The following is a 144,179-nucleotide window of genomic DNA, read 5'->3' as shown; positions in this document are numbered from 1 at the left end:
CTTGTTAAAAAAACAAAGAACAAATTATAATATAAAAAAGAAGATGTGGTATGCTTCCCACTAAGACAACTCCCTACAAGAGACCAAATGACACAAAAATTAACAACTATAGGTCACGGTATAACCTGCAACAATGAGCAAAACCCATATCGCATAGTTAGCTATAAAAGTCATCGAAATGATTATGTAAAACAATTCAAATGAGAAAAATAACGGCCTAATTCATGTACGAAAAATGAACGAAAAACAAATAAGTAACACATAAGCACGTTGACAGATTACACATATAGATTACTTTTGATAACTATTTACACCACTGGGTCGATGCCACTGCTGGTGGACGTTTCGTCCCCGAGGGTATCACCAGCCCAGTAGTCAACACTTCGGTGTCGATATGAATATCAATAATGTGGTCACTTTTGATAAATTTCCTCTTTACAAAACTTTGAATTTTTCTAAAAACTAAGGATTTTCTTATTCCAGACATAGTTTACCTAAGCCGTATTTGGCACAACTTTTTTGGAATTTTGGATCCTTCATGCTCTTCAAATTTGTCCTTGTTTGGCTTTATAAATATTTTGATATGAGCGTCACTGATAAGTCTTATGTAGACGAAACGCGCGTCTGGCGTACTAATTTATAATCCTGGTACTTTTGTTAGCTATATATAAATAACACACATGCATAATATGATAAAAAAAAAATAAAAAAAAAATAACTAAAACAAAAGCAAACAATGAACACTGAGGGCTAGAAAATTTAGAGAAGTTATTGTCTACCTTAGCTATAAGAACAGTTTTTTTAGGAACACTATGCGGAAATAAACTGTTTGAACTGTTCTAAAGTTGAGACTCTCCGTGTATGGTTAGGCAGGGAGTTCTACAACTGTGCTGCCTCAAAGCTTAATCTCATTCCTTCACCGTTTAACAATTTTTAAAGTAACCTCAAAATGTGGTACACACTTTTAAATTAAAAGCTTACGGTTATTCAGTGTATCACAGTCATTCTTAAGATCAATCACAAGGAATAAGTTTTCGTCTTTACCCGCAAAATAGTACATCAAACAAGCAAACAAAGGACAAAATAAAATTAAACCGAAAACAAATACAGTCTACCGATTGTTGTCTGAATACTTTTTATGCAAATGAAATATTAAAACGAGTTCATCATTTCATTTATAAAAAATACCGCATAACAATTATTATGATTACTAAGGTTCGTTTAAGGTTTCATTTGTAACTAGCACTGGACTTCTTTTGTTTATGATATCTAATTTACTTGTGGCAAATTGACGCTATCGTTAGCCAGCGATATGAAAAATCTTTTAACTTTCTCTTCAGTTCGTTATCTAATTCATATAGTTCATATGCAACTCTGCGCTGGAAGCATTGACTCATACTGTTAGTATGGTACTTGCATTTTTTGTAAAATTAGGATTGGGATGCTCACAAGCTTTTTTTCAAAATAGAAATAAGAAAAACTCAAAATAGTCAGTAAACGTTTATACACTTTAACTGTTACTTTTTGTATTTGGTATATAAAAACCGTACACTAACCCGTACAATGGGCAATTAATTAATGTGTAGTATTTTTCTTAATGTTGAAAACAAAAAGAATGTTTTCTTGTTTTAAATACTCTGCTTGAGGTAACTATGTAATAACTTATAGTAAGTTGGGCAATTCATTTCCACATGATGTTGTTATCGCATAATATCATTTAGCAAAGACATAATAGTGGCTACATAATTCCCCCTTATAATCATAGTATTGCGAACCAATACACAAACAATTATTCTTAACAAAAATCGCACATAGGTAAACAATTAAAATTGTCCTAAATTCAAGATATGATTTTATTTTTTGTGTTAACCATGTTAACCGCAACAATTGTTGTATTGCCCCAGTGATATTAATGTTATAAAGAATATCAAAATACATGAATATATATAACTTACTATTAGTATACACTAAATGAAGGTATTGTTGGAAAATACGTCATAGCAAAATTTCTTTATAGCTATGACAAAAAGTGTGTGACGTTTGACACATTTTTGTTTTATGTAACCTTGCATTGATTATTAATTCATTTAAACAGATAGATATATCTATTTTATGATATACACTTTTGATATGGCTGTACACGTCACAAAATATTTGTCTTTATTACATGAACATGCTATTCCATCAATTACCTAATTGAATTATTGATACATGTCAGAAAGTCACTTATAAATGTTCATCTAATAGACATTTTGTTTTAAAATTGTATTGTAATAGCGTGTATATGTGTTGACTGGCTTTATTACACAATGATAACATGACAATAATTTCAATTTTAGTTCATTGTTTTTATTAATATGGCTTAATTTTTGTTGAATTTTATACTATTTTATTGTTTATTGAATTAGTGACAGTTTTGTTTATTTTTATTTTATTTATCCATTAACTTTGTTTCATCATTATTATTATTTTTTTAATTTTATATTTTATTATCGGTACTTATTTCGAAGTTTTTAAATTATTATATTAAGTTGAGCATTATTGTCTTTTTTATATGTTAAAAATGAACTCTTTAAGTTTGTTTATTTACCAATGAGGATATAAATATGTAAATCAAAATGTATATTACTTATGGCTTATTCATAGTTTGATTTATTAAACATTTTCTAATTCTGGCGTCCTAGTTACGCCCATGAAATATTAACCAATCGCTGAGTAGGTTTTTGTCATAACTTTATATACAAAAAGTCGTTACATAAATACTGACGACCTTAAGGTGGATCATCGGCATATATTTTTTCAGATATTTTGTTAAATACTTTGCCAAAATAAAGAATTGTCAAAGTCTTTTTCAAAGATATGATAAAAAGTATGGGTCACCGTGCTATTTTTGACGCTACAAATCGTGCAAAATTACTCAAATTGGTATGTACTGATCATGAAAAAAGCACGTTTTTATGAATACAATGAAGTCTATGAGATAAACCTTTGTAATATACTTTAAGAAAATAAAGATAAAAAATATGGTGTTACCGAACTCATTTTCTTGCTACAAGTTAAAAATGAATATAAGTTATTTAATAAGATCTATTTTGTATATGATTATACTTTTGATAAACTCCAATACTGTGTAAATTTTTTCCTATGTCTTATTAGATCAATAAAAATTATAAAATTAAAATAACATATTATACGCCTATCATTCTAGTATAAAATTTTTACTTTTAGAGTTATCTCCTCTTAAGGTAGATTCATGGTACAACGTCATCTTGGATTGTACTATCGCAGTACACAATCAGTCTACTTATAACCCCAAATCTGCAAATTTGTATACAGAGGTGCAATTTTGTTGGTTAGACTGTTTATATGAAGAAAACTTGCTGATTGTTGCATTATCTAAAATACTTTAACAAATACCAAACATTTGTGTTTTTGACTCATTCTTTTTTCAACTGAGCCATTTAAGGGGAGATAACTGTTTTACTAAAAAAAATATACTGATCTGATAGGGAAACTTTTAATTTTTACTTGCAGCAAGAAAACAAGATCGGTGACACCATTTATTCCTTTTTATCTTCTAAAAAAATATTATAAACCTACCTTCTCACAATTTATTTCTAAATTGTATCTCATAGATTTCATTTTATGCACAAAACATAGGGAAAAACCCTGAACAATTAAAGATTAAAGCAACGAAACAGTTAAAAACTGTAAATGAACCCGATCAAAACTCAACACAAATTTATAATTGCGTCTCCTATAACAAATCATGCATCTGGGTCCATAGAAACACCTTCCACGAAAATGATATTGCAAAGATCATTTAAATGCTATGCCTTCACAATTGACATTGTTATAACCTTGTTGTGTACCAAATATCAAGTTGATTTGACCACAAGGGGAAAGTTAATTATCTTATACCTGGTTGTGGCGGACGACGGGAGATTTCACTGACTGTAAACATAATATACCTTTGTATTGTAGTCTGGCATTATAACATACTTTACCAATTTACAGACATATGAATATCAATAATGTGGTCTTTTTTATAAATTTCCTGTTTACAAAAGTTTGAATTTTTTGAAGAACTAAGGATTTTCCTATCCCAGGCATAGATTACCTTAGCCGTAATTGGCACAACTTTTTGGAATTTTGGATCCTCAATGCTCTTCAAATTTGTCCTTGTTTGGCTTTATAAATATTTTGATATGAGCGTCACTGATGAGTCTTATGTAGACAAAACACGCGTCTGGCGTACTAAATTATAATCCTGGTATCTTTGATAACTATATGTAACAACAGCAAAAAACAAAAAAAAACATAAAACTTGGAAAGGTTATAAATTTATCAACTATTTCACCTGTGTTTTTGTATGTTTGATTGTCGAATGAAAATAGAACGGTTCTTTTGAAAATGATACCAAATAACATGCAAAGATGACATGTTTGACTGTAATTCTGAATTATCTTTTTTTACAATGTTTGATTGAAATTTTCTGAGTTTCATTTTCCACATTTGATTATACTCTTAGTCCTTTTATCTGTTATTAACAATTCAACTGGTTTTTTATTGGATTTTTATATAGGAATTGACCATCACTGGAGATATATCGATTTTCGAGTTGCACATCTGTTGCAGTAAGGTAGTATCCGACAATGTCATTACAAACAATCAAATAAGAAGGATAACGTATATTTTTAGATGATTGCGTCTCCTGTCTTATAAATGTATCATGTCCAATATTTATATAAAAGAGTGTCGTGTCGTTGTACTAAAAATTGTCCAAGAAGATTTAAGATTAAGTTTTAGCATATTAATGAATATTTAAAAAATGTTGAAATCATTTTACAACTAAGTACTAGTATTTTTTTTGTTTAACGCGTTAAGCATCAGTAATTAAGAATCATTTTAAGCATATATATGATTGTAATAACTCTGCGCAGATGATGTAGTTGTAGACGAGAGGAAGAATTATCAGTCGAAAGCGAACTGACAATGCCATGGAAAAACAAAAAGGAAAAAGACAAACACAGTTTTCAAAACAAAAAGGTATAACACTGAAGACTGAGCAACACGACACTCGGGGTCTGTGTAGAAACAAGATCTTGTTGATAACTATTCTATATCAACCTCACAAATAATACACCACGGTCTTGAAGTAAATGTTTAGGGACAGGCCTTGGTTGCCATCTTAATTGCATGTTAAAGTCTTGCTTTTATTTGTCTGTATATTTTTAAATTTACAGTTTAGTCCGTTTTTGGTAATATCTTTTTGATGTGGTATGGTATTTATATACACATGAAAAAAAGTATTGCAACACCTTGATTTTTAAAAAACTTGAAAAATCAGCCTCTTATTTTTAATGGAATATGATAAGATATTTGTAAAATAATAGTAAAACGTAGTTAATTATAACATTGGCATTAAAACCAACAAAAAATGTAGGAAAAAAAATGTTTTATCTAACCAAAATTTTTATAACAAAACGAAGTGTTTTTTGTACAAAAAACTGCATTTTACAACTTTTACTGTAGTCGAACTTTACATTGTCAGAAATTTCTAAATTAATCTTTCGATGGTTGTTCACATCATGGTTGATCGTTATACGCCAAAGATTTAGTACTTTGTACGCAGCCTCCATTCAAACGGATAACCGCATCTTAACGTCTTCTGATCCCTACAATAAGTCGACTAATTTGTTGCTAAGGTAGCAGCGAAGAGAATTGTTTATTTCATGACATGTTTGAATTGGGGTGTCTTTCGTGCACTTTACGCCAATGTCCCATATATGCTCGATGTGGTTCAAATTCGGGCTACGATCGGGCCAAGGAAGATAAACCGAATTCCATTAGAACAATGGATCTTCCTTCACGATGCTAATTTCCAATTTTAGCGAGCTCTGCACTATATTGGATACGGGCATCAGTGTGTCTGTTCGTAGGCAAAGGTCCCTGAAATGGTCTTGTCGCACGATAACCAGTAGCGATGAGCCGATCTTGAACAGTTCGTGTTTAAAGGCTCCTGTATGGCCATCCCTTTTCTTTTTAGGATTGTACTGTTTGAAATGGATCTCCTTCAGACTAACCTACATTATGCTTGATTTTTCCTAGCAGATGTGATAGGGGGTCTTCTTAATCTCGGAAGGTCTATGATGAGTTTATTTAACATCGTTTGTTGACTGATTTTTATGCTCAAACGACTTATAGTGGAATGGTGATGACCAATAATACGTTCAATTGTCACAGCGACATACCTGCCTCTCTCATGCTGAATATCTGCCATCTTGCTGCAGTTATGAGATGTGGATGACCAATTACAAGGTGTCAATCACATAACTTTATAAACTTGGTTATTTAAAGTGTTGAAAACAATGAGGAAAAAACATCTGTTTTATTGTTTACGAGTACAGTAGCTGCATGTGCAAATAAGAACTTATCGAATCGATATGTATTGATTAAGTTCATGTAATATTTAAATAATGTTTAACTAATTATATTTCAACAAATAATATCACAAAAAAATAAAGAGTGTTTTTTTTTTCATTTGAATTTTTATTTGGTGTTGCGATACTTTTTTCCATGTGTATACATTCCTTGTGGTATTGTGCTATGGTCAAGTTTTGTTTTCTTGTCTTTCTATATCGATATGTGCTATATAGACTGCTAAACCCAAATTTTGGCATTTTTAACCTTTGATATTTGTTTGATTTGTGCACACATTTTGTCAATATGATGGTATTTAAATGCATAATTCATTCAAATGAAAGAATTTGCAAGTTGTATAACCAGTTTAATCAATTTTCTACATACGGAAATACATATACCATATATGTTAGGAATTTTATAGTTGTTTTCCATTCGTTTTATGTGTTTGGGCTTTTGATTACGTCATTTGCACTTTCACACAACAATTTAAATTACAAATTAGTGTTTTTATCATTGTTTTTGACTTGCCATGCATGCCATGTTCAGAAGAATATATATATAACTTAGTTAAATGATTAACTTAAAACTCAAAACTCTTGTATTTAGTTACAAAGGAATTTGTGGAACTATGAGAAATAAAAAAGATGCATAATAAGTTCATACATTTTATTTAAAAAGTAAAAAAATCTACGGATGGTTGATGTCATGTTATGTTGTTACACACTCCTTGTGCCTTCTATCTTCTTAATATCCTGTAAAATAAAAGAAATACTTTAAAAGAAAAGGAACAAATGTTATAAATTTTAAGCACTACTCCGTTTTTTTATGTTGTTACTTCATATCTTCCTTATTTTGGTATAAACTATAAATGAAGACGTAAATAAGATGTTTTCTAAAAATATACATTTTGTTGAAAATATAAATATTGCTGTACCTGAAAAATTACCTACTGTTATCGTTGATATGAATTACATAGATCCTCATCATTTTTATAGTAAATAAGATGTATACCTCAAAAAACATAATAATACAAACCAATTAGTATAAAAGCTCGAATGGTAAATATACAGTATCATACAGATATACACAGAGTAAGAGAATAACAACAAAACAAGGAGTAAACAACCAAGGGACATTTACATCAACAGTTATAAAAAATGAATAAGAAACAACACGAACTCCACTAAAATCCGGGAGTGAAATCAGGTGCTCTGGAAGGGTAAGCATTTCCTGCACCGTATACGGCACCCGTCGTGTTATTTCTTAGTACCGTTCGGTAATGTTGGAAGGTTATTATGACTGAGGAAGAAGATCAGATATGATTTCTGACATACTTTTGTCATAATGGCCAATCAGTTGATGATGGGGACCGTAAAATTTCTTGAGTGATGACCTCAATTTGATTGATTCATAGATCTTACTCTTCATTAATAGATATAACGAGAGCTGCTGATAATATTTAATCTTATGTATAATAGAAACCTACCTCTCAGACTCAGTCCTGAGTTTGATCTCCATCCTGAATTAGATCTCCATCCTAAATTAGATCTCCTTCCTGAATTAATTCCCCATCTGTCAAAACGTCCTAATCCACTGTCCAAATGACTGCTTCTGTACGGATCATATGTAGCTGCTCTTTTGTGTCCTAAAGAAGTTATTTCTATTGTTATATCTATTCAGCATTAGTACAAATATTAATTCAGATGATACGATATATTGGTGCTTTAAGAATACATGTAAATATATAGTATGTAGACCTATCATTGCACCTCATCCTATAATAATTTGTTTCAGAATTGTTTGCATTTAAATCAATGTAAATTTGGAATAAAGAAACGATAGTTTTGTGACGTCCACAAAAAGTCAACTTTTTTAAATGAGTAATTTAGATATGTTGCATGCATCTATTGATAAAAAACACAATAATAGTGAATATGAACTAATGTCAAATTTGTTCTAAACATGCAAAATGTGAAGTAAATAAAACAAAACATTAGTTATTCTATTTTTACTGTTCTGCAGAATAAAAGCTTGGATGCAATTTGTGTAGTCCTATTTATAGAGACATTTATCGTTTGGAGTCAAATCGGGTTTTTTGTGATTCAATTTGGTTCAAGATGAAATGTATAGACATTTATTGTTAAACGAATATATCTTTAAAATACATACAGAATGGGTGCAATTTGGGTAGCCTAATGTTCTATAAAACTGAACACTTTTTGAAGGAAATACTCTATATAATACAGTCTCATATTAATTCTTTTGTCGGTAAAATACGTCATTTGAAAAATATGAACGTAGATTATATTGTAAATATGAAACACTTATGGCAGTTTATGAAGAATAACAATGGATATATGTGAATCTCTATCTATAACAATTGATAAAGTTTATATAACTTACTTCGATATCCGCCATTTAAACCTCCTGACAGACGTCCACCATTCCAACCACTATTCCATCCATTATTAAGCTGTCTACTATTCCATCTACTTCCCAAAACTCTTGATCCCTGTGAACCCCATGACCGTTGATTATAACTGTTAGCAGTGGCTAAAGTAACCAGCACAGCAAGCACGACAACAAAAGCTAAGGTATTCATGGTTTCTGAAAAAAAGATAAATTATATCAAAATTAGTATATCAAATGTATTTTGATTAAATCTACAACATATGTTTTTACGATACAACAGGGAAAATTGAAATCATTAAAAAAATCAAAATACGAATGAAAAGTGTGCATTGCTAATAACATGATACAACAAAACACGTTTGTCTGATTCATTTATTATTCGAAAAGGTAAATTAAATTTAGTATACACACTTATCGTTTTCTCTTCTTTTTGTTCATTTGACTCTTTTAACAAAACATTCGATTTAAATCATCGTAAGTTATATAATGATAAATGTATGGCTTACAAGTATTTTTACAATTAATGTTTTTTTTAAATGAGCTGTTATATCGTTATAAGACTATGTGAGATAAAACATTATACAACAAAGCAATGCTTTTTCGAGGGATGTTTTTAAAATTTAAAACATGCATCTGGAAAGTTATGATATTTATTTGTTTGAAACACTAGTAATTCCAGGATTATTATGTCTATAGAAAAATAATGATATAATTGAAAAGCTGGAATGATAAACATTTTCCAAATTGATATGAAAAATAAAGTAAATAACTCACCTGTGTTTTCTTTTCTTTGACGAGTGAGACAAGATGTTATAGAGAACACTGAGATAGCATTCCGCTTTTATACTATTTTTTATAAGGAAATACTTCTAAATAGGGAAATTTTTAAAATCCAAACCACACACGTAAACAACGTAGGTTTATAAACAGTTATATGTTGTAAAGGTTACAACTTTGACCAAGATGTCAATGTCATTGGCTGGATGTAAAGTCTCTAATGTTAAGTTAATGAGCACATCTGTCATATACAAATTACATATCAATCATTATGCATTTAGTTTTACTATAATGATAAGGTATAAACAGTTAAAACATTTAGGGTTCGAAATCGTAGAAAAATTTTAAAGGTCATTATTAAAAATATAAATATGTTACGTTATGCCTGTAACTATTTTTCTGGCTAATATTTCCATAATTTATTAAAAAAAGAAATCGAAAGAATACGTTCATATTTATACTTTGGATTTTGTAAAACTGTAATAAAACTTAACACACATTTGTCACGCCACTTGTACTATTTCTTGCTAATGCGAATGCTCTAAAGGAGAAGGTCCGGTAAGGACCGATTTTGGCCTCAAATCTCAAGTTCATCTTACGAAAGATTTTGACCACTTTTTAAACACTTAAGTGTCTATTTCATTTGAATCAATTAATTTATGTGAAAGATTTTAACTGATATAGTCATTAAAAACAACCCGATTCAAGCTCAAATATAAAAAATCTACCAAATATGCCGAAAATGTCACTTTTCAGATGATTTTTGTCAAAAATGAAAGTGGCCGCATCCGTGTTCATCCTCAACCTTTATATATGTTATGTATTATCATAAAATACAACTAACATTTCAATATTAAGGATGAACACGAATGCGGCCACTTTCGTTTCACACGAAAACTGTCTAAAATTTAACTAAAATGCTAGAATTGTGAAGATTTCAGTAATTTAGCATGACTTAATGGTGCTAGTACCCGATATATGTGCATTGTATTGTCAAAAACAGCCCATATTTATGTAGCAGAAGCATTCTACTGTCCAATAAATAACTAAAAGTTTACATTTTAACAATTTTGTAAAACTGCTATATTTTGGGGCCAAAAAGGGGTCTTACCGGACCTACTCCTTTGGCTATTTGAAACTAATATGCATTTTTGTGAAAAAAAATTTCAAAAATTCTTAAGAGGTTGGAAAATAATATTTTTTATGATACCTGGTAATTTATGATTTTCTGTAAACGTGTGTCTTTAATTCGTTTACGAGTCAAAGCATCAACAGAATAATTGAAAGAGTCATCATTAATGATCAAACTTCTCCTCTGAGTTTAAAAAGCAGAGGACTCTAAAAATAGGATTTTTATTTTTGAAAAAATCGGATCAATAGTATTTTCATGTTTGGGAAGATTCCTGTCACTGAAACACAACCATGGCGTAAACTAGAAGAAAGTAGAATCACAGCATCTTATTTTTTTAACTTAAGTATAGTTTATAGTGTTTATAACTATCTAACAATTTTACTTCAGTTTTAGTGCATTCTTTTATGTCTCATTATAAGGCATTATGAGCACGTTGATTTTTTACAGAACTGTGTTCTATCAAGGTGTTTATATTACCTAATAAAATTGAAAATGGAAATTAGGAATGTGTCAAAGCGACAACAACCCGATCATAGAGCAGACAACAGCCGAAGGCCACCCATGGGTCCTCAATGTAGCGAGAAACTCCCGCACCTGGATGCGTCCTTCATCTGGCCCCTTGTATGGTTTTATGATGAATAATTCCTTGGGAATATGTTCAACTATTCAAACTAAAACTGTCTTTATTAGAAAAAAAAAACTTTTTTTAGAAAAAAAATCTGTTTTATTCTTTTTTATTTACTTCAGTGATAATGGACGTTATACTCATCTCCGAAATATATAAAATGACACAGAATCGAAACCCAGTTATGTACAAATAAACACATAAACATGAGCCCTGTAGAACTCTTATCCGACTTGTTAAAAAAACAAAGAACAAATTATAGTATAAAAAAGAAGATGTGGTATGCTACCCACTGAGACAACTCCCCACAAGAGACAAAATGACACAAAAATTAACAACTGTAGGTCACGGTATGGCCTACAACAATGAGCAAAACACATATCGCATAGTTAGCTATAAAAGTCATCGAAATGATTATGTAAAACAATTCAAATGAGAAAAATAACGGCCTAATTTATGTACGAAAAATGAACGAAAAACAAATAAGTAACACATAAGCACATTTGACAGATTACACATATAGATTACTTTTGATAACCGTTTACACCACTGGGTAGATGCCACTGTTGGTGGACGTTTCGTCCCCGAGGGTATCACCAGCCCAGTAGTCAACACTTCGGTGTTGACATGAATATCAATAACGTGGTCACTTTTTATAAATTTCCTCTTTACAAAACTTTGAATTTTTCGAAAAACTAAGGATTTTCTTATTCCAGACATAGTTTACCTTAGCCGTATTTGGCACGACTTTTTTCAATTTTGGATCCTCAATGCTCTTCAAATTTGTCCTTGTTTGGCTTTATAAATATTTTGATATGAGCGTCACTGATGAGTCTTATGTAGACGAATTGCGCGTCTGGCGTACTACATTATAATCTTGGTACTTTTGATAACTATATATAAATAACACACATGCATAATAAAGTAAAAGCAAAACAAAACAAAAAAAAAAGAAATAACTAAAACAAAAGCAAACAATAAACACTGAGGGCTATAAAATTTAGAAAAGTTTTTGTCTACATGAGCTACAGGAACAGTTTTTTTAGGAACACCATGCCGAAATAAAGTGTTTGAACGGTTCAAAAGTTGCGACGCTCCGTGCATGGTTAGACAGGGAGTTCAACAACTTTGCTGCCCCAAAGCTTAATCTCCTTCCTTCACCATCCTTACCAATTTTTAAAATAACCTCAAAATGTGGTGCACACTTTTAAATTAAAAGCTTACGGTTATTCAGTGTATCACATTTCTTTTGTTATTTCTTCATAGACAGACAAAATATGAAAGTCATATTTAAGATCAATTACAAGGAATAAGTTGTCGTCTTTTCCCGCAAAATAGTACATCAAACAAGCAAACAAAGGACAAAATAAAATTAAACCGAAAACAAATACAGTCCACCGATTGTTTTCTGAATACTTTTTATGCAAATGAAATATTAAAACGAGTTCATCATTTCATTTATAAAAAAAAACCGCATATAAATTATTATGATTACTAAGGTTCGTTGAAGGTTTAATTTGTAACTAGCACTGGACTTCTTTTGTTTAAAACATCTTATTTACTAGTGGAAAATTGACGCCATCGTTAGCCAACGATATGAAAATCTTTTAACTTTCTCTTCAGTCTTGTTTCTTCATTCACATCATTCACATAGTTCATATGCATCTCTGCGCACGTAGCATTGACTCATGCTGTTATTATGGTACTTGCATTTTTTGTAAAATTAGGATTGGGATGCTCACAAGCTTTTTTTCAAAATAGAAATAAGAAAAACTCAAAATAGTCAGTAAACGTTTATACACTTTAACTGTTACTTTTTGTGTTTGGTACATAAAAGCCGTACACTAACCCGTACAATGGGCAATTCATTCATGTGTAGTATTTTTCTTAATGTTGAAAACAAATAGAATGTTTTCTTGTTTTAGATATTCTGTTTGAAGTAACTATGTAGTAAGTAGTATAGTAAGTTGGGCAATTTATTTCAACATGATGTTGTTATCGTATGATATCATTTAGCAAAGACTGAATAGTTGCTACATAATTCCCCCTTATAATCATTGTATTGCGATGCACTACACAAACAATTATTCTTAACAAATATCGCACATAGGTAAACAATTAAAACTGTCCTAAATTCAAGATATGATTCTATTTTTTGTGTTAACCATGTTAACCGCAACAATTATTTTATTGCCCCAGTGATATTAATGTTATAAAGAATGGCAAAATACATGAATGGATATAACTTACTATTAGTTTACACTAAATGAAGGTATTGTGGGAAAATACGTCATAGCAAAATTTCTTTATAGCTATGACAAAAAGTGTGTGATGTTTGACACATTTTTGTTTTATGTAACCTTGTATTGATTATCAATTCATTTAAACATATATATATATATCTATTTTATAATATACACTTTTGATATGGCTGTACACGTCACAAAATATTTGTCTTTATTACATGAACATGCTATTCCATCAATTACCTAATTGAATTATTGACACATGTTAGAAATAGTTATCAAAAGTACCAGGATTATAATTTTATACGCCAGACGCGCGTTTCGTCTACATAAGACTCATCAGTGACGCTCAGATCAAAATAGTTAAAAAGCCAAACAAATACAAAGTTGAAGAGCATTGAAGACCCAAAATTCCAAAAAGTTGTGCCAAATACGGCTAAGGTAATCTACTCCTGGGGTAAGAAAATCCTTAGTTTTTCGAATAATTCAAAGTTTTGTAAACAGAAAATTTATAAAAATGACCATATAATTGATATTCATGTCAACACCGAAGTGCTGACTACTGGGCTGGTGATACCCTCGGGGACGATACGTCCACCAGCAGTGGCATCGACCCAGTGGTGTAAATAGTTATCAAAAGTACCAGGATTATAATTTTATACGCCAGACGCGCGTTTCGTCTACATAAGACTCATCAGTGACGCTCAGATCAAAATAGTTAAAAAGCCAAACAAATACAAAGTTGAAGAGCATTGAAGACCCAAAATTCCAAAAAGTTGTGCCAAATACGGCTAAGGTAATCTACTCCTGGGGTAAGAAAATCCTTAGTTTTTCGAATAATTCAAAGTTTTGTAAACAGAAAATTTATAAAAATGACCATATAATTGATATTCATGTCAACACCGAAGTGCTGACTACTGGGCTGGTGATACCCTCGGGGACGATACGTCCACCAGCAGTGGCATCGACCCAGTGGTGTAAATAGTTATCAAAAGTACCAGGATTATAATTTTATACGCCAGACGCGCGTTTCGTCTACATAAGACTCATCAGTGACGCTCAGATCAAAATAGTTAAAAAGCCAAACAAATACAAAGTTGAAGAGCATTGAAGACCCAAAATTCCAAAAAGTTGTGCCAAATACGGCTAAGGTAATCTACTCCTGGGGTAAGAAAATCCTTAGTTTTTCGAATAATTCAAAGTTTTGTAAACAGAAAATTTATAAAAATGACCATATAATTGATATTCATGTCAACACCGAAGTGCTGACTACTGGGCTGGTGATACCCTCGGGGACGATACGTCCACCAGCAGTGGCATCGACCCAGTGGTGTAAATAGTTATCAAAAGTACCAGGATTATAATTTTATACGCCAGACGCGCGTTTCGTCTACATAAGACTCATCAGTGACGCTCAGATCAAAATAGTTAAAAAGCCAAACAAATACAAAGTTGAAGAGCATTGAAGACCCAAAATTCCAAAAAGTTGTGCCAAATACGGCTAAGGTAATCTACTCCTGGGGTAAGAAAATCCTTAGTTTTTCGAATAATTCAAAGTTTTGTAAACAGAAAATTTAGAAAGCCACTTGTAAATGTTTATCTAATAGACATTTTGTTTTAAAATTGTATTATAATAGCGTGTATATTTTATTTTATTTATCCATTAACTTTGTTTCATCATTATAATTTTTTCAATTTTATATTTTATGATCGGTACTTATTTCGAAGTTTTTAAATTATTATATTAAGTTGAGCATTATTGTCTTATTTTGATATGTTACAAATGAACTCTTTAATTTTGTTTATTTACCAATGAGGATATATATATGTAAATCAAAATGTATATTACTTATGGCTTATTCATAGTTTTCTAATTCTTGCGTCCTAGTTACGCCCATGAAATATTCAACAATCACTGAGTAGGTTTTTGTCATAACGTAATATATAAAAAGTCGTTACATAAACACTGACGACCTTAAGGTGGATCATTGGCATATATTTCTTCAGATATTTTGTTAAATTCTTTGCCAAAATAAAGAATTTTCAAAGTTTTTTTCAAAGATATGATAAAACGTATGGGTCAGCGTGCTATTTTTGAAGCTACAAATCGTGCAAAATTACCCAAATTGGTATATACTGATCATGAAAAAAGCACGTTTTTGTGAATACAATGAAATCTTTGAGATAAACTTTTGTAATATACTTTAAGAAAATAAAGATAAAAAATATGGTGTAACCGAACTCATTTTCTTGCTACAAGTTGAAAAATTAATGAATAGTAGTTATTTAATAAGATCTATTTTGTATATGATTATATATTTGATGAACTCCAATACTGTGTAAATGTTTTCTTATGTCTTATAAGATCAATAAAAATTATAAAATTAAAATAACATATTATACCCCTATCATTCTAGTATACAATGTTTACTAGAGTTATCTCCTCTTAATGTAGATTCATGGTACACCGCCATCTTGGATTGTACTATCGCAGTACACAATAATAAAATTGAGAAGGGAAATGGGGAATGTGTCAAAGAGACAACAACCCGACCAAATAAAAAACAACAGCAGAGGGTCACCAACAGGTCTTCAATGTAGCGAGAAATTCCCGCACCCGGAGGCGTCCTTCAGCTGGCCCCTAAACAAATATATACTAGTCCACTGATAATGAACGCCATACTAATTTCCAAATTGTACACAAGAAACTAAAATTAAAATAATACAAGACTAACAAAGGCCAGAGGCTCCTGACTTGGGACAGGCTAAAAAATGCGGCGGGGTTAAACATGTTTGTGAGATCTCAACCCTCCCCCTATACCTCTAACCAATGTAGTAAAGTAAACACATAACAATACGCACATTAAAATTCAGTTCAAGAGAAATCCGAGTCTGATGTCAGAAGATGTAACCAAAGAAAATAAACAAAATGACAATAATACATAAATAACAACAGACTACTAGCAGTTAACTGACATGCCAGCTCCAGACTTCAATTAAACTGACTGAAAGATTATGATTTCATCATATGAACATCAGGCACAGTCCTTCCCGTTAGGGGTTTAGTATCATACCATCATAAAAGAGGGACGAAAGACACCAAAGGGACAGTCAAACTCGTAAATCTAAAACAGACTGACAACGCCATGGCTAAAAATGAAAAAGACAAACAGAAAAACAATAGTACACATGACACAACATAGAAAACTAAAGAATAAACAACACGAACCCCACCAAAAACTAGGGGTGATCTCAGGTGCTCCGGAAGGGTAAGCAGATCCTGCTCCACATGCGGCACCCGTCGTGTTGCTTATGTGATTACAAATCCGGTAAATAGTCTAATTCGGTAGGTCAAATTCATGAAAGGGAAGGGGATTGTAGTTACGACGTAAGGAACATATCCGATATCATTTGTGAAACGGTTATTCCATAACGGTCAACCAACTCGTGATGGCGTCCGTAAAATTTACGAAGGGATGATTTCAACTTCACCATTTGGAACTCTTGGTTTAATAGCTTCCTTGTGAGCAGTAACCCTCTATCAAGAAAATCATGATAGGAAATGCAAGCACGGGAATATCGTATCAATTGGGAGATATATACCCCGTATGCAGGTGCTGCTGGAATGTTGCTACTTAGAAATGGAAAGTTCACAATTGGAAAGCTGAAATCATCTCTTTTGTCGTAAAGTTTTGTCTTCAACCGACCCTCATTGTCAATTTCTAGATGTAAGTCAAGATATGAAGCCGACTTAACTGTATCTGTAGTATCCTTTATCTCCAATTCGATGGGATAGATGCGATCCACATAGTCACCAAATTTTGAATTGTTTAGTGAAAGAACGTCATCTATATAGCGGAAAGTAGAGTTAAAGGATATTGCTAACTTCTTATCTTTCTTCCTAAGAAGTTCCTGCATGAAGTCAGCCTCATAATAATAAAGAAACAAGTCAGCAAGTAGAGGGGCACAGTTTGTTCCCATTGGGATGCCGACCGTCTGTTGAAAAACACGTCCTCCGAACGTAACAAATATGTTGTCAATCAAGAAATCAAGCATCTTGATAATATCGGTTTCAGAGAATTTTTTGTTTGAATCAGAATGGTTCTTTACAAAGTATGATTTATCCCTCCCTAAGACAAGATACTTGTATCTACGTTGGCCATTCTTTTTTATGAAGCAAAGTAATACCAACTCTTTTAATTTGTCTTTTAGTTTGGAATGTGGAATACTTGTGTAAAGAGTAGAAAAGTCAAATGTTTTAATACTGTTACAAGATGAAAGAGAGTTAGATTGTATGTACTCTAAAAGATCTTTGGAATTTTTAAGTATCCACATCTGATTCACGCCACCTCTAGAATAGGCAGTTTCACAATAACTTTGAAGCCCGTCTTTGATTGCTGATAAAATGGATGTTAATAATTTAGAAAGGGGTTTCGTGGAGCACTTGGAAGACCCAGCAATATACCGTTGTTTGTAAGGACACTTATGTAGTTTAGGTATCCAATACAGTGATGGAAGATCCAGTTCTTCATCTTTGGTTGAAATACCAAAGGAACAAAGAACAGACCTATGATTATCCAGGATTTCCTCTTTGGTAAGTGTCGTGAGGGTATATGTTGGGTTTCCAAGTGAATTGTCTATACCTAATTCGTTTATCAAGCAATTAATGTAATGACTTTTACAGATAAAAACGATGTTATTTGGGGCTTTGTCTGCGGGGACAACAACATATTCATCATGGAGGTCAGATAGGTGTTTAGCAACATTTGGATCTTTGAAGATTGACGTAGCATGGGCATTGATGGACCCATTCAGTTTCTTAATTCTGATTTGTATTAACGACCTCACTGCCTTAATCCATTCGGATAGAGTGTCTACGTCTTCCTTCTCGCGCTTAGCCCATTGCCTGGCATAATCCTCGACTGAATCCATCAAAATTTTAAAGTTGTGTTTCCAATTGATGGATTTAGGCTCACGATATTTCGGACCTTTCGATAACACGTTTCGTAGAGAAGTGTTATTAACAATGTTAAGGTCACCGGTAATAACGTGGCCAGCAGGATTATATGTGAGAAGAACATAACCCGTGTCATGCCAACAATAAGTCTAGTTATAACCCCAAATCTGCAAATTTGTAGACAGAGGTGCACTATTATTACATTATCTAAACTACTTTAACAAATACCAAACATTTGTGTTTTTGAATAATTTTTTTTCAACTGAGCCATTTTAGGGGAGATAACTGTTTTAGTAAAAAAAATATATACTGATCTGATAGGGAAACTTTTAATTTTTACTTGCAGCAAGAAAACAAGATCGGTGACAACATTTTTTTCTTTTTATCTTCTGAAAACATATTATAAACCTACCTTCTCAAAATTTATTTCTAAATGCTATCTCATAGATTTCATTTTATGCACAAAAATATGAGTCCTTAACTACAAAACATAGGGAAAAACCCTGAACAATTAAAGATTAAAGCAACGAAACAGTTAATGACTGTAAATAAACCCGATCAAAACTCAACACAAATTTATAATTGCGTCTCCTATCACAAAATCATGCATCTGGGTCCATAGAAACACCTTCCACGAAAATGATATTGCAAAGATCATTTAAATGCTATGCCTTTACAATTCACATTGTTATAATCTTGTTGTGTACAAAATATCAAGTTGATTTGACCACAAGGGGAAAGTTAATTACCTTAAAAAATTGAGAATGGAAATGGGGAATGTGCCAGAGACAACAACCCGACCATAGAAAAAAAAACACAGCAGAAGGTCACCAACAGGTCTTCAATGTAGCGAAAAATTCCCGCAACCGGAGGCGTCTTTCAACTGGCCCCTAAACAAATATATACTAGTTCAGTGATAATGAACGCCATACTAATTTCCAAATTGTACACAAGAAACTAACATTAAAAATAATACAAGACTAACAAAGGCCAGAGGCTCCTGACTTAGGACAGGCGCAAAAATACGGCGGGGTTAAACATGTTTGTGAGATCTCAACCCTCCCCCTATACCTCTAGCCAATGTAGAAAAGTAAACGCATAACAATACGCACATTAAAATTCAGTTCAAGAGAAGTCCGAGTCTGATACCTGGTTGAGGCGGACGACGGGAGATCTGAATGACTGTAAACATAATACACCTTTGTATTGTAGTCTGGCTTAATAAAATACTTTACCAATTTACAGACATATGTAACAACAACAAAAAACATAAAAACCATAAATCTAAGTAATATTATAAATATATCAACTATTTCACCTGTGGTTTTGTATGTTTGATCGTCGAATAAAAAAAGAACGGTTCTTTTGAAAATGATACCAAATAACATGCAAAGATGACATGTTTGACTATAATTCTGAATTATCTTCCTTTACAATGTTTGATTGAAATTTTCTGAGTTTCCTCTGATTCATTTTCCACATTTGATTATACTCTTGGTCCTTTTATGTGTTATCAGCAATTCAACTGGTTTTTTATTGGATTTTTATATAGGAATTGGCCATCACTGGAGATATATCGATTTTCGAGTTGCACATCTATTGCAGTAAGGTAGTATCCGACAATGTCATTACAAACAATCAAATAAGAAGGATAACGTATATTTTTAGATGATTGCGTCTCCTGTCTTATAAATGTATCATGTCCAATATTTATATAAAAGAGTGTCGTGTCGTTGTACTAAAAATTGTCCAAGAAGATTTAAGATTAAGTTTTAGTATATTTATGAATATTTAAAAAATGTTGAAATCATTTTACAATTAAGTACTAGTATTTTGTTTGTTTAACGTGTTAAGCATCAGCCGGAATTAAGAATCATTTTAAGCATATATATGATTGTAATAACTCGCAGATGATGTAGTTGTAGACGAGAGGAAGAATTATCAGTCGAAAGCGAACTGACAATGCCATTGAAAAACAAAAAGGAAAAAGACAAACACAGTGTTCAAAACAAAAAGGTAGAAAAACTGAAGACTGAGCAACACGACACTTGGTGTCTGTGTAGAAATAAGATCTTGTTGATAACTATTCTGTATCAACCTCACAAATAATACACCACGGTCTTGAAGTAAATGTTTAGGGACAGGCCTTGGTTGCCATCTTAATTGCATATTAAAGTCTTGCTTTTATGTGTCTGTATATTTTTTAATTTGCAGTTTAGTCTATTTTTGGTAATATCTTTTTGATGTGGTATGGTATTTATATACACATGAAAAAAAGTATTGCAACACCTTGATTTTTAAAAAAACTTGAAAAATCAGCCTCTTATTTTGAATGGAATATGATAAAATATTTGTAAAATAATATTGAAACTTAGTTAATGATAACATTTGCATTGAAACGAACAAAAAATGTATGGAAAAAAAATGTTTTATCTAACCAAAATTTTTATAACAAAATGAAGTGTTTTTGTACAAAAGAATTCATTTCACAAATTTTACTGTAGTCGAACTTTACATTGTCAGAAATTTCAAAATTAATCTTTAGAAGACTGTTCACATCATGGTTGATCGTTATACGCCAAAGATTTAGTACTTTGTGCGCAGCCTCCTTTCAAACGGATAACCGCATTTTAACGTCTTCTGATCTCTACCATTAGTCGACTTATTTTTTGCTAAGGTAGCAGCGAAGAGTATTGTTTATTTCATGGCATGTTTAAATTGGGGTGTCCTTTCATGCACTTTACGCCCAATAGTGTCTCATATATGTTCGATATGGTTCAAATTCGGGCAACGATCGGGCCAAGGAAGATAAACTGAATTCCATAAGAACAATGGATCTTCCTTAACGATGCTAATTTCCAATTTTAGCGAGCTCTGCACTATATTGGATTCGGGCAACTGTGTGTCTGTTCGTAGGCAAAGGTCCCCGAAATGGTCTTGTCGAACGATAACCATTAGCGATGAGCCGATCTTGAACAGTTCGTGTTTAAAGGCTCCTGTATGGCCATCACTCTCTTTTTAGGATTGTATTGTTTGAAATGGGTCTCCTTCTGACTAACCTTCATTATGCTTGATTTTCCCTAGCAGATGTTATAGGGGGTCTTCTTGATCTCGGAATGTCTTTGAATCTATGATGAGTTTATTTAACATCGTTTGTTGACTGATTTTAATTCTCAAACGACTTATAGTGGAATGGTGATGACCAACAATACGTTCAATTGTCACAGCGACATACCTGCTTCTCTCATGCTGAATATCTGCCATCTTGCTGCAGTTATGAGATGTGGATGACCAATTACAAGGTTTCAATCACATAACTTTATAAACTTGGTTATTTAAAGTGTTGAAAACAATGAGGAAAAAACATCCTTTTTTTAATATTGTTTAAGAGTACAGTAGCTGCATGTGCAGATAAGAACTTATCGAATCGATTTATTTTGAATAAACTCATATAATATTTAGATAATGTTCAACTAGTTCTATTTCAACAAATAATATCACAAAAAAAGAAAGAGTGTTTTTTTTAATTTGAATTTCAATTTGGTGTATACATTCCTTGTGGTATTGTGCTATGGTCAAGTTTTGTTTTCATGTCATTCTATATCGATATGTGCTATATAGACAGCTTAACCCCAATTTTGGAATTTTTAACCTTTGATATTTGTTTGATTTGTGCACACATTTTTGTCAATATGATGGTATTTTAATGCATAATTCATTCAAATGAAAGAATTTGCAAGCTGTATAACCAGTTCAATCTAATTTTCTACATACGGAAATGCATATACCATATATGTCGGGAATATTATAGTTGTTTTCCATTCGTTTTATGTGTTTGAGCTTTTGATTACGTCATTTGCACTTTCACACAACAATTTAAATTACAAATTAGTGTTTTTATCATTTTTTAAAGTTTATCTTTTTTTCAAGTTTTAGACTTGTCATGCATGCCATGTTCAGAAGAATATATATATAACTTAGTTAAATGATTAACTTAAAACTCAAAACTCTTGTATTTAGTTACAAAGGAATTTGTGGAACTATGAGAAATAAAAAAGATGCATAATAAGTTCATACATTTTATTCTAAAAAGTAAAAAAATCTACGGATGGTTGATGTCATGTTATGTTGTTACACACTCCTTGTGCCTTCTATCTTCTTAATATCCTGTAAAATAAAAGAAATACTTGTAAATTTTAAGAGAAAAGGAACAAATGTTATAGATTATAAGCACTACTCCGTTTTTTATGTTGTTACTTCATATCTTCCTTATTTTGGTATAAACTATAAATGAAGACGTAAATAAGATGTTTTCTAAAAATATCCATTTGGTGATAATATAACTATTGCTGTACCTGAAAAATTACCTACTGTTAGATTGATTTGAATTACATAGATCATCATCATTTTTATAGTAAATAAGATGTATATCTCAAAAAACATAATGATAACAACCAATTAGTATAAAAGCTCGAATGGTAAATATACTGTATCATACAGATATACACAGAGTAAGAGAATAACAATCAAAACAAGGAGTAAACAACCAAGGGACATTTACATCAACAGTTATAAAAAATGAATAAGAAACAACACGAACTCCACTAAAACCCGGGAGTGAAATCAGGTGCTCCGTATACGGCACCCGCCGTGTTATTTCTTAGTTCAGTTCGGTAATGTTGGAAGGTTATTATGACTGAGGAAGAATATCAGATATGATTTCTGACATACTTTTGTCATAATGGCCATTCAGCTCATGATGGCGACCGTAAATATTCTTGAGTGATGACCTTAATTTGATTGATTCATATATCTTACTCTTCATTAATAGATATACGAGAGCTGCTGATAATATTTAATCTTATGTATAATAGAAACCTACCTCTCAGACTCAGTCCTGAGTTTGATCTCCATCCTGAATTAGATCTCCATCCTAAATTAGATCTCCTTCCTGAATTAATTCCCCATCGGTCAAAACGTCCTAATCCACTGTCCAAATGACTGCTTCTGTACGGATCATATGTAGCTGCTCTTTTGTGTCCTAAAGAAGTTATTTCTATTGTTATATCTATTCAGCATTAGTACAAATATTAATTCAGATGATACGATATATTGGTGCTTTAAGAATACATGTAAATATATAGTATGTAGACCTATCATTGCACCTCATCCTATAATAATTTGTTTCAGAATTGTTTGCATTTAAATCAAAGTAAATTTGGAATAAAGAAACGATAGTTTTGTGACGTCCACAAAAAGTCAACTTTTTAAAATGAGTAATTTAGATATGTTGCATGCATCTATTGATAAAAAACACAATAATAGTGAATATGAACTAATGTCAAATTTGTTCTAAACATGCAAAATGAGAAAACAAAACATTAGTTATTTTATTTTTTTGTTCTGCAGAATAAAAGCTTGGATGCAATTTGTGTAGTCCTATTGATAGAGACATTTATCGTTTGGAGTCAAATCGGTTTTTTTGTGATTCAAATCGGTTCAAGATGAAATGTGTAGACATTTATTGTTAAAAGAATATATCTTTAAAATAAATACAGAATGGGTGCAATTTGGGTAGCCTAATGTTCTATAAAAATGAACACTTTTTGAAGGAAATACTCTATATAATACAGTCTCATATTAATTCTTTTGTCGGTAAAAATACGTCATTTGAAAAATATGAACGTAGATTATATTGTAAATATGAAACACTTATGGCAGTTTATAAAGAATAACAATGGATATATGTGAATCTCTATCTATAACAATTGATAAAGTTCATATAACTTACTTCGATATCCGCCATTTAAACCTCCTGACAGACGTCCACTATTCCAACCACTATTCCATCCATTATTAAGCTGTCTACTATTCCATCTACTTCCCAAAACTCTTGATCCCTGTGAACCCCATGATCGTTGATTATAACTGTTAGCAGTGGCTAAAGTAACCAGCACAGCAAGCACGACAACAAAAGCTAAGGTATTCATGGTTTCTGAAAAAAAGATAAATTGTATCAAAATTAGTATATCAAATGTATTTTGATTAAAACTACAACATATGTATTTACGCTACAACAGGGAAAATTGAAATCATTAAAAAAATCAAAATACAAATGAAAAGTGTGCATTGCTAATAACATGATACAACAAAACACGTTTGTCTGATTCATTTATTATTCGAAAAGGTAAATTAAATTTAGTATACACACTTATCGTTTTCTCTTCTTTATGTTCCTTCGACTCTTTTAACAAAACTTTCGATTTAAATCATCGTAAGTTATATAATGATAAATGTATGACTTACAAGTATTTTTACAATTAATGTTTTTTTTCAAATGAGCTGTTATATTGTTATAAGACTATGAAAAAGAAAACACTATACAACAAAGCAATGCTTTTTCGAGGGATGTTTTTAAAAATTTAAAATATGCATCTGGAAAGTTTGTTTTGAAACACTAGTAATTCCAGGATTATTTTGTCTATAGAAAAATAATGATAGAATTGAAAAGCTAGAATGATAAACATTTGCCAAATTGATATAAAAAAATAAAGTAAATCAATCACCTGTGTTTTCTTTTCTTGAGAGTATTTGATGAGTGAGACAAGATGTGATAGAGAACACTGAGATAGCATTCCGCTTTTATACATACTTTTATAAGGAAATACTTCTAAATAGGGAAATTTTTAAAACCCAAACCACACAAGTAAACTACGTAGGTTTATAAACAGTTATATGTTGTAAAGGTTAGCACTTTGACCAAGATGTCAATGTCATTGGCTAGTAGATCTTATGTCTTTTATGTTAAGTTTATGAGCACATCTGTCATATACAAATTACATATCAATCATTATGCATTCAGTTTTACTATAATAGTAAAGTATACACAGTTAAATTTTAAAGATCAGTATAAGAAATATAGATGTTTTACTTTATTCCTGTTACTTTTTCACTGTCTAATATTACCAAAATTTATCAACAAAAAAATCGAAAGAATACGTTCATATTTATACTTTGGGTTTTGTTAAACTGTAATAAAACTTAACACACATTTTTCACGCCGCTTGTACTATTTCTTGCTAATGCAATGCTCTAAATTTGGCTATTTAAAACTAAAATGCATTTTTGTGAATAAAAATCAAAAATTCTAGAGGTTGGAAAATATTTTTTTTTTGGATACCTGGTTATTTATGATTATCTGTAAACGTGTGTCTTTAATTTGTTTACGAGTCTAATCCAACATGCAATAAATACTCTAAAATGAATATACATGGTCAGAAATTTGAATAGTAGATCTAAGCAGCAATAGAACAATTGAAAGAGTCATCATTAATGATCAAATCTACTCCTCTGAGTTTATAAAGCAGAGAACTCTGAAAATAGGAATCAATTTATTTATTTTCAAATTTGGGAAGTTTCCTGTCACTGAAACGACTGACGACAAACGACTGATATGGACACCAAAACAATTATTAAAATTGTGAATAAACACAACCATGGCATAAACCAGAAGAAAGTAGAATCACAGCATCTTATTTTTTTAACTTAAGTATAGTTTATAGTGTTTATAACTATCTAACAATTTTACTTCAGTTTTAGTGCTTTCTTTTATGTCTCATTATAAGGCATTATGAGCACGTTGATTTTTTACAGAACTGTGTTCTATCAAGGTGTTTATATTACTTGTATGGTTTTATGATGAATTATTCCTTGTGAATATGTTCAATTATTCAAAGTAAAACTGTCTTGATTATAAAAAAAAACCTTTTTTGAGAAAAAAATCTATGTTTCATTCTTTTTTATTTGCTTCAGTGATAATGGACGTCATACTCATCTCCGAAATATATAAAATGACCCAGAATCAAAACCCAGTTATGTACAAATAAACACTTAAACATGAGCTCTGTAGAGCTCTTATTCGATTTGTTACAAAAAACATAAAAAAAAAATTATAAAAAAAGATGCGGTATGCTTCCCACTGAGACAACTCCCCACAAGAGACCAAATGATACAAAAAATTAACAACGGTATGGCCTGCAACAATGAGCAAAAGCAATATCGCATAGTCAGCAATAAAAGTCATCAAAATGATAATGTAAAACAATTCAACTGAGAAAAATAACGGCCTAATTTATGTACCAAAAATGAACGAAAAACATATAAATAACACGCAAGCATAATATGATAAAAAAGAAAAGAAATTAGAAAAAGCATAGTTTGCTTTAACTGGCACAAAAACCAAAGCTATAACAAATAAATAAAACAAAAGCAAACGATAAACACTGAGGGCTAGAAAAAATCGGCTGTAAGACAGCGAGGTTAATGTCTACATGAGCTACAGGAACAGTTTTTTTAGGAACACCATGTGGAAATATAACGTTTGCACTGTTCTAAAGTTGAGAGGCTTTGTGCATGGTTAGGCAGGGAGTTTCACAACTTTGCTGCCTCAAAGCTTAATCTCATTCCTTCACCATCCTTACCAATTTGTTAAATAACCTCAAAATGTGGTGCACACTTTAAAATTACAAGTTTTCAGTTATTCAGCAGCGCATCACATTTGTTAATGTTATTTCTTCATAGACAGAAAAATATGACAGTCATTTTCAAGATCAATTACAAGGAATAAGTAGTCGTCTTTTCTCGCAGAATAGTATATCAAACAAACAAAGGACAAAATAAAATTAAACCAAAAAATACAGTCTATCGATTGTTGTCTGAATTTTTTTTATGCAAATGAAATATGAAAAAGAAGTTCATCATTTCATTTATAAAAAATACCGCATATCAATCATTATAATTACTAAGGTTCGTCAAAGATTTAATTTGTAACTAGCACTGGACTTCGTTTGTTTAAAATTTTCATATACTAGTGGCAAACTTACGCTATTGTTAGCCGGCGATATGAAAAATCTTTTAACTTTCTCTTCATGCACATAATTCATATTGATCTCTGCGCACGCAGCATTGACTCATGCGGCTATTATGATATTTGTTTGAGCTGTACAATTAGTTGGGATGCTCACAAGCTTTTTTTCAAAATAGAAATAAGAAAAACTCAAAATAGTCAGTACACGTTTATACACGTTAACTGTAACTGTTTGTGTTTGGTATATAAAAGCTGTATACTAACCCGTACAATTGGCAATTTATTCATGTGTAGTATTTTTCCTTAATGTTGAAAACAAATGAATTTTTGCTTCTTTTAAATGTTATGTTTGAGGTTACTAATTAGTAATTTATAGTAAGTTGAGCAATTTATTTCGAAATGATGTTGTTATCGCATAATATCATTAGCAAAGACATAGTTTTGCGACCCAATACCCAAACTATTATTCTTAACAAAAATCGCACACAGGTAAACAATTAAAACTGTCCTGAATTCAAGATATGATTTTATTTTTTGTGTTAACCGCAAAAATTATTTTATTGTCCCAGTGATATTAATGTTATAAAGAATGACAAAATACATGAATGGATATAACTTATTATTAGTATACACTAAATAAATGTACTGTGGGAAAATACGTCATAGCAAACTTTCTTAATAGCTATGACAAAAGTGGGTGACGTTTGACACATTTTTGTTTTATGTTACCTTGTATTGATTATTAATTATTTTAAAAGATCAAATCGAATATGAGCCTTTAACTCTTGGACCTGTATTTGAAAGATACAAATCTAATGTTTAACGTGAAACAAGAATTATGCTTGTAGGTTTGATATAAAGCATTTTTTGAGAGTTTAGATAACAAGCAAATATTATGTTGATATTCGGGAAAACACGAAACTAAGGTTGCTACAGTGACAAAACTAAGTCGGTGACCCCCAATTTTTTTCATCATATTTTGTTCCTCAAATCATGCAACACCTTCACACAAAATTTTAAGGAAAAATCACTTATAGAAATGAATAGGCTGTTTGGTCTTTAAACGTATAGATATATTATACACTTTTGATATAGCTGTAAACGTCACAAAAGATTTGTCTTTGTGACATGAACATGCTATTCCATCAATTACCTGCATTATTGATACATGTTAGAAAGCCACTTGTAAATGTTCATCTTATAGACATTTTTTTTAAATTGTATTACAAAAGCGTGGATAAGTGTTGACGGGTTTTATTATACAATAATAGAATGACAATAATATCAATGTTAGTTCATTGTTTTTGTTTATACATGTTCATGATGTTATATGGCTCAATTTTTGTTAAATTCTATACTATTTTATTATTTTTTTAAATAGTGACAGTTTGTTTATTCTTATTTTATTCATCCATTAACTTTGTTATTATTATGTATATTTCAAGTTTAATATTAATGATCGGTAAAAATTGTCATATGAAGTTGAGCATTATTGTCTTTTTTTGATATGTTACAAATAAACTCTTTAATTTTGTTAATTACCAATGAGGGTATAAATATGTAAATCAAACTGTATATTACTTATGGCTTATTCATAGTTTAATTTATTAGACATTTTATAATTCAGGGCCCAGTTTCACGAAGCTGTCTTAGGACTAAGACATGTCTTAGGATGGTCTTCCGACATATCTTAGTCCTAAGTGGGTTTCACAAAGCGGTCCTAAATTAGGACATCTCTTAAAGTTGGTCATAAAGTTAGGACAACGCGAGAGGTGTCTTATGATGGTCTTAGGATAGTTATACGTGTATTTATATAAATTACACTAATTTTTTATATTAATTTAAAAAAAAAAAATATCTTATTATTATCTAATTATCTATTCTCATGTTCCTGCTTAAAACATATATATACACTGACGGATTATCAGGATTTGTCAACAATGAAAATTCGATGTATTGATATAAAAATTGCACGATTTTATCTCTTAACCTTTTATAACCAATAAAGTCGAAATTGAATTCAACTCACTTGTACCAAAACAATGTCATAATTTTATATTCTTTTTTCTTAATTTTGCATTGAAAATTTCATATTTATATTGATGTATTGTTTAAAGATAATTTATATATAAATTACTTTTATTTTTTTTTATATTTATTTTGTACATTATGTCATTATATTAATCAATACGTTTAGAATAATTTATGGTAAGACATACTACATTTACATGATTTTTTTCCGTAGATCATATTTATATTTGAAAATTTAAAGAACTTGCGACAGGTTTAGGATGTCTTAGCTAAGATGATCCCAAGACAGCTTCGAGACGAGGTCTGAGATATGTCCTAGGATAGTCATAAGAGGATCATAAGACATGTCCTAAGATATTAGGATAGCTTCGTGAAACCGTCCCCTGGCGTCCTAGTTAGCGTTACGCCCATGTGAAATATTAACCAATCGCTGAGCATTTTTTTTCATAACGTAATATACAAAAAGTCGTTACATTAACACTGACGATCACCGGCATATATTTCTTCAGATATTTTTTTTTTTAATACTTTGCCAAAATAAAGAATTTTTAAATCTTTTTTCAAAAATATGATAAAAAGTAGTGTCCCGTGCTATATTTGACGCTACAAATCGTGCATTATTACTCAAATTGGTATATACTGATCACAAAAAAGCACGTTTTTGTGAAGACATAGAAATCTATGAAATAAAATTTTGAAATATGCTTTTAGAAAATAAAGATAAAAAAAAAATGGTGTAACCGAAGTCACTTCCTTGCTACAAGTTAACAATGAATATAAGTTATTTAATTAGATTTATTTTGTATATGATTATATATTTGATGTCAAAGAATTCTTAAAATTTATGGGTATATACATACTGTGTATGTTTTTCCTATGTCGTATTAGCATAAAAACAATAGTATAACAATGCCATGAATGTCATTTCATTCGCTTATTTCTTGCAAAAATGTATGAATACACTGTAGTTTGAACACCAAAAAGATCAATAAAAATAAAAAATAAAAAACGTATTATACCCCTATCATTCTAGTTTACATTTTTTACTAAAAGAGTTATCTCCTCTTACGGTAGATTCATGGTATACCGCCATATTGGATTGGACTATCGCAGTACACAGTCAAATTTGTAGACAGAGGTGCACTTTTATTGATTAGATTGTTTATATAAAGAAAACTTGCTGATTATTGCATTATCTTAAATATTTAAACAAATATCAAACATTTGAGTTTTTAAATCATATTTTTTCAACTGAGCCATTTAAGGGAAGATAACTGTTATAGTAAAAAATTCTACTGGTCTGTATTAGTTTTCTGGTTTGAATTGTTTTACATTGTCTTATCGGGGCCTTTTATAGCTGACTATGCGGTATGGGATTTGCTCATTGTTGAAGGCTGTACGATGACCTATAGTTGTTAATGTCTGTGTCATTTTGGTCTCTTGTGGACAGTTGTCTCATTGGCAATCAAAGCACTTTTTTTTTTTACATGATAGGGAAACTTTTAATTTTTACTTGTAGCAAGAAAACTAGATCGGTGACACCATTTTTTTTTATCTTCTGAAAAAACATTATAAACCTACCTTCTCACAATTTATTTAATTCTATCCCAGAGATTTCATTTTATGCACAAAAATATGTTTTTTTATTATATTTTTGAAAAGAGAAAAGCAAAATCTTCATTTAAGCAAAGTATAAAAAAAATCTATCTCGGGAAACTCTTACCTATGATCAACCTTAAATGGTCAAATTGAAAAATTAATTTTAAAAACACAAGTATTTGGTTTTGTTGAAATATTTTGGATATAGCAATGTTCCACCTATTTTTCTTTATACAAATAAATAGTCTTAGTCAACTTTTTGGGATTCGAGCGTCACTGATGAGTCTTTTGTAGACGAAACGCGCGTCTGACGTATATATAAAATTTAGTCCTGGTATCTTTGATGAGTTTTTTTTTTCTTACACATTAATTACAACTTTCTCCAAATTTGTTGATTTAGACAAAAACTAGACCTATTGTGTACTCATGTACTAACATTGTACAATCAAAATTGGCGGTATAAAGTGAATCTACATTAATTAACGTGGAATTTAATTATCTATTTTTTATTGACCAATTATAAATGTTATTATGGTCAATATCGTATAAACAAAACACATAAGTTTGTCTAAAATAAACATATCTGTATCATCTGTTACAACGCAACAATTTTATATTACTTTTAGAAAGGATATATATAGGTCTTTAGTCCAATGCTGTACTGAGTTCTTTTCAGTGAGTTATTTTCTGAATAAACCTTTCTTACATTTCACGAGAATTATACCCTGATAGCAGTAATATCCTTGTTTACAATTCGACTCTGTGTGTTGCGTACGGCACTGAATCTCAAAGAATTGATAATTTCGTTTTGAAGAACTTCCGTGTAGTATATGTGTCACACCACCACTACATTATTGGCTCCTTTGTTTGCCGGTACGCTATGCGAGTACTTTGAGTTTATTTTTTATTCTACATACAAACGGGAATATCATGGACCCTATTATTACTTTCATAATAGTTTTCAAAATGAGATATACGAATCAGATATATGGTTATATAATCTGTGAAGACAACTTAAAATTTTATATTAAGAGAGGATATATAGGTGTAAGTATGTTGTCCAATCGAATTTCGGATAGTTGTTCTTGAAAATCGAGTATTTGATCTCTTGTGATCCTTCTTGTTTTTCGTAGAAATCCAACTTATTATATAAATTATAAATGGCTTACAGTAACACATCTTAAAAATCAACACGATACCAACTTAGAAATGAGCGGACTTCTCTGAATTTGTTTTTGCGACTTTGTTATATATTTCTTATTCTATTATTGTTAATTTTAATGGATATTCAAACAATTAAACGAGTGTAGCTCTTAAGATTTGAAATGAACATCACGACAATTATACAATGATAGCGTTCTATTTCTTAAAGTAACGTTTCATGTATGTTCTACTGTACAATTTCTGTTTGATCGGTATGTAATTGTAATACACATTAAAACCCTGTTCCTTTACATAATTTAGGCAGAAGTTCACGTTGTGCATCTTAGTCTTGAATAATAAAAAAACGATGTAAACAATTTTCGCAAATGCGACACCAATTAAATAACTCTGAAGTTTCAAGGATGGTTATGAATTACTTTCTTAAAGATTCAAATTATCGAGTTGATGTATAATACATTTCACCCAGATTACAACAAAATGTCAGGGACATAATGTTTATTTCTAAAGTTTGCAAATGTCTTCTTCCGAAGAAGGTTTTACCAAAAAGTATTTCAGTATAGTTGTCATTTGATTCAGGTTCTTTCTCTGTAAACACACGATGTAATTTCTCAAATCAGTTTTATTCAGTTTCACTCGTTTTTTAATTCACATCGCGTTAAGCCATGATTTTTGTTAATATTCCTCGAATGTTCGGGTGTTGAGTATCAGGCATATTACATTTCATTAGATTAAACTATTCATACAATTATTTTCTATTATCGACGGTTTATAGATAGACAACTTTTAAAAAACCAAAAAAAGCTGTGCCTTTCCAAAATAGTGTCTTATCGGGGCCTATTATAGCTGACTATGCGATATGGGCTTGGCTCATTGTTGAAGGCCGTACGGTGACCAATAGTTGTTAATGTCTGTGTCATTTTGGTCTTTTGTGGATAGTTGTCTCATTGACAATCATACCACTTCTTCTTTTTTATATTAAACATGTGATGCCACCGGGTCAATCAGTGCACCACATTTTTTATGTTATTTCATTATAGAAAAACAAAATATTACAGTCAATCTTTGAATCAGCTACACAGAATAATTTATCATCTTTTCAAGCAAAATAGTACAATCAAACAAACAAACAACAATGGTCCAAACAAAACAGAATAACATATAGCCACCGACTGTTGTCTGAATAATGTTTATGCAAATCAAATATTAAAACGAATTCCACATTTCATTTTTGTTACTATAGCATTGCACGCTTAAATGCATTAAATGAACTTTTGAAATCTTGCAACTTTCTCTTCCGTCTCGTTCTTCATTCACATAATGTTTAACTTGCTGATCTCAGCGCAAGGAACATTGATTATTTTGGTTATTAAAATAATTGTTTGAACTGTAGGAAAAATAAACGATAAGAGATTAGGTACTTGCATTTTTTTTTCAATTTTAACTGCTACTTTCTAGTAATTTGTATAACTCGTTCACTTAATTAGCCGATCACTAAGCTAACTCACTGGTCTACACAAATGTGTTGCTTGCTTTAAAGTGTTCTTTTTGATGAATCTACGAAATAATGTATTGTAAAAGCAAATAATTTCTACGGTTTTGTTATTGCCAGTTTTCATTCAGCAAAGACAGAATAGTCGCTACATAATTCCCAATTATAATCATAGTAGCATTGCGACCTAATTCACAAACAATTATACAATTAGTCTGAAGACAAATCGCACATAGATAAACAAATAAAACTGTCCTTACTTCAAGATATGATTTCATTATTCATGTTAACCGCCAACAATTGTTTTATTGCCCCAGTGACATTTATGTTAACCGCCAACAATTGTTTTATTGCCCCAGTGACATTTATGTTAACCGCCAACAATTGTTTTATTGCCCCAGTGACATTTATGTTAACCGCCAACAATTGTTTTATTGCCCCAGTGACATTTATGTTAACCGCCAACAATTGTTTTATTGCCCCAGTGACATTTATGTTAACCGCCAACAATTGTTTTATTGCCCCAGTGACATGTATGTCATACAGAATGACAAAATACATGAATGGAAATAAATTATTAATAGGATACACACAAAAAAAATGTATTGTGGGGAAAATACGTCATAGCAAACTTTCTTAATAGATGTGACAAAAAGTGTGACGTTTGACACATTTTCACATTTCTTTCATTTCCTCGTGAAAATTACTATATATATATTGAAATAATTTCCCAAGATTAAATCAAATTTTCCTTACCAAGTCTCAACACAAACGTCAAGTCAAATTCAAGGTAAATTTCTATCCATCAGTTGAAATCTGTAGTCAGTATTCAAGTATTTTATATTTAAGGAGGCTCGAGGGTATAAAAATTTCAGAGAAAAATTAAACATTTGTTTTTCATTACAAATTTTATTTATTACCTTTTGTAGTTGTTACTTTATCATATGGTACAAAAATCATTCAAAACAATCAATTCGTGTTGGCCCCAGATGACTTTAAAAATGTATACATCATTGAAAAAGTTCCAAATTATCTCCCTTTGGTGGAAAAATGCCATATTTTGGCTCTAAAATTGAAATATCTTTTTCAACTCATCGGTGACCTATCTTTTTTAATATAATTTCCATATAAGCTGTACTTAAACTAAATTATTGTAAAATTTTAGCGATTTCTGTAATAAATTTCTTTTTTTTCTTTCGATATTACCTTTATTTCTCCTATTACTTCAACAGAAAAAAACCGCCTTTACACAAATGTATGCTTCTTTCGAAGGAAGATTGTGAGCGCAAATGAACGGTGACCCTACTTTTTTATTTTATTTTTCTATTAACTATAAGATAAAGTTCATTTATAGAAAAATATAGAGAAATCCTATATAAATGATTTAGACCCGCGAACCCCCTTAAACAGGGCAACCAAGGTATTAAACATGTGTGAATGTCATTGTTGGTGTTAAATCTTAAAATCCACTTGCTCGAGTGCAGATATTCTTTGGTACATGAATATCAAAATTACCTTTCATTTTTTTATAGATGTATTACACATGAGTTGATTACTTACAATCCTTACTATTTTCAGCAGTAAAATATGTGTTGCTATAGAACCTGTTTATTTAACAACAAAGTATAAAATTATGTATTCAGTGAATGTATTCAGTGATCAAATACTTCAAATACTGTTGTTTTGCATCATTTTAAACGAAGATTTCATTAATTCATGATTTCAGATAAATCACCCTCTGCATGATTCTTAGGTGGACTCTTCCATTACATTTCGCATCATATCAAAATAATTCAAATCATCATATATTTTACTGAAAGACTCATTTTAGCAGGTGCCCGTTACAAATAGATAATCCTAAACGTATGAAAACAGACATTCGGACATCCAACGCGGTCTTCTTTTAAACTGAGTTTAACTATACGAATGTGTTTCTTTATTCTACATCGGCTAGATGTATAATGCGAGAGTTGAGATCTCACAAAACATGTTTAACCCCGCCGCATTTTTGCGCCTGCCTCACATCAGGAGCCTCTGGCCTTTGTTAGTCTTAAATGGTGTTTTTTTTAATTTTATTTCATTTGTGTGTTTTAGAGTTTAGTGGGACCGTCCATTTTCATTGAACTAGTACACAATTTTTATTTAGAGGCCATCTGACGACCACCTCTGGGTGCGGAATTTTCTCGCTACGTAGAAGACCGACTGGTGAGCTTCAGCTGCCTTTTGGTCGGGTTGTTGTCTTATGACATATTTCCCATTCCATTCTCACTTTTAGTTTATACTTTCTTTTATAGATAGAAAAATGAATACCCAAGCATTGGTTGTCGCCCTTGTTGTTATGGTTACAGTGGCATCTGGATTCGATTACCATAGCTATAATAATTACAATAACTACCCATCAACATACGGTAACGCATGGGACATACTTGGTTCAGTAGATGGACGTCTTGGAGGAAGATGGAACTCCGGACATGGACTTAGTCACAGGAGATACAGTAAGTGGCCTTCTGTCTTAGAGACTTCAAACACGTTACTATATCACATATTCACAAAATATAGAAGCATAATAAAATAAGAACCTTTTTTTTAATTTTTTGTGTTAAATATAGAAATTCCAAATACACAAAATGTATTTTTGTTACTTTTGATTCCTTTTTTTCCCCATTAAACTTGCATAGTATTCCTATTATATCTTTGTTATTTCATAACATATGAAGTAAGTTATAAGCTTAAAAACATATCATAATTTAGACTTCTTTTCCACAATAAAACATTGACTATTCCAGGACGTGCAGCATTAGGATACAACACACATAACAGTTACCATAGTAACAGCTGGGGCAGAACAAACCAGAGATTGGGCAGATTGGGTGGATCATGGAGACGTCATAACTCTGGCTATAGCACATGGAATGGTAAGTTATATTCTTATACTAAGGGGTTTCGCTAGCTATAAAATGCTTGCTATAAAAGCAGTTTTAATCCACCATTTTCTACATTTATAAGGAAATACCTGTACCCATTCAGAAATACGACAGTAGTTCGCCATTCTTTTGATGTGTTTGAGCATTAGATTTCGCCATTTATTAAGGGACTTTTAATTATGAATTTTCTTGGATTTCTATATTTTGTTACTTTCACTGTTTTGTGAATAAAAGTAAGGAGTTGTGGTATTATTGCCAATGAGACAACTTTACGCTATCGTTCGAATTACAAAGAAAAAACAACAACAGGTCATCGTACTGCGTCAACAATGATATTTACTTAATCATACAGCACAAATTGTAAGTGTTTCATCCCTTAACAGTCAAACATATAATTAACTAGTTGGTCAAGTAAGTGTTTGCAGTGTTTGGTTAAAAATACAGGAACAGAAAAGTAAGTTTAATAGCATACACTGAATTGATAATATGTTTCATTTCTTGATAATTTGCATTAATATATTTTCATTTGATTATAACATTTATTTTGTTGTAAATTGATGACAGTTAGATGCCATGTAAAATAGCAATCAGGTTGATTAGTTCAAACGTTATGTAAGCGAATATTTTATTGGTTTGAATAACCATAAAATTAAAAGTATTTGTTTATCCTTACGTTAGGCTGTAAACATTTGGTTCTTGAATTTAGAAAAAAATATGTAAAGTCATAGTACTAAAAATACAAAGAAATCGTGGTTTTACAGTCTAGAAACACAAAGAAAAACGTTAAAATGACACCATAACAAAAAGGTTAACAACAAACTCCATATTTTGACGGTTAAACAAAGGGCGATAACCACAGTTGACATAAATATGCAACTTCCGAAGAAAGGTTGTCGGCTCTCCGAACTTTCCCGAAGTCCTGCGTTTGATTGTCGAGTTTATGAGCTTCGGTCCTTGCTTGGAAGTTGATAAATATGTTCTCAAAGTTAGTATGCATTTACAATTTGCCGGGGGTCGACGTTGATTGAAGGTTAAAAATTTAAATATGATTTATAAGTGGAATACTGTCACTTACCTCCTACAAGTGCATAAAATAAATATAGAATACATTTAAAGCGCATTTAAAATATATCTTAAATACTTCCATTCGTTAGAGATGTGCTGCTTTAATCGCTTAATGTCATCTGAATTCTATGTTCATCGAATGAATAATGCTAAGAAAACGTATGGTAGACACCTTAACATATTCGATTTTTTTGTTGTTCTTCTATTCAAATCTGATTCCATAACTAAGAACTTACAAATACCACTGAAACTAATTGTTAAACTGACTTACATTTGTATATCATTCTAAGTATATTAATTACTTTTAAAAGGGGTGTTACTCATATTATAAGTTTTTTTTTCTTTTCAGGCTACTAAAGATAAGGAGAAATAAAAGGACGAAAATGATTGACAATTAAATCCAGAAGAGTGCAATTTTAGAGTTGGTTTACCTTATACATGTGTTTTTTAATTATATATTGTATGACTATTTGTATTAATTTTGTAAAACGAAATATGAAATAGAATAAAAATATAAAATAAATTTATCGTAACTTAATTTACCGCATAGAATAAATAAGTGGACTATATTGTACCGACTATTATAAATTGTAGGTATATTAAGGTTAGCTGCGGAACCGTAGTTTTTAGGTCCTTATGTTATTTTTTGACGTTTTGCGGACCATAGGGTTATTTTTTGACTATTTGCGGACCATGTTATTTTTTGACTATTTGTGGACCATAGGGTTATTTTTTGACTATTTGCGGACCATGTTATTTTTTGACTATTTGCGGATAGTCATGTTATTTTTTGACTATTTGCGGATAGTCAAAAAAAATAACACAAGGACCTAAGAGCTACGGTTCCGCAGCTAGTATAAGGTGTAAATATTATACTAATATTTCGGAGTCTTGTATTGGTCATATCGGTTTTTAGTCGTTATGTTGCTGTCGTTGACGTTTACACTTACTTTAACTATAAGAATACTGTCTGAATGGTTTCACAAAGAAAATGATAAAATCAGCACGTTTCACTTTATATGGATTGTCATTTCTTTCTTCGGAAGTAGAGCTCAACACTTATAATCTGAACATCCATGAAATATTTGCCACTTCACATTGAGCAAAAACAATCAATCAATCATGATCTGAAAGAAACGTTCTCATATACTCCTTGTTGTTAGTAATATAGTATTCCACCTTCTTTGAAATGCTCGTTGGAATATGAAAAAAATATGTATGTTTTTTCCTGCGTCTGTTGATTTTTTCTATTTTAACTTCACCATGCTCACTATGGTCAAAACAAAAAAATTGAAAGAAAATGATGAATAAGACCTAACTTTAAATCGTGAAGAGCTATATGAGTAAAATGACCATAGAACCAATAGAAATGTATGGATATAAAAACAAATAAGTGGTTTTATTGCTCGCTATGCGCTATGTTCATTGTTGAAGGCCGTACGGTGATCTATAATATTGTTAATTCCTTTGTCTCTCCATTAATGCTGTTGCATTGGCAATCATACAACATCTTTTATCTTTATATAACGAAATAAATCAGACAACACAACGTAAAATTTCAACAAACACATCATATCACGAAGAAATTAAACGAAAACAAACAACAAATACCAGTGTACAATAAGAGTGACCGCGGAATAGAAATATAGTTCCATTTGGTCTTCTTAATTTCGACCGGCGCCAAAGCAGGGCATCCATTTCTCTACATAAACAAATGCCTGAACCAAGTCAGGAAAATTATAGTTGTATCCATTCGTTAGATGTGTTTGAGCTTTTGATTTTGCCATTTGATTAGGGAAGTTTTGTTTTGAATTTTCCTCGGAGTTCAGTATTTTTGTGATTTTACTTTTTGTTTGTGTAGGATATATACAGTAATAACTAAACAGCCACATCCAGTCAGATTGTGAACGTTAAATCCGAAGCCTCGTATAGAAAGTGTCTCGCTTTCTGTACGGTACGAACCCTTTCAGAACTCTTTGAAGGATCGGTAAGTACAAATGTACCCATCGCAGGGCTAAGTAACAGTCCCTTTCCAATTTACCAGAGGCATGTGCCGTAGAGGTAAAGGATAAATTATAAAAGCAAAACAAATTACCTCGATATCCTGATAACCTCGAAACAAGTTTTGTACTAAATGGAACATGAAGTCGGAATGGAAGATAAAAACACATACATTTTAGTGATGCAATTTATTACACATATTAAAAAAGTATAAGATATAAAAGAGGTCAGTATGCTGCATTCCATAGGTCGTGAGTCTTTACATAAATGTTTTATCCACGGTATCCGCCTCCCCATCCTCCTCTTCTGAATCCACCTCCCCAACCTCCTCGTCGTCCGAATCCACCTCCAAAACCTCCTCTAAATCCACCTCCCCATCCACCTCTTCCACCCCAAAATGCTACAAAGAAAAACCAAAACCTACAATGTGTATCTGAACGTTTGACATAAACATGTTATTTCAATAAATTGCGGATGTTGAAAAATCACATAAGACGTGGTCCTTGATTACTTGCTTCTTTTGATTGTCTTAGTTCGATCTATACTTATCCACTTTTTATACATTGTGACTTTGATGATGTTTGTCTCATTGAAACTCATACTTCGTCTTCTTATTTACATTATCAACAGTACAAGACCTTCCTAGTGTGGCTAGTCAAACGCGTTAAGTACATAGTCGGTAATCAGAATTCTCGTAAGGTACACTATTGTCTACGTCATTTGGTCTCTGATGGAGAGTTGCCACTTGTCTCGTTGGCAATCAAACCCTTTTTCAATTTTCTAGATTTTAAGATCATCAAGATTTATCTTTTTCAACAATTAATGAAAAAAAGTGTGATAACTTGTTCCAAATACATCAAACTTTTTATCTATTTTTCATAATATCTTCAATATCTTATTTGTAGTTAACTATGTTAATACATATCCGGGTCATTCATTGTTTTACTTTATTTGAATTTGTGACTAATTGGTATGGTCATCCGAAAATATATGAGAAAAGAAAGTTTTTCATATAGGCGATAAGTGAACGGGTTACATGATATACTTACCCGCCCTCTTATAACCTGTAAAGAAAGATATAAAACAATATTAACAGCTGATAAAATAAATAAACTTAAAATTTGAGCACTCATAAACATTAATCCATTACAGAAGACATATCATTGAGTCTAACGCACAATGAAAGTATGGTGACCAATACATTAGAATGATACTCTATTGTAATTGTGATTTCTAGCATTTATTAATAGAGTATTATGATAACCATGATAACATTTGCATCTTGCATGACAATCACACATTGCATAACCATTGAGAACATAGGAATTTAATATCAAGGCATTTAATAATTCAAACATTTTGATTCACACGTCACAAGTCACTATCTCATTAAAAAAGAACTGCAACTAAGAAATATACTTAATATATACAGAATCAAAATTAAACTGAAAATGGCGGAATCTATGTTTACTTTTCTTATCCCTACCATAGTTTTCAACACGTGTGTTTTGCCGCCAAACATGCGAAGATTTATTGTCCTATCCATATACAAGAAAGATCGATCGCGATATCGATTGATCTTAGCGTATTATTACACTCGAAGAAAGATCGATCGCGATTGATCTAAGCGTATTATTACACTCGAAGAAAGATCGATCGCGATTGATCTAAGCGTATTTTTACACTCGAAAAAAGATCGATCGCGACTGATCTAAGCGTAGTATTACACTCGAAGAAAGATCGATCGCCATTCATCTAAGCGTATTATTACACTCGAAGAAAGATCGATTCAAATAGGATAAAAATCATTTTAGCCCCACCTCTTGAGTAAATCCGATTGAAGATCGATCTTTCCCGTTTACATTAGAATAAAGATTGATCTTTTAAGATCGATCTACGGAAATATCTATCTTTTACTAGCATGACTAGTGCAAACTGGGACTAAGATTGAAAATATTCCCTTTTGTTATTATTTGTTTTCATTTTAAGTGAATTTATGTTCCTTCATGTTATGTATGGTTAATGTCAATCACAGAAATCACAATGTCTCCCTCCGTTAACAAGTAAACAACCATACTTTTATTACGTAACGGATTTAATGCATTATCTTTTATTTAATGACGAGTTTGCAATTCAATTCAATTCAATTCTTTATCAACCAAATGGTTTACAACATATAGGTACATGTATAATCAATATATATACTAAATATAGATTACAGAAATACACGATGATGACAAAACAATTGGTAGAACTATATATATAAAAAAGATCTTAATGAATAAATATATATATAAATCTAACTCTAACACTGTTGGGTGTAATTTTCAGACTTATATATATCATATATTATGTTTCTGTTTTAAACGGGACGGAAAATAAACAAATATACTAAAAGTGTTGATATATTTTATATTACTTACGTCCACTTTCCTCCATTGCACTAACACTGAAACTTGCCAGGGCAACCATCAGGATCACACACATAGCAAATAATTTCATTCTGGGAAGTTTATAATTATTCTGCAAAAAACATTCAAAAATTTAAAAAAAAATATATCAACGTCCAAATTTGTTATTTTTTCTATTATTTTTTTTTTTGTGGTGTTGGTAGTAGTTTGTGTTATTTATGATTTTCTTTTTTTTTTTTGCCTTTTTCACCCTGTATTCTTCATAATATTTTCTGTTTAAGATATCATTAAAAAAAATCACAGTATTAACAATTATTTCTGTATAAAAGACACTTCTAGTGGCCTCACGAAAAAGGTAGTTTATTAGTGAACAAATTGTGTATGATTTTATTCGTATATCACGTTTATTCCTTAAAATATTGGAAATCAATTCTACTCTAATATTTCTATTAATGTGTACAAAGGATTTTTACACAGTCAAATTAAAAAAATTAAAATGATAAGTTGCATTTTTTTTTACATGATACTTGTTAATATAAATGTTTATATAAAATTTTTAATGCATAGTCTACTTTATTTTTATAAGGGGATTTTTTTTCTCATGAAACGCCCATTGCTATCTCTTAAATGTTATGTTAAATGTAAAAAAAAAAATAGTAAACAAATATTAAATATCGCCTACAATAATTGCAAAACTCTCAGGTATATTTATGATATAAGCAAATAAGCAAAACGGTTTATGTTTTTTTTACTCTTTTCTGCTCTGAGAAAAACCACTTGAATATTTATTGTTGTTAAAATGTAATGGTACTTTCAATGAGGCGAAGAAAAAATTGGTTAATCAAGCACAAAAAGCATTATACAGCTTGTACAAAAGTATTAGAAATCAAGCCATCCCATTGGATTTACAGCTTAAAATGTTTGATGCCATGGTAGAGCCTATTCTTTTATATGGGTGTGAGATTTGGGGATACGAAAACCTGAAAATTTTAGAACAAATTCACTTAAATTTTTGTAAACGTATTCTAAGAGTAAGATCTTCAACGCCTAACTATATGGTATATGGAGAATTAGGCAGATTTCCATTAGAAATAAAAGTCAAAATAAGAATGACATCATTTTGGAGAAGGATAATGCATGGTGACAAATTAAGTAGTAATATGTATAGATTATTATTAAGTTTAATGCAAAATAGTGGTCAATCATTCAAATGGCTGAACTTTATAGAATCAATATTTAATGATACAGGACTAGGATATGTGTTTGTCAATCAAGATAGTGCTGACTACAAACATCTGATAAAACAGGTTTTACAAGACCAATATATACAAAAATGGCATCAAGATGTCCAATTATCTTCCCGAGGTGTATTTTATTCTAGTTATAAAAACTGTTTTGGATTTGAAAATTATTTAATAAAAATACCGGAAAATGCAAGAATCTGGATGACAAAATTAAGAACGTCTAATATAAAAATTCCCATTGAAACTGGGCGTTGGCACAATATTCCGACGGAGGACAGAAAATGTCACATATGTAAAGAAAGTGTAGGAGACGAATTTCACTATCTTTTTATATGCAAGTCTTCTCAACTGGTTACTTTTAGAGAACAACATATCCCTAGTTATTATACGAAGCATCCAAGTAAACAGAAATTATCTGTAATGTTATCTTACTGTAATGTCAATTTATATAGACAGGTGGCATCTTTTATCAAAAAGCTGAATAACCTATTGTGATATGTATATTAATTTGTCTTATTTTTTTTTATTTTTTTTATTGTTGTTTGTTTTTTTTTTCGTTTTTTTTAGATTATATTGTTTTTTATTATTATTTTTTTTTTAATGTTACCTTTGTATTATAAATCATGTTTACCATTGTATATATATACCTCATGTTACACATTTATGTGTCTGAGCGTTGCTTTACAATAAAATCTTGAAATCTTGAAAATCTTGTTACACATTGCTACAATTTGATTAAAAAAATGCATTCCACAAAAAGTACCGCATATTGAATATGTAATATGTACATGTATTAAATTCAAAACACATATAAAATCGATTGAAAAAAGTCAATATTTTTTAAGTTACCTTAAATGTTAAAGTCTAAGATGTCCTTTCTCTGAACTATACAAGGAATTGCCAGAGATGTCTGATATATATACCAATATGACTAACGATGAGTTACATATTAAGATTTATTTACCCCATTAAGACGATTTTTTTGTATTTACAGTAATTAATTAGCCATGTACATGCCACCCTTACTTTTTAAGACATATTGTTTTACACGTTTTACAGCGTCAATACATAGAATGCACATCAATTTCCGTAGTTTAGGTAAAGAACAATGGCTTGTAATTTGATGAAGTACATGTTTGTAAATTCTTCTCATTAATGTGTGGTCATTTTGTGGTCATTATGTACAAATAGGACATGTTTGTTTTTGCAAGTAGCCTTATTATCAATAATGTAATTTATGAAAACAATGCAAGTCACCCGAAGAAGGCTGTACACCTTTTAAATCTTAATCATATCTTAAGTTCGTAAAGAAGCAACAATACACGACCCACTGCCAAATGCCCCCCCCCCCCTCTTTTCATGATTCGTGACTTATTACATAAACGAAAACAAACGTCATGAACAGTTACATTGGTCCATTACATCGTCCGTTTCAGAAATTATGATACATACTTTTTTTCTGATTTATTCAACCAAAAGTTAAAAAAAGTACGATGCATGTCTATAAGTTTGGCGATTTGGTAGGACTTTCTTCAGCTCAGTTTAATTCTTTTTTTCACTAGTGAGGCGGGTTTGTATTGTAGACTTTTGTTCAATGGGATTTAACTCCTTTTAATTTGTTGGGCGAGTTAATAGCCATTAATGCAGTAAGATGTTATTCATTTTTTTCATAAGTGGGACGAGTTGACAGACCTTGATTTAGCGGGATTATACCATTTTTCATAGTTGAGGCGATTTGGTAAACAAGATTGGGCGAATTTTTAGAAAGTGGAGCGAGTGTGATAAGAACATAATTAAATTGATTATAATTCTTCATAGACTGTGTGATCATGAAAGAAAATTAATCTAAAATCTACAAAGGAATGTAATAATGATTATTTCATATATAGTTATTTGTACTTAGTTCTATGTTGTGTTTTTGTCCTGCTGTCGCTTTTTTCGTTTTTTTGCCATTGCGGTGTCAGTTGTCTTCGACATGTGAGATTTAATATTGTTTTTGGTATTTCCTGCATCTCTTTTGTAATTCAAATTGTCCGTTTCGGTGAACAAAAATGATCGTAGTGTCACCGTTTTGTGCTTGCATTAGCTTCGTGAAAAATTACACTTTTCCAGACACGGGTATTACTTATGTACACACTTGATTCGACTTTGCTTGTGTATTTTCGCCCAGAACTTCATCTTTAATTATAAATACACGAAAAACAAAGTGACCATAATTTATGATTAATTTTCTATTTTCAAAAAAGAAATTCATCTACCAAGAACACATATGGTCATAAGAAAAAATTGGATTGGATATCGAAGAATGAAAATAAAAATAGTTTGAGTGATGTTCTCTTCTGTTTTCAGGCGTAACTATTCTGAAAGAAAATTAACACAACACTTATTCAAAATTAAACTTGCTACAATTCCCTTTCATTTATTTCTTTTTTTTCTTACTAATTTATATGTTTACTGATAAGTAACAGCCTACTGATTGCACTTGGAGAAACTTTCCTCCTGCAGATATGTCAGTATAATGGTATTCTCCTAGTTACAGCAGTAAAATGGTTAAAGGGGCAAAATTCATTCTTACTAAGGATTATTTATGCACAGCCTTAAATTACACCAAATACCATGCACAGTTCAAGTGCACTCTTACCTTCCAAATACGAGAAAGGTTTTCAATTAGGCAGCAACCATTTGAATTTCTGGGGGGGGGCTATGGTTTTTTTTGGAAAAAAAAGTTTGTTTCCAGTTTTTGGAGAAAAAAATAATTTGTTTTTGATTCTTAGAAAAAAAAATTGTTTGTTTCACCCTCAGCTGCCACTATATGTAATGCTAAAATTGAAAGAAAAAAATTGTTTTCGACTTGTCGCGAAAAAAATAGATTGTTTTTCGCCGCAGGCGAAAAAAAAAGTTTGTACAGAAAAAAAAACCATAGCCCCCCCCAGAAAATCAAATGGTTGCTGCCTTAATACCATGCACAGTTCAAGTGCACTCTTACCTTCCAAATACGAGAAAGGTTTTCAATTAATAACATGCACAGTTCAAGTGCACTCTTACCTCCCAAATACAAGAAAGGTTTTAAATTAATACCATGCACAGTTCAAGTGCACTCTTACCTTCCAAATACGAGAAAGGTTTTCAATTAATACCATGCACAGTTCAAGTGCACTCTTACCTTCCAAATACGAGAAAGGTTTTCAATTAATAACTTTGTACAGTTCAAGTGCACTCTTACCTTCCAAATACGAAAAAGGTTTTCAATTAATAACTTTGTACAGTTCAAGTGCACTCTTACCTTCCAAATACGAGAAAGGTTTTCAATTAATAACTTTGTACAGTTTTATCGTTTCTAAATTGGAATCAAACAAACTTCAGTTTGGTAGTTTTCTCATTTGAATTGTTTTACATTGGGTGTGTTTGGATATACGCCTGAGGCGGCCTATGGTTACCCATAGGTACCTATGGTTTGATATTTTGTGTATAAAATATCAAACCATAGGTGGCTATGGGTAACCATAGGCCACCTCAGGCGTATATCCAAACACCCCCATTGTCATTTCGGGAACTTTTATTGCTGACTATGCGGTATGGGCTTTGCACTTTGTTGAAGGCCGTACGGTGGCATATAGATAATAATTTCTGTGTTATTTTGGTCTCTTGTAGAGAGTTGTCTCATTGGCAATCATACCATATCTTCTTTTTTTATGTTTAAGTTGTAAAAGTGTTACATGGAGGAACGGAAGAAAGACTCCTCTGAACTGTTTGACATGTCAATCCTTAATAAATCCCCATGCTATTGGCCCTTAGTAGAAATAGATAATTATTTGTTTTTGGTAATATCGGAAACAATATTGAAATAATGTTTATAAAATCTAAATAATCAATATTTTAATTTAGGTTAGTTTTGTGCTCATATGGATTTATTTCCATGACAATTTAAAAACATATATTTGCTGCTATTGAGGTACTGTTTCGTAATGGAAAACAACGCGGATTTGAATTTAAATATTTGTCTAAACTGGAAACATATCAAATAAGCTACAAATCAATAAATATGCTGTTAGTCTTAAAATTTCTTTAAGAATTTGAAGAATAGAGGAAGGGCTTTTGTTATGGAAAATTTTACGCCTGCTTAACAATTAAAGATCTACTATTAAAACTCACTCTTCCAAAAAAAAATAATTCCCATGATTACAATGAGCCTGATAATCAGTTTAGGTTGTAATTGACCACATATGTAAATAGGGTATCGGTTGTATAACTCTATAACTAGCCTGGAATAATGTCTTTTAGTGAGTTCGAAACCCTCGCGCGGCAGGTGTGTTCGATTCTACTACTAGGATTGTCAGTTTTCGTGCTGAAATCGGTGGTTATTTTCTAGAACATGGATTTCCTCCACCAATATAAAGTTAAATGCCATGATATATCCATTAGTGCTGAAAGTGGCGTTAAACACCATGTATCCTATCATCAAGTTCGCATATGTTAGACAAAAAGCAGAGTTAAGGTGACCCTACTTCACCTGAACGACATCAGGAATCCAGGTTAAAGAGTCCGGTTGACGTTAACTGGGCATTTTCGGAAGAGCATTATATTTCTAGGCTCCCTCTGATTTATACAATCAGATAACATACAATAATGCCTGATTTTATTATTATGTATTCATGTTTAAAGTGAAATTCCTCCTGATAATACGCAAAGTATATTGTTAAAGCAGGCCTTTTCAAATTGTTTGTCGTTGGGTTGCTGTTTCGTTGACAAATACCTCTGTTTGTTCGTATGAGAGACCAATACTTTACTTTCAAACACTGATAATGACTAATATAAGTTTAATCTTGAATGCAATATCTAGATTGTCTTCCATTAGGGTCACCAGATTATAGTTTATGATAAGGAATACTATATTACGGTCAGTCGTTTACATTTTTAAGACAAGGCCAATGAAAAACCCATGTGTTCTTCTCGTTTTTGCATTTATCATCATTCAAGGTATATATATTATAAGTTATGATGAAAATACTAGTTAATCCCCTACAACTGACATAGATATTTCAAATGTATGTCTTAAAATTCAGTGTACTTTCCCACGGTGAATTACAAAATGTTACCATATGTAACATACGATTTAACGATACAACATAACTTATAAACTGAGCACAATAGTTCCACTGGGCCTTGAATTTAAACAATATAGGTAAAATACAATATTGTATATATAGTGTCTCATAAGCCTATCTAGGCTGGGTATTAGTCTTATTTTTATAATTGTGCAATGCATATTATAAAATCTAAATATCACTTGTTAGGCAAGTATGTGACACTTTAATAAAATAAATTATTATTATTAATATTTTATATAATTTTCATTCATTTTTATATCATTCTATTCTACTATTCTAAGACTAATAATAGTGCTGTGTATTGTGGACACTCGTCTGCCGCAAAACGTTCTTGAGATATTCTTCCGCATGCGTTAACACACTTTTTCTGTACTTCCATATTATTAATTTATACATGTTCTAAAACACTATTTTTTACGAGTATTCATCCAAACAATGATTTTATAACATGCGATATATAAATCAGTTATTTATCTTCACACACTCGTAACCAATGTTAGTGTTAGCTCGAGTGTTAGTAACACCTCTAATTTGAGAATGGTATCAAAATTGTATACAATCTAAAAGAAGGGCGAAAGATACCAGAGGAAAATCCAAACTCATAAATCGGAAATAAACTGACAAATGTCATGTCAAAAAAGAAAAAAGACAAACAGACACACTAGTACACAACACACAACACAGAAAACTAAAGAATAAGCAAAACAGATCAACAGCGTTCATTTTGTCTGGTTCTTATATCTGGAATACAGGCATTGCTTATTACGAAGCTCCGGGAACCAGTACTCGCTTATATCCAATTAAATTTATTTAGATTTTTCCAGTACACCATAAGGAGTTGCTTAAAAATGCAACGAATCTCGTTTTATTAGAATGTAGGACAAAAGAACTGTGACGTTTGACGTTTTAAAAAAAAAATGTTATGTTTTGTTGTCATGACTTTTTGTATTTTTGATAGGTGAGCCACAATGCCAGCATGGATGGAAACCATATGGCACGTCGTGTTACTTAGTTGTATCCACAAACAAAACTTGGTCAGATGCACAGGTACATACGCAAATCATTTGTTCAAATCTAAAAATATATGCAACGTAATAATAGATTACTCGATAACCTCAATTTTAATTATAATATTTATAATTGTTTCAAATCGTGAAATCTTATATTATTCATTTAACGTTGAGTTGATGAATTCAGGCATGCGTTTATATGCACTGAAATAAATATTAAAGTAAAAAAGAAGATGTGGTATCATTGCAAATGAGACAACTCTCCACAAAAGATCAAAATGACACAGAAATTAACAACTATAGGTCACCGTTCGGCCTTCAACAATGAGAAAAGTTCATACCGCATAGTCAGCTGTAAAAGGCCCCGAAATGACAATGTAAAACAATTCAAATGAGAAAACTAACGGCCTAATTCCGGTACAAAAATTGAACGAAAAACAAATACAATGTATGTAGCACATAAAAAAAAACGACAACCACTGAATTACAGGCTCCTGACGGTCAAGTTTTATATAAAATACGTTAAATATTGATATTCCTATTCTTCTTGCTGTTATTAGCCTTGCTATTTTCCCTGTTTTTGTTAGCCTTTCTATATTCCCTGTTTTTGTTAGCCTTGCTTTTCCCTGTTTTTGTTAGCTTTGCTATTTTCCCGGTTTTTGTTAGCCTTGATATTTTCCTTGCTTTTGTTAAAAAGAAAATGACTATTATAAGAAAAACTAAATGACAATAAATATCATTGAGTTCCAAAACAGTTTTACTACTCCACATACTTATTTATTTAATTCTGTAAAACAAACTTGTTCTATTGATTACCAAAAAGGCTGAAGTTCTTTAAAAACACATTACATGGAATTCTTCCTTACACGTACATTTAGTATAGCCGGGCATATTTGTGTAAAATGTAGAACAAAATGCTGAAAAAAGTATGTTTAATAGAATTTCAATAAGTTTTTATTTTTTTCTATTTCTATTTATTTTTGCAAGAGTTTTTGTCAACACACACACCACGGCTACCTTGCTGAACTAGAAATCATTGATGAGAATAAGTTTTTGCTGGATCTTCTTCTAACGATGCCATCAAGTAACACACGTAAGTACAACAATGTATCGATAGACGTATAAATAGTCAAATAAACAATAGTATTACTACTGACAAAGTATGAACATCACGAAAAAGTTGATCCGTACGTGACATTCTATATCGTGCAGTAAACTTAGCAAATATCACCCGTTCTTTATGATATTCTCAAGTGTTTGATCTTCAGAGGTTGTATTGACCCTATGCCTGTATAACGTTGCTGGGCTTCAAAAATGTTGTTAATATGAAATTTTCAAACAAACAAAATCTCACAAACAGGCTTCGAAAATTTTGTCGAAATGCATGTTTCCAAAATGTCGTATGTAAACTTGAATATTTTTGTAAATGGCAGTGACATAAAAACTTAGAAATGATCCCTGGATTACCCAAAAACTTTTTTATTTTCACGGAAATGAAGAAATTAACAAGTACCTGATTATCAAAGCCATTATACCACACATTTCAAGTTTACATACAACATTTTGGACACAAACTTTATAAACAGCTGAGATTGGCAATTTTGTAACATGTCTTATTTCAAATGTTTCGATTGGTCTAACTGTATGCTATTTTGGAATATCAAAGATTTCCTCCGGCCAAGACGATTTGTATTAAAAAGTAGTTTTAGCCAAAAAAAGTCATATACGTCATTTAGGAAGCCCAGCGAGGATATATATATCTGTGTAATTGTAGTATAAACAAATATTTTGAAATGATACAGAAAACGGTGCTATAATATAGCATATCATAAAAAAAGAAGTATATCAAACGAGCCTCGTTAAGGAAAATATAAAAAAAAAGAAGTTGTGATATGATTGCCACTGAGACAACTCTCCACAAGACCAAATGACACAGAAATTACCAACTATAGGTCACCGTACGGCCTTCAACAAAGCCCATACCGCATAGTTAGCTATAACAGAATCCGAAATGACAATGTAAAACAATTCAAACGACACAAATAACGGCCTAATTTATGTACAAAAAAATGAACGAAAAAAACAAATATGTAATACATAAACAAACAACAACCACTGAATTACAGGCTCCTGACTTGAGAAAGGCACATACAGAGATTCAGCTTTACAGAGATTGGCAAAATTTAGGTTGTTATCAATTTAACTTTCAAAAAAAATACTCGGCTTCGAGTGTTCTCGATGGAGGTATATCAATAAAAGCGCTGCAGACTTATGCAGTGCATAAAGCGTTGTTTTCATATTTTATATAAGTGAAATATTTCAATCTTGATAGAACTGTTTCATAAGCGTAATTTTCAACTTTAAAAATAGCACATTCAATTTTCTCTTGAAAAAAATCTTGTATGGCCAAATATGATAATACGAACAAGAAAAACATTTTCAGATAATTTTTGGCTTGGTGCAAATGATATCAATACAGAAGGAACGTTTATCTGGAGCACTAGTAACCATGAATTTGATATAACTGATTGGGGGCCACATGAACCAAATGGACACAAAGGAGAAAACTGTCTCGATACTCGTATATACGATGATGGTAAACTTCACTGGAATGATCATTCGTGTGACTTGCATTTTTACTTTGTATGCGAAAAGAGGTCAGCAATAGTTATATACTTATTAAAACATATAGTTTATGAAAACGAAACCCTAGCATATAGGAAAATAAGATAGGGAAACAATTCTTCTTTTCCTAATTGTAACAAAAACATACATATTGTTCTGTCTATCCAGATCATACAAATTCACTCCAGGAGAACCAAATTCACTCCCAGATCAAAAATTCACTCCCGGATCACACATATTCACTCCAGGAGAACACAAAATCACTCCCAGATCACATATACACTCCCGGATCACACATATTCACTCCCTGATTACACATATTCACTTCCAGATCACACACATTGACTCCCGGATCACACATATTCACTCCCAGGTCATGCACACATACAATCCCAGATCACACACATATTCACTCCCGGATCACATATATTCACTCCCAGATCACACACATTGACTCCCGGATCACACATATTCACGACCAGATTACACATGCACTCCCAAAATCACACATATTAACTCCCCGATCACATATATTCACTCCTGGATAACAAATTCACTCCTGGATCACACATACACTCCAGGATCACACATATTCTTTTTCTGATCACACATACACACCCGGATCACACACATATTCACTCCCGGATCACACTCAATCACTCTCGGATCACACAAATTCTCTCCATGATCACACTAAATCACATTAAAAGAACACAAATTAACCTCTGGATCACACATATTCACTCCCGGAACACACAAATTAACTCCCGTATCACACATAGTTGTTACATATTTGTTTGTTTTTGTTGTGATTAAGATGCTTGTGGTACTTGTACGTCTGGTCATTTTTGTTAGTGCTATTCTCGTATTCATGTGGCGTGACTCTGTGCTTATAAATCCAGTTATTGAGCTATTGTAAAACTTGTTTGCTACTCGTCTTTTATTTTTTGCTTTGTGCTTTGTCTATTTGCCTTTTGTTACATGTATGGCATGGCTCTGTAGTTATACATCCCGTCGTTGTGTTACTGTACTATGTGAAATTCATGCCATTTTGTGCTTCTTTGATGCATATTAAAATTTTGTTTTGTTTTTTTATGATTTAAAAGATTATTAAATAATGTTGACTGCTGTATATTTGACATTTTTACCTATTATGTCTGGTTTCTTTTGCTCACGCATCGTTGAAAATATAATGAAATTTGATGTGTCTGTCATAAAAGTGAGAGGTTTATCTAGCTATAAAATCAGGTTCAATCCGCAATTTTCTACGTAAGAAAATGCCTGTACCAATTCAGGAATATGACGGTTGCTATTCATTAGTTTGATGTATTTGAGCTTTTGATTTTGAGTTTTGAATTTTCCTCGGAGTTAAGTATTTTTTTGTTTTTTCTATTCACTCCAGGAGAACACAAGTTCATTCCCGGATCACACATATTCACTCCCGGATCACACATATTCACTCCCGGATCACACATACACTCCCGGATTACACACACACACTTCCGGATCACACACACACACTCCCGGATTACACACACACACTCCCGGATTACACACACAAACACTCTCGGATCACACTTAAACACTCCTGGATCACACTGATTCACTCCCGGAGAACACATATACACTCCCAGATTACACATATTCACTCCTAGGTTTTGGTGGGATTCTATTCCTATTTCATTAGTTTTGAATTTTGCGTAGTTATCATCCACCACCTTTTCTTCGGTTCAGATACATTAAAACGTCTAAGTACATGTGAATGCACTAAATTTATAAATAAAAATTATCTGTAGTTGACATTTTTTTGGTAGACAAAATCTGTTGTTTTTTCATATAAAAATCTGTATTTACAAAAGCGTACTTGAGACTTGCAATTACTTCTCGACACCTATTTTTTCTGGATTTGTAATTTATACACTTACATTGTAGTATTGGTGGATCTGGGGGATCGAGCATAATTGGTTAACTACCATGCCAATTGGAACCTTTTATGTGAATAAAAGCATGTAGCAGCGACAGTTTATTTTATCTTCCACAAAAGAAACATCCGGATATATCTGAACCTGTCTGAGCCTGTTGTTCAACAGTTGTCGTTTGAAGGTGTTGTTTATAGGTGTTTCTCTTATCTTGTTTTTATATAGAGAAGACCGTTGGTTTTCCTGTTTAAAGTGTTTTTAAATAGTAATTTGTGTGCCCTTGATATCTTGCTGTTCGGTGTGAGCCAAGGCTCTGTGTTTTTACTTTGAATAATAACTGTTATTTTTTTTTTACATTTTATTGACTAGGAAGGAGAGTTGTCTCATAGACACTCCAAAGTGTTATATTATGTATTTTAACAGAATTGAGCTGTTTGTGAAGATGAGCTGTTAATTAGGATAATCCTGTTTATGTATTAAACTATATACAGGATTAAGAAGTTCAGTGTTTATTACTGGTTCATGACTTCAACATGTTCAGTTGGTGCAGTGACATTAAATCTATGATAGAAAAAGTCAACACAAAATCCCTACAGCAATTACATTTTATTCCAAAAATGTAAAAAAGTTTATCATTGTTTATCCGTTTAGGTTGGTAATCTGCGTTTAATACCCTGCAAAACAAAATATAAATGTTATAGCATACCATTGGCTAATAATTTGTAGTTTTCGTATTTATTCAAATTCATTATTCAGTTAAATTAATCTAAAACAATATAAAATTAGAAGAGAAAATATTAGTTTTTTTTCGAGAAACAATGTTTGAAATTAGGTGTTATGAATCAGAGTATTTTAGATATAACGTTTTCCTTTTTAAAAGAAATATATCATGTGGAATTCTTTAAAAAAAAACTTGCACAATCTTTTTGCTGTAATTACACGAATGTATGTATGACACTGACAACAATTTAATCAAGTATTTCCCCTGGATAAGGCATGTCATCAATTTTGCCATGTAAAACAATCTAGGCAGACGTTAGCGAATGATATTTAACATGTATTCAAACAAATTAAGGAATGTAAACAATTCGTTGATCAATAAATTCCAGTCAGAAAAATAATGATAAAACAATCATTTAAAGTAGAAATTATCTTACCTTTTCCCTTTCCATATGAATAGCTGTTCAAACCACCATATCCACCACCAATTCCACCTCCGATACCACCTAATCCACCTCCGATTCCACCGAATCCACCACCGACACCACCGAATCCACCTCCGATACCACCATAACCGCCATATCCTACAGATACTGGTACTTTAACAACAACGGCTTTTCCATATCCACCACCGATTCCACCATATCCACCTCCGATTCCATATCCACCATATCCACCTCCGATTCCATATCCTCCGTATCCACCTCCGATTCCATATCCTCCGTATCCACCACCTATTCCGTATCCTCCGTATCCACCTCCGATTCCGTATCCTCCGTATCCACCTCCGATTCCATATCCGCCGTATCCACCATATCCTCCTTTGCCGTATCCACCAACTCCAATACCCCACAATCCTCCTCCTAATCCTCCTCCTAATCCTCCACCTAATCCCCCTCCTAATCCGCCACCGTATCCTCCGTATCCACCTCCGTATCCGCCATATCCTCCTTTATAGGATGCGCTGACTGCGCCAAAGATAGCCAAGAGAATACCAACTGAGAATTGCATTCTGTAATAGTCAAGAAATATATAAGTTATGGATTATTTAATTGGAGCTTGTTTCAGTTTTTTTTATATACCATTCTGAAGTTAAGTTTTGTCATTTTTCAAAATTTGATCGTGCATGTGGTGATCAGTAGCTCTTTAAAAAAATTATACGAGTAAAAATAATCGTAAATACTATTTTATGGTCACAACTTCAATCCTTTTAAAGACTTTGTGTACTTGAATATACTAATTTTCTACGTAAAACATACAATCTTGTATCTCATGTTGTGAATTTATAGAATTTGAACAGAAGATTAAAGATACGCGCCACTAGATTACACTAGAAGCAAGAATTCAGTCTGAAACGGTCATTTTAGTTTGATCAAGTCAAATGATTGAATTTACTGCAAGGGAAAAACTTCAAAACTTTTTTCAGTTCTAGGATATTACAGCACTTTTAAGATATATATGTTTCTTCATATTTAATGGGATAACTGTCAATTTTGGTAATTTTGAAAAACCCTTTAATCTTGTTATATATACAACTACATTTTAAGTCCAATAAATGGTAAAAGATTTTGTTGTTTTAATTATAGCTAGAAAGATAAAAAAAAGTCCAAACGCTCACTTGAATTTCAGTCATCGCAAAGTACTAAGGAAATTGCTATATATTCAAAAAAGAATTATACAAAATCTTGAAATATTCCGTGTTTACTAAAAAAAAAAATGTTTTAATTTCGATATCACTTAGAATCGTTCTCTTTATACTGCAACTCTTACTTCCCGTGCTTGCATTTCCTATCATGTTTTTCTTGATAGAGGGTTGTTGCTAACAAGGAAGCTATTAAATCAAGTGTTCAAAATGGTGAAGTTGAAATCATCTCTTCGTAAATTTTACGGACGCCATCACGAGTTGGTTGACCGCTATGGAATAACCGTTTCACAAATGATATCAGATATGTTCCTTACGTCGTAACTACAATCCCCTTCCCTTTCATAAATGTGACCTACCTTATTAGACTATTTACCAGATTTGATATCTCATAAGCAACACGACGGGTGCCACATGTGGAGCAGGATCTGCTTACCCTTCCAGAGCACCTGAAATCACCCCTATGTTTTGTGGTGTTCGTGTTGTTTATTCTTTAGTTTTCTATGTTGTGTCATGTGTACTATTGTTTGTCTGTTTGTCCTTTTCATTTTTAGCCATGGAGTTGTCAGTTTATTTTAAATATTATTTAAATTTTTATTTTATAAAAAGCAACTGCGCAAATAATACAGTTTCATGATATATTTAAATTGAATTAAAGATTGTACAATCTTTGACAATTAGAAAATTATTTTAAAAAAGTAACATATTTGTTTTTCGCATTACAGGTTACCGTTTTTCCCTAATTGATAATGGATAAGACCCAGACAGTATATTGTGAACAGCCACGTGATTTTGTAAGATGAAACAATCCACCAGAAAATTACACAATGATTATAAACGAATATTACCAGCAACGAAAAAACCTCCACAAAATCAAAGGATAGCAGGGTAATATATGTGGATATGTTAACAGTCGTAATTTTGTAGTTTGAAAAAGGTTTTTTTTTTACCAAGCAAAACTATCCTGTTTGAATTCCAACAAATGGAAATTAATGTGTGTAACAGAGAATTGTAATATATTTGGTATTACATTGTCCTTCAAAGCAATACCATTTAATATTGTAGAATTCGGATAGCTTTCAAATTCTGTATATGCAATAGGTTGGAGTAGCTTGTTTACAATTTAATACTATTTAATTTTTTTTTGGTCCAAAATATTTTCCTGTGTAGTGTTCAGGGGAAAGTTCAAACATATACTTAAGAGGTATAATGAATAGTTTATTATTTTCCAAAATCACATACAGCATCGATCCTTTACTTACAGAATCCCCGATCATATATCGTGGATCAAGTTGGTGTGATATTGAAAAACAAAATATTTGAAATTCTCTATTTATTGTCCGTACGGTGACAACTAGGCGTCGTTTGTTTTATAAATATTGTAGAATTCGGATAGCTTTTAAATTCTGTATATGCAATAGGTTGGAGTAGCTTGCTTCCAATTTAATACTATTTAACTTTTTTTTGGTCCAAAATATTTTCCTGTGTACTGTTCAGGGGAAAATTCAAACATATACTTAAGAGGTATAATGAATTGTTTATTGTTTTCCAAAATCACACACAGCATCGATCCTTTACTTACAGAATCCCCGAGCATATATCGTGGATCAAGTTGGTGTGATATTGAAAAACAAAATATTTGAAATTCTCTTTTTATTGTCTGTACGGTGACAACTAGGCGTCGTTTGTTTTATAAATTTTGATTGCTGTCTTATTGACATTAACAGCAACTCAGAATAATTTAAATGGCATTTATTTAAAAGACAGTTTATTTTAATCGGTACAAGTACTGCCTTAGTTTGTTATTTCAAAGAAGGACCACCACTTGAAACACCTACATTTTAATATATTTCAATCATCTTATGTAACTTTTATTAATGTATACCTGAGGGTATTCATTATTTTGTTTTCTCATTGACAATTAAATTTTCATTGCCACTTTTATAGTTCTCCTTCAAAATGTATCACATATGCTTTTATTTAGATAATAGAACGGAATGATTTGCGTATAAAATGTAAAATTAATCTGAAAATCATTTCCAGTCGATTTGAAAGGACGCAATAAATGAAATTTAATAACGGAATATGCATGTACGTATTAGAAAAGGTACAGCGTGAAATTCAGAAATAATGTGACGGTTCAACAGATCACTTCTTAGTTACTAAGTGTAAAGTCTTTAATTCATGAAAGAATAATAGGGTTTATTTACTACTTATCATTTTTTTTATATGGGGACGAAGTCCCCTATTACAGTAGAAAATTCAATAAAAAAAAAAAAAAAAAATCGGGAAAATTTCCCGAATTTTTCATTGTACTAATGAACTCAAAATCGTTCAATTTTTTTTTGTCGTGTTTTTTAATTTCCGGATCTGCGCAGAACACATAACTCTACTTCCTTCTTCCGGTCTTGTTGTCGTGAGACTTTGATTAGTCTAGTAAAATATAGGAACTCAAGGAACACAATACCAATATTTCATTTTTAATCATTCTTTGTCTTTGGTATGAATAAACGTTAGGCCTACCTGATGCATTGCGTTTCTTTGTTTTACATTGAACATGACGTCATAACTTAAATAACGTCACAAGTAAAATCCCTAACAACAGAACCAAAATCGGAAACGTTACGGTATTTCCGTATCTTTTTTTTTAACAAATATTTAAAATACAAAAAAATAAATTTAAACAAACTTCGTCCCCATTCACAGGTAATGCCTGCCTCATATTAGCATTAATATCAGATGAGAAATGTGTCAATGGAAAAGGGACATTTGTTCGACGTCACCGACGACAGCATGTATCGACTCATTTATTCCTTTTGCATCGTTTAGCAATAAGCTAGTATATTGTGTAAATTATTGCCAATGCAACACCTGCATCGATCAAAACATCTAGAACGACAAACACAAAATATTTTCTCTTTCAGAATCGACGAAAGGTTAAAAGTTGTTCATAGTTGGAAATGGAAGAATTGGTTTTCTACACTTATTCTAACAATTCCACAGACTTGACTTGTTAAGACACTTACTTGATATGGTGCGATGGTCCAGTGTTGTGCTGAATGTATGGTTTTTGAAGCCTTATATATTGTTCGTTTCATAATAAAATATGATGTATTATACATGTTACCACAAATTCATCAAAATAATTTATGCAATTTTATGCTGATAACACTTGATCAAAATACGGGTTTTTAGTGTAAATTTTTTTTCATAATTCATAAATGTTTGAAAGTCAAACACTTTCATATTTTGCGCGTTATGAAAAATCTGTGTCAGCATTACAACTGGCGGATCGAATCCGATAATGATAACAATAATATATGCCACCTGTTACCTAATATGTACGTTCTATCTCTGTCTGCTGCACCATCAAATGTTATATTAGAGATTTAGCATTTTATCTCAGGCATAGATTACCTTAGCCGTATTTGGCACAACTTTTTGGAATTTTGGATCCTCAATGCTCATCAACTTTGAAACTTGTTTTGCTTTATAAGTATTTTGATATTAGCGTCACTGATGAGTCTTATGTAGACGAAACGCGCGTCTGGCGTACTAAATTATAATCCTTGTACCTTTGATAACAATTAACACCACTGGGTCGATGCCACTGCTGGTGGACGTTTCGTCCCCGAGGGTATCACCAGCCCAGTAGTCAACACTTCGGTGTTGACATAAATATCAATAATGTGTTCATTTTTTATAAATTTCCTGTTTACAAAAGATTTTTTCGAAAAACTAAGGATTTTCTTATCCCAGGCATATATATTACCTTAGTCGTATTTGGCACAACTTTTTGGAATAAAGGATCCTCAATGCTCTTCAACTTTGTACTTGTTTGGCTTTATAAATATTTTGATATTTACACAGGTCATAGTAAAAACAGTATTCGTCATTATACATTGTACAGGGATAGGCACTTTTAAATATTTCAATTGTCACATGTCGTTTCTAGTTGTGGAAAAAATACAAAGACGGGTACACACAAGGAATTCTAAAGCAGAGAACACTGTCCACCTTATAATCAGCATAACAATACGAATACTATTAATTCAGAATGAAAATACAGCGTAGGTTCTTTAATTAATATAAATATAGGCATCATTAGTATATTGATCATTCTTTTTCAGTGAGTTACAAATTGTATACTATCAAATTTCTTGTACGGGAAAATCACACCAGATTTCCCTGAAACCCATTCAGAAATCAATTCACGTGATTTAAACATATACTAGAACACCCCCGCGAAATCGCGGGTATTCAGAGCGTAGTTTAAAGTATGTAAAGTGTTGTTGGTAGAATTTTGTGAAATATTGAATGACTGGAGAATTTCAGCAAAATTATCATAAATCATAGGTTATTGGGGACAGGAAAATGTTTTTTTTAATCCCTCCTCCTTTATTTCCAAAATTCCCAATGTGTGGTTTTCTATCAATTTCAATATGAATATACATTTAGTATGTTATGAACATTTAAGTAAGGAGCCTGTACTTCAGTGGTTGTCGTTTGTTTATGCGTTACATATTTGTTTTTCGTTCATTTTTTGTACATAAATAAGGCAGCTAGTTTTCTCGTTTGAATTGTTTTACATTTTCATTTCGGTGCCTTTTAAAGCTGAGTATGAGGTATGGTCTTTGCTCGTTGTTGAAGGCCGTACGATGACCTATAGTTGTTAATTTCTGTGTCATTTTGGTCTCTTGTGAAGAGTTGTCAACATGGCAATCATACCACATCATACCACATCTTCTTTTTTTTTGTAATCAATGAATTTTGTAAAAGATTTAATGACTGGAGAATTTCAGAAAAGGTATCAAAAGTGCACATGAATAATTTTAGCGCTTATCTGTATATTATGAACATTCACTATATAAATAAAGTGTATTTACTTTCAATTCTAAGTTTTCTAATCGATCCATGGTGGTCATTGATATAGTATACAGACCCTCTCTATTTAATAAACTCTGTGACCACCGTGGATAGTAAACTTGAAAATGATAGCAGATAGAATTCTGAAAATACACTTTATTCGTAGTATATGTATGTTCAAAGTATACAGAAAAACGCAAACCGGAAGTATAATCTGACTTAAAATTTTGTCCAATGACGGGACAATATCCGGATGCCCTTTTTCTCGATTTTCTCCCAAAATAACTCAATCTGAATAATCATATGAATGGATGTCAAATGCGACTATGCACTGTACCTATAGGACACAGAGGCGTGTTGATTAATTTATTGTGGTAAGAAGAGAAGCGACACCCAAAATGAGGTCTTCTCGTTTAATAGTATAGATACTCATTGGATGTGAAAATCAATATCAATGTGTAACGAGAAGCGAAAGATACCAGAGGGATATTCAATCTTAAATAATAAACTCACAACTCACCTACCTCATCTATCCTCTTCATTTCGGACGGCATTTAAGGCCCTATCTTGGGTTTACGTAATCAGATTCTATTAACTCTGCCTGGTGATTAGCCATACGAGAAACCTACTACCTGTAGGATGATAAACTCACAACGCCGTGGATTAAAAGGATAAGACAAACAAACAAACCAGCAGTAGTACACAAAACACAACATAGAAAACTGAAGACTGAGCAGTACGAAGTCCATAACAAACTGGGGGTGATCTCGAGTCCCCCGAAATTGGAAAGCAGATCGTGCTCCATAAGTATCACCCGTTATGTTACTTATGTTATAAAAACCTCGTAATAAGTCTTATTTAGTGAGTGATGATTCGAAAAGGAAACGGGAATTTATTTACGACATTTGGAACATAAACGCTATTAATAGTTTAGTAATTCATTCTCTATCAAACCACATCTTGCAATTTTCAGTAAAAGAATGTAGACATACTTTATTGGCTATAACGTTTTAAGGTGGTACCTAACACTGAACTAAAATTAATTTGGCTCGTTTAATTTTCTTAAAATTTTGACAAAGTATTTACTTTGACCCTTTGACAAAAATATAAAAAAATCAAAAAAATTGAACCAACCGTTTAATCAGAAAAATTACACTGGTTATCTAGCAGTTTGACAAACACTCATTTTGATCATTGTGAAGCTTAATATCCCCTTAAGAACACAACGTCATTAAAACGTTATGCTGATTTTACAGAGTAATCTCCCTGTAGTGTTAGGTACCACCTTAAGAGAAAAATAAAGGTGTTTGAAATAAGCTGTTGAAGTAAAACAAAAGATGATCAAACGTGCCTTGACGGAAGGTAGTTTCGCATATTAAATTCGAGAAAACAAATGATAAAACAACCATATAACGGGAGAATTGAGTTCCTGCATATATTGATCCTTAAATAATATAGCTAGATTTCATTTGTTTTTAACAAAATCTGTTTGAAATATATTATTTGTTTCAATTGAACAAGGGGTTTGCTTGTATGTAAACACAATATGCTGGGAAACCACACATTATATGATACATTGTATTTTGTCAGTCAACATGGTCAAGAGTCTATTGTTCAGTGGTTGTCGTTTGTTGGTGTGGTTATTAGGTGGTGGTTTTTTGGTTTCCTGGTATGAATTGTTTGACACGTTGTAAACTCTATATATGGGTAAACCTTAGAATAACTGACGAGCAATGATTTTACAATAGAATACTCTGCAATGAAACATAAATTAAAATCAGATCTGTATTGAATCGACTATTACATTCACACGGAGGAACAAGCGAATCAGTCTTTGAATGAATGAAGTTAATAACTACTCTTTCGACAAAATATCAGCACATTGGAGTATAGATAAATAACAGTATACAGTGCAGGAAATGCTCACATTCCGGAGCACCTTATTTCGCTTCCGGTTTTTAGTGGAGTTCGTTCGTGTTGTTTCTAATCTATTATTTATAACTGTTGATGTAAATGTCCTTTGATTTTGTGAGTCTTTGTTTACTCCTTGGTTTTGGTTGTTATTGTCTTTACATAACCCATCTTGATGAAAAGCAAACATTGCATATGTGTGTTCTCGAAGTATTTATATATATTTGGTAATCTAAAAAAAATCTAAATAATCGTTTAGGTACATTTTCTTTTAGGAGAACGACTCAATGTACCTTCAGCTTATGACATTCATGGTCATAATTTAACAAGGTTTAATGGTGTGGTAATTATGATCTAGTATAGGAAATCAAATCTTATCACATATCAGTAAAATACAACACGTGTCTCATATATATTCTTTGAACAAATAAAGTTCAGAACTATTCTTCCTAAAAAATATCAGCTGTTTAATGTTCAGAGTTTAGATAGATAACCATAACGCGACCTATCTCCACACAGAGCAGATACTTCATAATTATGTGTATTCTCAAAATATTTGCTCTCTCTTTGCTACATTCTATTGTCTGTTTTATATGCAACCTGATTCTGGTCATTTTCAGTACTCTGAATTTGAACGACAAGATTTATTTGTTTTTTGTATATAGAGTTTATTGAATTAAATAAAAATGCATAACTAAATTTAATCGTTTAGGTACATTTTTATTAAAATTAAGGCTTCAGCTGTTTACCTTCCACTTATGACATTGACGGCCATAATTTATCAAGGTTTAATTGTGTGGTAATGATGATCTAGTAATAGAAATCAAATCTTAATTCACCTGAGCAAAACACAACACGTGTCAGACATCTAAAATGATCTTGCAAAGGGTTAATTCGTTTAAATGCCTGTAGGAAATAACTGGTTAATTCAAAATGACAATTAAACTTCTACGTCGATTAAATAGAACGATTAACCTGATCCCAAAGTAAGACATACACAAATATTATTATATAATATACTTATACTAAAATTCCACGAAAGACCTCACAGAAAGCATATCAAAATTCGGTGATGATTTTCCAAATTTTATCAACGAAGTTGCCAATTTCATTCTCGAATATTGTCAAGATGAGAAAGCTGCCTGCAGTTTATTGTTTCAAATTTATATAGAAACACTATCATGTTCACTTTTAAATCTCGTTAAACCAAGCATATTTGTGTTACTCATCAAATTATTATCAAGTCAAATAAATTATACACAGAGAAGCTTCACAAGTAATCATTATGAGTCATAACGCTGATATAATATTGCTTTAAATGTCAGACCAGATAAAGTCGCATGCGATCCTCTTTCTTTTAGTTTTGATAAAACGTATAAGAGAGCCATGCAAACAAAACGAAACAATAACGAACAACACATGACCTAGATAGTTGGACATTGTACATGCATATACTTTTGTTGGGTGACATAGGATGTGAGTTATCAGCGGTTGTAATTGACGTTACATCTGCTAGATATCGGGTAACATATTTGGAGCCGAAATCCTATCATACCTGTATCCAGGGTTCAACCCAATGGTTAATATCATCACTCTGGACGTTTTAACACTTTCTACATCAATAACAATTTGTTGATGAAAGACCTACAACCATACATCCATACCCAATCCTAGCTACCCCATCAAAGCACATAGTGCACAAATCAAAGAAAATTCCCTTTGGCATAGCTGTATAAACCATAACCAGCATTATCACGACCACTGAAACTGAAGAATTTGACGATCAAGTATGGAGGGATGTTGGGGCGTATGTTACTGTCAATGGAACCAACACATCAACAGACCAACCTCTTCAGGCAACACCACATTTCTGTGAAGAAATTAAAGGTTATAACTGGTAAATATATATGAAAAAGCAAGGCATTGACCGAATGTAAGTCATCACGCCAAACTCCCGAAAAGAAGGGGGGTTAATTCCAAGAGGCAAGCTCCTCTAAATTGACTTATTTGTTTGGGTTTGTTTGTATTCCCTTACTGTAACAGGGAAATTATTAAATACGATATTGATTTATTCTAGACAAATATAAGTGCTGCCTATTTCTAAAAGATGTAAAACACATCAATGTATTTGAAAGAAGAAATCTGATTATTACATGTACATGTACTGTATACATGTAATAAATATTCTATACAGTATCATGTAGAGGCCATCCTGTAGGAACTTTTTTTAAGAGTTGAATGAGGGAGCTGTTCATTTGATCTGTTGTAAATAATGTTTAATTTCTGTGAATCATTTTATCGATGCTGAAAATACCACCGTACCTTACAGATGGAGCCTTGGACTACGCTACATGTAACCATCTAATGTTTTATGCGCGATATCCATAGAATTTCACCCAATATCGTATATCTATATTTTTCTACAAAATATCTGTCATCAGTACACTCTTGGTACATTTGCTCAATATTAGTATGTTTACAAATTTTCAGTGGTTGCGGACCATACTTAATCTGCTGAAAAGAGGGGATTTAAAGTATATACTACTAGTATATCTACGCAAACAGACATTAGCATGGAACAAATGGATTCTCTGACAGATAATATGATGGACACTGGTAGCATGAAGAGAAAGAATCTCATGAATGACATTATGAAAGCCAACAAATTCTTCAAATTCTATACAGGTACATATGTAACTTCATTTTTTTAAGATTTACAAATACAAGGAAGTTTGATGATAATACACGTCTATGAATGGATACTTATTACCTATATACATTTACTTTGTATAACCATAAAATGAATTATCACCCGACCACCAAAAGCTGAATTCCTTTTGCCTAGGGGGTCAAATTGTCTAGTGTGCTGGACACAGTACATGTGGTGTAGTTTCGATATCTTAAAAGCTTGAGTCTGCTTCCTCAAATTTGCAGATTTAACATTGTTGTGTTAATATTTAGGGGAATGACAATGAAAAATAAGTATATACATTTTGTTTTCTGTATTCAAGGTGTATCACTGGCAGTATTTTGTTTCATCCTTAATTTTCTGAAGAAAAAGGCTTCATCAGGAACGGTGCTTGTTAAAATATAATATAAGCTGATATTATGTAATTAAAAGAAAACGGTTATACATGTAGTCTTATTTTTAGCAGTGTTTTTATTTTAGTTTTGAAGCATGCCAGGACAGCTTTAAGATGAACTATGTAAATTTTTGAATTAGTCAATAAATCGGCGGCGTTCTCAAACTGTTGTATTAAAGCCAGTATTGGTATTGAAAACGTATTCATACAGATACAGAAAGTCTTCATTTTCATTTAATGTCACATTTTTTAAGCCATTTGTTCTGATCAATATACATATCTATCTCTTTTCCTCAAGTGATTCTGAAATATAAATGTATGCGTGACAAAATTGATTTCTAATGGCTATTAAGAAAGTTATAATGCACCATTTTATAGGTGAAAGTGAAAGATGGGATGCTGATTACATGTATGATGTATTTACCCTCCTATGCATGTGCAATAAGCTGCCTTCACATCACCAGCATTGTCCTTTATGTTCCAGCACATATTAAGATATGTTTTGTCTTTCTGTGTAGGTTTGATGGCAGCCAAAAATATAAACAAACTGTTCAACTCAGTAATAACAATCGAAATACAAACGGTAATCTTCAGAAGATTTGTATGCCTTCAACGTTCGACAGTATTAATTTGAAGTTTTATACATCAGATAGTTAAAAACATCATACAATGACGCATTCGGAATGTTAGAGAGATCCTTGGTTAAGCCTTGTAAAGAAGACATGTTGTCGATCCCGTTACTTTTCAGCCATTCTGCAACAGTGTTTGTGAGCCGGTTAGTACACATATCTGGGTCAAGCGGAAGATTTAACATGTCAATAGCAGTGCACAACCTAACTTATTCATTTCTTTTCATGTGTGTTACACCTATCCCCTTAATCTCAGATATTCTTCAGTTCATTGACTTTCATTGCCGCGCAATCTATTGTTAATGTATGTATGCGCTGTATCTTCCTCCTTTAGTAGGAGCACCATCATGGGTTATGGTGTAAAAAGGAAGACATTTAAAACACTGTATCGGTACAGATTTAATGTGAACATTTGCCTATCCAGTTTTCCAGCCTGGCCGGGTCTTACTACTAGAAAGTTAACCTTCACCAAAACAATAAGTACAATATAATATAGCATACGAACACATCCACAGACCTGATTCGCTCATCCTAAAAAATATAAGAAAATAATATATATTAATGCATAATATAAAAAAACACTATATACAAAATAAAGGATAAGGTCACCCCGGATGCCGCACAAATGCGTAGACAACGAAGGGAAACCGGAGAGGACATACTTGGAATCTGAACCGATACCACTAAATGCCCAGCTGTATTCCTGGTAGAGGAAAGCCGAAAATCCTACGATAAAGTATCTCGGAAAGAAACTAACGATTCATTAGGGGAACAGCTAAAACCCTCAGACATCAAGGTGTTACTTCGTTGTCTTGGTGCTATGATGTCGACGTGACTACGACAATAAAAGACGGGACCGATTACGGAAAGGGAAATGTATATGAAAATGGACTATTGAAACATAGATATAGATATTTTTTTAAAAGAATGTTTTTAGGAATATCAATCCAGGAAATTGGAAAGATATCATGTTTACTAGAAGTGGTGCGTCCTATAGTAAAACAGAAAACAGAAAGTAGACAAAAAATTGTTTTGACTTCAGTGTTACGTAACTTTTAATTCTTCGTAGCATGACCTACTTTTTTTTCGATTAAATGACAATTTCATATTAGTACATACATGATATGAACATATAAATAAATTTATTTTTATTTTCAAAAATCAGCTGTTTTGCATGTAAGCAGATGGAGCAGTCTATTACAATACTGTAACCTGAAAAACCATAGATAATGAAGAATACATAAAACACATAGAATAACTAGAGACTTGTTATCAATTTGTGACACGTTCATTTAATGAAATGTAAAGTAAACGCTTTATTACTTTTTTTATCGTATAGATCTAGCTATATATAGTTAGACACCATGATGACGATCGTACAGCTTAATGTTCAGATTAAATAGTTATTTATAACAAAAGACAAAAATTGAGCTTTAAGTTACATTACGGATACTAGTATCCAGACTCAATTAACAAAGAAAAACGAAAACAAACGAATCGACAATGAACAGTCAGTAAAGCACAATACAGAAACCGAAAAGCTAAGCAACAATAATTAGAAGTTATCTCAGGTGCTCTGGAAAACTAATCAGATTCTGCTCTACATTTGCGGTTTTGACAATGGAACATATCTGCCGTTATTTGTTGAAATCATGAAAGAATATACAAGTCATAGAATGTCGTATGAACAGAAAGATATATAGTGCAGCAACATGGTTACTGTTAATGTAAATACTGCCAATTAGTTAGTATCTGTTTTTGGTGGATTAAAGTGTTTTCTCCACGGATTTTGAATAGAACACATTTGGCGTAAACAAATAAACTGTATTTTAAAATCATTATACTTTCTTGAAAGTGTCACCGACAAAGAAGCCAGTACTGGCATGCATATGGTTTGAAAGTTGCAGTTATAGCATTTCTGAACCGTTACAAGTTCAGTATTGTTTTCATTTTTGTATAATTTGGATTTTTTTTTCTTCTTTTTTGTTAGTTTTTATCAGTTTGTCACAATGTTTACATTTTGTTTTTGACTTTTCACTTTATTTAGATATAGGAAGATGTGGTGTGAGTGCCAATGAGACAACTCTCTATCCAAATAACAATTTTGAAAAAGTAAGCCATTTTATTTACTTTATTTGTCTGAATAAGCATTTAGTGCAGTTACATTAGTGTCGTTAATGATTCTTAATTTTTCATGTGTTGACGAACCGAAAATTTTGCGTACTAAAATATTATTCAGGTATGTTTGATGACCGCCAAAAATATAAGCTTTTACGTTTGACCCATAATTATATAAAAAGACAAGATGACGTGGTATGATTACCAACGAGACAGCTCTTCACAAGACACCAAATGATGCAGTCATGAACAACAAAGGTTCAACGTATGGCCGTCAAACATGAGCAATGCAAACTCGGCTATAAAAGGCCCCGTAATTACCAATGTAATCAATTCAAACGAGAACAACTAATCAACGACCTAATTTATTTACCATACAATGAACGAAAAAAAAATATGTAACACAGAAACAAACGACAAACACTGAATCACATGCTACCGACCTTACACAGGCACATACAGATTGTTGCGGGGTTAAACATTTTAGTGGACGCCCTACCTTCCTAAATATTCATATTATCAATCTCTTTTAATTCCGGAAACAAATCAGATATTTTTTTCAGTTTCTTTGATACCTATTCTAATATCGGACTCGGACTTCTTTTAAACTGATTGTTACTGAGCGTATGCGTTTCTTTATTCTACATTGGCTAGAGGTTTTAGGGAACAGTTGAAATCTCACAAAACATGTTAAACCCCGCTGCATCTTTGCCCCTGTCCTAGGTTATGATTATCTGACCTTTGTTCGTCTTTTTTTTAATTTAAGTTAATATATATATATTGAAGTTATGTATGACGTTCATTTTCACTGAACTATTACACATTCATTTTATCTAGGGGCCATCTGATGCCTATCTTCGTGTGCGGGATTTTCTCGCTGCGTTAAAGGCCTAATGGTAGCCTTCAACTGTTATCTCCTGTTTGGACAGGTTCTTGTCTCATTGACATAATCCCCATTTCCATTCACAATTTTATCTTTGAGATTACATTTGTTTGTCTTATTCATTTACTCATTTATCGCTGATAATGTGAGGTGATTTATATTTCCGAAGGCCTTTCGTTTTGTCTTTACATTTCCATGTTTCGTTTGTAGTGTTATTTTGTTAGTATTCATTAGTATTCTAGTCTCAAGTTGGATGGAAATGGCCCATTGGCACTCTTATCACACATTCTTATTGATATAAGTTTCGAAAGATATTTAATTAGATTGTACACAGAACATAAAACAATATGTGGTGTTTGTTATTGTTTGATCGTATTCTTTGTGTAAAGTTGACATTAGATAGATAATCGTTCCTGATAAACGGAATTTAAGAAAGTACTTCGAACAAACCATATTTCCCAAAGTGTTATTAGTTTTTTTCACAAAAAATAGCTGTTTGTGAATATTGAAAAATCCTGTTAATGTATTATTTAAACTTTATACATGTTTATGAAATTAAGTGTTTGTTGCTGGCTTGTTGTAAGTAAGATCATTAGTTTTATTAATTGAATTGTTTCTTATTTTTCATGTCGGGGCCTTTTATAGCCGACAATAGGGTATGCGTTTTTTCTGATTGTTGAAGGTCGTACGGTTGTCTATATCTGTTTATATCGACTTCATTTGAACTTTGGTTGATAGTTGTCTCATTGGCAATCAATCATACCACGTGTACTTATTTTCACCTATGAACTGTACCAAAGGAATTGCTTTAAATTATTTTATTTTTATTTTAAAGTACACCAATGACTTAATCATAACACATTTGCTGCCGAGACACGAATATGATATTTTTTACTACGTTTTTTAAATACATTTGGTTGTGATTAATGCTGATAAAAAATAGACCTTCAAATCAAAGTTGAGTTAATAAGCGGTATGATTTTCTTTTTATCATACCGCCTAAATATATGAAGTCATTTTTCATAATACATTCATCATATATCCCATAAGTGTTTCCCGTCTTTTTATAAAAAAAAAAATATATTAGACCGCTAATTTTACACTTATTAAGTCTAGACATTATTGGTGACCTTAATTGCTCGCTGTTTGTTGTGAGCCAAGGCTCGGTGTTGACGACGTACTTTGGCCTAAAATGGTTTACTTTTGCAAATTGTGACTTGGATCAAGATTTGTCTCGTTAGCGCTCATACTATATCTTCATTTGTCTACCTATGATGAGTTTATTTACATGAAATGGAAAACAACTAATTGAGGTCATGAATATTTTGATCTGAGAGTTTTTTCCTTATAACAATTCAATTAGACATGCGTCTACCTCGTGTTTCAGTTTATGCAGTGACATTAGATTTATAATAGAAAAAGTCAACACAAATTCAATACAATATTTACATTTTATTTCAAAAATGTAAAAAAAAGTTCATCATTCTTCGTCCGTTTAGCTTGGTAATCTGTGTTTAATATCCTGCAAAACAAAAAATATATTTAATTGCATAGCATTGGCTTTATGGAGTTCATATAATGGTTTGAAGTTTCGTATTTATGTCAAATTCATTATTCAGTTAAATCAATCTAAGACAATAGAAAATTAGAAGAGGAAATATTTTTTTCTTGAGAAAACAAAAGTTTGATATAATGTTTAATGAATCAAAGTATTTTTTTTTAAATATAACGGCTCCCATTTTCGGCAGAAATGTCATCATGTGAAATTCTAACAACGACTGCTGTAATAACACGAATGTATGTATGAAACTGACAACAATTTAATCAAGTATTTCCCTCTGAATAAGACATGTCATCAATATTGCAATGTTCAACAATCTATGCAGAAGTTAGCAAATGATACGTCAATATTTAATATGTATTTAAACCAATTAATAATGTGAACCATCCGTTGATCCATAAAATTTAGTCAGAATTTTTTTTTTTAAAGCAGACATTATCTTACCTTTTCCCTTTCCGTATGCATAACTGTTCAAACCACCATATCCACCACCAATTCCACCTCCGATACCACCTAATCCACCTCCGATACCACCTAATCCACCTCCGATTCCACCGAATCCACCACCGACACCACCGAATCCACCTCCGATACCACCATAACCGCCATATCCTACAGATACTGGTACTTTCACAACAACGGCTTTTCCATATCCTCCGTATCCACCACCAATTCCACCATATCCACCTCCGATTCCATATCCACCATATCCACCTCCGATGCCATATCCTCCGTATCCACCTCCGATTCCGTAACCTCCGTATCCACCTCCGATTCCGTATCCTCCGTATCCACCTCCGATTCCATATCCGCCGTATCCACCATATCCTCCTTTACCATATCCTCCAACTCCAATACCCCACAATCCTCCTCCTAATCCTCCTCCTAATCCACCTCCTAATCCACCTCCTAATCCTCCCAGTCCACCACCGTATCCTCCGTATCCACCTCCGTAACCGCCATATCCTCCTTTATAGGATGCGCTGACTGCGCCAAAGATAGCCAAAAGAATACCAACTGAGATTTGCATTCTGTAATAGTCAAGAAATATTATAGATTATTTAATTGGAGATTGTTTCAGATTTTTGAAAATAACATTCTGAGGTAAAGTTTTCAAAACTTGATCGTGCATGTGGTAATCAGTAGCTCTTTACAAAACAATCTTACGAGTAAAAATAATCGTAAATACTATTTAATGGTCACAACTTCAACTCTAGACTTTGTGTGATAGAGTATTTTAATTTAATGTTTTCTACGTAAAACATACAATATTGTATCTCTTGTTGTGAATTTAAATTTGAACAGAAGATTAAAGATACGCGACACTAGATTACACTAGAAGCAATAATTTAGTCTGAAACGGTCATTTTGCCTGATCAACTTAAATGATTGAATTTACTGCAAGAGAAAAACTTTCAAACTTTTTTAGACTTGCATGTTTTAGACGCTTTTCTTATTGATAGTCATTTTAGGCAATTCAGTCCGTTTAAGCATAACAAAATGATCAAGATGGTGTGTTAGAGCGAGCGATTAAAATCTGTTATAACAGTAACAGACTAAATCAGACCTTGTTCGTGGATATAAAGCACTTATTTTTCTTATTTAATGGGATAACCGTTAATGTCGGTAAGTCGGAATAAACCTGTGATCCATTTTTGTTTTAGTTAACTAAATGGTTAACGATTATAACTGTTTGTTGTTTCATTATAGCTAGTAAGATAACAGCCCAAACTCAAACTTGAATTTCAGTTATCTTAGGAATTTGCTTTTTAAAGGCTATTAAACAGAAAAAATATACGTTTTTGTCGTGCATTTTTATTCTATGTTTTGTACCTACTAAAATAAAATGTATATTTCGATACAACTTAGATGTATTCTCTTTATACTGCAACTCTTTCGATTATTCGAAAAACAATGTGTTTAAACCCTAACCCTAACCCTAACCTTAACCCTAACCCTGACCCTAAACTAAGGAGTCTTATGTCGACGAAACGCGCGTCTGGCGTATTAAATTATAATCCTAGTACCTATTAGTGCCTCTTCGACTTAAGAAATCTATTTACAATTTTGTGTCTTCCGCTTCTTTTTTTCAAAGATCTTACAAAAGAATTAACACTTGATATCTTTTGTCTCATACAGTAATTTAGGCAAAAACAATTAGACACTGAATATGGATGGCTGACAACTGGAGAACTGGACAAATTGTGTTAAAACCTAATTATTACATGCATACCAGATTTAAAGGTTTCACTCGACCTAAAACGTTTTATGTCTTAACAGGGGAAACATCTACAAGAGGTATAATTAAGTGTGTATGATATGGGTTTTCCAACATCACACACCGTATCAATCATTTACTGATATAATCTCCAGAGCAGATCTCATGGATAATATTGATGTGATTTTGAAAAAAAAGTATTTCTTGTTGTCCAGGACGGTGACAACTAGATGTCGTTTGTTTTGTGTGTTTTTTTGTATTGCTGTCTTATTGACATAGATGTACAGAATGTACTATTAATTCAAATGACGTTTATTTAATAGACAATTTATTTTCATCGGTACAAACATTGCCTAAATTTGTTATTTCAAAGGATGACCACTTCTTGCAAACAGCTATATTTTAATAGAATGAAATTCAAAACAGTGTGGCTGTGGCTATTGATTGACACATTAAATTCATCCATTGACTGGGACAATTTAGGTGAACGTTTGTATGTAACGACCATTGCTCACTGAGTACTTTTTAAAGACACTTAAACTATGGGGTCACCAAAGGTTCTCAAAACATTAATAAAGTAATTCGAAAAAAAATAATCAGAAATAACACGATGTTTTGATTTATATAAATTATATAAATCAAAACATAAAGGTTATTCCTGATTAATTTTTCGAATTATTTTATAATTAAAGGCGTTAAGAAACCTTGGTGACCCCACAGTTTAAATGTCTATCGTAGGTACGTCGTGAACAGTGGTCGTTACATACAAACGTTCACGAAAATTGTCCCAGTCAATGGATGAATTTAATGTGTCAATCAATGGCCACAGCCACACTGTTTTGAATTTCATTCTAATTCTTTAAATATTTAAAGTAACTTTCATTAATTTAATATCTACAATTTTAGAAATACGTCTACTTGACAGTATTACAATCAGTTTCATTGAGTGTGTAGCCAAAGGTAATATCTTTGATTAGCTTACTTGTTAGCTGAACCGTGAAGTCATTATTAGGTCAGATAAACTGCCCTCTTTTAAGAGTAGACTAGTCCAACAGATAACCAATTAATCTTTCTGTTGAACTAGGCTACATCGAAAGGAGGGTAGTATACATGATCTAGTAATGACTTCACGGTTCAGTTAACAAGCAAGCTAACCAATGCAAAAGATATTACCTTTGGCTACACACTCAATAAAATCGGCTGTAATCATTTTGTTTTACTATTGACAATTTACTTTTCATTGCCCCTTTTATGCAACTCACACATGGCCTTTACAATGCATTACCTATGCTTTTATTTAGATATGATAGAACGAAATGATCTGCTTATATAGATAAAAATAATTCTGAAAATCATTTATAATTCATTAGCCAGGACGCATTAAGTGAATTTTATTCAGGAAAAATGCATGTATTGAAAAAAGTACAGCGTGCTATTTAGAAATAATTTGACGGTTTAACTTACCTCTTTTAATAACTACAAAAAAGGTCGTTAAAGAAATAATATAAGGTTTTCTTGAGTACTTATCATTTTTTTCCTTTTGGTATTAATAAAAGGTAAGAAATGTTCACAGATTTTTCTTTGAAAAGGGGACATTTGATCGCCAAAGACTGCATGCTCCGAGTCATTCATTCCTTTTGCATGTTCAGCAATAAGCAAACATCGTATATAAATAATTTCTATTGCAACATCTGTAATGGACAAAACGTGTAGACCGACAAACGGTCTTCTCCTGCAGAATCGACAAAAAGTTAAATACTGTTCATAATTAAAACTAAAAAAATCTTTCTTAACTTTATTTAACATGAAAATTTAACTTGTTTAGAAACTTACTTGATAGGGTGCGATGGTCCAGTGTTGTGCTGAATGTATGGTTCTAAAAGCCTTATATATTGTTCGTTTTATAAAAAAAAATATGATGTATTATACATGTTACCACAAATTCATCAAAATAATTTATGCAATTTTATGCTGATAACTATTTTTAACGAACACTTGATCAATGTAATTTTTTTATTTCATAATTTATAGATGTTTGAAAGTCAAAAACTTTGCACGTCATGAAAATTTTGTGTTAGCAAATACTATTGAAAACCAATTAACAAAATTACCGAACTTGTAGATAACAGAAGCACCGGTTATCAATCCACAGAAGGAGTGGAATACACATGTGTTGTTCCATAGAGAATTATGGGTTATATCTGGTTTTATAGCCAGATAAATATCTTGGTGTTTATTATAGTTCCGTAATATTTAAAAATTTTGTGAACAACAAAAACAGACATAGTAGGTTAAAAACAATTTTAACGCAACATCCACGCTTCATTCCGTATAACCCTTATATTTTCAATACTTGTTAGAATCTACATATTAAGCTATTATGTATACGTCACAGATTTGGATATTCCGTAATTACGAAAGCTCAAAATTCAGTAATACTAAACAAAACCAAAAGAAGGAGAAAGTTTCATTTTTGTCGTTTTACTCATTTTCTCAGAAATAATTGTATCAATGCAACTAACCCTTTTTGTTTATTAGAAAATTACATTATTTACAAAACAAAGCGGTCCGATTTGTTAGCCGTCATGGCGTATACACGACGACCCAAAGCATTCAACTTTATAATATGTATAAATAATAAAGTGCATTGTAAATTACATCATTCCAGGTCATTTTGTTTTCCATATAATTAATATTACCAATAATAATTAACAAGTTTCGGGTCGAATCCGATACCGATACTAATAGTATATGTCACCCGTTTACTAATCTGTACGTTCCACCTCTATAAGATGAATTATCAAACGGTGTATTTTGAATTTAATTATATACATGGGTCATTGTCATTTTTTGTATTGCACGTCGTCATTATACAGGGATTGATACTACTATATTTTACCATTGTCACCTATAGTTTCGAGTTGTAGTTAGAAAACCAGGACCGGTTCGAACAAAGATTTCTTTCAGGGAGGGAACGTCACTTATGTTGTTATAACTTGTGTCCAATCCCTTTTGCTACTTTTGCAAATAAAATAAGTTTAAACTAGAAAGATTTCTAAAGCAGAGAACACTGTGTCCTTAAAATCAGCATAACAATACGTATACTACAAATTCAGGCGTAGGTACTATTTATTTGTGGACCCGCGATATCGCAGGTGTATTCTTCTTCAATATAAATAAAGGCAAATAAAGGCAACAGTAGTATTCCACTGTTCAAAATTCATAAATCGATAGAGAAAAAAAACCAAATCCGGGTTACAAACTAAAACTGAGGGAAACGTATCAATTATAAGAGAACTACGACACAACAGAGACACAACGCCGAAACGTAACACACAAAAAACGAATTATAATGTAACAATGGCCATTTTTCTGACTTGGTAGAGGGCATTTTGTGAACAAATGGTGGGTTGCACCTGGTTTTGTGGCATGCTAAACCTTCCACTGTAATGGCAGTGTAATTATAACATTCAAATTACAACATTACATGACAAGGTTACAATAAATAAACAGATAAATTGGAGAAAATATAGGACAGAGAAACAAACGAATAATAGCCATCCAAAGGTAACAGGTTCAAAAATATTTGTATACACCACACGCGCGCTACGTCCACATAAAACTATGCTCAGATATAAAAAAAAAAGTTTGAAAGCCATAACAACTACCAAGTTGAAGATCGACAAGGACCAAACGTTCCAAAAAGTTGGGAGGCCAGGGTTATCCGCCTGGGACAAAACATCATCATAATCAAGAATAATACATAGTTTTGAAAACAGTAAATTTTATAAAATGACTATATAATAGATATACATGATTAAACTGAAGTGGTGACTAGCTATAGAATAAAAAATGAATAAATTACAAAATTACAGCCCTGTTAGCCAGAGTCAATGCAACGCCCAAAGTGACGTCCCATATAAATTTCTAAAATGTGTTCCGAAAATTAAGAGAATTTGGATGAATTCAAGATTAGATTTGAATGACTCATCTAACTTATATTAATAACAGTCAAAATTATAATACATATTAATATGTAATTGAAGTAGTAATTAGATAATTAATTGTATTATCTAGCTTTGTGGGAGTTGATCTAAGGTACTCAGGAATCGAAGGAGATCCTGCTCCACAACACCACCCGTAGTGTAACCCATGTTAGTAAGAATTAAAGTTCAAATATTTAACCCGAACACAAATAAAGAATCATTTTTCAATACGAGTTAAATATTGATTATTTTTACAGAAAGAATAATGCTTAATTATATATATATATGAAAGCTCTTTTTTTGAGAGCCCAGGTGGTCGTGTGGTCTAGCGGGACTGCTGCAGTGCAGGCGATTTGGTGTCACGATATCACAGTAGCATGGGTTCGAATCCCGGCGAGGGAAGAACCAAAAATTTGCGAAAGCAAATTTACAGATCTAACATTGTTGGGTTGATGTTTAGACGAGTTGTATATACATTATGTACACAGCCATGTATCACCATCATTGATGGCGATTCGATGGATACATCTGTTGTAGGGTTGTCACTGACTCAGCCGTACTTATGAATATAATTATTTTCTGTGACTGTATCTTACATTAATTTGTAGGATCCTTTACTATAGATAATTTTGCTGATCTGTAACAATAACATCTTCATGCCTTATATATCATGTACTGTAGTACGCCGCTAGATTAAAACTGACGTGGAAAGGTAACACATGCCCACCGAAAGCTCTTTTTTTGAGAGCCCAGGTGGTCGTGTGGTCTAGCGGGACGGCTGCAGTGCAGGCGATTTGGTGTCACGATATCACAGTAGCATGGGTTCGAATCCCGGCGAGGGAAGAACCAAAAATTTGCGAAAGCAAATTTACAGATCTAACATTGTTGGGTTGATGTTTAGACGAGTTGTATATACATTATGTACACAGCCATGTATCACCATCATTGATGGCGATCCGATGGATACATCTGTTGTAGGGTTGTCACTGACTCAGACGTACTTATGAATATAATTATTTTCTGTGACTGTATCTTACATTAATTTGTAGGATTTACTATAGATAATTTAGCTGATCTGTAACAATAACATCTTCATGCCTTATATATCATGTACTGTAGTACGCCGCTAGATTAAAACTGACGTGGAAAGGTAACACATGACCACCGAAAGCTCTTTTTTTGAGAGCCCAGGTGGTCGTGTGGTCTAGCGGGACGGCTGCAGTGCAGGCGATTTGGTGTCACGATATCACAGTAGCAAGGGTTCGAATCCCGGCGAGGGAAGAACCAAAAATTTGCGAAAGCAAATTTACAGATCTAACATTGTTGGGTTGATGTTTAGACGAGTTGTACAAGTAAAATTGACATCAATATCAGCAATATTAAGAGAAGAAAACTACAAAAACTAAATAAAGATTCTAATATACAGTCGTTGACCGTTAAAGACCTTAATAGTATATATCAACTCTTGAATCGCTCAGCAATTGTTTGATGTAATCAAGCACAAAACAAAATCTTCAACAGTTTACAAAGGGCCACAAATCATTCAATATTAAATTGAAAATACATTTAATGTAGTAGAACGAGTTTGTGCGTTATCAACTCCACAGTTTTAACAACGACCGAAGGATAACCAAGAAGGGCAAGCAAAATATTACAAAGAAACATTCGATCTCACGAGTCGAAAATAAACTTTCAACGCACTGGCTTAAACGAAAAAAGCTCACACGGTTCTTTGACGGCAGATAGTTTCGCTTATGGAATGCGAGAAAACAGAATGATGATAATTCCATTTAAGGGAGCTTTGTTTGCATGCTTATATGCATCATTGAATTGGATAGCAATATTTCATTAGTTTTTTTTTTCCCACAGAAAACACCATTTGTGCTTGAAATTTATTATTTGGTTCAAATTGACAAGGCCTTTGTCTATACCTAGTCAAAAATGTGACAGTTGTTATCCATTGGCTGTGATTTTGCCTTTTGATTATAGACTTTCCATTGTAATTTTTCCTCGGTGTTTGGTGTTTTTGTTATTTTACTTTTTGATTACCTGAAAACACAAAATGACACAAAAACCACAAATTAAGTATAACAATGTATATCAAGAACCTATTGTTCAGTAGTTGTCGTTTGTAAGTGGTTAATACGTGTTAATCATGTCTCCTTTTCTACATAAATAAGACCGTCGGGTTTCTTGTTTGAATTTTTTTTTCAATAGTAATTGTAAACTCTTTCCACGGGTAAATTTCAGAATAACTAACGATCAACGACTTTACAATAGTAGACTTTGCAATGATAAAAAAAATAAAAACAGAGCTTTATTACATTCAAATCAGAGTTATTAGCGAGTTAGTGTTTGAACACAGGAAGTTAAGAACTATTCTTTCTACAAAATATCAGCTGTTTAAAATTGGCAGTTTAGATAGATAACCAGAACGCCACCCATCTCCATTCAGGGAAATTACTGCATATGTGTATTCTCAAAATATTGGCTCATTCTTTGGTATACTCTATTATTTGTTTTTAAAGGTACCAGGATTATAATTAAGTACGCCACAAGCGCGTTTCGTCTACATTTGACTCATCAGTGACGCTCAGATCAAGATAGTTATAAAAGCTAAACAAGTAAAAATTTGAAGAGCATGAGGAATCAAAATTCCAAAACAGTTGTGGCAAATACAGATAAGGTAATCTATTTCTGGGATAAGTAAATCATAGTTTTGTCAACAGGAAACTTATAAAATTGACCATACAATTGATAAACATGTCAACACCGAACATGTCAACATTATTCTGGTCATTTCTAGTACTCTGAATTTGAACAAAAAGATTCATTTATTTTTTGTATATAAAATGAAGTGAATTGTATAATAATACAAAAATAATCCTTTAGGTACATTTTATCTAAATTATGCCTCGGCTGTTTTCCTTCCACTTATGACATTCACGGTCATAATGTATCAAGGTTTAATGATGTGGTTATGATGATCTAGTAAAAAAATCAAATCTTATCTCATCTCAGCAAAACACAACACGTGTCTGACATCTATTAATCTTCTTAGGGGTTAATTTGTCCAAATGCCTTTTAGCAAAAAAACTGGTTAATTCTAAATGACAATTAAACTACTACGACGGTTAAATACAACGATTTACCTGATACCAAAGTAAGACACACACAATGATAATTACATAAGATAATTTTACTAAAAGTCAACGAAAGTCTCCATAGAAAGCATATCAAAATTCATAATTTGATCAAAGATGTTGCGAATTTCATTCTCGGATATCAGTCAAGATGAGAAAGCTACCGACAATTTATTGTTTCCAATTTGTATAAAAATATTAACATTTCCACTTTTAAAACTCATTAAACCAAGCATATTTTTGTTATACATCAAAATATTGTGATGATGATGACTTAAGGAATTACATCAAGTCAAATAAATTATACACAGAGAAGCTTCATAAATAAGCATTACGTGTCAAAACGCTGATAAAGTATTGCTTAAAATTTCAGACCAGATAAATTCGAATGCTATTCTCTTTCTTTTAGTTTTAATAAAAAGTTTAAGATAGCCATACAAACAACGCCAAACAACGAAGAACAATACATGATCAGAAGTTTGGACATGGTACAGGCATACAATTTAGTGGGGTCATCAATTGATTATGGACTTTCCGATTGGATTTTCCTCTGAGTTCAGTTACATGCATACCCATTTTTCTCTTTGCCAATCCATACCGTCTGTTGTTAAACTAAATCACATGGAGTGTGAATGACCAGCGAACATATCGGGTTAAATGTGTGGAGCCGGACTCCTATCATACCTGTATCCAAGGTTAAACTCAATGATAAATATCTTCACTCTGATGTTTTCATTATGTCCACATAACTAATATTTTTAGTATGGTTTTGTATTTTTTGTTTTTTTTTTGTAAATAAATAATGTATCCATGAAACGGGAGTTATACTGAATAGACGACAACAAAACTAAAAATAAAGTTTGTCAATAATTCTGAATTTCAATTAAAAATCTTACTGTTATATGTACAAAATATTTTTGGTTTAAGTTCTAGTCAGAAATAAAACTTATAAGGCATAAATATATTGGTAAGAAATAAAATCCATAGTAAACATACGGTGGAGGGCTGATCGCTCTAAAAACCTGTTTAACCCAACCACATTCTTTATGTGACTGGCACCAGTCAGGTGTTCAGTTGTTATTGTTGGTTCATGTCTATCATATTTGTTTTTCGTATTGTTATACATAAGAACGTAACTTTTTGAAATGGAGATGATTCATATGTTTTACGAAGGGGCTGTTTGTAGCCGACATACGGTATGAATTTTTCTCATTTTTGAAGGCCCTACAGCGGCCTATAATTGCTTACGTCCACTACATTTGAACTTTGGTGGAGAGTTTCCTAATTGGCCATCATACCACATCTCCCTATTATTATAATGGTAGTTTCTGGAGAAATACTCACAATCAATTTGACCAAAAATCATTCGTGGCCACAGAAAAAACAAATGAGAACCGAAATTGACTATAATGGTAAGTTATAGTCATGTCTACACCAAATGTAACAATATATTATATGATTGCTAATTCTCCACCAAATGACGTAGAACATAAACACTAAGGACCTTTGCACGACCGTAAACAATGATAGAAACCCATACTGCATATAAATGTATATCATCAAAAATATCTCAAATGACAATTTAGTGAAAAAGGGGAAAACTAATGGCCTAATGTATGCACAAAGCAATAGAGTATACCGAAGCCAACAGTCACTGTGTGACTGCTCCCATATATGTGACAGGCACATACACATTGTACCGAGGTGAACATGTTTGCTCAAAACCCTACCATAACATGCACCAATGTTTTAAAAGAACAATATAAGAACATACAAAATTATAGATTTGGGAGTAGCTGCAGCTTCCGAAAACCAGTTTGAACAACTCATTAAATAATCAATACTGTAATATTGATCATTACACATCCAACACCAAATAGATTAAGTATATCTTTTTTAATGAATGACATTGACCACGTCCATTTGTATGTTTGTCCATCTGATGAGTTAAGCCTTTTTTAACTGATTTTTATAGTTCGTTCTTATGTTGTACTGTTATACCACTGTCCCAGGTTAGGGGGAGGGTAGGGATCCCACTAAAATGTTTAACCCCGCCACATTATTTATGTATGTGCCTGTCCCAAGTCAGGAATTCAGTGGTTGTCGTTTGTTTATGTGTTACATATTTGATTTTCGTTCATTTTTTTACATAAATAAGGCCGTTGGTTTTCTCGTTTGAATTGTTTTACATTGTGTTATCGGGGCCTTTTATAGCTGACTATGCGGTATGGGCTTTGACCTATAGTTGTTAATGTCTGTATCATTTTGGTCTTTTGTGGATAGTTGTCTCATTGTCAATCATACCACATCTTCTTTTTTTATATTAACGATACTGCAAGCAATAGTTTTTTGGTGAACAGTTACACTCAATCATGGATAACAAACAAGTCCTTGTGTAACGTATGAGCTTGGAAATATCAACATTGTTTGAAGTTGTTGATACAAAGAAATGAAAGTTTACAATGTAACAATTGAAATCATATCCTTTGTCGTGAAATATAGATTTAGACAGATCCTTATTGTCAATTTCGAGATAGAAATGTCTGGCCTAAAGCAAGCTTAGCTGTGAATATCTTGTATTAGGTTTCCCGGTTTGCTACCGTACCAAGAGTCGTACGAACTTGTAGCCGTCATTAAACTTTTGTTAAATACATTATATATGCCACATATATCAACGGATATTTTAATAAATCATTACTGAAAATTATCAACAGTATGTGGAGGATTTTTAGCTACAACCTATTAATTTCATATAGCTATGTTCCTCATTCATAACAAAAGATATTGTGTGCGCTTAGCTGTGAATATCTTGTATTAGGTTTCCCGCTTTGCTACCGTACCAATAGTCGTACGAACTTGGAGCCGTCATTAAACTTTTGTTAAATATATTATATATGCCACAAATATCAACGGATATTTTAATAAATCATTACCAAAAAGTTATCAACAGCATGTGGAGGATTTTTAGCTACAACCTATTGATTTCATATAGATATGTTCCTCATTCATAACAAACGATATTGTGTGCGCTAGATTACTTTCTCGTCCAACCGCTGCAAGTAGCTGTAATACAGCGGTTTATTATTACGATTTATTTTCCCTGAAATTGCACAGACAAAAAGGAGCTAAATATAAAGCACATCTATTTTTCATATAATCTTCGCTCGTAATATTGATATAACAGAATAGAATGAATAGAATAAATAGGCTGGCTTATGTTTTAAAACAAGATAAAATAACATACAAAATTGATCTCATTGAAAATGCATTTACTGATGACAATAAATTCAAATCTGAATCTCCAATGTATCTAATTTACATGAAACACATCACGCTGTTAAATATAAACCCCATTGAATGATTCGATATGAGCATCAACAAACCAAGTAAGGAGCCTGTAATTCAGTGGTTGTCGTTTGTTTATGTGTTACATATTTGTTTTTCGTTCATTTTTTTATATAAATAAGGCCGTTAGTTTTTTCGTTTGAATTGTTTTACATTGTTTGATCGGGGCCTTTTATAGCTGAATATGCGGTATGGGCTTTGTTCATTGTTAAAGGCCGTACGGTGACCTATAGTTGTTAATGTCTGTGTCATTTTGGTCTCTTGTGGACAGTTGTCTCATTGACAATCATACCACATCTTCTTTTTTATATATTATTTTCAGTTCTACGCATTCTTAATTACGCAAATCTATATTTATAATCTCAAGGCCGTGTCAACTCAGTTGAACTAGAGTCTGTTCGATTCACACACTGGTGCTCATAACAGAGAGGTGTAGAAACGTTGAAATAATTATCAAATATTTTTTTGTTGGCTTCAAGTAATAAGTCACCAACATTTGATTTATTCATTGACAGGAGATAATCTATAAAGCTGTTAGAGAAGTTCCATGATAATTTCAGCTTCTTTATATTATTGTTTAACATTCGACAAGAAAAAGGAATTATAAGTAGCATCACAGGAAAAATATTCCAGATGTTTTGTTTGAACATTCCGAAATATTTTGTTTTTTAACAATTATGGGCGGGTAACCTGTTAGTGTTCAATTGATAAGAAATATTCATAAAGCGTACTACACTCAAAGATGTCACTTTTCTAAGCCTTTTTTTTTTATTTGCAAGTTTATTAAACAGTTTCGTACAAACAAAGTTTTTTTGGGTAAATATGGTCAAAGAAGTACATAAAAATTATAGAAACATATTTCTTTTTACAAGGCCTTAACAAGTTGCCTCATAAACAATATTGCATTCAAATGAACAAGCTTTACTGGTGTAAAATAAAGAGCAATAAATTACCACTGTGTTTAGTTTTATTTCTTAAGTTACCACTAAGAATTAAAGATGCGGTAACCACCATACACAATTAAGACCTTCAATTTATTTTACAGTGATATGTTGCTACTAAGCCAACATGGAAACCACAAATTTAAAAACAACACTTTGATCGCTTCGAATTCAACAATTAGAAGAATGTAAGGTAATCAAACTGGTGTAAAATAAAGAGCTATAAATTACCACTGTGTGTAGTTTTATTTCTTAAGTTACCACTAAGAATTAAAGATGCGGTAACCGCCATACACAATTAAGACCTTCAATTTATTTTACAGTGATATGTTGCTACTAAGCCAACATGGAAACCACAAATTTAAAAACAACACTTTGATCGCTTCGAATTCAACAATTAGAAGAATGTAAGGTAATCAAACTGGTGTAAAATAAAGAGCAATAAATTACCACTGTGTTTAGTTTTATTTCTTAAGTTACCACTAAGAATTAAAGATGCGGTAACCACCATACACAATTAAGACCTTCAATTTATTTTACAGTGATATGTTGCTACTAAGCCAACATGGAAACCACAAATTTAAAAACAACACTTTGATCGCTTCGAATTCAACAATAAGAAGAATGTAAGGTAATCAATGTTAATATCCTTTGCATCATTTTTACTAGTAAAATGGAAGCTAGCTGTTGATAATACCTAATATTCTAAGCTTATTGTCATCAATGGCAAACTATCATAAGACAATCGGTAGGGTAATGGTAAAAATAACATAATCTGGAAAAAATTTAGACATGAAATTGATTTATTTTGCCACGGCAATTCAGATCACTTCGTTTTTCTTCAAACCATGTAGCATGTGTGGTGACTGAAGAATTATGATAGAAAAATTCAACACAAATTCAATGCATGGTTATATTTTTTATCAGAAATATAAAAAAGAATGTAAGTCTTTATCCGCCTTTGGGTAGGAATCAGAGTTTAATATCCTGAAAAAAACAAACAGATATATATTTACAGTGTAGAATTAGCTTTACGAAGTTATCATTTTTGCTCTCATTTTTGTATTTATGTCAACTTGTTGAGTCCGTGAATTCAATCTGATTCATTGTATCAAAAAAGGACAAAACTTTTATTTCGGAACTGTGTAAACATAAGATTTGAACGATGTTATCTTTTTGATGAACGAAATTTAAGCAATTCACGCCGTGTGTTTAGGAAGAAGCCTTCTGCCAATATTGCAAAATGTGCAGGTCAATATTTTTTTATTTTAGTTTTTTGTGTAGCCTAACAATTTATATAAATACTTCTAATATTTGTTTACTCCCTTTTAATATTTTAATATAATTCATAATCATATTGGTTTATCCAGACCATAATTAGTACAGATGTATGTAGGGATATAACTAACATTTGTTAAGAATATGGAATCTATTCAAACTTTATATATAGTAGATATAGTTAGAAAACAGATAATAATTGCAATAGCATATTTCATCGATGTTTTAATGGGAACTTTCTTTTATTTTATATGGTAACATTTTGTTATAGGTAGTCGCATACTGTGGAATTCTGACAAAATAATGTGCATATGTATTCCGCAGTAATGGGGAAATCAAACTATAGATTGATACATTTTACTCTGAATAAGACATGTCATCAATTTTACAATATAAAGCAATGTATGTAGAAGTTAAACAATGATATATCAATATGATAACTGTAACCAAACACATATATGAATAAACATTATTCGTTGAGCAATAGAAATCCAGTGAAATTATGATAGTTTAATAATAATTTGAAGTAGACATTATCTTACCTTTGCCCTTTCCATATGCATAACTATTCAAACCACCATATCCACCTAGTTTACCACCTAATCCACCTCCGATTCCTCCTAATCCACCTCCGATACTACTAAGTCCACCTCCGACACCACCAAATCCACCTCCGATACCACCAAATCCACCTCCGATACCACCTAATCCACCTCCGATACCACCTATTCCAACACCGTAACCACCATATCCTTTAACGGGTACTTTTACAACAATAGTTTTTTTGTATCCTTTACCGTATCCGCCATATCCGCCCCCGAGTCCACCTCCGAATCCGCCGCCTAGACCACCACCGATTCCGTATCCTCCGTATCCACCTCTGATTCCATATCCACCATATCCACCACCGATTCCATATCCACCGTATCCACCGCCGATTCCGTATCCACCGTATCCACCACCGATTCCACCGTATCCACCATATCCTCCTCCATATCCTCCTTTACCGTATCCACCAACTCCGATACCCCACAATCCCCCTCCTAATCCTCCACCTAATCCTCCTCCTAAACCTCCTCCTAATCCTCCTCCTAATCCACCTCCTAATCCACCTCCTAATCCACCTCCGTATCCTCCAATTGCTCCGTATCCACCTCCGTAACCGCCATATCCTCCTTTATAGGATGCGTTGACTGCGCTACAGATAACCAGGAGAATTCCGAATAAGACCTGCATTCTGCAATAGAGAAGAAATTTCTTAGTTTCAGAGTACTTAATAAGAGAATCTCGAATACAAAAGCCGGAAGTTAAGTTTGACTATGATTGGCAGGATTGGTAAAAATGATAAATGTTTTTTATTGTTTGTGTTTTCTCTATAGCTAGATAAATAAGGATCAAAACGATGGCAGAAATTACAGTAATTGGTCAAACAATAGAAACTGATATATTGAAATTTCGTTTCTTAATAATACTAAATTTATGCAGTAACACTTTTGCTGAATACTGTCTAGATTTAGAATGATTTTGATTTTGATATACATATGAAAACCTAATAATCATGTACCTGGTTATAACAATCAATTGAAATCATCCTGTGTCAGCCTTTCGTGACGATATTGATGTAAATAGTTATCAAAGGTACCAGGATTATAATTTAGTACGCCAGACGCGCGTTTTGTCTACATAGGACTCATCAGTGACGCTAAGTTCGAAAACAGTGGGCTTTGCTCAATGTTAAAGGCCATACGGTGACATATATTTGCTAATTTCTGTGTCAGTTTGGTTTCTTGTGGACGGTTGTCTCATTGGCTTTCATACCACATCTTCTTTATTTTATATATAAAGCCAAACAAACAAAAAGTTGAAGAGCATTGAGGACCCAAAATTCCAAAATATTATGCCAAATACGGCCTGGTAATCTATTCTTGGGATAAAAAAATCTCTAGTTTTTCGAAAAATTCATAGTTTTGTAAACAGTTAGTCACAGTAACAAAGACTATATAAAACCCCTTATATGTAAGACATCTAACTTAATCACTGTTGCAATGAATTTTAGAAAAACGTAATCTGTATCATATCATGTGACAACATTTGTCGGAGGTATAAAGTTAAGTTAAATGATACACAATGTATATGTTTTTCTACTATCTCGTACCGCATCAGAAATCAGCAAATATAATTTGTCAGATAGAATTTTTTTTTAGATTATAATGGTGATTCAGGTATATACTGATAATATAAAGTGAAAAAGCCATATGAAATTTTTTATTTAATTTCCCCCTATTTCATCTCATTTTCGATAATGAAAAACTATTTGTAGAACTCAAAAAAATCATTTAAATTATTTTTACATCAGATTAATTCTAGAGATAAAATGACATGTTTAACTATAAATAATTCTACCACTTCATGTTCCTTGTCAAAAGAAATGGAATTTAGCCCAGAAACATTCCAAGAAGTACTGCTTTTTGAAAGATTAAAATTGTATATTATCTTTGAAAATGAAAGGATAATTGGTTCGTAAACTACTTATAATTTATTTGCTTTTTGGTATCAATAAAAGATGTGCCACATTTACTTTCAATAAAAAATTATCTTTAACGACTGAAGAATGCATGTTTTCAATTTATCAATCTTTTGGCGACAAGGAAATATTTTTTTTAGATTTTCAATTGCAACGCTATCTTCGTGACAAATGTTTAAATGTTCTGAATGGCAAATGTATACTCCATCTTTAAAATCGACAAAAATATAAAATCTAGATGGAATGGTTAATACAATAGAACTTAAATTTACACTGACAATATAGAAACTTACCTGTTTTTGTACGGTGGCTCAGTATTTTGCTGAATGTACTTACTGTTGGTTCTAGAAGCCTTATATATTGCTAATTTCATAATACAATTTGATGTATCATTGTACATATTACCACGAATTAATCAACATTAATTATGCAATTTTTTTTATGCTTAAAATTATTTAAAACAAACACTTGTTTTCTAATGTAATAAGCAATCATTTTGCATTTTTGATGAATGTTTTTAAACCACAGATTGGCAAATGTTGCACTTTTTACAACAACAAAAAATTATCAATAAAAATCTTAACTTTCCAATAACTTTTATGACAAAAAATTAAATGACTTAGCATTTTATAAATGTGGTAATTAAATATTTGTTGCATCCTGGGTTTTTATCTGGTTTTGCCTTAACTTGAAAATTGAAAGTCAAATGTTTGTAAAACATAAAAAGTTTATTGAAGGAGACTTCAACCTTACAATTTTGGTGGCATTCTCCTACTTTATTATTTGATAAAATCATCCTGGTGTAGTATATTTAAGGTTTGTTTGAGAGTTGTTGTAATTTATTTATTGGTGTTCTTTGAATTATTTGTATGAACTCTTGGTTTAATAGCTTCCTTGTCTCATCTGTAATGATTTATTAACACGTTCAACCATACTACCAAATAAAATGCTTGTAAAATTATTATTATAAATACACAAACATATGGATAAATATTTAAAAGGTTAATATTTTTAACGTCTTGAATCCATTTGATCAGCAGTAGGGTAGTGTAGAAGTCCTGATCAACAAATGTAACCCGATAGAGAGAATACGAAAATCACTGATGAGTCTTATCGATATTCTTAAGTCGGACGACATTTAAATGTAAAAGAGTTATGACCCATATCGATGACTTTCGAAGATTCGTCCTGAACATTTTAACTTAATGTTATACTGAATAAATTAATTGTTTTGAAGGAACAGTACACCTACATGTAGTTTACGTATATAGAATTCAAAGCGTAAAACTGATCAGTCGTTTTCGTAACTTGAAACAATTTTACTGCAGTTTACTCCAATCTCACTTCTGGACTTCTGGTTGTTAATGAAATAAGGAAATATTGATAGAGTAAAGTATACATCACTGAGATTGATGTGTTACACATTGCCCTGTCTTTTAGTTTTTTGTTCAGTCTTTTTCTCTTATTTTGTTGTTTCATTTTAGGGATCAGGTAAATGTTTGTCCTTAACCCACTAATAAGACTTCCGTATTTAATGATCCATTTAACCGCTTAAGGAACAACGTAATAAAGAAGCCTCTCACAAGATGTATACATGTCGGACATGTGTTGAATTTTGTAGAGATGAGATAAGATTTAAGTTACTTGATCAATTACCTAACGACTTAATCTTGATAAATGATGATCATGAATACACCAATGGCCTTCGGCTGGTTTCTGCTAATTGGTCGGGTTGTTTTTTCTTTGACATAGTCCTTATTCCCATTCTTAATTTTATTGAGTTGAAATCATTTTTGGGCGTTCATATGAATTGAAAAAAGTGACCGAAGATCCGAATATATTTTTTTTATTATGACATAGTTCAGTCGATATGTCAATTATAATTCTAGTACATAGTATTCGTATATTTCAAAGTAAAGGTGAATAGTGGACAGCATCCTCTTAGCTACAACATTTTAATCGGTGTATATATGATGAGTTTATTACAACCACTTGGTCAATGCCATTGTTGTTGAAGGTTCCTTACCCGATCGTATTATCATCCAGACCAGAATTAAAATTGATAGGGTCATGATTATAAGTCTACTGTTTATAAAACAAAGATGTTATGCGAAATACGCAGGAGTTTTGCATCAAGAATCATATACTGTATGAGTTTAGCTAGCTGTATTTGAAAAATCCTTTGTAATTGGAGTTTCATAATGCTCCTCGACTTTTTACTGTTATAGAAGGTTTTAATTTTTTTATTTGAGCGGTACTAACGAGTTCGGTTCCTCGTAGACGAAACGCGCGTCTGGCTTACATACATATAATTTATAAGTTTACAGGGGTTTAAGCATTTTGTTATTCTACTGCTGAAATACCATTGAATAAAAACATTCTAGCAAAAATCTATAAAATATAATTTTTTTTGGAGAGATATAAAATTACACTTTTAAAATTCTTGTTTATCCGTTTTACAGTGACGCTTACCGGGTTATATATTAATTCTATTGAGTGCATTATTAAACTACTGTTGAGGGAGATACCTCCAATAATAACTTAAAGAACTTTTCAGAAATATATTCCGTTGTTTTCCCTGTTAAAGCAGCAAATAGAAATTATTGTTCATTCCTTTCATATACACCCATATTGCAACTTAAATAAAAAAAACATAAAAAACGTATACATGTAGCTTAACGTAAAATTCACAAAATTTGAATTTCTATTGTCGTTTACAAATATTGTCTGCATTTCAATGTATTTGTTTTTTCATCTATGCTATCATCAATTTATAGCGCCATACCTCTACACAATTTACCGGGTTTCCTACGTTCGGCTTTTGACTTTTTTGTTCCGTAAGTTAATTCATAGACGTTCTAGCAGTATACCCGGTTTTTTTTCTTTATTTTTGCATTTAAATTGTTCTTCCATAAACAAATGTTTACCCTTTTTTCATTGACCTTTATCCGGTTATGAATCAATGCCAATCAATGCATTATTGAACTAATTTTGAGGAAGATAACTCCAATAATAACTTATATAACATTTATGAAATATATTTCAATAAATTTCTCTGGTAAGGCAGTATTGAGCATACCTTTCATATAAACGAATATTGGACTAAATCAAACAAAATCAAACACTTTTAGCTTTACGTAAATTGTATCACAAAATTGGAATTGGAATAATTCTTACATGGATTACTACCTAATATTATTAGTGGCAGGGGTCGGACGTCAAAGATATGTTTGATCCTGCCATACATTTCACATGCTTATTTCGAGTCATAAAACCCTTCGGAAGTTGTTTTACTTACTCGTACTCATTGTTTAGGTAGCACTCCACAGTTAGAAAATAAAATTAAAAATGAGCCACAAAATGTTTTATCATCTCCTATTCCTGGATTTCTAATACATTAACCTAACTGTTTGTGTTGTACATGTGCATATGTATGTAATCAGTATATTCCATAGATTTGATTTTCAAAAGTTAAAAGAGTGAAAATTAATTCCTTTTATGTGTATCCATGGCAACATTCTGCATTTATTTACCATAAAATATTGCAAAAAGGGGGGTTGACATGTCACATATCCCCCCAAAATTTTGATCAAACTAGAATTTCAATGCCTTTGAGGGATACCTTTTTAGAAACTGTTTTCATAAATCTTCCTAATGATCAAATAAAAAATGGGTGTCTTTCGCCTCATTTTTTCGTAAAATCCAATCACAAAGTTCGTGCGATAAAAAGTTGGAAAAAAACATTGCAATAATTGCCGGACAAATGTATGGTAGGGACATGCAAATACGGACTGTCATACAGAAAACAGCCTATATTACATACATTACAAAATCTTGATGTTCATATAAACCCAATGCAAAGGCTATTTTAATACTCAGCTATCCAAAAATGAATTTTATTGCACACTAGCTCTTATATTTGAAAAATCCACAGGGGCCAAAATGCGAAACTACACACCTAACTGTGGAGTGCTACCTTAGGCACTTTCTTTTTTGGGGAATTAATATTATGGTTAATTTATAGGTCCACTTTTTAACAATTGTGTATGATTTAGAAATTCATATGAAGTGGATATTAAAAATCGTATGTTGATGTAAACGTCTTTTATTTTTGCTAACAAAAACAATTAAAAAAGTGCAACATTAGCCAATCTGTGATTAGAAAAACACATAAAAAATGTAGAATTATTATTTTTTACATTAAAACCTATAATTTGATAAAGCGGACGTATTAAATAATTTTCAGCAGAAAAATGCATAATTAATGTTGATTAATTTGTGGTAAAATGTATAATACATCAAATTGTATTATGAAATGAGCAATATATATAAGACGTCTAGAACCAATAGCAAGTACATTCAGCACATAACTGAACCACCGTATCAAATCAGGTAAGTCATTATATGGTCACTGTTAGATTAACTTCTATTCTGTGTAACTTTTCCATCTAAGTTTTTAACTTTTTGTCGATTGTTTTAGATTGAGAACATTTTACGTTTCTAGTTATAGACAGTTGACCAGATAATAGTGTTGCAAATTTTAAACAAAAAGTATTTCGATAAGATGCAAAATCAATTATGAAGGGAAAGCATCCATTGATGAAGTTAAATTGATATTCTGATGAAGTTAAATTGATATTCTGATGAAGTTAAATTGATATTCTGATGAAGTTAAATTGATATTCTGTCTCGTAGAAGTAAATACTGCACATCTTTTGAAATACCAAAAAATTAGTAAACATTAGTAGTCAAAGAACCTATTAATCGTTAATGAAATCAAGACTATATACCATTCTAATCTTCTCTTTTAAGATTGCCATTCTTTGTCAGTTTATTTTCGATTTATTAGTTTGACTGTCCCTCTGGTATCTTTCGTCCCTCTTTTAAACTACTTCTTCGAATGCAGGCATGTAGCTGGGCTAAAGCCCGCTTTGTCGACAAAGAAAATGAACTGGCAGTGTTTTTCAAAATTATTTAAAGTTGAACGTGTCTTTTCTTATCTCTAGATGAAAACTGATGTAACGAATTTTTTTAACGATTTTGATAAGTCCTAGAAATGGCAACGGAAAGTGTATTATCAATAGTTTAAAAAATCTACCATGTTAATATCTAACATTCTTATGATTTCATTATCAAAAGTGAGATGAAATTGATTGAACAATTAAAATAAAGGTATTTGCAAGAAGTGATATTTTTTTAGAGAACAAGTTTAGTTAACATGGTTAATGTATGAAGTTTGAAATAATACAAGTGACAAAAATTGTCTAATCATTTCTAAATAAAATTTTAAAAAGTTGTAGGCAAACTTCAATAAAAAAAACCCTCTCAACCGTGATTGAATTGAATGACATAACGTCATTCATATTTATCGTTTGAAAATGTCTTTGTGACTTGAAATAATTTCAACAAACAAAACATATCTGTTGACATTTTTACCGACCCTGGGAGTATCCGACGAAGTCTGATAAAAATCATTTATAAAATAAAATTGAGAACATAAACATGTTATGTAAATATTTAAGATTGGTAAAATTATCTGGGGTCTATATATTAAGTTGAATTTTTACAATTTAATTTACAAAAATTAGAAAGAGGATTGTATGCGTGTCGTATTGAACAATAACTGTGATATCATTAATCCTCTGTGGTCTTTTTTTTTTTAAACATAAGTGCATAATATTAGCGATCAATTTTACTTTTAATGTTTTTTTTGGTAAAGATCATCGGATTTGTCCTGTGCCAAGTCAGGAATATTGCAGTTGTTATCTTATATTTTGTTTCTAAGTATATTGCATTGTCCTTTGTTTGTTTTTTTTGCACTTCAGTGTTTCTGTTGTTTCGTTGTTTTCCCCTTATATTTGATGTGTTTCCCCAAGTTTTAGTTTGTAACTCGGATTTTTTTTTTGTTCTCTTAATCGATTGATGACCTTTGAACAGCGGCATGCTAGTGGTGCCTATATTTGCATATACATTATAAACATTTAATTTTAATCAAATTTTACTTCATTTATATGAGTTTCGAAATTCTTTAAAATTCTCTTTATAAATATCATTAATTTATAGATATCTGGGCTATTGCAGAATGCAGATCTTTTTTTAACACTTGAATATAGATTCATTATACTAAAGCTGTTAACAATGTTCTTACCGCTACAGCTTTAACTGTAAGGTACCTTTATATTGTTAATATCTAAACAGGGTTTCATATAGATAAGTATTATTTATTTAGAATGCAGATCTTAGCTGGTATACTCCTGGTTATCGTTAGCGCAGTCAGCGCATCCTATAAAGGAGGATATGGCGGATACGGAGGATACGGTGGAGGATTAAGAGGATTAGGAGGATTAGGAGGAGGATTAGGAGGTGGATTAGGAGGTGGATTAGGAGGAGGATTAGGAGGGGGATTGTGGGGTATTGGAGTTGGTGGATACGGTAAAGGTGGATATGGAGGAGGATATGGTGGATACGGTAAAGGTGGATATGGAGGAGGATATGGTGGATACGGTGGTGGATACGGAATCGGAGGTGGATACGGAGGATACGGAATCGGTGGTGGATACGGAGGATATGGAATCGGGGGTGGATACGGAGGAGGATTAGTTGGACTTGGTGGCGGATTCGGAGGTGGACTCGGGGGTGGATATGGCGGATACGGTAAAGGATACAAAAAAGCTATTGTTGTAAAAGTACCCGTTAAAGGATATGGTGGTTACGGTGTTGGAATCGGTGGTATCAGAGGTGGAATTGGTGGTATCGGAGGTGGATTTGGTGGTATCGGAGGTGGATTTGGAGGTGTCGGAGGTGGACTTGGTGGTATCGGAGGTGGATTAGGAGGAATCGGAGGTGGATTAGGTGGTAAACTAGGTGGATATGGTGGTTTGAATAGTTATGCATATGGAAAGGGCAAAGGTAAGATAATGTTTGCCTCAAATAATTTTAAAACTTTTATTTCTTAACTGGATTTGTTTTGGTCAACTAATGATTTACATATATGTGTTCATTTACCGTTGTGATATTAACATACCATTACCTTACTTCTGCATACATTGCTATATACAATTGACAGCATGCCTTATTCATAGTAAAATTACAGAATACATATGCAAAGTTGTTATCAGAAATCCATAGTATACTTCTTCCTTAAAAAAACCTTACCACTCGCATGAAATAACACGAAGAAGAAAGAATACAAACAACACAGAACTTTAAGATGTTTGTAAACACAGTTCGAATCAAAACATCGAAAGAAGAAGCTATTGTAATTGTCATTTGTTTATCAGTTATATCTACGTAGGAACAAGTTTAGCATATCAATCAATATTTTCAAACAAAAATTTATGTAAGATCCTAACACCTATCTTAAAAGGCAACAGTAGTACAGTATATCTCTGTTCAATCGTCATAAATTGAGAGGTAAAAAAATCCGGGTACAAAATATAATAGAGGAAAGCACATCATCTATGAAAGGAAACGCTGAACTGCAGTAAAAACAAAATTATATGTTCGGGATGAAAAAAATAGAATAGGGATTATACCGAAATATCTGATTAGAGGAAGAAACTACAATCAGCCGACCGTGTATTTATGCACTTACCCAAATAAGACTTACATAGATGTGATAACATTTGATACTCTAATCTGAACATGCAGATCGTTAAAATGATTTTCAGTATTAAATTAACAGTATTGAAATCTCCCGTGGTGAGCAAACCATTATGTAGGCTTATACTTCATGTCATAGGTATTTGATCAATACTTGAATAAAAGATATATATTTGTTGGGCTTCATAAAAAAAGACCAAAACAAGAAACCTCCCCTTTTTGTAATAATGGCTTCTTCTTAAAAATGTTCCTCGGTTCGTTTGTCGTAAATTACTTTCATGTCATTTATTAAATAAAGAAGAGATACAATAACATTCAGATCTTATATTTTAAGATCTCCGAAATGATTATCTGCTATTTATATAATGAATTTTGTTGATTTCACTGAATTTATAAATTGTCATAAACACATAAACGCCAATACAACACAAAATGATAAGAATAAAGCCTATGTTGTCTTAAACTATATTATTTATCTTTTTTTTATTTTTCAGGATATTAAACGCTGATTTCTACAAAAAAATGGATAAAGATATTCTTTCTTATATTTCTGACATAAAATATAACCATGCTTTGAATTTGTGTTGAATTTGTCTATCATAAATCTTCGGTTATTATTCGAACATAATTGCTAAAGAAAGGAAGTGGAATCAACTTCATGTCTTCCGAATAATGTTATTTCATTAGCTTCATTCTGTATGAAGTCAACGTTTTGAAATTAAACTTTTGATTTGAAGGTTTAACTACTTGACAATATCAGCCATTATGTTTGACTGTCCCTCTGGTATCTTTCGTCCCTTTTTTATGAAACTTAATTTCTTTGTTTCTGTTGGTGTGATTATAAAATATCACACTTGTGTCTAGAGCAATTGATTACGAGTACTTATGATCTTGAATTGCTTATCAACATGAATTAATTCCAAGCGTTCTTTTAAACTAACTACATGTTCGCTGTTGGACATGACGTAGTTTGGTATTAATATATCCCGTTTTCTAGTATGTTGTTGCTACTTCATTATACATGTGGGTCCTGTAAGTTATTCTTTGCTGAGTTGTTGTCTGTTTATTTCGTATGAGGCTTGAAGTCTGTATTTTCGGTATATTTCACATAATATGTCTTATTTGTCAATATAGTCGAGTTACTCGAGGTTCGTCTACAGGGTTTTTGATTTTTGTTGTATGTTTTTAATGTGTGTTCGGTCTTACATCATCTTGCCTTACACTGCATTTATTGTATTTTAAAAGGGTTTAATTAGCTCAATTTTAAGTTCACGGTCAAACACCTTTCTAATTGATAAAAACACATCTTGTATAAACAATTTGTTTTTATTGGATATCGATAGATACTGTTACACTTTTAAATAAATTGAACAAACCAGTTTCGCCAGGTAATAATTCATATAATAAAGAGTAAAGTGACTATATAATTATATCGTAATTTTGACGACATAAGGAACTTTATAGAGAAACAAATGAGTCTTCAATACTTGGCCGGAATCGACCGAAAAATCTGTTAATTCGGTATTTGGTTTACCAAAATTTGACTGTATTGTATTATTTATTCGTGTTTTTCTCTGTGTTGATCGTTTTTCGTTAGTCTGTACTGTATTCCTGTAACGTAGTGTAGTAATTATAGCGTGTTTTTTTCTTTAAATTGATGTGCAAGCGGGGGGTTGGCTATAAAACCAAATTCAACCCACCATTTGTCTATAAAACAAAATGCATGTACCAAGTCAGGAATATGACAGTTTTTGTCCATTCGTTTTTGATGCGTTTTGTTATTTGATTTTGCCATGTGATTATGGACTTTCCCAATTGATCTTCCTCTAAGTTCAGTATTTTTGTGATTTTACTTTTTTCCGTGTCCATTTGTATTGGCATTTGCTTTTCTTGTATTTCAGTGTATTTTTGTGTATCCCTCGATAATAAATTGTTACCCGTATTTTTTTTTAGCTTCCTCGAATTATGAGTTTTAAACAGCGGTATACGACTGTTGTCTTTACGTTTTTCTTTTTTTTTTGCGTTTAAGTCTTTTATTTTTGTCATTTTGTTGTAAATAGATATAAGAAAGACCGGCGTCAGATTCCAGAAGGACAGTCAAACTCATAGATCGAAAATAAACTGACCACACTATGGCTAAAAAATTAAGAGACAAACAGACAAAAGAGAAGATGTGGCTGAGTACCAATGAGACAAAAACTATTCATCCAATTCACAATTTGTAAAAGCAAACCATTATAGGTCATAGCACGGACTTCTACACGTAGCCTTGACTCACAGCAAGCTATAAAGAGCCCCAAAAATGACTAGTTTAAAATCATTCAAACGGGAAATTCAACGGTCTTATCTATATATAAAAAAAACGATAAACACTAATGAACCTCTTCAACAGACAACAACTACTGAACATCAGATTCATAACTTATATAGGACAGGTGCCAACACATGTAGCGGGTTTAAAAGATTTAATATGCATCAATTTTCACCCTTATCTGAAACAATAGTGTAACATTACAACATGAAATTATGTTATGTTGACAAAATAAATTCTTATGAAAAAGTAAAAACATGTCAACCGATCTTCATTGTCAATATGTAGATGTTTTTCCAATATATGAAAAGTCAAATACCAAAACTACTGAACTCCAAGAAAAAAATCAATTGTAAAGTCCCTTATCAAATGGGAAAATCAAAAGCTTAAACATATCAACCGAATTGATAACAACTGTCATATTCCTGACTGTCGTGGTGCAGGCATTTGCGTATGTAGAAATGTGTAGATTCAACCTAGTGATATAGCTAGTTTATCCCCTCACTTGTATGACACTCGCATATTTTTGTATTAAAAAAGACCAAAATGTGCCAACAGAACAAACAGACATAATAAGTAAAAATGTCCAAAATAGGGGTCTAGCAGTAAACGTAGTGTAATTTTCTAATTCACTCTATAAAACAAACAAACATGTCATCATAGAAAAACACATGGCATAAAGAAAAGAGAAGGATTTTATCACCAAAAAAAACAACTTAAAAGTTCATATAAAAGAAATGTGACATGATCACCAATAAGACATTTCTTCACAAGAGACCAAATGACACAGAAAGTACAAATTTTAGGCTACCGTTCGCCCTTCAACTAAGTAAAGGTGTTTAGTGAAAAGAGACAAACACAGGAATATTCTAAGCTTTCTTAAGATGATAAATAATGTAAGTACCTAGATTCCATACCCCTCATACTCTTGTGTTTTGTTATGCTCCAGTAGTACATGAAAGCCTTTGAAGGTGGTATTGATTTCCCTTATTAATGTTTGTTAAATTAACACTTTTCAGAACATTTATCTTTGTTTCAAATAAAGAAATACTTGGCATGAGTAAAGTGTTATCCTGTCCGGTACTATAAAAAAAAACACTATTTTAGTTGTAATGATAACTACCAATTAACTCAAAATGTGTTTGAAAAACTTTGTAAGAAAACTATCTATAAACAAATTTATGTTAACCTTTACATCTCATCGTCCCGATCCATTTTTTTTTTCATTATTTATTCATTTTCATATATACGCTTAATAGAAAAACATAAATTGGTAAAAATAATTAAAAAAAACTCTTTCTAAGAATCGAACTACAGTTTCATGTATTCAGATATTGTTTCTAGATCGTGTTTACTAATTATTTGGTGTGTTCACAATTTCTCTTCTCAGACAATTGCGGTATGCATACCTACCGTAGCACCTAATGTCAACTACGGTTTTTAGTGAGGTTCGTGAGTAAGTTGCTAGCTTTGTATGTTATCTTTTGTATCCTGTTGTTTCTTCTTTTGTCTTTTTTTCGTTATCTTGATTGGCTTTTATCAGTTTATTTCCAACTTATGAGTTTGAATGTCCTTTTGCGGCATATCCGTGGCCATCTATCTTACAGATATTCGAAAACGTCAACTAAATAATGATGGGGTCTGTGCATGACGGGATGACTTATGTTCTTCTTTTTTTAACAATTTACTGGGCCATAGCTTCCTTGAAAGCAGTTACAGTCCATCACAAAAATCATTATAGAAAATCGTATCCTGGAGTATTGATTAAACAAGGGTTTGCAATGCAACTGCGTTTTTTGTCACATAGAAATGAATGTGCAACAGGGGGGAAATAAAAAAAAATGTCTTCTGTCGTACAATTTATCTCTCAAACGGTCCGTATTGACAACTTTTAAATTCAAAATTTAAAACACACTAAATGTATATGTGGAATATGTTATTCCAAAGTCGTTGGAATAGATGAAGTCCAAATGTTATAAGTTAAAAAATTGAAAACAACACGTTGAATAATTTCTTGCGTCCGAAGCGCTTTTCTGGATTTACCTTCATCAGGAACGCTTAAAGCCAAACATTTGAAATCCGAAGATGTATAAGTTGCCGAAACCGTTGAAGAGCTATATGTCAAAAATACCTTAAATAAATAGCCAAATTCATCTAAAGCCAACTTTGCCTGAGGGAGTTGAAACTTTAGTTTCTTAAGAATTCATAAATTTATAAACGGACAATTTTACTAAAGTTTGTTAAATCATGTCAACAATATTTGAATTATTCATTAAAGAGATAAAATCACGGAAAGTAAAATTCATCATATAGCAAGCTTATGCTTATCAACGGAAATTCGGCAACTTGAGTCCCCCTTAGATGTAAATATATATAAAAAGTTCTTATGTGTTGTTTGAAAATATCCATAAATATTATTGGGTCCGATATAGATGTGCTGGACGCATGCGAGTATTACCCGGGCGTATAAATGTGTACGCCCTACGCCTGTTTTGTCTTAATAAAACTCATCGAATAGTTGGAAAGCCGTAAAAAATACGACACTGAAGAGCTTAACAAACCTTTATTCCAGGCCTTGAAGGCATAAAACTTTGCTCAGTGCTTGGAGCACAAAAATCATGCTCGAACAAGAAATCAAGCAATTTCATTGGTTGATTTTCGAGTATGAGTACAAAAAAACTGACTCGAAAGTTTTATGACCGCAAGGACAGATAATGTCAGCCAAAAACAAGGGCTAAGGTAGACTTCAACAGGAGAAAATCCTTAGTGTTCAACATAATCGAACATTTCATAAATAATAAATGAATTTACAGGACACGGGACATGGAGTTTTGTAATTGTTCAGTTTGATCAATTATAGGATATTTTTACATTCTGTTGTTAGTAGCCTTTTTGGTACGCCATTTTATTTTTATTGACATTTTATATAATCAGGTTTTATATCAGGGGTCAACATAAATACTTTACTTTTTAAGATATATCCTTCGTTGTTTTAAATTCATTGTCTTGTCGTTTTCGTTTCATGATTTTTTAAAATGCATCTTTCTCTTGTTAATAATTACCCTCCGAAAAAATCGAGAAAGTTGTGTTAAGGCATACATGCAATCATGAGAAAGGATTACTCCATTCTGTAATTTAAAGGATGTAAAGAGTTTATCAGTGTCATATTATCAATAGGGTGTGCTACAGACAACGCTTTGATAAAGGCAACAGTAGTATTCCCCTGTTCGAAAATCATAAATTGATTGATAGAAAACAAATCCGGGTACCGTAACAAACTAAAAGTGAGGGAACAAATCAAATATAAAAGGTAAACAACGAAACAGCAGAAACATCAAAGTGCAACAGAGTCGTGGTTGCGTTCGTTAAAGGTACGATACGTTACCAGTTATCTACATATATGATGAATTCCAACTAATTTCCATGATCTAGAGAAATATTTTAGCTCAATATTGATTTTATAATAATGCGTTTTCTTCTTACGACAATTCATCTCGACAAGAGTGAAGGTGCTTGAATCTAAGACAGTATAATAAATTTATGAAAGAAGACGACAACACAAATGCAATGCATGATTATATTTTATTATCATAAATGTAAAAAAATAATATCCTTTGTAGTTCTATTGGATGAGAGTCTGTTTAATATCCTGCAAAATAAAATGAAAATATCTTATAACATCGGTTTTACGAAAATAGTAAAATCTCTAACATACTGAACTCCGAAGATAATTCAAAACGGAAAGTCCCTACTAATCAAATGGCGTAACCAAAAGCTCAAACACATCAAACGAATGGACAACACCTATAATATTCGTGTCTTGGAACTAGAAAGTGGTGGATCCAACCTGGTTTAATAGCTATATAAACCTCTCACTTGTATAACAATCGCATAAAATTCGATTATACTGACAAAACAAATGTATAAACAAACATTTACCATGGCACAATAACACTTATCATTTTGCATTGTTGATTTTGTACTTAATCAGACTTTTTAAACAAAATTATATTTTACATTTTTTGTGTTTCCTTTTTTTTTTTTATTATATACGCATAAAAGCGGCCTACAATTGAAATTCCAAACGGAAAGTACCTCAACAAATGCAAAATCAAAAGCCCAAACACATCAAACGAATGGCTTGGTATAAGCATTGATAATACATCTTCATTTTTAACAATAAAGCTATATCACATATAATCAAATTCAAGTTAAATAATACTGTTTGCATTTCACTTGGCTAATTTCTTCCGAAGTTTTGCGTACTTAGTTTTACTTTCTGTTGTTTATTTTGACGAAACTAATGTTTTTGTCAGTCACCTCACTTCTTGCAAAGTGTGAAGATTACCTGTAATGATATCTGTTTAAAATATCAAAAATTCAATAATTCAATAATCTAGTCAACCTTACTTTATGTTTACGTCATAGTATTAAACTCGGATAATTTTAAACAAGGGAAATAATTCAACTCTGAAGAATCTACAGTTTGTTTGTGAATTAAAACGTCTCACTTTTTACCCTTGCAAAACCCTTGAATATTTTTACAAAGAATTTAGTCCTGAACATGTAAATGATGATTTACACCATATTTAATGTGGTTTGATACTGACTTCCTACGGATTCTTAGAACGTAAGTGAAATCAATAGGGATAAAACAAAACTTTTATATTGTTTTTATATATGTCATCTATTTGACGGCTGCAATGTATATTCCCTTTTAAGAAGGCGTATTGTATCCTTTGACATTCTGACAGAAACCTGTATAGGCTTTAAACAAATGAATGAATAAAACCTATACAATCTATACATTAAGTAATTGTCAAATGATAATTTAAAGTATACAATATCTTACCTTTGCCCTTTCCGTATCCGTATCCACCACCGTAACCACCATATCCTCCTCCAATACCACCTAATCCACCTCCGTAACCACCATAACCACCATATCCACCTCCTAGTCCACCATAACCGCCACCATATCCACCATAACCACCATATCCACCTCCTAAACCACCATAACCACCATATCCTTTAACGACAACAACTTTTCCTTTTCCATATCCGCCTCCGTATCCGCCACCGTATCCACCTCCGATTCCACCGTATCTTCCGTATCCACCACCGATTCCATATCCTCCGTATCCACCTCCGATTCCATATCCTCCGTAACCACCTCCGATTCCGTATCCTCCGTATCCTCTTCCGAACCCACCACCGAATCCACCTCCGTATCCTCCGTATCCACCTCCATAACCGCCATATCCTCCTTTATAGGATGCGCTGACTGCGCTACAAATAACCAGGAGTATACCGACTAAGATCTGCATTCTTCAATAGAAAAGATTTTTTTTTTTATTACAGAGTACTTAATAGAGGTTTGTCAACATCTTACGAACGAACGAAACTCTACGAACGTAGCGTTAAGGAGCAGTTATTTAGATCATAAAATCCACAATAAATGTTTAGCGATATTGTAGTGTGTTGAAAGACAACGGTAAACAATTGCATAGTCTTTTTACCACCTTGCATTTTAATTTTGTGGTTAAACATCGATGTTCCAATTTATTTTCTGCTGTTGCATGTTACGTATTCTTACGTTGAGTTTCGTTTGGTTACATGTCGAATATATGCGTTTGATTTATCTCCCTTATCAATTTAAAAAGAACATGTCAGTTTGTAATGTTGTTAAAAACAATCGGGCGTCTGGTTTGCATTTCATTTGATTGATTGTTAGATGTTTAACGTTCTGTGACAAGTATTTCCCGACGAGATTAGTGTTTGTAAAAGGATTAAAAAGTTTTTTAGATGACACAAGTTTAGTATTTTCTTTTAAAATATCCATACATCCCTTATAAATATGGATCGAATAAAGGATGGTGAGTTTGGGTAAATTATGTCTTCTAGAAATAAGCACCAAACAAAAAATGTCCAATTGGTCCGACTTGCTTTAAATTATTTTTGGAATTAGTTACAGAAATATAAAGGTGCATTCGATCAATCATAAAGTAATAGAGTTTTGTGTATTCTTGTTGAAAGTATGAGTGCTACTGCACCAACAAAACTGATAGTTACATAGTTTTTAAAAGGTTCGTTTTCTTTAAATTCTATTCCTACAGTAAATAGAAAAAATAAGAAAAATATAAACCGAAGAAACATATACAGCATGCCATTAAAACTCAACGAAAAAAAACCGAAATAAAATAATTTTATAAATACTAAAATTTGTACGAATATAAACCATACACATTGCTGTCCTGGGTCTAAATATTTTATATTCCTCGCCATAATTTATTGATCAATTACATATATTATATATATCAAGTCAATATAATATGTCTACGACTCAAAATGAATGCTCCCTCTTTTTTCGTTACGGCAAGTTACGTCAAGGTAGGTCAATTTTCGTTCGTTCGGAAGATGTTGAGAAACCTCTAATAAGAGAACCCCCAAAACAATAGTGTGTTGTAAAGTTTGACCGTTTCGTTTGCACAAATGTCTTTCATTCGTGTGCCAATCAGTAGTAAAAGTTGTCATACATAAAGTTTTTTCATCATATTTTCACAGTGATTTTATTGTAGTTTTCGCTAAAGAAAGGCTACAGATGTTTTATTACGTGATTACATTATTAATCTGTAGAGTGATTCTACGTAAAACACACAGCCCTTTATCTCATGGTCTGAATTCAATTGTAAACATCAGACTAGTGGTATGGCCCATGAGATAATTCCCCCTTCTAATTTATTGTATTTTATCAGACTTCAAGGAGTAGGTCCAAGTGTCGGTAACAGTAATCACAGATATGTATTGTTAGTTTCACTATAGAAAGGTAATGTCAAAACGATAAGTCATTTGGTCGAAGATATTAAATTGATAATATTGAAATTTCACTCAAAACTATTGTATTTGATATTTACCTTAAATAAATATATCAAACTATGGTAATGTCAAAACGTCATTGGGTCGAAGACATCAAATTGAACATATTGAAGTTTCATTCAAAATAGTTTTCGATATGTGCTTTAAATAAACATTTATATAAAACTATGGTTCAATTACCATTTGGAAAACTATTCACAAGCACCAAAAGACAAACGTATAAACAATAACAGGTCACCCTACAGCCTTTGATAATGAGTAAACTTAATTTATTGTTATTCAAGCCAATAGATTTATGTAATGATAAAAAATCACATAAAATGTTCTTTACAGTTTTGTTTCGTTCTTTTTGTCGCATTTCGTTTTTGTCACGGTATTGTCAGTTTTTATTTCTACTTATAATATTTAATTCCACTCTGGCGTCTTTTGCATCTTTTTTGACAAAATTGCACCATTTGAAAAATATCCATCTTTAGAACAGCATAAAACCTTGAAAGAAGCAATATCACTGTTTTTGGTGCGTTTTTCATACTCTAGTGGATTTAGCTCATGACAAATTGTAAACCGAATAATTTTATACTTAGAAGTAGTTTATATAACTGAATTGCACGTGTAATAATTTCTTTGGTAATCATGGGGTTTTCATCTGCATATTTTCCAAACTTCATAAATCGCTTTGACGTTTTTTTAACTAATTTTTACCTACTTAAAACGTTCATTTTTGTCAAACAATTATTTTGGTTTTACCTTTTCGATCTCACTTTACTAATATAATATTGTTTTTATTAGAAATTGGTCTAGTTGACACTATGTATCATGTTGTTCTTCTATAGATAATTTATATTATTTTGCACTTTTATAATACTCACGATAGAAATGAAAATAACACTTAACAAATTTTGTGCTTCAAGAGAGTTTTTCTGAATTGTCCTTCATATGGAACACTCAAAGCCGAATATTTCACAAAAGGACGACCACAAAGGACATAGAAATAGCAGGTCATTTAAAATACATTGATTTTATCTAGAAATGAAAGAACTGTTAAATATCAAGTTTCATCTCAAAGAAAAGTGGATATTTTATTGCTGACTGCTGTAAGCTTTGACTTCTTGATTTCTAATGCATTGTTTAGTGATACAAAAATATTTTATCAAACTTATAGTAGTAACAACACAAATATCGTGTGATTGTCTAAAATGACAAAGACATAATTTTCTCAACTTAAAAAATCGTCAAAAGTTGAATACTATAAATTGCGATGGAGCAGTTAAATTAACAGACAATATCATGAATATAGTTAATTTTGTAAAGAAACTTACTTGATTTTGTGCGATGGTACAGTGTTGTGCTGAATGTATGGTTCGAGAACCCTTATATATTGTTCTTTTCATAATGAAATATGATGTATTATACATATTACCACAAATCAATCAAAGTAATTTATTCCTCTTTGTGTCGAAAATTCTTTACAATCAATAATTGATTGTCATTGTTTTTCTTTGTGACAGAAGTTATAATTTTTCATTATCGTAAATTTTTGAAAGTCATAGATTATGGACAAATTTTCCCTTTTCTAAAACGCTTGTAAGCAATGTGGTTAAACAATTAAAACAAAACCCACAAATTCTTAAAAAAGTTTAAATCTACAAACTGACTATGTGGTTTATCAATTGGATTTGTCCTGAAAGTCCTTCAAAAAAGAACACATACTTAATAAGAATTTAAAAGTCAAAGATGTGTATATACTTAGACCACTTTAGGCAAAAAAATTTCAATAATAAAGACCAGAACTTCATAGGTCAAGGAGAAGTAGGAACATTGCTAGTTTGGATGCATTCTCGTACTTCACTTCTTATATAAATGACAAGCTTTTTTTACTTGTTTTTAGTACTTAAAAATTATATGATTTAATACAATATTAATCATCATGTTTGTTTGGGAATTTATTCACTCTTGCAGATTGACATAATAATTATATAAGAAGAACATTACTATTATAACAAATTAAAAAAACTAGTTTTATAGAGAAAAAAAGTTATTGCTGTTAAATAGCCATAGATGTGGAAATGTGAGCAGGCACACGTATTAAGTATTTACACAGAGGATTGCATAAAGTTACTCATTGAAATAAAACGAATGTGTGCGTATACGATAACAAAACAGCAATAATAAGACACCACTACAAATAAAGGCAACATTAGTATACCGCTGTTCAAAACTCAAAAAAGACAATCAGATGTTTACACGCATTTATTATCAACAATAAACATATAAACCTCTTAATCGAGTAGTGAAGCACAAAACAAATCGACACCAAGTTCCACAACGACTACCAATCATTTTGCTGTTCAATACGATTAACATACGGGTTTTGGTGAAGATATTGTGAGCGTAACATCACGAGTTTAAAACGTGGAAAACCAACGAGTATTTTGAACTCCAAAATGATTGATAATAGAAGCTTATACAAAATCTACTTCAGAAGGCTTTTAGGAAAAAATTATTTGAAGACTTTTGTGGTATCATTAGAATCTCAGACATTTTTGTTTATGATACAGTACATGCATTTATAGCTACCAGAAACAATTAAGTATGTTTAATTGATGACAGAAATTTTGCTTTACATCCATGCTGTCACCCTACAACTGAATGAAAGATGCGTTTGCCTAATCGATAAAAACAACATGCCGAAAAGCAGAAATAGTTTCATCAATGTGTCCTTGGTAAATAAACTCATCATAGATACCAAGAGAAAATTATGTATTTACGCCAGAGGCACATTTCGTCTACAAAAGACTCATCAGTGACGTTCGAATCCAAACAAGTTAAAAAGGCCAAATAAAGTACAAAATTGAAGAGCGTTGAGGACCAAATCCTGAAAAGTTTTGCCAAATACAGCTAAGGTAATCTTTTCCTGAGGTAATAAAAAAGCCTTAGTATTTCATAATTTTAAAGTTTTGTAAACTGGTCATTTATTAATATCATATCAGCACAAGAGTGCTAACTACTTGGCTGATAATACCTTTGGGCAATTAAATCTCCACCAGCAGTTGCATCGACCCAGTTTTGCTAAATATACTCACATAGATACCAGGATAAAATTTTGTATTAACGCCAGACGCGAGTTTCGTCTACAAAAGACTCATCCGTGACGCTCGATTCACAAAAAGTTAAAAGAGCCCAAATTAAGAACGAAGTTGAAGAGCATTGAGGACCAAAATTCCTTGAAGTTCTGCCAAATACAGCTACGGTGATCTATTCATGAGGTAGAAAAGCCTTAGTATGTCAAAAATTTCAATGTTAAAAAAAAAGATGTGGTATGATTGCCAATAAGACAACAAGAGACCAACATGACAGAGAAATTAACAACACTAGGTCACCGTACGGCCTTCAACAATCAGCAAAGCCCATACCGCATAGTCAGGCCCCCACATGTCAATGTAAAACAATTTAAACGAGAAACTAACGGCCTTTGTATGTATAAAAAAGGAACGAAAAACAAACATGAGACACATAAACAAACGACAACCACTGAATAACAGGCTCCTGACTTGGGACAGGCACATACATACATAATGTACATAATAATTGGCAGTCACACCACATCTTCCTATATCTATATAATGTGGCGGGGTTAAATCTGTTAGCGGGATCCCATACTCCCCTAACCTCGGACAGTGATATAACAGTATAACATAAGAACGAACTATAAAAGTCAGTTAAAAAACGTTTAAATCATCAGATGGACAAAAATACAAGTGGATATGGCCGGGTAAGATTTGCAAACTGTTTATTTATAAATATGACCATATCAATGATAATCTTCGACCCAGTTTTTGTAAATAATTAAATCATAGATAAAAAAAAAATTATTAACGTTAGACGCACGTTTCGTCATATGTGACGCTCGAATCCAAGGAAGTTATAATGGCAAAATAAAGTTCGAAGTTGAAGAGCATTGAGGACATTTGCCAAATACAGCTAAGGTAATCTATTCCTGTTGTAGAAAAGCCTTAGTATTTCAAACTTTTAAAGTTTTGAAAACTGTTAATTATAAATATTACCATATCAGCATTAAAACTGTCAAAAAAAATGATAATGTGATCAGGTATAAATATTTTACAAAACTGTATTCAACCTTTGTGCATAGGCCGATTTCACAATTCATTTGTCATGATTTATCAAGTTTAAATCTTGAGAAAATTGATCTAGTTACTGACTTTATTTCGACAAAATTCAATTAATGTCCGATATGTATACATCTTATACAGGGATTCTTGGCGTCTAAACGCTTGTGGCACTATAACATGTATAATGGCTCATTAGAGACGGCAATGTAACTCATAAGTCGATAAAGGACAAACTAATAAAAAAGAAATAAAAAACATTATCACATATTTATAATTGTGTACATTGTATGAAAGACGCACGTCTACAAAGGACAATCAGTAGCAATAAGTCACGCAATCTAACCCCAAGGGTAAATGAGGAGTAGAAATATTAAACTGTGGGTTTCCAGAAGTCAAATCATTGCCAAAGTGAGGCGTCTGTTTGTGTGTGCGATTTGTTCAAGAACGCATTCACATCCGGACTTAGGGGGGGGGGGGGGGGTAGTTAATTTCGATGCCCGATGAAAAGAGATTACAATGCTTTTTGCACGTTAGGAACCTTTGAAACAACTTTTTGAGGGGACGTTGCTGACCTTTTGCATGGCAACATGTCTTTCCCTTTCCAAAATAATAATATTTATATGCAGGTAACATTCTAAATTATCCAGTCCTTAATCCGATACGCTTTTTTTTCAAGACCTAGCTATCTTATTTTGTATTAGTTTGTTATCATCCTTAACCTGAATAAAATATTTACCACTGGACGTTAAGCAACCAACAACCAATCAAGCAATCAAATAATGTATCAAACAGAATCAATTTCAAATGTTATGAGCATTAAGCATCCACAATTCCGAAAGGTTTTGCAGAATACAACTACGGTAAGTTTTTCCTCAGGGATGAAATTCTAAGTCGTGTACAAGTGGTTAGAATATAACAATGATCATATCAATGATATTTCACTACTGGTCTGTTGGTGCCATCAGATAGGAAACCTCTATAATCAGTACTATCGACCAGTTGATTAAACAAAATATACTAGTCTAGGAATTATTTACGCTAGACACGTTTCTCGGCTACAAAATACTCCTCAATAACATTATATAATAAACATACTGAGATGACGATTTTAAGTACAACGTGGACAAAGAAGTATAACTCAAAACGAAGAAAAAGACTGAGCAACATGGATCTAATCAAAACACGCTCAAGAACTTTTTAAATTTATCCTATATTTATCCAGATGAGAGAACTGAATAAACTTGTTAGTAACCGGTTGCACATCTTGCTGACAATTTACCTTAATTTTCGAAATTCTTATGGGCTAAGTCCTAAAGAAACTCGTTTCACCAATCGTATTTTTATGTATACAAAACGTTACGATAATGAAGACTTTATGTTTACAATAAACCTTTGAAAACCTTAAAATAAACAGTACATTTCTTTTAAATAAGATTGTTAACAGAAAGTCTACATGAATGGCATAAGATATTTTTAGTGTGTACATATTACTATACACTTGTTAGCAATTTTCTACAACGTTGCTCTTTGGAAATAAAATATATATCACATCATTGCGGTGGTGGTTCCAAAGAGTCATGCCTGTTGCAAAGACAAACTTACAACTTGATATGCATAACACATGTTTTTGATTTCGGTTTTTGTTATACACAAAAGAAATAAAACGGTATTTAATAAAATAAAAATGCTTTGAGAGATATATTTTAGACTTTTAAAGGGGCTTAAAGGGCAAACGTTTGCTAAATTTGATGTTTGCTGTGTTTGTGCATTTGATTTTTGCCAGTTGATTGGAGACGATCCGTTTGTTTTTTTTAATTTTCATCGGAGTATTTTGGTAATTTTGCTTTTTGATAGCAACATGCTTGAATTTTTTGTGATAATCCTCAAACACACCTCATTTTAATTGATCTTAAAACCGAAAACTACAAGTATCAGAATTTTTACCAATATTTACAATTTGTAAATTGTACTACACTACCAACGGTCCTTTGCTAATCGATCGCTTGATTTTGACAGGTTTTATGCACTTTACAGTTTTGAATTTGGATAAACGAGAGGAAGTCGGAAATATAAAGCGACCTGGTTGCTTATTCAGCGGCTATTTGAATGTCGACAATTGGGATAAAAAAAAATCAAACAAAACTTACACTTTCTAACAGAATTCGAAAATATGTTTTATACGTTGATTCATTATATATTTCATTAATGTAAAGTAGGAAATATTTGAAATTCCCTTACTTTTTCCATGGGATGAGTTTTACTACAGAACATAATTACTTTCTGTCTTTTTATCCTGTTTTTCATCTTTCTTTAATATCATTTTGTTCTATTTTCCATAGGACGCTTTTCCTAGTAAATTTGCAATGATATATTGACAAAAACGAATACAATTCATTATAAAAACGGTAACTATATATTAGTAAAACGTCGGGTTCCAAATGTGATCTGTTCACCATTACAAATTACTTATGATCACCCTTAATTTATAGTCGGTTCATGTTTCTCAGTAGTTAGTTTTCTTTTTAGAGTTTTATAGACTGTTTTTCGTCTTACAACTTCAAAATGTAAAGCACACTTAGTGTATCTGTGGCATTTTTTATTCCAAGTTCATTTGAATAGATGAAGTCCGAAAATTGTCTAATTATTAAGTTGAAAGATTAAATCTTTAAACCGTAAAAGGAAATTATGATACTTCCAACTTCTTTGTATTTATCAATGAGAGATATAGGTTCATATAAAAACCTTGCGTATGTGTTGTTAAAAAGTATCCATAAAAAAATTATTCTGGTATAAATGCCCTAAGAGATCTTCGCAACAGCTATTTACTCCATCAGTTGATAAGACCAAGACAGGTGAGATATGAAAAAAGTGTTTCAGATCGTATATGATTATATCGATACAGTAACGCCAATGAGACAACTATCCAATGTGACTGGTATTTCCATAATTATTGTGTACCGTTCCTTGGTTTACTAATTAAATATGTTCGTTTCAAAATTAAAGTAAGTTTAGATTGAAAGAAAGACTTCGAAATTTCATTTATAGGCCACGGGATTACAATTGTAAAAACGACAACTGTGTTTAAAGTAGAAGTTAAATTAAACAATGTTTTTTGTCTGTTGATTAGGATGGCACATGTTTCTACATGTCTTTTAAAGTTGGCTTCGGGTGCCTCAATATATATACTACTTTATTTCTTTTCAGTTCACAAATTTGATTTTCACCTTGAATTCGATTTTCAGTGACTATGCAGTTCAATTTTTAACTCAATCTACATCTGGGGAAAATGCTTAGTGTTCCACTTACTTCAACATTTTCTCAGTCGAAAAAATGAAGTTTTGTAAATGTTGATTTTTATCATTGATATGATATTTTTACATTTTTTGATTAGTCGCCTTCTTCATTCACCATCTTTTTATTTGTGGCCTTTTTGATAGTCGCCTTTTTAAAAGTTTGCTTTATATCAGGGAAGTTTAATCAGTTAGATGGCATACTTTATGATATAACTTTGTTTTAGATAATTTTGCTCATCGTTTTCAATTCATGATATTTTGAAAAGTAAAATCACAAAAATACTGAACTCAAATAGGAAAGTCCCTAATCAAATGGCAAAACACATCAAAAACGATTGAACAAGAAATGTCATATTCTTGACTTGGTACAGGCATTTTCAAATGTCGAAAATGGTGGAAAATGAAAGGAATATTTCTGTTTGTTAATAATTAGCCTCCTAAAAAATCGTGAAAGTTGTGTCCTGGAATAAGTGTTCAAATTATATTAACAAGAAATTATGAGAACTGATTGCTTTTTTATAGTGTAAAGGTTATAAAAGAGTTGATCATGTACATGTTTCAATAGGATGTGATTAAGGCTATGTTTGAACACCTCGATAAGATTACAAAGAGTAGTATTTAATTCTCAAACAAAACTTCAATGACTTTGCTATAATCCTAATGCTATCTGGACACAATTATGATATCGGGAACCAGAGTAAATTAAATTAAGGTTGATAATGCTTAATTTTGTCAAAACTTTGGACTTTGTATTCAAAAGGTTAGTTTAAAAATGACAGTCGTGTTTGATACCATTAAAGGTACGATACGTTATCCATTATTAACATATATCATGCAATCCAACGAATGTTCATGATTTCGACGTGAGTGAATGTATTTCAATCTAAGACTTTATAATAAATTAATGAAAGAAAAAAAACACAAATTTAATGCATGATTATATTTTATATCACAAATGTACAAAAATAATATCCTTTGTAGTCCTCTTGGATGAAAGTCTTGTTTAATATCCTGCAAAATAAAATTAAAATATATAGCATAACATTGGCTTTATGAAGTTATCATTTTGTTTTGTTGATTCTTCCTTATTAAAATTTTAAATTCAGCTTATTTAATCCGATTTTTAAACAAGTAATATATTTTGCATTCTATCGTGTATTAACGCAATGACGGTCGGCGCATTTCTTGCAAATTGCAGGTAACCTTTCGTCAGATTTTAATTTCAATTATCAAAATTTATTTTCAAATTTTAAATCATTATTTTGTAGTCTTGGAGATAAAGTTACGTTTTAGACTGAAAAGTTGTTTGTTCATCATGGGAGATTTCAATAATGTACTAATAGAACACAGTTTTACAGCTTTTAAAAACAATTGTCTATTAATAAAAAGTAAAAACACAAAAATATATAACTCCGAGGAAAATTCAAAAAGGAAAGTCCAAAATCAAAAGGCAAAATCAAAAGTCCAAACACATCAAACGAATGGATAACAACTGTCATATTCCTGACTTGGTACAGGCATTTTCTAATTTTCTAACTGAGACAATTTGTTTCCGAAACTAAGCCTCACCGCGAATTGTGTATGGTAAAAAATGCATTAATCGTATATATTTTACAGGAGTTAAGTTACATATTTAAGTTTTATATGACTCTAAAATGCAACTATCATATATGTAATCTTATAAACAAAGACTATTACATGTCTGTTATATTTGATTCACGTTTAACCTTCCGTAACTGATACACGATGCAAATTATGAGTTATTTGGTGTGCTACTGACCTTCTATGGATCCATATTAAGTTAGTAAAACCCATAGGATGAAACCATTGGGTTAAAATGTTTTGATTTGTTTCAAATAACTTAAATTTAATGAAAATGAATTTCGTTTAATTTGCAATATAAAGAAATGAATTTTGATTTCTAGTACCTCGATAAAATTACTGTCAATAAACGAATATATAAATGTCAATCATTATTTTGGCCTAAAAAACAAGTCAGAAAATAAGAGTCAAATTATTATATGAAGCAGACAATATTTTACCTTTGCCCTTTCCGTATCCGTATCCACCACCGTAACCACCATATCCTCCTCCAATACCACCGAATCCACCTCTGAATCCACCTCCTAATCCACCGAATCCACCTCCGTAACCACCGTAACCACCACCATAACCACCATAACCGCCATATCCACCTCCTAATCCACCATAACCGCCACCATAACCGCCATATCCTTTAACGATAACAACTTTTCCTTTTCCATATCCGCCTCCGTATCCACCACCGTATCCACCTCTGATTCCACCGTATCCTCCATATCCACCACCGATTCCATATCCTCCGTATCCACCTCCAATTCCGTACCCCCCGTATCCACCTCCGATTCCATATCCTCCATATCCTCTTCCGAAACCTCCACCGAATCCACCACCGTATCCTCCGTATCCACCTCCGTAACCGCCATATCCTCCTTTGTAGGATGCGCTGACTGCGCTACAGATAACCAGGAGTATACCAACTAAGATCTGCATTCTGTAATAGAGGAGAATGTTCTTAGTTACACAGTTAAGAAAGACTCGAATACAACACCTTGAAGTTAAATTTGACCGTGTCGTTTGTATAAATGTCTATCATTCGTTTGCCAATCAGTAGTAAAAATTTTCATATATAGAATTAATTCATCATAACTTAAGAGTAATTGTATCGTATGTTTATGGTAAAGAAAGGCTACAGACGCTTGATAACGTGATTACATTACTGTAAAATGATTCTACACAAAACTCACATCCCTTTTATATAAAAAAAAACATAAATAACAAAACAACTGAACTCCGAGGGAATTTCAAAACGGAAAATGGCAAAATGATATATCATAGTGTGAATTAAATTATAAACATCAGGCTAGTGATATGGCCCATCAGATAATTCCCCCTTTCAATTTATTGAATTTTATCAGACTTCAAGGAGTAAATACCAGTGTCGGTAACAATGAAAACAGATACGTATTGTTTGTTTCACTACAGAAAGTAAAGGTCAAAACGATGAGTCATTTACTCAACGATATCAAATTGATATATTGAATATGCATTCAAAACAATAGTATGTGCTTTAAATAAACATATATAAAACTATGGTTTGACTACCATTTAGATACATTTTTTGTCTCTATTCATGAAGACCAAAAGACAAATCTATGGACAATAATAGGTCACCATAATCCCTTTAATAATTAGTAGACTTAATTTATTGTTATTGAAACCAAAATATTAACATAATGATGAAAAATCACATAAAAATATGTGTGGTTCTTGGTGTCGCATTTCGTTTTTGTCACGGAATTGTAAATTTTTATTTCTACTTATGATACTTAATTGCACGTTTGTGTCTTGTGCATTTTTTTTGACAAAATTTCACCATTTGAAATATATGCATTTTCAGCACAGAATAAAACCTTGAAAGAAGCAATATCACTGTTTTTTGGGCGTTTTTGAGACTCTAGTGGATTTAGCGCATGACAAATTGTAAACCGAATAATTTTATACTTAGAAGTAGTTTGTATAACTGAATTGCACGTGTAATACAATTTTGGCAATTGTTATGTTTTCATCTGCACATTTTCCAAACTTCAAAAATCTCTTTAATTTTTTTTAAACTGATTTTCACCTTAAAAATGTTCATTTTTGTCAAACAATTATTTTTTAATGTTTTAAACCTTATGATCTTACTTTACTAATATCAGAAATCGGTCTAGTTGACACTATTTATCATGTTGTTCTACTATAGATAATTTATATAATCCTGATTTAGAGTAATTTCTCGCAATTTGATTGGCTGAAATTGTCCTAATAAATTTCAGTACAATTTTTTATCACGTCAATAGGAATTATCTCCCTTATCTATTACGTCAATTGGAATTATCTAATAAAAAAAAACAAAAAACAATTGAGTTGCTTTGAAGTCATAATATTTTTTATTTTTCACATTTTTTTATTTAATATCTAAAATATATTTATTGATATTGTCCTAACATTGAATTTGAATATAATAATATGTAATATAACAAAATCAGGATAAATTCGTCACACAGTGTTCAATTGTCCTAATACGGAATTGATCGGGTCAACAAATTCTCGTATTAGGACAATTGCACACTGTGTAACTAATATTACTTTGCAATTTTAAAGTACTCACGAAAGATATGGAAATAACACTCAATAAATTTGGTGCTTCAAGAGAGTCTTCAGGTGAAACACTCGAAGGCGAATATTAAACCAAATGATGTACAAGAACCGACTGATGTAAACAAACAAACGACCAAAAAGGACATAGAAACAGCAGGTCATTTGAAATACATTGAGTTTATCTAGAAATGAAATAACCTGTTAAATATCAACTTTCATCTTTTAGAAAAGGGAACATTTTATAGCCGACTGCTGTAGGGGTTTATTTGTTAATTTCTGATGCATTGTTTAGTGATTAACAAATAATTTATTAAGCTGGTAGAAGTAATAACAATTGTCTAAAATGACAAAGGCAAAATTTTGTCAACTAAAAAGATCGACAAAAAGTTAAATACTATAAATTGAGATAAAACAGTCAGTTATAAAGACTACACAGTTACATTTGTATTTTTACAATGACAGACTAAAGAAACTTACTTGATTCTGTGCGATGGTACAGTGTTGTGCTGAATGCTTGGTTCTAGAAGCCTTATATATTGTTCGTTTCATAATGAAATATGATGTATTATACATGTTACCACAAATCAATCAAAGTAATTTATTCCTCTGTGTGTCGAAATTTAGTTACAATCAACAATTGATCGTCATAATTTTTCTTTATGAGAGAAATTATCATTTTTCATTATCGTAAATTTTTGAAAGTCATAGATTGACAAATTTTCCCTTTTTTAAAATGCTTGTAAGCAGTGTGGTTAAAATTATTAACACAAAACCCAGAAATTCCTAAACAAAAGTTAAAATCTACAAACAAAAAGGAGTTTTGTCAATTGGATGTGTCTTGGAAGTCTTTTAAAAGTTGTTTTAACAAATAACACTCAAGTCATAAGAATTAAGAAGTCAAAGGTGTGTATATATTTAGGCCAACTATAAGGCCAAAACAGATCTCAATAATAAAGACCAAAACTTCATGCGACTGTCATAGAAGTGAGAGGTTTAGCTAGCTTTAAAACCAGGTTCAATCCACTATTTTCTATATAAGAAAATGCCTGTACCAAGTCAGGAATATGACAGTTGTTATCCATTCGTTTGATGTGTTTGAACTATTGATTTTGCCATTTGATTTGAGACTTTCCTTTTTTGAATTTTCCTCGGAGTTCAGTATTTTTGTGTTTTTACTTTTTTCATAGGTCAAGAAGAACCAGGAACATTGCTAGTTTGGAAACATTCTCGTAGAAGCATTTTTTTAAACTTGTTTCTTGTACTTTTAAAGAATTATGTGATTTAATACAATATTTATTATTATGTTGTTCGGGGATTTATTCATTCTTGCAGACTGACATAATTGTTATATATAAATAAGATCATTGTTATAACAAAATAAAAAAAACTAAAAGGTAGCACAATACAAAGATTTTTTCACTCCCAATCAGACAACTTTAAACTGATGTAATTCATTTCATCCTTCTTTATATTTTATAAATGAGGTACCAGACGAAAGAAGAAAGATTAATCTTTCAACTTGTGATAATTTTATTATGACATAATTATTACATAATTAATTATTATGTAATTAGTTTCTATACTGTGATGTCCATACTTGAATGAATTTAGCGTCTGTGTTCTTCATAGCATCCCAAAATATTTATATATAGATTCTTGTACAACACAGCTTGACCTCCAAAACTGTGTCTCAGATTTCCAAAAACATCAATAGAACAAATGTTATACCCAATTGAATTTAGTGGTCTCTTATGAATTGATATTGCAAACTTCATTGAAGATTTATGAGAGAATGAAATACAATAGGAAAAATCTGAGACACGGTTTTGGAGGTCAAACTGTGTTATGCAAGAATCTATAAAATATTTTGGGATGCTATGAATAACAAAGAAGCTAAATTCATTCAAGTATGGACATCACAATATGGCAACTAATTACATAATAATTAATTATGTAATAATTATGTCATAATGAAATTATCACAATTTGAAAGATTAATCCTTCTTCTTTCTTTTGGTACCTCATTTATAAAATTTAAAGAAAGATGAGTGGAATTACATCAGTTTAAAGATGTCTGATTAGGGATGAAAAATCTTTGTATTGTGCTACCTTTATAGAGAAAAATAATATTGCTGGTATATAACCGTATATGTGGTAAAGTGAGCAGAGGATTTCATAGAGTTCTTAGTAGACGTAAAACAAATGTGCGTATAAGAAAAAAAAAAGCACTAATACATTTACAAAAAAAACCAATCAGATGTTTACACGCAGTCAATATCAACAATAAATATATCAACCTGTTAATCAAGTAGCGAAGCACCAAACCAATCGGCACCAAGTTCCAAAACAGCCACAAATCATTTTGTTTTTCAATACCATAAACATATGGGTGTGGGTGAAGATAGTTTAAGCGTTATCAATTCTCACGAGGTTACAACGAGGGAAACCAGCGGATACTTTGAAATTAGCTATTTTCCAACATGATTGTTAATACAAAATAATGAAAATCTACTTCAGGAGGCTTTAAGGAAATAAATTATGTGAAGATTCATAAAATTATAGACAGTTTTTAATGATACATGCATTTAAAACTACCACGAACTTTCGAGTAAGTTTAATTGACGACACATACTTTACTTTAAATCTATGCGTGCACTTAATTGAAAGAAGCGTTGTTTAATCGATATAAAAGACATACCGAAAAGAAGGAATAGCATCATAAATGGGTCATTGGTAAATTATATATTTGACAAATTGTATTTGACTGATGTTGATTTTTAATATTTGTACATTTTATTCTGAGTTGACGTGTTTCTATATAATTTATGTTGTGTCTTCTGTGCTATTATTTGTATATTTGTCTTTTTATTTTTAGCCATGGCAGTGTCTGTTTATTTTCAATCTATGAGTTTAACTGTCCCTCTGGTATCTGTCGTCCCTCTTCCTTAATAATATCTTTTTTATAAGCCGATATATTTAAGCAACGTATTTTTAAATACCAAACAGTATTAGCATTCAGCCATTTTAGAAATATCTAGTCACGATAACAAGTATTAAAATGTTTACCTATTAATTTTTTTATTTTTTTTTTTGGCATTTTTAACCAAGTTAATGAAGTTTTAAGAGTCTTAATTTTTTATATTCGATTTGATGTTGTATGCTTTTAAACATATTTTGGTCTGATTTTAAATTTGTAGTTACGTATTTGTATGAACTTGTGTATATTTGTTTTAACAGGTAAAGCGCTTAGGGTAAGTGTAGCGTTATATAATGCGCTATAAAAATGCCTTGTAATAATAATAATAATAATGATAATAATATCTGTCATAAATTTTGAATGTCAGGTATACATATTTACAAACATTTATTCAACATTTATGCATAGGCCAATTCCTGAATTCATTTGTCATAATTTATCAAGGTTAAGTTGGGAGATAATTGATCTAGTTACTAACTTTATTTCAACAAAATTCAACACATGTCTGATATGTATCTTATAAAGGAAGGGTTAACGTCTTAATGCTTGTGGCACTATAATGGCTCATTAGAGACGACAATAAAACTCATCAGTCGATTTAGGACAAACTAATTAAAATAAACAATAGTCCATATTTATAATTTTGTATAACAGACCCACGTTTCATCTACAAAAGGCCAATCAATGACGAAAATTCTTACAATCTAACCACAAGAGTAAATAGGGAATAGAAGTATTGTCACTGTTGGTTTATTTCGACCGGAAGTTGAATCTGTAAAAAGTAAGGCGGCGGTTGAGTGTATGGGATGATCAAGTACGCAGTCACATCCGGTCAAAATGGGTATGTTTGATCCGATGCGTCATGTAAAGATAGTGCAATGTTCTTTGCGCGTTAGGAACCATTGAAACAACTCTTTTAGTGTTTCGATGGTACAAAACTGAAGCCTATTGCGGGGCAACATTTGTCCCTATTCCTCATATACTCATCTACAGATGGCAGTCCAAATTCCCCTGTCCTTTATCTGATAAGGCTGTTTTTTAAGGACCAAGCTTTTGAATTTCTTGATAGTTTGTTATCGTCCTAAACATCCATGTAATGTTTACCACTGGACATTTAGCAACCAATCAATCAATCAAATAGTTTAAAAGGCAAAATCAGTTACATAGGTCATAAGCGATAATGATTCATAAATCCGAACGATTTTGCAGCATACAGCTCAGGTAAAGTATTCCTCAGAGACAACATCATAAGAGTTTCGATAAACATAATATAAAAAAGAAGATGTGGTATGATTGCCAATGAGACAACTATCCACAAAAGACCAAACTGACACAGACATTAACAACTATAGGTCACCGTACGGCTTTCAACAATGAGCAAAGTCCATACCGCATAGTCAGCTATAAAAGGCCCCGATAAGACAATGTAAAACAATTCAAACGAGAAAACTAACGGTCTCATTTATGTAAAAAAATGAACGAAAAACAAATATGTAACACATAAACAAACGACAACCACTGAATATACAGGCTCCTGACTTGGGACAGGCACATACATAAATAATATGGCGGGGTTAAACATGTTAGCGGGATCCCAACCCTCCCCCTAACCTGGGACAGTGGTATAACAGTACAACATAAGAACGAACTATAAAAATCAGTTGAAAAAGGCTTAACTCATCAGATGGACAAAAATATAAGTGGACGTGGCCGGGTACTTATACATTCCGACAAAAAAAGACACAATGAACAGATCTGAGAGTACTCGCAGTTATCTGACAGCTAGTTCAAAGCCACTAACAACTTATAAAAAAATCATGCATCTAAGACTAAACTATCAATCCGTACACATCCAACATCCAATGGATTTAGTGTAAAGACATCATAAAAAGTCAGAGAAAAACATGACTTTGTGCAATGCCAAGTTACAGGTATCGACAGAATGTAGATCTTTGAATATGTATATATATAACATACTAGTAAAATTAAGTTAGCTTTTAATCTACTGATAACAAAATCAATATTTATTCCAATAAAAACAATATTCAATGATCTTATTACAGTGTTGAATAGGTAACCTTTTAGAATAAGTTTTTTTAAAGAAGCGACAAGTTTACATGGATCATTTCTAAATAAAGTTGTTTACAAACAGTTTATTTATAACAACATGCATATCAATACTAATTCACTTGTACCTTTTTGTAAAAAAGTACGATAGACGCGTGTTTGGGCTACAAGTACTCATCAGTAACGCTTGTATAAAAAAAGGTTGAAGGCCGAATCAAAATATAACGTTTACGAGCAGTATGAAGGCTGAACAACACGAGTCCCATAAAAGAGGGCCGAAATATACCAGAAGAACAATCCAACTCTTAGATCGAAAATACACTGACAACGCCATGGTCAAAAAAGAAAAGACAAACATACAAACAATAGTACACAAGACACAACATAAAACACAAAAAATTCGACAACACGAACCCCACAGGTGTGGTCTCGGGTGCTCCGGAAGATTGTGCAGATCCTGTTTTGGACACATGCATGTTGTTACACACCCGGTTAGTCACATTCGTGAAAGATAAAGGGATTGTAGCTACGACATAAGGACCGTATCTGATATCATCTATGAAACGGATATTTTCCATTACGGTCAGTCAACCAACTCTTGATGGCGTCCGTAAAATACGTGGATAACTTTTCTCAACTATTTTTTATCAAATATTTTCTTGATTTCGTTATCATTTATATTTGTCCAGAAGAGAGAGCTGAGTAAACTTGTTTCAGAAAGGTTTTACACCTTTGTGACAATTTTTTCTAAATTTCAAAAATGTAAATGAATTAACACTGAAAGCAACACGTTTCGCCAATCATGAGTTTCTTGTATACAAAAAAAGTTCCGATTATAAAGACTTTTGAAATGCTTATAGTAAATCTTGGAAAAAAATAAACATGTTAAACATAAACAGTAGAAATGTTTGAAAAAAATGTTGGCAGAAATACACATTGCATGCATATAACTAAAGACTTGTAAGTAATTTTAGACAAAGTTCCTTTCCAAAAATATAGCACACATTTTAGCATTGCAATGTTAGATTTAGAGAGTCATGCCTGTTGTGCAGACAAACTCAGAACAATAGTTCCTATTTTTTTTTTATTACCTAGGAGTTCAGTATTTTTTAAATTACTTGTAATTTAACTAATGCTATATGAAAGATAAAAAGACATTATGCATATGACATATAATACTTTGAGTCTCTAGAAACATATATATAAACGAGTTGGATTCGACAACAAACAGCTATCCAGTTCCCTTCTCACGATTGTGAATCTGCCTACTCTTTCGGAACACATGAGATTACCCCCAGTTTTTGAGGGGGTTCGTGTTGCTAAGTCTTTAGTTTTCTATGATGTGTCGACCTGTGTACTATTATTTGTCTGTTTGTCTTTCTATTTTTTTAGCCATGGCGTTGTCAGTTTGTTTTCGATCTATGAGTTGGACAGTCCCTCTAGTATCATTTGCTCCTCTTGCTAAGCACTATTTTAATGTCCACAGTAAGGATAACAGATCATGCAGAACGTACATATTTGATAAACTGAATTGGATTGGGAACATAATTATTTTCCGTTTTTCTCCTTTTTTCATTGTCCTTAAATATTTCATTCTATCTTCTAGGTGTCGCTTTTCTTTGTCAATTAGCCTTGATAAATGATTTGCTCCAGACTCCAAAGCATACCAGTATATTAAACCAAGAATTCCAGTGGTGAAGTTAAATTCGTGTGGAGTCCATTGACCAGAATATCTGTGAAGAAGTTTATGACTGATACCTTCCAACTCTTCATAACAAAATCATGTACTCTTTTCTTTGAATATGACATCAACGAATAAATGTTATCATTAAGACAGTGCACTTATTTTGATAAAACTCCGAGTGCCACTTGTGGATCACAATCTGTTAATTAATATCTTATAGTTTATGTCTGTGTGTGTTACATTATCGTTTGTTTTGGGGTTGTTGTTTTTGTTTTTTTTTTTTTTTTTGCACTATAGTGTTTCTGTTGTTTCTGTTGTTTTCCTCTTATAGTTGATGTGTTTCCCTTGGTTTTAATTTGTAACCCGGATTTGTTTTCTTTCAATGACTTTCAAACAGCGGTATATTACTGTCGCCTTAATGGTCGGTTCAACATTTTCAGTAGTTAGTTTTCTATTTTGTAGTTTGTAGACTATTGTTTGTATTTTCGTTTTTATCAACTGGATAATATATTAGACAAGCATGCATGCGCTGCTGCTGCTGCTGCTGCAATGTTGCGAATTGTAAATAAAATGAGAAATTTTAAATTATGTCTTTTGTCGAAAAATTTAGTTCTGAACTGATCCCCATCATCAAAGTTCTAGATGCTATTCATAACATAATGCACACTTCACTGTATCTGTGAAATCTTTTAATTTGAGATCATTTGTTATGGATGGATGTATCAAGTGATATGTTACCAACATTTGATTGAAGAACTTAATCTATATAAGAAAGATCAGTTTAAAGATAGTGCCAGCTTCATAACATTTATCTTGGAAAAATCGACAAGCCGAGGGACACTAAAAAATGGATTCTATGAATAAATCTTCCTGAATTTTCTTTTGAATTTATTTTAAATATTTTTGTTTGGATTTTAATGTGTACACCTAGAAGTAATCATAACAAAGTAGATAACCATAAAGCGTACTACTGTTTTCTTTTTATGTTAGATAACTTAAAATTGAGAATGAAAATGGGGAATGTGGAAAAAAGACAACAATCTGACAAAAGAGAGGATAACAGCCGAAGTCCATCAAGGGGGTCCTCAATACAGCCAGAAAATCCCTTACCCGGAGGCGATCTTCAGCTAGCCCCTAAACGAAAACATGTACTGGTTCAGTGATTATGGACGTCATATTCTACTCCGAAGACCCGAGGCTCCTGACTTCGGACAGTCGGCTCGATTGAATATGTTTTTTGAGATTTTAACCCTCCTCTTTACCTCTAACCAATGTGGAATAAACAAACACACATCAATACGCACAATAAAACTCAGTTTAAAAATCTGAATCCGAAGACAGAATATTTAACAAAAGAAACTAAACAAAATGACAATGACACATAAATTAACAAAGAATGCCAGCTCCAGACCTCAATTCAACTCATTGAAAGATTATGTCTTCATCATATGAATATCTAGCACGATTCCTCCCGTTAGGGATTTAGGGTTTAGTATCATAAAATCATTAAATAAATGAGAAGAACAAAACCAGTATCATGCCAAAAACAGGTTTTAGAATAAATGTGTTTTTTCTCGATGCATAGACCCTACAACTGAATAATATTAAAGTCAAAATGTGCCTTTTTTAATGACTTGCAACAGTATCGTCTTTATAAATTAAAAGAAGGTGAGGTACAATTGCCAATGAGACAATTCTTAACAAGAGACCACATGACAGAAATTAAAACTATAGATCACCGTATGGCCTTCAACAATGTGCAAAGCTAAATACCGCATAGTCAGCTATAAAATGCCCAGAAATGACTAATGTTGAACAATTTAAACGAAAAAACTTACAGCCTAATTTATGTAAAACAAAATGAACGAAAAACAAATATGAACCACATCAATAAACGACAACCACTGAATTACAGGCTCTTGACTTGGGACAGACACATACATACAGAATGTGGCGGGGTATATACCTTATTTTATAGCATGTTTATTTTATTAAATACCTTTGTATAATATCAAAATTGTTTAGTACATATAGTCTAATATGTTGCAATAAACCTTGTTATTTGTCGATTTATCTCTTATAATTCTGTTGGAGCAGAGTTTCTTGGTGAAATGAGCACATCCTTATTTGTTTATATAGTGTGAACATGTACGAGTTTAAGGTATAACCTACGATTTGTAAACGGTGTACGATGAAGTTTAGGGATGTAACTGCTACGGAATGTGAGTTAAACAATTTGATAGTTGAAATCATTTGACAATATATTCTCGTTTCTAGTCGTTTATATGTTACTTGGATATGTATGCACTCATGTGACACTCACGTGACAACACGTCATCAATCTATATCTTCAGAGTATTTTCTTATTGGAATCAGCGTGCTATTCACAAAGTAAATACCATAAACATGACAATGATGTCTGCTATATGGTCAGGTTGTTATCTCTTTGACACATTCCCCATTTCCATTCTCAATCGAAGTTCTACGTTTTCAATTTTTATCAAATTAGACGATCTGGTCGATCTTTAAATTGAGAACAGAAAAAGTAGTGTATAGTGTTGATTCTATAAAGGGACTGTAGATTTATGAAAGAAGGTAAAACAACACAAATTAAATGCAACGATTATATTTTATATCAGAAATGTAAAAAAAAAAAAAAAAAAGAGTATGCGTCCGTTCTGTTAAAGTTCTGTGTTTAATATCCTGCAAAACAAAGAATATAATGTTATCATAGCAAAGTGAAAGTTATAACTTTGTGTAATGTAAATCTGCATTTTACAAATATATATTTTTTTATTCTTTATCGCATTTGTGTTTTATTGTTTTGTCGGATTGTTGTCTTATCAACGTTTATTCCATGTCTCCTTTTACTAGTATTTCGTTCAAAAGAATTCATAACTGTATTTGAACATATTTGAAGATGAGTTTTGGTATTTTATTTGAAGAGGAAACATATACCAAATGAATTCAAGTGACGTTCATCGTGGGCCATGTTTAGATCGAACAACATGTACAGGTTATTGCTTTGCTTTCTATATGATCAAAAATGTCTGTATTGACAATTATTACAGTATGAGAGAGAAATATATTACGTTCTTCTCACAAAAGATGATTTGTTCAAAAATGTGCAGATAAAGCGGCAATAAGAATATGAAATTCTTTAAAGTGTTCCAAGAAAAAAAGGATCAAAATCATAAAATATGGTTGAAAGATAACTGTTGAGAAATATCGTAATACACGAGTTTTAGTACTGTTATATGTTTCTTTAATGACTGCTATCCTTCTTGTTTTAAAGATTTGCAGAGTTGTGTTCTTGATATATGACGTTATGATGCATGGTCGCCTTTTGTCAGGACGTCATTATAGAAAATTCAGCAGAATTGAAAAAAAAAATTAACGTTATAATTAAACTGTGACAAATGATTTGCTATGAATAGATAGTTTACTAATAATCAGAAATGGTTTTCTCACATCGCTCAAGAAATATGCATATAGCACAAAAATAAGCGAAATCAATGTAAACCATTCGTTGGGCAATAAAGATCCGGTCAGAACATAATAGTTTAAATATTATTTAAAGCAGACTTTATCTCACCTTTTCCCTTTCCGTATCCGTATCCACCATATCCTCCTCCGATACCACCATATCCACCACCATAACCTCCTAATCCACCGAATCCACCTCCATAACCACCATAACCACCATAACCGCCTCCAATACCACCATAACCACCATACCCTCCTCCAATACCTCCGAAACCACCATATCCACCTCCTAATCCATAACCACCATAACCACCTAATCCACCAAATCCACCACCATAACCACCACCATAACCACCTTTTACAATAACAACTTTTCCTTTTCCATATCCGCCTCCGTATCCTCCGTATCCACCACCGATTCCACCATATCCTCCGTATCCTCCTCCGAGTCCGTATCCTCCGTATCCACCTCCTAGTCCATAACCTCCGTATCCACCTCCGATTCCACCATATCCTCCGTATCCACCGCCGATTCTTCCGAATCCACCACCGAATCCACCTCCGTATCCACCGTATCCACTTCCGTAACTGCCATATCCTCCTTTATAGGATGCGCTGACTGCGCTACAAATAACCAGGAGAATTCCGACTAAGAGCTGCATTCTGAAATAATCAAAAAGTCTCTTAATTACGAAGTACTTAATAAGAGAATCCAGCAAAAACAGAAGTCTGAAGTTCAGTTTGTTGAACTTTCTAATATGCGTGTGTTAATAAATAGTTCGTCATAAAATTTTAAGAGTAAAATTGATCATAAATACTATTTGTTGGTTATAACTTTTTTTTTGTAAAAGACAGAGGAATAAGTTATTACTCTAATGTTTGGTATACGTGAATTATTCAATCTTTGACCTCACATTGTGAATTTATTAGTCAATATAAAACTAAACAAATATCCGCTGCCAGATAATTTGTCCCTTCTAAGCTTTTGAAATACATCCATTTGATAAGAGAAAACTGAAAATTATAATGCAATTCGTTTGTAACTATAATTTTCATTGAACGTTGACAAATATTTTTAAGAATTAGAATCCAGGTTCAACCGGTCCGTAACTAAGAAAGCTACCTTTTTGAATTACAATTTTTTGGGGTTATGTAATTTCTCAACAAGTATACCAAAAAGGCTCAATTTGAGAGTCAACATCTTTTTTGCCAATATTGAAACCATTCTGAAGCGTAGAAAAGTATAAATATGTTTAGCGTTTATGTTTGACATTCATATATTAACCTCATATTGTTTAGATGCTAAAGATGTCGCAACAGTTTTGCAGACTTTTTCATTAATGGTATTTTTAAGCCTAAATATTTATTTTAGAATGAAATTCAAAACAGTGTGGCTGTGGCCATTGATTGACACATTAAATTCATCCATTGACTGGGACAATTTACGTTAACGTTTGTCTGTAACGACCACTGTTCACGACATACCTACGATAGACGTTTAAACTGTGGGGTCACCAAAGGTTTCTTAACGCCTTTTATTATAAAATAATTCGACAAATTAATCAGGAATAACCTTTATATTTTGATTTATATAATTGATATAAATCAAAACATCGTGTTATTTCTGAATATTTTTCGAATTACTTTATTAAGGTGTTGAGAACCTTTGGTGACCCCATAGTTTAAATGTCTTTAAAACGTACTTAGTGAGCAGTGGTCGTTACATACAAACGTTCACCTAAATTGTCCCAGTCAATGGATGAATTTAATGTGTCAATCAACGGCCACAGCCACACTGTTTTGAATTTCATTCTATATGGAATTCATTTTAATGTGTGGCATTAGCATGAAGATGACTGTATTGTATTTTAAGTTTGGCCTCAGTAAAATTCAATTTTACTGTCGCAAATATCCGTTTACTTAGCCCTGCTCCGCGTCGTTAGGTAAACTCAATTTGCAAAGTAGAATTTACTTTTCACAATAGCCAAGCTTGAAGTACAATACATTTATCTACTGAACTGCCAGCTCATTTGTTTTTAGTATTTCGAAAGAAAAGTACTTTAGTCCAATAATTTACTTGTGATTTTAAAGGTATTGTAAGTAATTTAAAACATACTATAATGGATATAAGAAGATGTGGTATAAGTGCCAATGAGACAAATCTCCATCCAAATCACAATTTATAAAAGTACAAAGTCTTTAACACGGACCCTTGGCTCAAACCGAATGGTTTACATTTACAAATTGTAAATTGCATGGAGAATTGTCTCATTGACTCTCATACCACATCTTCTTATATCTATCTTATCATTTAAGATTTAATACCACTTCGTAGTAAGACGGTTTGATAGTCTTTAACAATAGGACAATAGCCACAAGGTGATTTCTGTTTATTTCAAGCTTTTTGGCAACAATAAAAGATGGACAAAATTAACTTCCACGAGACAGTTATTCCCTTTTTTTACTGGCTGCATGTTTGTAAATAACGATTTCTTTTGTATCGTTTATCGACCAGGAAACACTTAGTGTAAACAGAATCAATAAAACCAATTATATGATGTACAGAACGACAACGCAATAATTTTGCTATTTTTAGAATCGACAAAAGTTAAATTGTGGAGATTGAGATGAGACATTTAGCTTTACAGACTATGCAGTTAATTTAACAATGAGACTTACCTGCTTTGATACGATAGTCCAGTGGTGTGCTGAATGTTCGCTGTAGGAGCCTTATATATTGCTGAATTTATAAAAAAATATGATATAGTATACATGTCATCACAAATCAATCAAAAGAATTTACGCAGTTTTATACCGACTCTTATTTAAAAAAAACAATTGATCAAGATATTTTTTAATGAGAGAAATAATCATTCTTCATCATAAATTTTTGAAAGTCATAGACTGACACGTTTTGCGTTTTTAAAAAGTTGTGTGTAAGCATTTTGATTATAAAAATTTAACCTAAGATATGGTTAAACAATCTAACCTAAGATATGGTTAAAACAATCTAACCTAAGATATAGCTAAACAATCTAACCTAAGATATGGTTAAAACAATCTAACATAAGATTTTGTTAAAACAATCTTACTAAGATATGGTTAGAACAATCTACCCTAAGATATAGTTAACTTAAAGAATCTACAAAATGTACAAAGTCAGGAACATGACAGTTGTTGTCCAATCGTTTGTCATTTGATTTTTTCATTTGGTTAGGGACTTTCCGTTTTGATTTTTTTCTCGGAGTTCAGTATTTTTGTGATTTTACCTTTTAGTACTTATTAACTTAATACGTCTTACATGTTAGTCTGAATTTGCCCTAAGCAAGAACACTCAAATCTTACGAATTTTAAATTCAAATGTGTATTCAAATGAAGCGAGCTAAAAGGCCAATAAATAAAGGCAACAGTAGTACACTACTGTTCGAAATAAATCGTCATCATTAACAAGAATCAACATAGACATCAATAACAAGAATCTTAACTTATCCACGTCAACTTTCAAGGATTTTCATAATTATATTTGTTTTATTTATTTATAAAAACAATGTATAATAAATACTTCAAACATAAATGATAATATTATCCGATTTCAATACAGTTAACACTTTTGTCACTTGAAAGTACAATTATTTTATATAATATCAATTCCTATATTTTTGTTTGGAGAGTAATTCGATCTTACTGATATTGTTATATAACACGAATATTATTGGTGGCCGAATTTCAATTTTTTCGATTACCACATATATTTAAATATTATTTATTAGACCTTTTTAACATCTCTCGACACCGACTAATGACACATACAGTTTACAGGCAAAATGGATGGGTCGTCTCAAAGACAAAAACCATCATGATTATCATTACGTAACATATTGGATTGGCGGTTTTATACTGTTTTGACTATATAGTTTAAGAATATATATCAACCAAATAAATAAATAAATATATGTATGGTGGCCGGATGCGGCCATTTGTTTCGCCTTTTCGCGTTTTCGTAACTTCTCCTTTCATTTTGCAAACGCGAAATTGGGAATTCGAGAAATCGAGAAAGCAAAATCGAGAAATTGAGAAATCGGGAAATCGGGAAATCGAGAAATAGGGAAATCGAGAAATTGTGAACTAGAGTAGATCGGGAAATCGAGAAATCGAGTAAGCAAGAAAGCAAAAACGCCAAAACACGAAAGAGAAAACACGAAAACGCTAAAACGCGAAATGAATTCTCAATTTTGCGTTTTTGCTTCCCCTAATTCTCGATTTCCCAATTTCTTGATTTCTTGATTTCCCGATTTCTCAATTTCTCGATTTCTGGATTTCCCGGAAAACACGAAAAGGGGAAACGTCCGCATCCGTCCACCATACATATGTCTTTGTCATATATTCTTATTTCGTGTGTATTTGCACGACATTTCATATTGAATTGGTTAAACAAATATTCCAATCATTCAGAATCCTAACCCATTTTCTCTTCACTTTTGTGATTATGTGAGTCTTTCGCCAAATATTTGCCACATGCCAATTACGATTTAATTTGTTGGTGTTAAAGCTTTGATGATTTTTTTCAAAAATTAAAAAGAATACTGGACCGTCCGTCCGTTTCACACTTGTGAACACGACCAACTTTGTGTTTTTCCACCGATCTTCAACTTAGTAGATGAACATATTCAATTTTTACATAGTTACATATTGATTTTTTAGGTCGAAGGAAAATATCACGTTTTTTTTTTTTATTTATCAACGACGGTCTTCTTCGCTTCAAGATATCTTGTTCTAGGTAAAGTTTTTCCTTGATGAATTTTGAAAAGAATATAATTGACCCCTCGTTTGGTGAATACAGAATTCAAGTGGAACACCAAATTGGTGAACTGAAATGATACAAAGTATTGAGTACATCATTGAGGCATCCAAGGCCAAAACTAACAGACATGTGCCGCCCTTGTCAACCGACATAATCATTGTTTAATTAAATATCAACTACAAAAAATATGATTTGTTCTTTTCGTTTTCCAAATTTAACCAGGACAGCTAGAAGCTAAACGTCTAAAAGATGATTGAAAGCAATAAAATCAATAATGATCTCAATTTTATTTATCTTTGAGACGACCCTTCACATTTTACCTGTCGTAGTCGTTCTCAACTGTAGGTGTCGAGGGATGTTGAAAAGGTCTAATGATAACAAAAGATTTGTTTTAAACCTATTTTAACATTCGAGCATTTATTATAATGGGTTTCTGTTTCATCTGTAAAACACAAATTTTATTCAATCTTTATGCAAATTCCACAATTAATATGTCATAATTCATGAAGGTTAAGTCGTGACTCGGAGGTAATGATATTGTTACTATAATCTGATCTTATCTCCTAAAAATTCAACTCATGTCCAATATGTATACATCTTGTTAGTGGATTTTAAGTGTCTTAAATCGTATGGCACTACACTGGCTAAAAAGAACAAATATCAAACTCATAAGTCGATTAAGGTGGTACCTAACACTACAGGGAGATAACTCTGTAATATCAGCTAAACGTTTTAATTACGTTGTGTTGTTAAAGGGATATTAAGTTTCTCAATGATCAAAATGAGTGTTTGTCAAACTGCTATATAACCAGTGTAATTTTTCTGATAAAATGGTTGGTTCAAAATTTTTAAAATTTTTATATTTTTATCAAGGGGTCAAAGTAAATACTTTGATAAAATTTTAAGAAAATTAAACGAGCCAAATTAATTTTAGTTAAAGTGTTGGGTACCACCTTAAGGATAATTATTCAACTTATCTAAAAATAAACAATAGTCATCAAACCACTTGACAGAAAATTAACAAAAAAACATAATTAATCAAAGATACAAGGTATATAATTTACACTTCACTTCTATGATGACATTAATTGTCGTATGAAATGCTCATAAATTAACTGCTAACAAAACTTTGAATTTTACCCAAGGAATAGACTACCTTAGCTCTACTTTAAATACCTTTCGGAATGTTTGCTTCTTAATGGTCTTAAATTTCGTACTTAATTTGGCCTTTTAAATCTTTTGATTCGAGCGTCACTGATAGGTCTTTTGTAGATGAAACGCGCGTCTGGTGTAAAATTTGATGAGTTTCTGAGAATGACAAACACCTTTTGTCTTCAAAGGAATTGTACCCCAGACGCGTCTTATCTACAGAAGCTAATCATTAAAACTGGAAATAAAGTAAAATACAAAAACATAAGCAAATTGTAGACGTGTAACGAGAACCCATAATTTCAAAAAGTATGATGTCTAAGCAACATGGAACCCATCAAACATCGGTTTAAATGTTTAATTATTTATCCGGATTATAATTTAATACGCTTACGAAGACGCACGTTTCGTCTACATAATACTTATCAGTAACGCTCAGATCAAAACAAGTATAAAGTTAAAAAGATGTAATCAAATTTTTTTCTACTCTTCTTAAGATTTATTGTCCAGATGAGAAAGCTGAATATACAATGTTAGGTTTCACACCATAAACAAATTTGTTTCACATTTTCAAAACGGTGGAACTAGGTATACCAATAGTGTTTTTCTGGTACATATAAACGTTCCAATGATGATCACTTGTAGGGTAAAATTAATCTTAGGAAAAATTCCTTATAGGTATTGGAATGAGGCGCCTGAAACACTGTATTCACCGCATGTGAATATCTATCTGCTGTAGATGATAAATATTTCTAACTACGCTTTAAAGATTACAATTAATAAAGACACTTGCTATTTGAACTCCGGTGGTAATTATAATAATGATAGAACATTTGACAATTTATTGACACTTCACAAGCCGCTAAAATTTAGATTTAATTTCTGTAAAAAAAAGAAACTTCTTTACGAGAAACAATTTCAATGACACCCAGCTTGATTTCATTAAAACATGTTTCTGCGTAATTTTTTTTTATATACTCGAATCAAAACACAAAAAAGGGATATTTGACAAAAAACCTAAAAGAAAGTGTTGAAAGAAGTTGCAATATGCAGTCTGTGTAAGGATTATTGAACCATATACTATTGATAAAGTCTGATGTTGATCAAACGTGGCATAGCTCTTCAAATAAACGATCCATATAAGCATGCACAGTAAAAATGTCACGAAACAATGGTTACAAGGCAAACACAGTGACGATTCCACAGCAACTAGGATTGAGTTGTGTTGATACTTATCGACTTGCACGCCTTTCAAAGATATATTTTACAACAAATTAGATTTATCATAGATATTAAATCGATAAATGAGTAAATCTATAGGTGCAACATGTGGAACAAAATCTGCAAACCGTTCCGTTTCGAATAACCTGTGATCAACCCTGGTTTCCGGTGGGTTCGGGTTGTTAAGTCTAGTTTCCTGTGATGCGTTTCTGCTACTGTTAAATATCTTTTCATGGCTTGTCAATCTAGCCAAGTTTGTATCTTCTACCTCATTTTGGATCATCTTTTTGTGCAGAAATTCCTTAAACTGACATATATATAGATACTTGATTAAAAATATTTGTTTATAAGCAGTTTGCTTGAAATTTCAAATTTAAATAATCTTTTGCGCAGGAATTCCTGAAGCTGACAAACATAGATAATTGATTTATGCTATTTGTTTATAAACAGTTTGCTTGTAATGTCAGATTTTTTCCATCAGGAGGGACATGTACTATTATGCTTTATAGATATAGGAAGATGTGTCGTGAGTGCCAATGTTTTTCCTCTCAAACATGTGTACACTTGATAATTTTTAAAATAATGCATGCAAGACTTATACTTATTTGTTATTTTTATTATGATTGTCGTGCATAAATACGGTAATTTCAAAAAATCTGTGGAATAAATAAGTGTGCTGTATTTGAAATTCTATTATTTATTCACTGAGAAGACTTTAAAAATATCAAATTAATCGATAGTTTGCGTTGTTTATTTCTTAAATAACCTGTTGTATATTATGTTTTCATGTGCATTTCATAATATACATTTATTATATTTGTTTCTATTAACCACCCACTGTTACCTTGTTGACATTTATGACTGAGCTACCATAAAAACCGACTAGAAACCAATAATGCGTGATTATTGTAATACATTCGAAAAATGACACGAAAAACCACAAAGTAAAAACCCATTTAAATTGAACATTTAGTGTAAAATGAAATAATGAATAATACAAAATTTGACCTTCAGCGCATAAGGTAATCCCATTGACTAGGTAGTATTTACCTTCAGCGCATAAGGTTATCCCATTGACTAGGTAGTATTTCATTAATATTCAATATAGGTCTTGATGATAAGTCATTCTTTAGGCAGATAGAAAATATTCGAAATTGGGAGATTGTCTCAAAGTATCGTTGCAAGTGTTCCTGTCTTTCTCAATCTATTTTGACAATTTGATTTGAATCAATGAGCCTACTGTTTAATGGCAATATGAATTTTATCTGATATACACGCCACGTTTTCTAGAAATAAACACGAGGTTCGCATCCATCTACATCACTCACATAGTATTAATATGCAACTGCATCACTCACATAGTATTAATATGCAATACTTAAACAATGAGTTAGCAATTCTGATAGCTTTTAGTGTGTATCTTTGATAAGTATTTACACCACTGGGTCGATGCCACTGCTGGTGGACGTTTCTTCCCCGACGGTGTCACCAGCCAAGTAGTTACTACTTCGGTTTGAACATCAATTATATGGTCATTTTTATAAATTTACTATTAGCAAAATAATTAATTATTCGAAACACTAAGGATTTTCTTATCCCAGGCATATATTACCTTAGCCGTATTGTGCACAACTTTTTTAAATATTTTGAATGTTCTTCAACTTCATATGTGTTTGACTTTTTAACAATTTCCATCTGAGCGTGACTGTTGAGTCGTATGCAGACAAAACGTGTCTAGCATATTAAATAATATGCCTGGTACTTTTGATAACTAATTACATGTTCTGGGCTGTCCAATTTTATATACAATTTCTCTCAATTAACAAACATTTTAAGGGAACACGATACAGTTGTGATTTTCTTGAAAAATTGCATACAAGCTATTTTCAACAAGTCAATTCAAATATGTGATGAAATATATACCTTCATGGGTTACTTTGGAGATGAATGTTGACAAACTTTAGGACGATAACTAGCAATTTTGCTTTTTATGACATACCTATTCTTGGATAGACATATCTACTTTTTTGTTTTAAAAGATAAACTCATACAAACTTTTGTTAAAACCTTTGACAAATTTTCTTTATATAAGTATGATCTAAATTTGTGCAACTATATTATGTAGATACTTCTATTTTTATCTAAGTTTGCTGATTTGTGGAGGAAAAAACGGTATTTTATATATATAATATTTATCAATAATGCCTTTATCGTAATCAGTTGCTGTCTAGATACGGTTTTGATGGTATATCTTTACGTTTAATAATGTTGGGTAAAATTTAGGACATTCAAATCAATTAAAATCAGGACGAACGATACCAGAGGGACAGCCAAACTCATAGATCGAGAAAAAACTGACAACGCCATGGCTAAAAACGAAAAGGATAAACAAACAAACAATAGTACACATGACACAACATAGAAAACTAAAGAATAAACAACACGAACGCCACCAAAACCTAGGGGTGATCTAGGGTGCTCCGGAACGATAAGCAGATCCTGCTCCACATGTTGCACCCGTCGTGTTGCTTATTCGATAACAAATCCGGTAAATAGTCTAATTCTAACTACTGTGTGTAGCATTGATTGAATTACTCTCTGCTACATAAGGCTTAGAAATCATATAGCATACGTGATAATGTTTTTTTAATAACCTGTTGAAAAAGGAGTAGGTTCAGTAAGACCCCTTTTTGGTCCCAAAATATTGCAGTTTTACAAAATTGTTTGAATGTAAACTTTAAGTTATTTTTTGGAAGGTATAATGACTCTGCTACATAAATATGGACTGTTTTTGTCATTACAATGCATATATATCGAGTACTTGCATCATTAAGTCATGCTAAATTACTGAAATCTTCACAATTTCAGCATTTTAGTTAAATTCAAGACGGTTTCCGTATTAAATGAAATTGGCCGCATTCGTGTTCATTCTTGATATTGAAATGTAAATTGTGTTTAATGATAATACATAACATATACTCCTTTGTGTAATCCTTATATTTTCAATCAAAACATTTGCATTTCTTAATATACAAGTAATTTTATGTTTACGCATACTCTTGACGTGATTATATTTATGAGTGAGCCACCATGTATACCGACTAAAAACCAGTAATGTGTGACAAGTGTAGTACAATAAAAAAAAACATAAAAACCACATGAAACATACCCCTTCTGAATGGAACATCTATCAAGCCTCATATGTAAACAAAATTGAGAAAAAAATGATTGATACAAATTTTGAACTTCCCCGCATAAGGTCATAATATTGAGTTCTTTTCTTTTTATTGCGAAAAACATAAATTATTCACATTGTTTGACAAATGATAAACTGAAGTAGGATAACGTCAATTACCAGCGTAATATTCAATACAGGTCTTCTTTGAGCAAAAGAAAATATTCAAAATTTCAACCAAGTACTATTGCAAGTGTTCCTATCTTTTCGAAACTAATTTGATCATTGGCTTTAAATCAATAAGCCATCAGTTCAGTATCATCATAAAATGCATCTGATACACATTTCGTGTTTGTTAGAAGTAAACGATAGGCTTACGGCGATCTGCATCAGTCACTTAATCATAAATCATAATTAGCAAGTGTGGCAGCTTTCTTTTAGATGTTTTCGCTGTCCTTTTTTATATAAAGTTTATTCCCATCAACAAAATGATGTTTTAGGATACATGATACAGTTTTGGTCCCACGAAGATTTTTCTCTCTCTATAAACTGCTTACAAGCTACTTTTCAACAAGTCTATCACGGCTTAACTTCTATTCATTTGAAAGTCTTAAATTTTGATCAGGAATGTGACACAAAATGTTAGTTACAGACCAGATGACTTTTCTTTTATATAAAGCTCTACAACCGGAAAATCTTGTTTTACATGAATTGGAACAAGAAGAAGGTAAAATAACAAAATACCACATTCCGAGGATAATTAATATCGGAAAACCCTAATCAAATGGTAAAATCAAAAGCTCAATCAGATCAACCTAATTGATAACAACTGTCATATTCCTGACTTGGTACAGGCATTTCCTTATGTAGGAAGTGGAGGTTAAACTTTGGATTTACTAGTATGACAGTTGCATAAAATTCCCATATACTATCAACGATGTCTGAAAACATTGTATCGTAGAAATAATGACGATCATAGATACAAACAGTATCAATTTCTTCTCCAACCCTCTGTTGGAGCAGTTAGTGTGTAATCAGCACATCCTTGTTCATGAATAGTTATCAAAGGTACCAGGATTATAATTTAGTACGCCAGACGCGCGTTTCGTCTACACGAGACTCATCAATGACGCTCATATCAAATATTAATAAAGCCAAACAAGAACAAAGATGTAGAGCATGAAGTAAGTATACTAGTATTGTGAACATGAATGATCGGAAGGTATTAAACAAAACATTAAAGGTCATGCGGTAGAGCGGATGGTACGTATACGTAACTACCGATAAAAGGGAATTTGACAATTGGAAAGTTTAAATCATCTTATTTGTCATAATTTCTCGTTTGGTGTCGTCTGTTTGCGTCATAATCGAGGAAAAGATGAAATATAAAGCAGATCTGTTGGCTTCAGCGATATTCCTTATCCCAACTTTACTAGGATATAAGAGATGTAAGCAACCATGTTTCAAAAAATCATCAGTACATCTGAAAAGGAAATTTTGGAAGTTTTTTTTTCTTTTTATTCTTTGAGATGGTTCCGAATGAATATTACATTACAAGAGTAAAAAAACCAAGCCGCCAAATACGGGTGAACAATAAGCATCGACTAACTATTTGTTGAAATGGTTTTTTTTTTTTTTTAAAAACCATCAAAAAAATTTACCAAACTCTTATGAAAATCCAAATCGGAAACCATTATCTAATTTCAAATTCAAAATCTCAAACAAATCAAACGACTGAATAACAACTGGCATATTCCTGACATGGTAGAGATACTTTCTTATGTAGAAATAAAGGCAACAGTAGTATACCGCTGTTCGAAAGTTATAAATCAATTGAGACAAAATCAAATCTGGGTTACAACTAAAACCATGGAAAACACATCAGCTCTAAAAGGAAAACGACGAAACAACAGGAAAACTGAAGTAAACTCAAAACAAACGACAATGCAACACACACAAAAACGAACTAGAATATACAACTGCCATTTTCCGGACTTGGTACAGGACATTATAAGGAAAATTGTGGGTTAGACCTGGTTTTGATAGAAAAAGAACTCGTACTTTTAGAATAATGATATTAAGAACACCTCAATACGTGAGAGGAATACAGTGGAAATTGATACAAGAACATTCAGGACAGAGAAATACACAAATAAACAATGCAAGAGTAAATTTCAACATTCTAACCACAGAATAAAAACGAACATGTAAAACAACATAGGACAGCAAACAAAACAGAATCACAAAATTTCTTTCGCACGACTTGGTCATCGTCACAAAAAAAGACGTCACAGGTAAATTTCTAAAACGAATTGATACTTCTCAAGATCAGATTTGTAACTATTTCATTTGGTGTATTATATTACAATAACAAGAATATTAATATAGATTTGTGTTTGTAATTTGATAATTAGATGTATTATATAGCTATGTCGGTATTTTTTCTAAATCGAACTGTAAAACAAATAAATAGTGTATATATAGTTGCATTAAACTAAAATCTTAAAAATGAACTTGTTGATTATTAATCATTTCTTTATGAACAAATAGAAAATTAAAAAAAAAGAATTACAACTACAAACGATAAGACATTTATCAATATCCGATCAGAATTACAAATACAACATTATAAATAAATACATAATTTTTTGGATAACAAATACCGTGACACTTTTTATAGCAATGCGAATTCACATTCAGCTAAACAGTCAAATTCGAAAACAGGTCATGTTCGGTACTTAAAAGACAATACGACGTATCTGGTAAATCACAATCTAAGACGTGATAAATCACTGTGAATTAAACATGGTTAAAAAGCTAGTTACACCTCTCACTAGTAAAAATATGAGTACATAAAGGCAACAGTAGTATACCGCTGTTTAAAACTCATAAATCCATGGCCAAAAAAAACAAAATCGGGGTAACAAACTAAGACTGAGGGAAACGCATTAAATATAAGAGGAGAACAACGACACAACATTAAAATGTAACAAACACACACACACACACACAGAAACGGACTAAGCATTAGACTAAATCCTATGAAAATAACCAATATAGCATCAAAAGCAAATACATGAATTTGGGATAGATAAGTACCGTGAAACGTCTTATAGTAATGTGAATTCACACTAGGTATATCAGTCAACATTTTATTGTTACCTTAATCACTATAAAAACAAACAAATTTGTCAACGAAGAAAAGAATTGCATAGAGTCATAGGACAAAAGCAAAAATGAAAAACAAGAATACAAAATTAACCACAGCATAACACGATTGGCGGCATGCATAAGTACTGAAAGGTTATTTTGAAGATAACATGTTCCGTGCATTTGTTGTGGGAATCAGAGGGATATTTAAATCGTTTAAAAAGAGCGACCAAAGATGACAGAGGGAGAGTCAAACTCATAGATAATCTGACAACGCCATGGCGAAAAATAAAAAAACAAACAAACAAATGATAGTACAGAAGACACAACATAGTTTTTCGGGACATCAAACATGAAACTTGTATATAAGTTGACTATTTCTGTAGAAAAATCTCCCTGTAATGAGTCAACTCAGTCGATTTTTTCAATCGAGTATAGGGAATAGCAATGTGAAGCGTTGAGAACTCTCAATATTTAGATGATCATTTAATCGATTATAGGGAATAGCAATGTGAAACGTTGAGAACTCTAAATATTAAGGTGATCGTTCAATCGATTATAGGGAATAGCAATGTGAAGCGTTGAGAACTCTAAATATTAAGATGGTCTTTCAATCGATTATAGGGAATAGCAATGTGAAGCGTTGAGAACTCTAAATGTTAAGATGATCTTTCAATCTAGTATAGGGAATAGCAATGTGTAGCATGGAGAACTCTTAATATTAAGATGATCTTTTCGAGGTTGACTTCCTTTCTCACGCAGTTAAGTCGATATGATTCTATGAGGTTAAGTCTATAAAGGGACTGTAGATTTATGAAAGAAGGTAAAACAACACAAATTGAATGCAACGATTATATTTTATATCAGAAATGTAAAAAAGAAAAGCATTAGTTGTCCGTTCTGGGTTAGATTCTGTGTTTAATATCCTGCAAAATAAAGAACATAATGTTATCATAGCATAACTTTCGTTTTACAAAGATATCTTTTTGTTTTTCGGATTGTTGTTTTATTGACGTTTACTTATTGCCTCCTAAAACTTGTATTTCCTGCAGCAGTATTCATTATTTTTATGATCGGCTAACATGGTAAATATACATTTTAATGGGTTTTGTTTACGAAAATAAACAATAAATGAGTACCAGAATGTCCAACATTGGAGAAGGTAACCGGTCAAAAAATAATAACTCAGGTGTCAAAAGTCGGTAAAATGAAAATAGTCTATTACAGATTGGTGAAGTAATATTTCACGTACCTATTTAAAAACAACAATACAGAATTGTGTGAAAATAATAACAAATTATCATATAATCAATAACAAATGGATATTACAACTATTGAGGTTTAACTGAAATTAGTTTTTAAAAGTTCTGAGTTATGTTTGTCTTGTACTTAGCTATCAACATCATGTCATAAAATAATAGTCAAATTAATATTTGCTGCAGAAATTATCTTACCTTTTCCCTTTCCGTATCCGTATCCACCATATCCTCCTCCAATACCACCATATCCACCACCATAACCTCCGAATCCACCAAATCCACCTCCGTAACCACCATAACCACCTCCATAACCACCATAACCACCATATCCTCCTCCAATACCTCCGAAACCACCATATCCACCTCCTAATCCACCACCATAACCCCCATAACCGCCACCATAACCGCCATATCCTTTAACGATAACAACTTTTCCTTTTCCATATCCGCCTCCGTATCCACCACCGTATCCCCCACCGTATCCTCCGTATCCACCACCGAATCCATATCCTCCGTATCCACCTCCGATTCCATATCCTCCGTATCCTCTTCCGAATCCACCACCGTATCCTCTTCCGAATCCACCACCGAATCCTCCACCGAATCCACCTCCGTATCCTCCGTATCCACCTCCGTATCCTCCATATCCTCCTTTATAGGATGCGCTGACTGCGCTACAGATAACCAGGAGAATTCCGACTAAGAGTTGCATTCTGCAATAGAAAAAAAAATGTTCTTAGTTACAGAGTACTTAATAAGAGAATCTCGAATGCAATAGCCGGAAATTCAGTTTGGGTATTGTTGTTCAATAAAGGCAACAGAGGTATACCACCTTCATCAAAAGTTACAAATTAAAACACATCATTAACAAATTGTAAACAACGGAACTACAGAAACACTGAACTGCAACAAAATACAAACGCCAATACACATAAAAACAGACTATTTGACAAATTCTGCCATATTCCTGCCTTCGTTCAGGGCATTTTAAGAAAAACATGTTTGGTAGAACCTGGTTTTATTTTAATGCACAAAAAAGACAGCAAAGGGATGAGTCATAGCTGTACTTCTTTTTCTTTAAAAAAAATAAAATCTCTTATATCTTATTTGGTAAGACTAAAGATATGCGCCACCAAATAGTTTCCCCTTTCTACGTTATTACAGTTCAAGTACAGAAGTCGCTGTTATGCAAATCATTTGTATATAATTCCTCAGATACAATTTTCTTATAATTAGAAAGAAAAATGGTGATTACAACCGAACTTGTATTTTTCTACTATTTCTTCGTACGACAGTTTAAAGTCTTTAAGGTTTATGACCCCTTCTGTAGCCATTTTTGTACGAAAATAAAATACTTGATTGAGTCCACAGTTCAACAGCGTTACAGACAATACAGTTAATGATAGACTAAAGACACTTACTTGCTTTGATACGATGGTACAGTGATGTGTTGAATGCTTGGTTGTTTAGGCCTTATATAGTGCTCGTTTGATCATAAAATGTGATGAATTATACTAATATCACATATCAATCATAATTTATTATGAATTTTTATAACGAACAATTTATCAAAATATTTTTTATGAAAAATAATAATTTTTCATAATTTTTCATAATGATAAATGATTGAAAGTCATAGACTGACAAATTTTTGCACTTTTTAACTATAGTTTGTTAATATGCTTTAAAACTATCGCCTTAAATTCCCTCAGATTTAATTCTAACCTACAAAATTACTTTTTTATTGTTTATTTGGTTGTTCCTGAAAGCTTATCAGGTCTGCCTTAAACAATAACGGACAAATAATAAAATTTCAATAAATAAATAATGATCTTAATCCAAAGTTACCTAAGAATTAAAGCCAAAACATTTCACTTTACAGAGCATTTTTGAATCTTAAATGAACGAGTTAGATCTATGCCCGTTGTGTGAAATTA

At 31.9% G+C, this 144,179-nt stretch overlaps 11 protein-coding genes and 1 long non-coding RNA gene across 17 annotated transcripts; 3 read left to right on the top strand and 9 right to left on the bottom strand.

The window, feature by feature from the left end:
- Window positions 1-7,077: 7,077 nt before the first annotated feature.
- LOC139521241 (uncharacterized) lies at window positions 7,078-9,636 on the bottom strand. Its single transcript, XM_071314701.1, has 4 exons — window positions 9,613-9,636; window positions 8,830-9,033; window positions 7,913-8,071; window positions 7,078-7,178 (listed from the first exon to the last, which is right to left on the bottom strand). The coding sequence occupies exons 2-4, from the start codon at window positions 9,026-9,028 to the stop codon at window positions 7,171-7,173; spliced, it is 366 nt and encodes a 121-aa protein (XP_071170802.1). The 5' UTR covers window positions 9,029-9,033; window positions 9,613-9,636; the 3' UTR covers window positions 7,078-7,170.
- A 13,004-nt stretch (window positions 9,637-22,640) lies between these two features.
- LOC139518583 (uncharacterized) lies at window positions 22,641-31,876 on the bottom strand. Of its 2 annotated transcripts, none has more exons than XM_071310063.1 (4): window positions 31,778-31,876; window positions 24,367-24,570; window positions 23,458-23,616; window positions 22,641-22,742 (listed from the first exon to the last, which is right to left on the bottom strand). In XM_071310063.1, the coding sequence occupies exons 2-4, from the start codon at window positions 24,563-24,565 to the stop codon at window positions 22,735-22,737; spliced, it is 366 nt and encodes a 121-aa protein (XP_071166164.1). In that variant the 5' UTR covers window positions 24,566-24,570; window positions 31,778-31,876; the 3' UTR covers window positions 22,641-22,734. The 2 variants fall into 2 exon arrangements, with proteins under 2 accessions (XP_071166164.1, XP_071166163.1); XM_071310062.1 differs by lacking the exon at window positions 31,778-31,876 and adding an exon at window positions 25,142-25,236.
- Window positions 31,877-34,467: 2,591 nt separating this feature from the next.
- LOC139518582 (uncharacterized) lies at window positions 34,468-38,236 on the top strand. Its single transcript, XM_071310061.1, has 4 exons — window positions 34,468-34,514; window positions 36,019-36,219; window positions 36,511-36,639; window positions 38,063-38,236. The coding sequence occupies exons 2-4, from the start codon at window positions 36,027-36,029 to the stop codon at window positions 38,068-38,070; spliced, it is 330 nt and encodes a 109-aa protein (XP_071166162.1). The 5' UTR covers window positions 34,468-34,514; window positions 36,019-36,026; the 3' UTR covers window positions 38,071-38,236.
- Window positions 38,237-39,887: 1,651 nt separating this feature from the next.
- Window positions 39,888-44,353, bottom strand: LOC139518581 (uncharacterized). Its single transcript, XR_011663420.1, has 4 exons — window positions 44,219-44,353; window positions 42,138-42,237; window positions 40,764-40,778; window positions 39,888-40,114 (listed from the first exon to the last, which is right to left on the bottom strand). It is a non-coding gene; the product is annotated as an uncharacterized lncRNA (long non-coding RNA).
- A 3,876-nt stretch (window positions 44,354-48,229) lies between these two features.
- On the top strand, window positions 48,230-58,920 carry LOC139521238 (alpha-N-acetylgalactosamine-specific lectin-like). Of its 2 annotated transcripts, none has more exons than XM_071314698.1 (5): window positions 48,230-48,346; window positions 49,436-49,524; window positions 50,475-50,580; window positions 51,931-52,144; window positions 57,119-58,920. In XM_071314698.1, the coding sequence occupies exons 1-5, from the start codon at window positions 48,244-48,246 to the stop codon at window positions 57,138-57,140; spliced, it is 534 nt and encodes a 177-aa protein (XP_071170799.1). In that variant the 5' UTR covers window positions 48,230-48,243; the 3' UTR covers window positions 57,141-58,920. The 2 variants fall into 2 exon arrangements, with proteins under 2 accessions (XP_071170799.1, XP_071170798.1); XM_071314697.1 differs by lacking the exon at window positions 57,119-58,920 and adding an exon at window positions 54,045-54,129.
- On the bottom strand, window positions 54,619-59,485 carry LOC139521237 (uncharacterized). Its single transcript, XM_071314696.1, has 3 exons — window positions 59,420-59,485; window positions 55,189-55,763; window positions 54,619-54,705 (listed from the first exon to the last, which is right to left on the bottom strand). Exons 2-3 carry the CDS (start codon window positions 55,760-55,762, stop codon window positions 54,698-54,700), a joined length of 582 nt encoding a protein of 193 aa, XP_071170797.1. The 5' UTR covers window position 55,763; window positions 59,420-59,485; the 3' UTR covers window positions 54,619-54,697.
- Window positions 59,486-71,315: 11,830 nt separating this feature from the next.
- LOC139521236 (uncharacterized) lies at window positions 71,316-72,507 on the bottom strand. The gene is made up of 2 exons (XM_071314695.1): window positions 71,889-72,507; window positions 71,316-71,405 (listed from the first exon to the last, which is right to left on the bottom strand). Exons 1-2 carry the CDS (start codon window positions 72,472-72,474, stop codon window positions 71,398-71,400), a joined length of 594 nt encoding a protein of 197 aa, XP_071170796.1. The 5' UTR covers window positions 72,475-72,507; the 3' UTR covers window positions 71,316-71,397.
- A 13,469-nt stretch (window positions 72,508-85,976) lies between these two features.
- Window positions 85,977-89,270, bottom strand: LOC139521235 (uncharacterized). The gene is made up of 3 exons (XM_071314693.1): window positions 89,173-89,270; window positions 86,898-87,592; window positions 85,977-86,064 (listed from the first exon to the last, which is right to left on the bottom strand). Exons 1-3 carry the CDS (start codon window positions 89,250-89,252, stop codon window positions 86,057-86,059), a joined length of 783 nt encoding a protein of 260 aa, XP_071170794.1. The 5' UTR covers window positions 89,253-89,270; the 3' UTR covers window positions 85,977-86,056.
- Window positions 89,271-93,182: 3,912 nt separating this feature from the next.
- On the top strand, window positions 93,183-97,059 carry LOC139521222 (shematrin-like protein 2). 2 transcript variants are annotated; one of them, XM_071314655.1, is made up of 4 exons: window positions 93,183-93,271; window positions 95,109-95,317; window positions 95,366-95,788; window positions 96,976-97,059. In XM_071314655.1, exons 1-4 carry the CDS (start codon window positions 93,195-93,197, stop codon window positions 96,981-96,983), a joined length of 717 nt encoding a protein of 238 aa, XP_071170756.1. In that variant the 5' UTR covers window positions 93,183-93,194; the 3' UTR covers window positions 96,984-97,059. The 2 variants fall into 2 exon arrangements, with proteins under 2 accessions (XP_071170756.1, XP_071170755.1); XM_071314654.1 differs by having other exon boundaries at window positions 95,354-95,788.
- A 5,298-nt stretch (window positions 97,060-102,357) lies between these two features.
- Window positions 102,358-107,033, bottom strand: LOC139521240 (acanthoscurrin-2-like). Its single transcript, XM_071314700.1, has 3 exons — window positions 106,988-107,033; window positions 103,645-104,120; window positions 102,358-102,441 (listed from the first exon to the last, which is right to left on the bottom strand). Exons 2-3 carry the CDS (start codon window positions 104,117-104,119, stop codon window positions 102,434-102,436), a joined length of 483 nt encoding a protein of 160 aa, XP_071170801.1. The 5' UTR covers window position 104,120; window positions 106,988-107,033; the 3' UTR covers window positions 102,358-102,433.
- Window positions 107,034-114,016: 6,983 nt separating this feature from the next.
- LOC139521239 (heterogeneous nuclear ribonucleoprotein A3-like) lies at window positions 114,017-117,802 on the bottom strand. The gene is made up of 3 exons (XM_071314699.1): window positions 117,751-117,802; window positions 115,134-115,624; window positions 114,017-114,102 (listed from the first exon to the last, which is right to left on the bottom strand). The coding sequence occupies exons 2-3, from the start codon at window positions 115,621-115,623 to the stop codon at window positions 114,095-114,097; spliced, it is 498 nt and encodes a 165-aa protein (XP_071170800.1). The 5' UTR covers window position 115,624; window positions 117,751-117,802; the 3' UTR covers window positions 114,017-114,094.
- An 8,809-nt stretch (window positions 117,803-126,611) lies between these two features.
- LOC139521234 (acanthoscurrin-2-like) lies at window positions 126,612-143,762 on the bottom strand. 3 transcript variants are annotated; one of them, XM_071314690.1, is made up of 4 exons: window positions 143,664-143,762; window positions 142,546-142,955; window positions 127,597-127,773; window positions 126,612-126,704 (listed from the first exon to the last, which is right to left on the bottom strand). In XM_071314690.1, the coding sequence occupies exons 2-4, from the start codon at window positions 142,952-142,954 to the stop codon at window positions 126,697-126,699; spliced, it is 594 nt and encodes a 197-aa protein (XP_071170791.1). In that variant the 5' UTR covers window position 142,955; window positions 143,664-143,762; the 3' UTR covers window positions 126,612-126,696. The 3 variants fall into 3 exon arrangements, with proteins under 3 accessions (XP_071170791.1, XP_071170792.1, XP_071170793.1); XM_071314691.1 differs by having other exon boundaries at window positions 142,567-142,955; XM_071314692.1 differs by lacking the exons at window positions 126,612-126,704; window positions 127,597-127,773 and adding an exon at window positions 141,822-141,909 and having other exon boundaries at window positions 142,438-142,955.
- Window positions 143,763-144,179: the final 417 nt, after the last annotated feature.

This window comes from Mytilus edulis, chromosome 4 (assembly GCF_963676685.1).
Source record: "Mytilus edulis chromosome 4, xbMytEdul2.2, whole genome shotgun sequence".
Taxonomy (NCBI): Eukaryota; Metazoa; Mollusca; class Bivalvia; order Mytilida; family Mytilidae; genus Mytilus; species Mytilus edulis.
Note: the sequence above shows the minus strand (reverse complement) of the source record. Positions and strands in the feature narration are given on the sequence as shown.

What these genes read in the sequence shown, in the direction of transcription:
- LOC139521222 (XM_071314654.1), top strand. Translation starts at nt 93,195, where the DNA reads ATGAGCAATATATATAAGACGTCTAGAACCAATAGCAAGTACATTCAG. An exon ending in GAACCACCGTATCAAATCAG is followed by an intron (nt 93,272 to 95,108) that starts GTAAGTCATTAT and finishes TTATTTATTTAG; the next exon opens with AATGCAGATCTTAGCTGGTA. An exon ending in AGTTGGTGGATACGGTAAAG is followed by an intron (nt 95,318 to 95,353) that starts GTGGATATGGAG and finishes GATACGGTAAAG; the next exon opens with GTGGATATGGAGGAGGATAT.
- LOC139521240 (XM_071314700.1), bottom strand. Translation starts at nt 104,119, where the DNA reads ATGCAGATCTTAGTCGGTATACTCCTGGTTATTTGTAGCGCAGTCAGC.
- LOC139521239 (XM_071314699.1), bottom strand. Translation starts at nt 115,623, where the DNA reads ATGCAGATCTTAGTTGGTATACTCCTGGTTATCTGTAGCGCAGTCAGC.
- LOC139521238 (XM_071314697.1), top strand. Translation starts at nt 48,244, where the DNA reads ATGATAAGGAATACTATATTACGGTCAGTCGTTTACATTTTTAAGACA. An exon ending in TGCATTTATCATCATTCAAG is followed by an intron (nt 48,347 to 49,435) that starts GTATATATATTA and finishes TATTTTTGATAG; the next exon opens with GTGAGCCACAATGCCAGCAT. An exon ending in AAACTTGGTCAGATGCACAG is followed by an intron (nt 49,525 to 50,474) that starts GTACATACGCAA and finishes TATTTTTGCAAG; the next exon opens with AGTTTTTGTCAACACACACA.
- LOC139521234 (XM_071314690.1), bottom strand. Translation starts at nt 142,954, where the DNA reads ATGCAACTCTTAGTCGGAATTCTCCTGGTTATCTGTAGCGCAGTCAGC. An exon ending in TGGTTATGGTGGTTATGGAG is followed by an intron (nt 127,774 to 142,545) that starts GTGGTTATGGTG and finishes ATGGATTAGGAG; the next exon opens with GTGGATATGGTGGTTTCGGA.
- LOC139521236 (XM_071314695.1), bottom strand. Translation starts at nt 72,474, where the DNA reads ATGCAAATCTCAGTTGGTATTCTTTTGGCTATCTTTGGCGCAGTCAGC.
- LOC139521235 (XM_071314693.1), bottom strand. Translation starts at nt 89,252, where the DNA reads ATGAAATTAGCAATATATAAGGCTTCTAGAACCAACAGTAAGTACATT. An exon ending in GAGCCACCGTACAAAAACAG is followed by an intron (nt 87,593 to 89,172) that starts GTAAGTTTCTAT and finishes TCTCTATTGCAG; the next exon opens with AATGCAGGTCTTATTCGGAA.
- LOC139521237 (XM_071314696.1), bottom strand. Translation starts at nt 55,762, where the DNA reads ATGCAATTCTCAGTTGGTATTCTCTTGGCTATCTTTGGCGCAGTCAGC.
- LOC139518582 (XM_071310061.1), top strand. Translation starts at nt 36,027, where the DNA reads ATGAATACCCAAGCATTGGTTGTCGCCCTTGTTGTTATGGTTACAGTG. An exon ending in ACTTAGTCACAGGAGATACA is followed by an intron (nt 36,220 to 36,510) that starts GTAAGTGGCCTT and finishes TGACTATTCCAG; the next exon opens with GACGTGCAGCATTAGGATAC.
- LOC139518583 (XM_071310063.1), bottom strand. Translation starts at nt 24,565, where the DNA reads ATGAATACCTTAGCTTTTGTTGTCGTGCTTGCTGTGCTGGTTACTTTA. An exon ending in TTTAAATGGCGGATATCGAA is followed by an intron (nt 23,617 to 24,366) that starts GTAAGTTATATG and finishes TAACTTCTTTAG; the next exon opens with GACACAAAAGAGCAGCTACA.
- LOC139521241 (XM_071314701.1), bottom strand. Translation starts at nt 9,028, where the DNA reads ATGAATACCTTAGCTTTTGTTGTCGTGCTTGCTGTGCTGGTTACTTTA. An exon ending in TTTAAATGGCGGATATCGAA is followed by an intron (nt 8,072 to 8,829) that starts GTAAGTTATATA and finishes TAACTTCTTTAG; the next exon opens with GACACAAAAGAGCAGCTACA.